Below are 138,168 nucleotides of genomic sequence, written 5' to 3'. Positions count from 1 at the left end.
TGAGCTGCAATAGGAACTCCTCTGCCCCTTTTTTGTTCAGGACTGATACTCACCTAGAACCAGCTGAAATTCTTCCACCGGGTTTGGTAAATAGCTGTTACTTTGAGAACTTACAGTGCCCTACCTCTAACCTTCCCCTGATCTAGTAACAAAAAGGGCAATGCTTGTTACAGGGAGGCCCTCCAGGACCTTTTCCAGGTCTCTAAATGGCCAAAAAGCAGGCTATACAGATGGCTTAGTATTTTGAATGTCATGTGACATATGCTTTCTCTTTTTTTTTCTTTTCCTACCTTCCTGTTTGAACTTTCTTTGTTTAAACAGGAGAATGATACTAGAATTACAAACGTATGACTAAATAACTGCTTACTGGATACCTTAACCAGAATATCCCTCAAAACACTGAAATCCGTAATGTCAAAAAATGAACTAACCATCTTACTCCCTCAACCAGCTTTTTCTCTGGGTTCTGTATCTCCAGTGAGATATCAATTTCTGCAAGGCACCCAGGCTAGAGCTGGGGTAGCTGCTTGATTTTCCCGCCAGATTCACTTTCCATGTCCTGTAATTGGGAGGATTCACCATGAACCTGCAGGGCCTCTTGTTTCCATGGACCCCTCATGGGAGAGGCTTAGCAATGTTTTGTAGAATTTGTAAAAAGTAAGCTATTTTAAGTGCGAACAGTTAAGAAGGCAGGCTCTTTCTACTCTGATTTCTCCTCCATCTCAGTTTTGTCAAGCTTGTCATGTTGCAGTGCCCATGAGCATCTGGGGGTCTGGCTAGGGAAAAGCAAGCTGGGTTTAGTAGGACATGTTATGTTGTTTGTGGTCATTTCATTGTTTTCTTTTTTTTTGGCTGTGCTTATGGTGCATGGAAGTTTCTGGGCCAGGAATCGAACCCATGCCACAGCTGTCACTGCAGGGTCACTGCAGTGACAACACCAGATCCTTAACTCTCTGAGCCACATGGGAACTCCCTTCAGTCACTTCTATGTGTAGGTACATTGCTGCTAGTCTTCCCAGTGTGGAAATGGCTTTTAGGAACACCACTAAATTCAGCCAGTAGAACTGAAATCAGTGTATTATTGATGGTATCTCAATAATAAACATGTCTTCTAGCATCTGTTCTTCGGAATATGCAGGTAGTAGAGGAAAAACAAGGTCTTACATTTACAGGCGTGCCCACTGTGGCTCAGCGGAAATGAACTCAAGTAGTATCCATGAGGATGTGGGTTTGATTCCTGGTCTCACTCAGTGGGTTAAGGATCTGGTGTTGCCAAGAGCTATAGTGTTGGTCGCAGACATGGCTCAGATCTGACATTGCTGTGGCTGTGGCGTAGACCGTCAGTCGCCACTCTGATCTGACCTCTAGCCTAGGAACTTGCATGTGCTGCACTTGTGGCACTTTAAAAAAAAAAAAAGAAAGAAAAGAAAAGAAAGAAAGAAAGATTTTACATTTACAGAGCTAGAAATTAGTCTATGGAAAACACTTTCAACCAATGTAAGTATAAAGTTTTAAGCATGTAAGTCTATTCTCATCCATGCCTATTTAAAATGAAAGTTCTTGGGAGTTCCCTGGTGGCTCAGCAGGTTAAGGATTTGGTATTGTCACTGCTGTGACTCTGGTTACTGCTATTGTGTCAGTTCAATCCCTGGTTCAGGAACTTCCACATGCCATGGCTGTGGCCAAAAAAATTCTCTTCTCTCTCTTTCCCCTTTTTTTTTTTTTTTTTTTGGTCTTTTTAGGGCCGCACCCACAGCATATGGAGGTTCCTAGGCTAGGGTCAAATCGGAGCTGTAGCTGCTTGCCTACGCCACAGCCATAGCAATGCCAGATCCAAGCCATGTCTGCAATCTACACCACAGCTCACGGCAACACCAGATCTTTAACTCCACTGAGCAAGGCCAGGAATGAAACCTGCATCCTCATGGATACTAGTCAGATTTGTTTCCTCTGAGCCATGACAGGAACTCCAAAAAAATTTTTCTTCTATAGGGAATATACTTGAGAAGGTAACCTATACTATTAGAACATATATATACACATATATAAATATATCTCTTTTGAACAATCAGGTAATATATTTTATTAGAACTGTTGTGAAATAAGGCACAAACTCTAAGAGTACTGCATGTGCCTATGTGTGAAATTAAATGTTTTGTTCTTCTCACTATATCAAATTGCATTCTAGCTTATCCAATATATCTCATCCTGATAAATTCTGTAAATTCCAGATGCATACACTAAGAAAATATTAAATTTTGTGATATCTTTATATGAAATACTTATATCCACAAGGGTAACACAAAGTTCAATTCACCACCACAATAATAACATCCTTGATAAACTGGGAAAGATTTGTATTGATTTCAGAAGTATTTAAGATTAGGCACTGCACAAGAAAACTTAAAGTGCCCTGAAATCTCATATCTCACACATGAAACTTGGTAGAAGCATTTCCAATTTTGACAATAGCTATTAAAATTTATATGCTAGTACCAGCAGTATTAACTGCGTGCAGCAAAAATAGCTTACTTTTGCAAATTTTATGAAAACAGATGACCATACTGGAAGAAGCCTGAAGTCTCTTTCTATTCTACCTAAAGAAAACTGATACTATTAGAAAATCCTTCCTCTCTGATGATTTTTCTTCCTAAATATTTCCTGCATCTAAATATAGAATACCATATGACCCAGAAATCCCACTCTTGGGTACACATCCAGACAAAACTTTCCTTGAAAAAGACACATGCACCCGCATGTTCATTGCAGCACTATTCACAATAGCCAAGACATGAAAACAATCTAAATAGCCATTGACAGATGAATGGATTAAGAAGATATGGTACATATACACATTGGAGTACTACTCAGCCATAAAAAGAACAAAATAAGGCCATTTGCAGCAACATGGATGGAACTAGAGACTCTCATACTAAGCGAAGTAAGAAAGAGAAAGACAGGGGAGTTCCCATTGTGATGCAGTGGTTAACGAATCCGACTAGGAACCATGAGGTTGTGGGTTCGGTCCCTGCCCTTGCTCAGTGGGTTAACGATCTGGCGTTGCCGTGAGCTGTGGTGTAGGTTGCAGAGGCGGCTCGGATCCTGCGTTGCTGTGGCTCTGGCGTAGGCCGGTGGATACAGCTCCGATTCAACCCATAGCCTGGGAACCTCCATATGCCTCGGGAGCGGCCCAAGAAATAGCAACAACAACAACAACAACAACAACAAAAGACAAAAAAAAAAAAAAAGAAATTAAAAAAAAAAAAAAAAGAAAGAGAAAGACAAATACCATATGATATCACTTATATCTGGAATCTAATATACGGCACAAATAAACCCTTCCACAGGAAAGAAACTCATGGACTTGGAGAACAGACTTGTGGTTGCCAAGGGGGACAGGGAGGGAGTAGGATGGATGGAGAATTTGGGGTTAATAATGCAAACTATTGCCTTTGGAATGGATAAGCAATGAGATCCTGCTGTGTAGCACTGGGAATTATATCTAGTCACTTATGATGGAGGATAATGTGAGGAAAAGAATGTGTGACTGGGTCACTTTGCTGTACTGTAGAAAATTGACAGAACACTGTAAACCAACTGTAAAGGAAAAAAATAAAATCATTTAAAAAAATACTTCTTGCATCTGGTGCAGCGGAAACGAATCCGACTAGGAACCATGGGGTTGTGGGTTCGACCCTTGGCCTCACTCAGTGGGCTCAGGATCTGGCATTGCCGTCACTGTGGTGTAGGTCGCAGATGCTGCTTGGATCTGGCATTGCTGTGGCTCTGGCTTAGGCCGAGAGCTATAGCTCAGATTCAACCTCTAGCCTGGGAACCTCCTTATGCCGTGGGTGTGGCCCTAAAAAGACAAAAGACAAAAAAAAAAATTTCTTGCATCTGATCCCTATTCTCCATTCATTCTCCATCCCATAAGTACCACTGTCCTACTGCAAGAGCTTTCTAGCTGGTCTTTCTGGCTCCAGGCTCATTCCACTCAAGCCCACCTGCCAGCATGGTGCAAGATACACACGTGACATGCATTCACCTGGAAGCACCAGGGGGCTGTCCGGGACAAGGTTAAGCCTCTTGGCCTGGTCCAGAAACCCATGCCTGCCTCTCCCTTTGCAGCTCATACAGCTCTTCTCTTTCTCAAAACATCAACTGCTTGTCATCCGACATCCACCGTCCTCCCATGCTGTGTTCCCACACTTTGGCTCATGTGGTCTCCCCGCCTGCAGTGCCCTCCTCTGACTTTTCACTTTGGCTGCTCCTACTCATTCTACAAGATTCTGCTTAATTGCCATCTTTTCTGGAAACTCTGACTTCCTTTTTTGTAACAGTGGACTGAGCATGTGCCCCAAACTCCAGAAATGACTAGACAAAAAAAAATTAATGTCCTTAAAAAAGATAACGAATGATCAGAGAATCAGAAGTGCTGAGGAATTTCTAAGAAACTGAAAGCAGACTTAGTGAGGTTTAATATTTCAGCCCAGCTCATGAGCATACACTATATATATTCTTGAATGTAGACACTACAATACATGATACAAGAGTGGGAGCAGGAACAAGGGTACAATGGATGCCATGCCCAGAGGTAGGGGCATGGGAGAGTTTGACGAGCATCCCCATGGGATCAGCTAGACAAAGTGACTCCCAAACATCTCCCTAAATCCCCCCCTTGCTCATAAGGTGGCCAAGACAGTAGGGTCTGTCTCCATGTGTGAGCTGTGTTAAGGGAGTGAGAGATAGCGTAGGTCCCAGGTGCCTGGCAAAGCCAGGAAGAAGGAGGTAGCAGCTATGCCCCTAAGACCAGCCACAAGAGCATCCAGCCCATTCTGCACTCTCCCTACAAGCAATGGGGAACACACGTTTGTGGAATGATTTTCACCCCTCCTCAGAGTGAGTTATGCAAGCAGATGTCTTGTAAGAAGTCTCACGGGAAAACACAAGTTCATTGTCAAAAAAATATCATTGGAGAAGCACCACCACTATGAAAGGGAGACTTATAACTGAGGAAACATAATAATCATTGCTAATATTTACTGAGCATTTATGTGTCAGACACTATTCTTTTTAAAATTGTTATTAGAGTATAAAACTCTATTTTTTTCTCTTGGACACATCTGCAGCATGTGGAAGTTCCCATTGAACCTGAGCCACAGCAGTGACAACACCAAATCTTTAACTGCTAGGCCATCAGGGAACCCCTGTCAGGCACTACTCTAAATGTACTGCATGCATTTAAAAAAAAAAAAAATTTAACCCTACTGCAATCTTTTAAGGTAGAATAATTTTTCACCCTAATTTTACAAATGAGGAAACTAAGATACGTAATTAAGTAACTTCCTGCAAAGTCGTGCAGCTTAGTGTTTGAAGCACAATTCTGTCCCCCCAGGCTGTCGGGGGGGGGGGGGACAAATAAAGATAAAACAGAACAAATAGGACAACCACTACTGAGCTTTGAAGTAAGCATAATTAATATTTCAAGTAAGAGAAGATGAAAAGAGTCAATTAGAGATATTAGAAATAAAAGATATATTGTTTATAATTTAAGGGAAAATGCCAGAGTTCCCTTGTGGCACAGCTGGTTAAGAATGCAGCATTGCTGGGAGTTCCCACTGTGGCTCAGAGGAACTGAATCCAACTAGTATCCATGAGGATGCAGGTTTGATCCCTGGCCTCGATCAGTGGGTTAAAGGATCTGGCATTGCTATGAGCTGGGGTGTAGGTCGCAGACGTGGCTCAGATCTGGCATTACTGTGGCTGTGGTGAAGGTCGGCAGATGTAGTTCCTGTTTAACTCCGAGCCTCGGACCATTCATATGGCACCAATGAGGGCCCTAAAAAGAAAAAAGAAAAAAAAAAGGAAAAAGGGTGCAACATTGTCACTGCTGTGGCTTGGGTTCTATCCCTGTCCAGGGAACTTCCATATGCCACAGGCATGGCCAAAAAAAAAAAAAAAAAAGTGAAAAGACCACACAGTGGATGAGCTAAGCTAAGCAATAGAATATGCGCATCTGAAGAGCTCCTGAGCCAAGAGATTGGACCAATTTTCCCTGAAAATGACAGGAAGGGAAAAATAAATAGGCACTATAAAAGATAACAGAAGTGGAAGACAGTTCCAGAAATGCCAACATCCATCTGTCACGTGTTATCAAAAGAGAGATTAGAGCAATGAGTGTCTAGTTAAATGTGGTTGATTGGCGACACAAGTGTATTTCCTCTTCCTCCCCAAATCCCAATAAAATAATGACAGCGGAAAAGAAAGGTGAAATCCGACAAGTGCGAGGGAGCGAGAGAGAAGAAAATAGTGGACAATAATTTTGAACACATTTTTAGACAATAGAAAACACGGTGAAGTAGTAGCCAACTTGGCAGAATAGAGGACGTTTTCATTTGGGTGCCCCCTATTTCTCCCCACCCATCCGGAGAACTTCAGAAAGGCTTAGTTAGCCCTTAAAGATGTAAGGTGCGGGGCGAGGCTGCACCCAGGACAACAAGGCCACTGGTGGAAACCCTAGGTCACTTTCCCATCTCCTTCGGGGAGCTATGGGGGAAAGAAGATTGATTTTTATGTAAATTGAGCCGTGGGGACTGCAGGATGGTAGCTGTGAGGCAATGCATTTGGGAGGAGGAGGTAAGGTACTGGGCTAACCAAAGAAGCAAAAATCATATTATTTTATGCATATTAAATAACCAGCCCCCAGTCCCCAGGAACAGGCCACCTGATTTACCATCCACAAGCAGGTGTCCAGACCTGGATTGCCAGCTTGGAAGAAAGGCTCCATGTGGGGTAACCCACATCCTGGTTTGCTGGGAACTGAAGGGTTTCCCAGAACCCAGGACGTTCAGTACTGACTGGAGAAGTCTCCAGTGAACTAGGACTAGTTGGTCTCTCTACTCCACCAAGTATGAACAGGATCCATTGGCTTGGTTTTTGCTTAATAATTTGCAAGCCTGACCTTCTCCATGCACAGCTTGCTAGCTGCGAGGATAGTCATCTGCAATAATTTGTAGGGTCTCAAGGCAAAGTTGGCCAAAAATTATATCATGGTTTGTGATGTTTGCTGATCCTTTCCCAGCCTTTGACACAATATGTAGGGAAAAATACGGTCTATACTATTTGTAATTTCCAGTTGGGTAAAACACAATGTGTCCTGAGTCCTTTTATTATTAACTTGATTTTTTAGGGGATGTAACTTGCTTTATACAACCATTATGAATTGAGCAGCATCCCATTTAATAAACAGAAGGTCATTTTTAGCTTGATCTCTTCTGGATGGGCTTCAGGTTTGCTTCCTGCTGGACTCAGTGCACCCTGCCAGCCAGGCTCAGTTCTGAAGGGTCAGTGTGTGTGCCAGGCAGCAGTTAAATGTGGTCTGTATGTGACACCCTGCCTTGCACTGGAGAACAGAAAGCCAACCATTCTCTGGTATGAAAATGCCCTGATTTTCATGGCATGGACCAGGAATGTTCTTTTTTTTTTTTTTTTTTGTCTTTTTGTCTTTTCTGGGGCCACACCCACGGCATATGGAGGTTCCCAGGCTATGGGTCGAATCAGAGCTGTAGCTCCGGCCTACGCCACAGCTACAGCATTGCCAGATCCGAACTGAGTCTGCGACCTATACCACAGCTCGCAGCAACGTCGGATCCTTAATCCACTGAGCAAGGCTAGAGATCGAACCCACAACCTCCTGGTTCCTAGTTGGATTCATTAACCACTGAGCCACAACGGGAACTCCCAGGAATGGGATCTGAAATAGTGATCGTAGCAGCTAACCCCAACTTTAGGAAGATTTATAGAAAATAATATAAATGGTAAGGTAGACTATCTGGTTACCTTGGGAATACATTTCACAGCCAGTTTAACTAGCAGGGCCTGTTACTTGAAATGAGATGGGCTGCAGACTTTTGCGCATGTGGCCAAGACGAACAGACGGCAGGCAACCCGCTTTCCCATTTCTCCGGGCTAATTTTTACTGCTGTTGCACATTAGGATGTGGAATAGTGGGGCCTCAATTACGCATCCGTTGCATGGTTAGAGAACGCTCAAACTTCCTCCCAAAGCAAATCTTGGCCCTACCGACGAGGACTCCCTTGACGCACTTTGGCGGGGATGTGGGCTGGCCTTGTCTTTGGGAACATGTCTTGCTGGCACTTGAGTTTTCATAAGAGGATTGAATCAAAGTCCCATCCCAGTGTATTCTTAAGGCATGTGGCTCATTTCTTAATTGGCAACAGAACGTACCAACACTCCAAGTGGAATCTAAAACCCACAGCTACAATGTCCTTTTCAAAAGCTTGGCTAAGAGAAATGCTGTTTGTGGACACGTGCCTATAAAGTATGAATTCTATCCAATCTCTAGACATGTAATATATTTTTTTCTTCCTTTTTTGGCTGCCCCATGGTATATAGAATCCCCAGGCCAGGGATCAGATTTAACCCACAGTTGTCACCTATGCCGAAGCTGCGGCTATGCGGGATCCTTTAACCCACTGTGCCAGGCCGGGGGCTGAACCTGCATCCTGGCACTGATCCACTGATCCCATTGTACCCCAGTGAGAACTCGTAGCCATGTATTCTTAACTACATCACCAAATTAGCTGGAGCAGCAGAGTTCTGTGCTTTGACTACCTCCCATGGCTTCTTGGAGAATTACGTTTCATGCTTTCTTTGGTTGGTGGCCTTCGACCTACACTGAGGGACATTATACAAAACACAGGTTTGAACACTGACCCCCTATCTGTCTTAGGGATGTTGTATTTGAGGGCATTGCTTACCACACTCACAGTGGCCTCTCCATGAGGACCTCTCATAGATGTGACTAAGCTCTTTGGTCTCACCATCTGGAATAGTTGCTTTTTCTTAGCAACCTGCCAATACTCTGGGTCTTCTAATGGGTCATATTTCCCTCTCCCCATCAGCTGGTAGAGTCTTAGAGCTAAAGTGGTGAACCACCATGAAATCATATAAAGGGGCTGAATTTCACAGGTTGACACCATGAATGAGTATGGAATCAGAGTATGGGGTGCTGGCAAGATGCTCTAGGGGTCATGCCTGCCGTGTTGAGTGTCAGGGCATCCCCTCCCTTGAGGAGGGTTGGAAATGAACATAGGTCCCTCCAAACAAGTCTATGGAGGTACAGGGGTACTCTAAAGAAGAGTACCCTCTTCCTTGGAGTGAGGGTTAGGCTCAGGTATAGTAAGGCAATGATTTGGGAAAAGGGACACTTCGGGTACTATTCCCTTCTTCCTCACTAGCTTTGTCTTGTAACACACATGACAGGACTGGGAACCAAAGGGCACTGAATGTGACGTCAAGTGCCATGTCTTTCCGTTGTGTCACCCACCATGGTCTCCAGGTTAAGACACATTTCACACCAAAGTTCACTTCTAGTATGTGAGCTGGAAAATAGGACTGGGTAGACGCGAGAAGTGTGGACTCTGAATTTCGCACTGCACGCTTTTTTCTTCTTTTTTTTAGGGCTGCACCTGTGGCACATGGAAGTTCCCAGGCTAGGGGTCAAATCTGAGCTGCATTTGCCGGCCTATGCCACAGCTACGGCAATGCCAGATCTGAGCTGCATCTGCAACCTATGCCACAGCTTTTGGCAATGCCAGATCTTTAACCCACTGAGTGAGGCCAGGGGTTACTAGTTGGGTTCTTAACCCTCTGAGCCACTATGGGAACTCCCACATAGTTTAAAAATATTTTTTCCAAGCTGTTGTTGATTTTGAAATTTATTTTTGGTGTCCTTGTCACTAGAGATTATTATTATATTAATTTGGAGGGATACGGTTTTCTGTGTACTCGCGTATGTGGGTATGTAGTTCAGTCTATGTGTACGTAATCCAGTTTTTCAATGATTTCCTTTATGCTATTGTCTTGTTTTGTTTATAAGACATCCCTTTCTAATTCTGAAATTATGACAATAAATAAATAAAAGTGTGGGTCTGGAATCTGAGAGCCGATATCAAACCCTGCCTCCACGCTCACTAGCTGAGTGGCCTTTAGTAAGAAATTTAGTCTCTTCATCTGTAAAATGTAGAGAACTGCTTACCAAACACAGTTATAACAGGAGACACATTATATAACTACTGCGAATCATCTAGAACAGAGCTTGACACAGCAATAGATGTTTGCTATGAAGAAATACATCATGGTCTTTAAGAGTTTGGGCTCTGGAGTTCCCCTTGTGGCATAGCGGTAACAAATTCGACTAATATCCATGAGGACACAGGTTCGATCCCTGGTCCCGCTCAGTGGGTTAAAGGATCCAGTGTTGCTGTGGCTGTGGTGTAGGCCAGCAGCTGTAGCTCCAATTAGACCCCTAGCCTGGGAACTTTCATATGCCGCAGATGCAGCTCTAAAAAAATAAAAAATAAAAAGGAGTTTGGGCTTTGGGTGGAATCTAAAAAACTGATACATACGAATTTATTTACAAAATATAAACAGACTCACAGACTTCAAAAAAAACTTATGAAGACAAAAAAAAAAAAAAAAAAAAGGAGTTCCCGTCGTGGCGCAGTGGTTAACGAATCCGACTAGGAACCATGAGGTTGCGGGTTCGGTCCCTGCCCTTGCTCAGTGGGTTAAGGATCCGGCGTTGCCGTGAGCTGTGGTGTAGGTTGCAGATGCAGCTCGGATCCCGAGTTGCTGTGGCTCTGGCGTAGGCCGGTGGCTACAGCTCCGATTCAACCCCTAGCCTGGGAACCTCTATATGCCGCGGGAGCGGCCCAAGAAATAGCAACAACAACAACAAAAGACAAAAAAGACAAAAAAAAAAAAACTTATGGTTAACAAAGGGGACAGGAGGCAGGGGGAGGGATGGACTCAGGGTTTGAGATCGGCATGTACACACAATTGTATATGGAGTGGATGGTCAATGCGGACCTGCTGTAGAGCACAGGGCACTCTACTCAGTATTCTGCAATAACCTCTAGGGAAAAGAATCTGAAAAAGAATGGATATGTATACATGTGTAATTGAATCACTATGTTGTAGAGCAGAAATTATCACAGCTTTGTAAATCAACTATACTTCGATAAAACTTGGGGGAAAAAAAAGAGTTTGGGCTTTGGAATCCACAATACTGAGGTTCAAATTCCAGCCCTTCCTGGATCAGCTGTGAAACTGAGGGTAAGTTTCTAACTTCTTTAGTCCTTTGCTTTGTTTTTCGTCTTTTTTTTTTTTTTTTTTTTTTTTTTTTAGGGCCGCATCCACGGCAAATGGAGGTTCCCAGGCTAGGGGTTGAACTGGAGCTATAGTTGTCAGCCTGTGTCCTGTGTCACAGCCACAGCAATGCCAGATCCGAGCTACATTTGCAACCTACACCACAGCTCATGGCAACGCCATATCCTTAACCCACTGAGCAAGGCCAGGGATTGAACCCACAACCTCATGGTTCCTAGTCAGATTTGTTTTCACTGCACCACGACGGGAACTCCCCTGCTTTTTTTTTTTTTTTCCCATCTGCAAAATGGGGCTAATAATATGTATAAAATCTTTGGCACAGCTCTGTGCTCTGTAAATGACAGCTCTGATGGCTTATTATTTGTATAAAATATTTATTTGTATAAAAGATTTTATATGTATAAAATCTTTGGCACAGTATGTGCTCTGTAAATGACAGCTCTGATGGCTTATTATTTGACTGCAACACCAGGAGAGAATGCAGGTCAGGCTAAATAGGCAAGAGGAACTAAGAAAGGGAGATTGTCCAGAGTTGCCAACCCTTTTTGGTAACAGGGAAACTGATCTCCATGGCCAAGATAACCGCGGTAACACAACAACTTAGACTGCCTACTCTCTGCGTGCTAAGCAATGAGCTGTAAGTTTTATATTTTTGTCTTATCTGGAACTAGGTATGGTAGATCTTAATATTTGAGGGCTCACAAGTACCAGTTGGGGAAAAATTGGGAGGCAGAACCATACACAGGTTTAACAAATGTAAGTTTAGTTCTCTGATATAAAGTCGCACCGATGTTTTCTTAGGAGAGTCTCCCACGGCAATAGAAATAAAAACAGAAATCAACAAATGGGACCTAATCAAACTTACAAGCTTTTGTACAGCAAAGGAAACCATGAAATAAAAAAACCTATGGAATGAGAAAAAATATTTACAAGAATGTGGCAGCTAAGGGCTTAAATTCCAAAATATCCAAAAAACACATAGAACTCAACAACAAAAACCAAACAACCCAAATAAAAAGTGAACAGAAGAACTAAAAAGGCATTTTTCCAAAGAAGATATACAGAAGCCAATAGGCACATGACAAGATGTTCAATAACACTAATTATAAGAGAAATGCAAATCAAAACTACAGTGGGAGACCAACTCATACTGGTCAAAATGAACCCCATTAAAAAGTCAATAACAAATAACATATGCTGGAAAGGGAGTGGAGAAAAGGGAATCCTCTTGCACTGTTGGTGGGAAATGTAAGTTGGCACAAGCACTATAGAAAACAGTATGGAAATTCTTCAGAAAACTAAAGACAGAATTACTATATGACCTAGCAATCCCACTCCTGAACATTTATCAGACAAAACTATAATTTAAAAAGATACATGCACCCCTATTTTCATAGCACTGCTATTCATAACAGTCAAGATGTGGAAACAACTTAAAGGTCCGTTAATGAATGAATGGATAAAGATGTGGCACGCATGTACATAGAAAAGCACACACACAGTGGAATACAATTCAGCCATGACAAAGAAGAAATAATGCCATTGGCAGAAACATTGATAAACCTAAATATCATTATACAAAGTGATGCCAGAAAGAGAAAGGAAAACACAAAATAATATACTTCTATGTGGAATCTAAAATATGGCAAAAAAGAACCTATCTACAAAACAGAAATGACTCACAGATACATAAAACCGACTTGCAGTTGACAAGGAAGAGGGAGTGGGGAAGGGATGAACTATGAGTTGAAGGATAGTAGATGCAAACTGTTACACATAGGAGGGATAAAAAACAAACCCCTATGTATAGTAGAGAGAACTATATTCAATATCCTCTATAAACTATAATGGAAAAGAATATATAAAAGACTGCACACGTATGTATAACTTTATCACTTTGCTGTACAGCAGAAATTAACATATAGTTGTAATTCAAGTATACTTCAATTAAAAAAATAAGAAATGGAAGTACAATATAAAGAATATTATGCTCTGATAAAAGAATAAATAGAGGCTATAAACAGAACCCTATAAGGCTACTCTCCCTTCAGCTGAGGACAAGGCCCCATGGAAGGAGAAACGTGGATGCCCCATGCCCCCTGCTCAGCATGGGGGTCAGACCTGGTTGGAAAAGGGGTCATGGCCACACCCTGGAGGAAGAGATATCAGCTGGTGCCTGAGCCAGAGCTGGTCTGCAGCTGCTGGACAGGCAGGAAGGGCACCCGGGAGCCACAGCCTGGTGGGTGGGGATGTGAGCCTGGAGACAGTCAGGTGGCATGTGGGCAGGGGACATGAACGCACAGTGTCTGTGTGGGGAAGGGCACGGGGACGTGATGGCCGGGCCACGCAGGTCTGCGGGGTCTCTGGGGGACCTGCTGGGCACGGGCCAAAACCAGCCCAAGAAGCCCCTTCCTCCTGCAGGGTTCTCCCAGCTCCCTCAATGGACACAGCTCACATTATGCTCACTGGCAGGGAGAGGGGCTCGGGGCAAGTCTGCCCACCTTCACGGAGTAGGCATGCGGGCTGAGTGTGCAGCTAAGGAGGAAGAGTACATTCATCACCAGCACAGACAGCTTGGGGCGTGTGAGGAAGGCTGGGTACACATACGTGTGGATCCACACACACGTGCGTGTGCTCATAGGTGTGATAATCCCCCCACCCCACAATATACTATTTTGGATTACTTTCTACCTTTCAGATCTCCTGCCTGCATATACAGGCTGAAAATGCGAGCAGGGTAGGCCCTGCCTTTGAGAGTTAACGTGGCAAAGCTAGCGTGGTGCCCTCACTCAGGATTCAGAGTCCAGACCTTGCTGTGTGTCCCCAGGCACATCAATTGCCTCTCTGAGCCTCCAAAAGGGTCCAAAAGGGAAAGCAGGAACCTAAGTCAGCTGCCTTCGGGGCCCTTGCACCGCAGGCCTGCCCTGGGAATCTGCATGCCTGGCCTCCCTGGGGAGTAAACCTGTTCAGGCCTTGTGGTGAGTCCCTGAGCTCTCTTCCTGCTGCTGTGTCCCACTGCAGCTTCTACCAAGCTGGGTAGTTTTTCATCCAAGGCGTAGAAGGATGGGTGCTTCAAACAGGTGCAATAGACATTCTGGAGGCAGAGACAGCAGAATTTGGGGAATGGAAAAGAAAAGTCACCTTCTCTCCCCTTACACATAGCACTGGCAAGTCGGGGTCCAGAATGCTCAGTGCTTCCCTCTGCTGGTCATTTTCTGCACAGCCACATCAAAAGGGAAAGTTTTGCAAGGCTCTTGCTTCAACTTACCTAAGGACCTGCAGGAAGGAAGTGACATTTGCTAAGCACATGCTGACGGTCTTCCAGGGTGGTATGAATGCAGACATGAATTATCCTTGGTTGCTGCCTATAAAGAAGGCGTGAATTCCAGAGAGCCTGGGGAGGGTCTCAACGGCTGCGTTCTTCAAGCACATCCTGCCTCTGCTCTGAACTTCAGTTCTCTCAGCAGGTGGATGCACAAAGAATTGTAGGGATGGCCTTAAAAGATGAAGAGACTTTTTTACAGGTGGCGCTGAGAAGGAGAAGAGGGTATATTAGGCAGCTTAGAATGCAAGGTTCAAAATACACCCCTGAAAAGCCTGCAATATGTCCCCTTGTCTGGTTCCCTTGTGTGTGCAGCTGAGACCTGGGCTCCAGATCTCTAAGTAGCTGTCCTCCTCTGACATCTGCTCAGGGCCAGGGACAGAGGGACTGGAAAGACTTCTTGAAGGGAGAAGCAAACCAACACCTGCCTATGTAGTCTCCCCCAACTTTAAGAAAGAGGAACCTTAGGATTCCCATGGAAGTATTCCAGCAGCTGTGGCAGCTTCCGGGGCAGAAGACTACCTGAGGTGCTTCACATGGAGGCACTGAAAGCAGAGTTTGAAGAATGGAAAAGAAAACCTAACTTTTCTTCTCTTTACACATGCAATTGGAAGTTAGGAGCCGGGAAAGCTCAGTGCTGCCGTCTCCTGGTCATTGTCTGTGTAGCAGCATCAGAAAACTGGCAGGGAGGCTAGGCAGCAGGTGAGGAAAACCAAAGAGGCTTTATGTGATGTGCTGTCTCTTATTGGTTGGCTCGGACTGCCTGGAGGGCAGTGCTGCAAAGGGCTCTGGCAGGCCCTGAGCTCTATGGGAAAGCATCCCAGAGTTGCTTAGTGATGTCTGTCCTGGGCAGGGGTTGGGGGGGTGGAAGGGTGGGAGGTCAAAGAAAGCAGCAAGCCCAGGCTACACATTTGCCCTCCAGACCTAGAATTTGTCTTGTGTTCATCTCAACCATTGTTGAGCGTGCACTCTGCTCTGGCCAGGAAAGCTTCCCTGAGCTCTTGGTTCTTCCCTTTATGCACCCCCCCCCAAATGCTACCCTGTGTTCCTCTGAGGGCCAACCCTCTTTCCTGTACTGTTGCTTTATTCACACTATAGTATTTTGGACTGCTTTTTACTATATATATATATATATATATATATATATATATATATATATATATATACACACACACACACAGGCTGAAAATGCCTTCACGGGAGATTCTGCCTTTGAGAATTAATGTGGTCAAGCTAACATGATACACTGAATTAGGAGTCAGAAAACCTGCACTTGCTGTGTGTCCCAGAGCACATCATCTTACCTCGCTAAACCTCGGTTGCCACAAGTGAAAACAGGAACCGAAGAAATCTGCCTTCGGGGCCCCTGCACCACAGGCCTGCCCTGGGAATCTGCATGCCAGGCCTTCCTAGAGAGTAAAGAGATTCAGTCCTTGTGGGGCATCCCTAGGCTCTCCACCTGCCACTCTGTCCCTCCGCAGCTTCTGCAGATGCTCAGTACAGTTTTTCATCAGAGGAGTAGAAAGTTGAATGCTTCAAACTGGAGCGTGGGCATTCTGGAGGCAGGAACAGAAGAGTCTGGAGAAAGGAAAAGAGTCCCACTTTTGTCCCATTATACCTGAAATTGGCAAATTAGGAGTCTGAAAAGCTCCATGCTGCCATCTGCTGATCATTTTCCACACAGCAACATGAAAATAGAAATCATTTTACAAGGCTCTTGTTTCCACTTACTTAAGACTTGGAGGAAGGAAGTGCCATTCACTGAGCCCCTACTGTTTAGAAAAGAGAGTCTTCCAGGGTGGTATGACTGTGGACATGAATTATCCTTGGATGCTCCCTGTAAACCATCCTTCTTTAAGGTATGGTTTGCAGAGAGCCAGGGCTGCATCTCAATGGCTGTGTTCTTCAAGAACATGCTGCCGCTGCTGTGAACTTCAGTTTTTCTTGGCAGGTGGAACCACAAAGACTCATAGGGCGGGCCTGAAAAGATGAAGAGGTTTGTGACAGGTGGGTACTGAGAAGGAGAAGAGGGTATCCTAGGATGTCGGTTTCAAAAGACGTCCTTGGAAAGCCTGCCCTGTGTCTCCTTCTCTGGTCCTCTTGTGTGGCAGATGAGACCTGGGCTCCAGACCTCTAAGTAGCTGTCCTCCTCTGACATCTTCTCAGGGGCGGTGACAAAGCAATTGGAAAGACTTCTTAAAGGAAGAAGGAAAGCAACACCTGAGTAGTCAGTCCTTTTGGGGAGTCCCTGTTATCCTTCTGCCACTGTGTCCCAAACTGTAGCTTCTGGAGATGCTTGGTCATCAAAAGAGAAGAAGTGTGGATGCTTCAAAGGGAGAAGCGAACAGTGGGCATCGGAGGCAAGTCAGAAGAATTCAGAAAATGGAAAAGAAACCCCACTTTCCTCGCCTTATACCTCCAATTGGGAAGTTAGGAGTTGGAAAGGCTCCGTGCTGCCATCTGCTGGTCATTTCCTGCATTGCCGCATCAAAAAGAGAAATAGCTTTACAATGCTCTTGCTTACTTACCTAAGAGCCTCCAGGAAGAAAATGATACTTGCTGAGCACATGCTGTTGGAAAAGGACTGTCTTCCAGGGTGGTCTGAATGTGGACGTGAATTACCCTTGGATGCTCCCCATAAAGAAGGCATGGATTGCAGAGAGCCAGGGCTGCTTCTCAGTGTCTGCGTTCTTCAAGCACATCCTTCCGCTGCTCTGAACTTCAGTTTTCTCGAGCACGCGAATGAACAAAGACTTGTAGGAAGGGCCTTCAGAGATGAAGCCGTTTGTATCAGGTGGGCACTGAGAAGAAGAGGGCTTCCTAGGATGATGGTTTCAAAAGACGCCCCTTGGAAAGCCTGCCCTATGTCTCCTTCTCTGGTTCCCTTGTGTGTGCAGATGAGAACTGGGCTCCAGATCTCTAAGTAGCTGTCCTCCTCTGACATCTGCTCAGGGCTGGGGACAGAGGAACTGGAGAGACCATTTAAAGAAAAATGAAACCAACACCTGCCTATGTAGTCTCCCCCAACTTTAAGAAAGAGGAAACCTGGGATTCCCATGGAAGTACTCTAGTAGACGTGGCAGCTCCTGCGGCAGAAGAATACCTGCAGTGCTTCGCATGAAGGCACTGAAAGCAGAGTTTGGCGAATGAAAAAGAAAACCTAACTTTTCTCCCCTTTACACACGCAATTGGGATGTTAGGAGCCAGGAAACCTCAGTGCTGCCACCTCCTGGTCACGTTCTGTGTAGCAGCATCAAAATAGAAGGGGCACCGCACTCAACTTTAAACTCACCTCAGGGCCTGGAAGAAGGAAAGCTCTGAGGGCAGACATGAGTGAGCCTGGGATGCCGCCTACAAAGAGGACACGGACTCCAGACAGCCAGGGGTGCTTCTCAACAGCTGTGTTCTCGAAGAACACGCGTTCTTCTCACTTGACACAGTGCCATGGAGGGCCAACTGGGTTGGAAAGAGTCCTTGTTCACATGGTCATTCAGGAACTCAGGTTTTTTCCAACCTGATGCTTTGTTCTCTCCTAGGACATGGTCCTCATCTGCAGGGCCAACCGAGGGCCAAAGGCACCTCTGTGTCCTGGTTCTGAACAGGATACACATCACGGCAGAGCAGACACCCAGTCTCTGTAGTTCCACACCCAGGGATGGCACACATTATTGACCTCACACACACCTGGTCACTGGTCACTTAGTCACACAGCCATAACAAGAGGAAAGGGAACATGGAAGATGGCGAGTCCAGCTGAGCCACCCTGTGCCCAAGTACAGGTGCAGCGCTCTGCTGCTCCACGAAGAGGCATCTTTTCCTTGCCTGTTGGACAGGTTCCCATACATCCATTTCTTCCCCAGCTTCCAAACTCTTGTCTCCATGGCTGTCTCCTGCCCCAGGCTCTTGGTCCTTGGGTCCCATAAGCTGTCTATGCCTTTACCAGCATCATTCCCAGCATCTTTAGGGACAGAGAGGCAAGAACCCATTGGTTCAAGCTGCCCCTCTGGTCTGCAAGCTTTCAGTTCTATCTGGAAGAGTTCCCTGGTGGCTCAGTGTGTTAAGGATGTTGTCACTTGGTGGTTCAGGTTGCTACTGTGGCACAGGGTTGATCCCCGGCCCAGGGACTTTTGCATGCCATGGGCGCAGCCCCACAATTAGGTCTTCAAATACTTCTTCAGGTTATTTCCATTCCTATTATATCTTGGGCATCGTTCCCCTCAACTTGTTGCTCTTCATTTCTCATCCATAGCAATAACTTTCTCTCTCACCTCCTAAACTGTTTGTTCCTTCCTAAACAGTGCCATCTGCAGCAACATGGACGGACCCAGAGGTTCTCATACCAGGTCAAATACCATATGATATCCCTTATCGGTGGAATCCTACTATGACACAAGTGAAGTAATTTCCAACAACAAAAGAGGCTCAAGGCTCAGAGAAGAGACTTGTGGTTGCACAGGGGGAGGTAGGGATGGATTGGGAGTTTGGGATTAGCAGATGCAGACTCTTAAGATAGAGACTGGATAAGCAATAAGATTCTCCTACATGGCACAGGGAACTATATACAATATCCTGAGATAACTATAGTTCACAAAAATATAAAAAAGATTGCAATATACCTAAAACAGCATCGCTTTGCCGTATAGCAGAAATCATAGTTGTAATTCAAGTATACTTCAATAGTAATGAAAGAAACGGAAGTATCCTATGAAGAATATTATGTTCTGCTAACAGAGTAATTAGAGTTAAACAGAACCCTAAAAGGCTACTCTCCCTTCAGCTGAGGACAAGGCCCCATGGAAGGAGAAACTTGGAAGGGGGCGCCCCTCCCCAGCCTGGGGTCAGACCTGGTTGCAAAAGGGGTCATGGCCACACCCTGGAGGAAGAGAAATCAGCTGGTGCCTGGGCCAGAGCTGGTCTGCAGCTGCTGGACAGGCAGGAATGGCACCCGGGAGCCACAGCCTGGTGGGTGGGGATGTGAGCCTGGAGACAGAGTCAGGTGGCATGTGGGCAGGGGACATGAACGCACAGTGTCTGTGTGGGGAAGGGCATGGGGACGTGATGGCCGGGCCACGCAGGTCTGCGGGGTCTCTGGGGGACCTGCTGGGCACAGGCCAAAACCAGCCCAAGAAGCCCCTTCCTCCTGCAGGGTTCTCCCAGCTCCCTCGATGGACACAGCTCACATTATGCTCACTGGCAGGGAGAGGGGCTCGGGGCAAGTCTGCCCACCTTCACGGAGCAGGCATGCGGGCTGAATGTGCAGCTAAGGAGGAAGAGTACATTCATCACCAGCACAGACAGCTTGGGGCGTGTGAGGAAGGCTGGGTACACATACGTGTGGATCCACACACACGTGCGTGTGCTCATAGGTGTGATAATCCCCCCACCCCACAATATACTATTTTGGATTACTTTCTACCTTTCAGATCTCCTGCCTGCATATACAGGCTGAAAATGCGAGCAGGGTAGGCCCTGCCTTTGAGAAGTAACGTGGTGAAGCTAGCTTTAGGATTCAGAGCTCCGGACCATGCTGTGTGACTCTGAGCACATCTACTTCCCTCTCTGAGCCTCAGTTTCCACAAGTAAACACATAACTACCTAAGTAAGATGTCTTCTGGCCCCCTGTTCCCCTGCCCTGGGAATCTGCATTCCAAGTCTCCCTAGGGAATTGTGCAGTCCTTGTGGTGTGTCCCTTCTCTTTCCTCCTGCCATTGTGTCCCACACTGCAGCTTCTACAGAGCTGGGTACATTTTTTCATCATGGAGCATAAAGTGAGGTGCTTCAGACGGGAGCAGTGAACATTCCAGGGACACTGACAGCAGAATTTGGAGAATAGAAAACCAAAACCCACTCTTTTCCCCTTAAACCTGCAATTGGGGAGTTAGTTCTCAGGAAAGCTCTGTGCTGTTCTCTGCTGTTCATTTTCTTTGTAACAGCATTAAATTGGTAATAGTTTTAAATGCTCTTGTTTCAACTTACCTAATGAACTGGAGGAATGAGGTGACATTTGCCTGGCACCAACCGTTTCCAAAGGGCTGTCTTCCAGGGTGCCATAGATCAAAACTTGAATTATCCTTGGATGTTCCCTATAAAGAAGGCATGGACTGCAGAGAGCCATGGCAGCTTCTCTATGGCTGTATTCTTCAAACACATCCTCCGCTGCTCTGAACTTCAGTTTTCTCAGCAGGTGGATGCACAATGGATTTAGAAGGAGGGCCTTAAAAGATGAAAAGGGTTTTTTACAGGGGGGTCCTGAGAAGGACATGAGGGCATCCTAGGCAGACTAGGATGAGGGTTTCATGAGATACCTTTTAAAAGCCTCCCCTATGTCACCTTCTCTGGTCCCCTTGTGTGTGAAGTGAGAACTGGGCTCCAGATCTCTCAGTGGCTGTCTTCCTCAGACATCTGCTCAGGGGTGGGGACAGCAGAGTTGGAAAGACTTCTTGAAGGAAGAAGGAAACCAAAGCCTAGGTAGTCTCCACCAACTTTAAGAATCAGGAACCATAGGATTCCTGTGAAAGTATTCCAGCAGCTGCGCCAGCACGCCATCGTTGTCGCCGAGGCAGCTGCCCACCCAGAAGTACTGGAGCTGCTTCACAGGAAGGCACCGAGAGCAGAATTTGGAGGATGGGGGGAAAAAAAATCAACTTCTCTCCCCTTTATAGTTGGACAGTTAGGGGCCCAGAAAGCTCAGTGCTGCCACCTGCTGGTCATTTTCTGTGGCCCAGACTCAAAATACTAGTTTTGCAACACTCTTGTTTAAACTCACCTAAGAACTTGGAGTAAGGCAGTGGTCTGAATGCAGACATGAGTTAGCTTTAGATGCTGCCTGTAAAGAGGGCACAGACCCCAGAGGAGAGCCACGGATGCTTCTCAATGGCTGCATTCTTCAAACACATCCTCTGTTGCTCTGAACTTCAGTTTTCTCAGCATGTGGATGGCCAAATGATTGGGAGAGAGAGCCTTAAGAGATGAAGAGATTTGTTACAGGTGGGTACTGAAAAGGACATGAGGACATCCTAGGCATACTAGGATGAGGGTTTCAAAAGATGCTCTTAGAAAGCCTGACATGTGTCTCCTTTTCTGGTCCCCTGGTTTGTGAAGCTGAGACCTGGGCTCCGGATCTCTAAGCAGCTGTTCTCCTCTGACATCTGCTCAGGGGCAGGGATCTAGGAATTGGAACAACTTCTGGAAGGGAGAATGAAATCAACACCCAAGTAAGGAGTTCCCACTGTGGCTCAGCAGAAACGAATCCGACAAGTATCCATGAGGACACAGGTTTGATCCTTGGCCTCGCTCAGAGGGTTAAGGATCCAGTGTTGCCATGAGCTGTGGTGTTTGTCGCAGATGCGGCTTGGATCCCACGTTGCTGTGGCTGTGGTGTAGGCTGGCAGCTACAGCTCTGGTTTGACCCCTAGCCTGGGAACTTCCATATGCAGAAGGTGTGCCGCACCCCCCCCCCAAAAAAAAGCCAAAAAAAAACACCCCACCAAAAAAACAAAACCAACCAAACAAAAAACCCCAAGTAGTTTCCACCAATTTTAAGAAAGAGGAACCCGTGGATTCCTGTGGAAGTATTCCAGTAGCTACTCCAGTATGCCACCATTGCCACTGTGGCAGCTGCTTGGTCAGGAAAGAACATGAGGTGCTTCACAAAGAGGTACTGAGAGCAGAGTTTGGAAAACGGAAAAGAAAAGCCAACTTTTCTCCCCTTTACACAAGCTGTTAGGAAGTTAGGAGCCAGGAAAGCTCAGTGCTGCCACCTGCTGGTCATCTTTTGTGTTGCAGCATCAAAATAATTAGTTTTACAATGCTCTTGTTTAAACTCACCTAAGGACCTGGAGGAAGGAAGCGGTCTGAATGCAGACATGAATTAGCCTTGGGTGTTGTCTACAAAGAGGGCATGGACTTCAGAGAGCCAGGGCTGCTTCTCAATGGCTGCGTTCTTCAAGTACATCCTTTTCACATGGGAAAGTGTCATCACTGCAGTCCAGGTTGGCTAGAGTCTTTATTCCACATGGTCACTCAGGAACCCAGGTTTCTTCCATCTTGTTGCCCTGCTATCTCCTAGGGTATGGTCCTCATATTCAAGGTCCAAGGGTCCAAAGCCACTTCTGTGTTCCAGTTCTGAAAATGATACAGACCATAATATAGAAGACACCCAGTGTGTTCAGGTCCAGACCCAGAAATAGCACCCATTACCTCACACACACTTGGTCAGTGGTCACTTAGTCACAGAGCCCCAGCAGAGGCAAAGGAGTATGGCAGATGTAGAGTCCAGCTGAGCACCATGTGCCCAACTATGGTTCCATGCTCTGAAGGAAGAGAACAGATTTCATGCCTCTGCCTCACCCTCCTTGGTACCTCCACAGCCTGGTGCTCTCCATGATTCCGGTCCATGAATAGGGTTCTTTCTCCTGCTTATTGGATTAGTTACAATACATCCCTTTCTGTCCCAACTTCCAAACTTTGTCCCTATCTCTGTCTCTCCCCACCCCCATGCTCTTATTCCTGTAGCTCTCTGGGCTTCTAGGCCTTTACTAGTCCAATTCCTAGCATATTTAGGGAAGGAGTGAAAAGAATTCATAGGTTCAATCTGCCATGTTCCATAAGATTTCAATTATATCTTGAGGAGTTCCCTGGTAGCTCAGCTCGTGAAGGATCTGGTGTTGTCACTGCTGTTTCTCAGGTCGCTACTGTGATCCTGGTTCAGGAAATTCTGCATGCAGTGGGTGCAGCAGAGGCACCTCTTGGCTGGGGCAGAGGCAAGGTTATCTCACTGTGCAGTACCAGAATGATAAGCTAGGAGAGTCAGGAACACTTCCTAAAGACCCCATATCACTAATATCTGAAAGATATTTCGCAGCTATATAGTATGATATTTTAATCCAGATGGCCAGGAATCGGACGCAATCCTGAGAGAGAACAGCACGGGCAAAACCACATAGTCCAAGAAGTACAGTGGCTTGGGATGGGAGCAAATCAAACCGAGTAGGGAGCCCTCTGGTGGTGACTGTGAAAAGTGCAAGTCTCGAAAGCTAGGCTGTGGGCCTAAGGAGGGATTCTGAATAAGAGGGTGCCTGGACCACTCTGGAGGAGGAGGAGGGGAGAGGTAAAGCAGCAGCAGGATAGAGGAGTTTTAGAGGGACACTCAGGAATGTTTAAGGGAAATGTTACCTAGTTTCTGCTGTGTGAGGTGAGATGGGATTCTTTCATCTCCCCAGGCAACGGTCTGCACACTATTCATATCAAAGTAAGAAGTAAGGCAGGGAAAGCGGGAGGTGGCCAGAAAGGCACAGCGAGGCTGAGCTAGACAGGAAATGCCTGGAGGGAAGAAGACTTAGGAGGACACAATTCCTGCCATCTTCAAAGTCCACAACAGTATGGAAGAAGAAGCGTGTGTTCTGTGAAGGTCACAGCTGTGTCCTGGGGGTGGAAAGGAGAGGAAGACAGATTTTGATGCTCACTGGTTATGAGAGTAAAATGCTTTACCTCTCCCCTCCTCCTCCTCCAGAGTGGTCCAGAGAATGGACTGCTTCAGGAAGGACTGAGCTCCCCATCCCTGGAAGCACACAAGCCGTAAGTGGTCGGCCACATGCCAGGGAGGCTAGGCTGCTCACATGATTCCTGCATGAGGTGGGATGTTGACAGGTGACTCTGAGATCTCTGACGCTTCCACTGAAGACTAGGAAAAGCAATCGCATCCCTTCGGGTCCTCCATTCTTAGTCAATTCATTCAGGCACTGAGAGGGTCATCTTTCATTTGATCGAAGGTATTAAATTCCACCTATGTGTTCAGATTAAGTCTTGGGTGGCACAGGGTACATCCAGAAAGAGATGTGGTAGGAGAAGGCAGAATCTACAAGGCAAGAGGAAGAAGAAGGGTTGTTGATGACAATGCAGTGTTTAGACTGCAAGAATCCAGGGCCAGGTGTTTAGACATCATTTTTCCTTGAGGGCTGTGTCCATTAGGAGCTCTGCAGGAAACAGAATTGCCCCAGATGGTTCCTGTGAAGATGCTGTAATAAAGAGATGAGCGACACAGGTGGGGGTGGCTTAGAGGAACAGACAGGGAGGGAGAGGCTCATAGAGACTAGCAGTGGTGGGAAGCCTTCATCACTCACAGGCTGAAGGGATTAGGAGACGAAAGTGTGTTCTGAGCCCCTTGAGAGCTGGAGCTGTGGAGGAGGGGTCTCCTGAGGACACTGTGACCATGGAGGTCACACCTGTAGATGGAGACACACTGGTGAAGAGAGCGGGGAGCAGGGGAGGAATACCCCAGCGCTCTCTCCTCCCACGTTCCAGAATCCCCACCCCCACCCCCAGCCTCCCCTGTTAACCCAACCAGGGGCAAAGGAGCCGGGAGGACTCAGCCTGCAGGGGTGAGCCTCCCCCAGCACAGAGCAGAGAGACAGGGAAAGAAAAAAGTGGCGGAAGAAGTGACAGCAGAGAATGACCAGTGTCAGGGCTCCTTCTGCGACAGAGGCTGCACACTGCCCCACTGCATCCTGTTGCCTGGAATGCAGACACATTATGGGCCATTTTCGACCATGGAAGGCAGAGAAACCATAGTGCACCAGATCCCCAGAGCCACAGGGGGTCTGCCTCAGGCCCAGCCATCTGCCCTTAGGAATATTCCATGAAAGAGACGCCCAAGGTGGCTATGGTGTGACGCTGCCAACCTGTGCCTGCCCAAGGTATTATAGCCTTTGTGGATTTTGAGAAGGATGGAGTCCCCATCTTTATGGAAGCTTACTGCGTGGTTTTACAGCACTCTGCAGGGGTCAAGTTTCCTTCTTGCTCAGGACCCCCAGCCCTGCAATTGCTCAGAGCAGCTATTACCTTGTGCAGAGAAGCTGCCTTTAGTGCTCTCTGCAAAGCGGCAGTTCCCAGCAGGGTGGGCAGGCTGGGGCTGGGTGATGAGTGTCCCCTCTGCCACTGCCTCTCTCCTCCCCAGTGGGGCTCTCTGTCCTGCACAGGTGATCTCCCCATCGGCTGTGACCTCTCTGTGCCCAAGAGCCTGTGGGAGGGCACTTGGGGGCAAGAATCACTTCCCACTGGTCCCCCGTTGAAAAAGTCATGGCCCATTAAACAGCACCACTGCACTTCCGGTGTGACTGCATTAAGCCTCCACTGGAAGCAGCAGTGGGCCTGCTCCTACCCCGCCCCCCAGGGAATGTAGGACAAGAAGGGGCAGGGAGATGGGGCAGGAACAAGGCAAATGCAGTTGGTATGAACTTCTGACAACACTATTGTGTCTTGGTATTTCTTCAGGTTACAAAGCAATTTCAGAGAGTTTCACTCCATCTGGGAAGTTTGGAAAAAGCAATTTTCATTCCCATTTTGCAGATGAAGAAACTGAGGTTTACGGGAGTAAAATTAACTTACCTAGTGATACATGTACCTGGGAGCCAGTCAGGCCAGGAGCAAAACCCAGTTTCTGGTATTTAAGCCAGATCTTCCCCTTGTCCCAGAGAGCTCTACCTGGTCAAAGAAAAACTCCCCTTCCTGAGCAGACATTTTATGAAGTGACGCTGGGAAAATTTTGATAGCCTCTCTTTTCCTTGCCCTGGAACAGAGATAAAGTGGTTGTCAGGGGAGACGTCGCCGGTGTCCCACCTCCACAAGTGACAGTGATGGTTTCAGCGAGCTTGTCTAGATGTGTCAGGCCATACTTGACCACAAAGTGTGGGTGTGTATGGCAGGTGTGTTGGGTAGTGGGTGGATATATGAGGTATGCCTGTGTGGAGGGGTGTGTGTGTGTGTGTGCGCGCGCGCGCGCACACGTGTGTGATCAGTAGTGTGGAGGTTGGGCCGTTCTGGCATAGAGGGAGCTGCCACAGGGTGCTCAGGCCTTCGAAGCACACGTGTCAGGCCTCACAACCCCTAGTCACCCACCCCACCCCGATGTCACTGCTTAGCCGGTCGGCCTGCCCAGCTGAGGCCTGTTGCACTGTGTCAGCTAGGGCTTCTCCTGCCCTAAACAGGTCCACATGGTTGGCACAGACCGAGCTTTCACACTGGCTCTGTCCCCAACGGCAGGTCCCCTCTGGGCCAGGCAAGCTGCCCTGCTCCCTTGCGACCTCCACTCACAGGAGAGCCCCTCCCTGCCCAGGATGGGAGAAGCCATCCCCAAGCCGGACAGAATAGCCACATCACCTCTGTCCTCCCCACTCCTGAAAATCGTCAAAACCAGGGTCTGCCACCCGAGCTCTGCAAACAAATCCTTCAGTGAGGGAGGTTGGTGGCCTCAGCTGTCATCCTCTCAGCGAGGCCAGTCCTACCTCCTTCTTTTAGACCACAATACACCCCTCACCCTCACCCACCCCAAACCCAGACCCCTCATGGTGCTCTCGTTTCTCTTTCTTTTTAAAAATAGCACTTTTCACCTTCTAACATTGTAATTGACTTGCTAGGTTTCTTCTTTGTCTCCCCACTAGATTGGAAGCTCCATGAGGGCAGGGAGGCTGTGTTGTCTTGCATGTGTTTAGAGGAGAGGACGCAGGCCATTTAGAATGGGCTCCAAAATACATGTGGAAGGAAGAGAGGGAAGGAGGGAGGGACTTAATACCAACATCCCACCTGGGCCAGGCCCATGGTGATGGGTGAGGGGGCGTGTCCCCTCCCCGTATGGCTGGGGACAGCGAGAGGCCTGTCAGCTTTCCAGTCACCAACCTGATGGGAAGGCACAGCTGTGGCTGGGAGGGAGCCTGGAAGAAGAATGTGTTCAGTTTCTGGGGACGGAACTGCTGGCCAGGGATGCACTTAATTTAGCCCAAGTCTGGCATGGAGTGGGGAGTGGCGATTAATGCAGATCAGGTGCTGTTCTTTCCTCAGGGCTGGGGCTGGGGGCTGGGGGCTGGGTTTGAGGCAAGTGTGTTACTGGCCCCCCGGGTCTGAAACCAGGCCCAGAGCCAGGGGAGGTAATCACTCTCCTGGGACGGTCCTTCCTCCAGGGGGACAGCATGGCCGGATCTCACCTGCAGGGGTCACAGTGAACCAAAACAGCCCATGAAAGGCTTTATGGCCTGCACATCCCTTCTGCAGGCATGAGCTCATTTGAGACCCACCACCACCTGCCAGGGAACTAAAGTTTCCATTTTACAGGTGGGAGAGGAATGCTGCCAGTGTAGGAGGGGCTGGCAGGAGGGCGGCTGGAATCTGGGGCTTCTGTCATCCCCTGTGGTGTAATAGAAGGAGACAGACCTGCTCACATGGTCCAGGCCCCCAGGAGGGGTGGGGCAGCCCCTTCAAGCCGCGCCAGGCCCCGTGCCAATGTCAGGAAGGCAGAACTCGTCTAGGCTGGGAATCAGAACATCCAGGTTTGAGTTCTGGTGGGGCTCCCGATCGGTCAGGCCAGCACTACTCCCCAGGGCTCAGTTTCCCAACCTGGACAAGACCTGTCCAGTTGATGGTGCTCAGGTGGGCTCTAGTGAGACTCAGACACAACTAGGCTTTGTACGCCATGGCTCCACTTGCCGGCCAGGCACTTCCAGAGGCTTCCATGGAAGCTCATTCTCACCCTTCTTTTCCTTCCACCTTTCCCTTCTCTTCCCATCCCCTGTCCCTCTGCCCTGGGCCAGGGGATCTGAGTAAAGCTCGAGCAGCTCAGCTGCTCTCCAGGGCGCACTGCCCAGCAGCCGCTCCAGCATGCCACCGTGGCCACTGTGGCAGCTGCCTGGACAGGAAAGGACTGACTCTTCATGGGGGGACTCTGGTTGGGGCTTTACTCACCTCAAGGTTTGAGTGATGATGGCAGGAGCTCAGGCTCTCAATGACTTTCACTTCCAAACAGGGCCAGTGGTGGAAACAACCCAAACGTCCAGCAAGGGAGGAATGGATTAAACAAGATGTGGTATATCCATCCAATGGAATGTTGTGCAGCCCTAGAAATGAAGAGGGGACTCTTGAGTCATGCAACACCACTGATGAGCCTTGGAAACCTTATGCCGAGTGAAAGAAGCCAGTCACAAAATTCACATGTTGTTTGAATCTGTGTATCTGAAACATCCAGAACAGGAAAATCCAAGAGACAGAAAACAGATTTGGTGGTGGTGGAGGGGAGACTGGGGAGCAAGGGTTTGATGAATAAGGGGTCTCCTTCAGGATGATGAAAATATTTGGGAACTTGATAAAGGTGGTGGTTGCACAATATTGTGAATGTACCGAATGCCATTAAATTACAGCCCTAAAGTGGTGAGTTTTATGTTAGATGAATTTTACTTCGATTAAAAAAAACTGGGAGTTCCCATTGTGGTGCAGCAGAAACGAATCTGACTAGGAACCATGAGGTTGCAGGTTCGGTCCCTGGCCTCGCTCAGTGGGTTAAGGACCTGCCATTGCCATGAGAAGTGGTGTAAGTAGTAGACATGGCTCAGATCTGGTGTTGCTGTGGCTGTGGTGTAGGCTGGCAGTTGTAGTTCCAATTTAACCCCCAGTCTGGAAACCTCCATATGCTATGGGTGCGGCCCTAAAAAAAGAAAAAAAAATATTGAGCTGATGAATGCACTAGACCCAAGATGAACCTTCCTTCTGTTCCCAGCCTCTGCTGCCTCCAGATCCCAGCCATGAGCCCACCGGCACCTCCTCATCTACTGTCACCAGAGGTTCCACCCTTCACTTTCAGGCCAGCCCTGACTGCAGGCAGAAGCGTCCTGGAGATCCAGTAAGCTTGATGCATCTGTCCCCAGTTAGCTGGCACCTACTGCATGCCACCTCCCACTGAGCATTCACAAACTGGGAGGTGGGAACTTTCTCCCCACTAGAGAGAGAAGCTGTGAGATGCCCACTGCCCTTACACTGCAGCCCTGCTGCTGGCAGCTAGTTCTCAGCCCAGCCCCTTGCACTGCCATGGCAGGCCTACCACCCCAAACCTCCTCAGACACCTCAGTACAAGTTTCCCCTCTGCCCTACTCCCAGCTTTCTGCCATGCACAGGGCCCTGTGGGAACAGGCCTGCCTCTTGGGGGTCTTAGGACTGCAGCCTCCAGCCTGCACCCCTCAGCCTTTAACCTGGATCATGGCTGAGACTGTCCCAACCTTTGAGCATGGCCTGGTTCTCGTGGGGTAAGGGTCTAAGATCAAGACTGGACTCTTCCTTCTAAGCTTTGACCTTGGTGAAAGAAGAAAGCCAATAATGGAGTTAGCACTATGGCCCAGCGGGTTAAAAACCTGACTAGTATCCCTGGCCTCATTCAGTGGGTTAAGGATCTGGCATTGCTGTGAGCTGCAGCATAGGTCACAGATGCGGCTCTGGTCTGGTGTTACTGTGGCTATGCCTGTGGCTGGCAGCTGCAGCTCTGATTAGACCCCTAGCCTAAGAATGTTCACATGCCGCAGGTGGGGCCACTAAAAAAGAAAAAAAAATTAACCTTAAAACATCTTGGGAGACTGCTGGGGGACCTTGTACATAGCCCTTCAACACACCCAGGGGGACGGGCTTCCCTTCCACCAGAGTGGAAGCCAGCTTATGTTTCAAGGTCACATAGGAACAGTACCCATATGCTCACCCAGAATCACTCCTAGTATGAAAAGGAATCTGTACTGTGGGTACCCAGCTGGGTGCAGCAGATTCAGCCCTCAAATCACCCACTTCCTAAATCACCAGCCAGGGAGTTCCCATCATGGCTCAGTGGCAACGAACCCGACTAGGACCTGTGAGGACGCGAGTTTGATCCCTGGCCTCGCTCAGTGGGTTAAGGATCTGGCATTGCCATGAGCTGTGGTGTAGGTGGCAGATGCTGCTGGGATCCTGCGTTGCTGTGGCTGTGGCGTAGGCCAGCAGCTGTAGCTCTGATTTGACCCCTAGCCTGGGAACTTCCATATGCAACAGGTGTGGCCCTAAAAAGCAAAAACAAAAGAAAACAAAAAACCCTAAGTCACCAGCTAAATCATCCTCTCTTGGCCGGATATGTTCAGCTGACACGGCACACACACACCCAGGGCTCATGGGATGCTCAGGATCCGGGGGGAGTAAATGGTGCCCCTGCCCCGTGTGCTCCAGGCCAGAGGACTGGGCTGGTATTTACCAGGCCAGGTGGGTCAGTGGAGAGATGGCATGAAAAGTCATCAGCACATCAAAACGGGGTTCAAATCCTGACTCTGCTCTTTTGTATTTCTGTGAACAATTTAGCCTCCGCGCATCTCCATTTCCTTATTTGTCAAAGAGGAAAAAGCAGGATAGTTAGGGATGAAAGAAAAGAAGCTTTTCATGTAATAAGCATTCAGGAAATGGTGGTGAGCATGCTCGTGCACACACACGCACACCTTAGCTGGTGGAGGGTGGGGAGGAGGGGGGGACCTTGATGGGGACGTGGGAAGGGAGATCAGAGGTCAGAGGCAGATGGAAGAGGCATTTAGGGACCTGGGGGGAGGAGGCCGGGGAGGCTTGTAGGTGGGGGTGCCACTGAGCCAGCAGGCCCCACCCCAAGTCCAGTCCTGCCTGCCACGCTGGGGAGGTGTCTTGGGAAGGCCAGCCAGCCAGGGATCAAAGGAGTGGACGCCAAGCCAAACATCAAAGCTGGGCCTGGGGTTTCTGGCCAAACGAAGAGCAGCAGGAAACGAACAGAGAGGCCCAAGAAGCCCTGTGTGTCTGAGCTCCCTGGGGTTTCAGAGACCTGGGTTGAGTGGCTGGGAGCCTTCTGGATTCCGTCCAGACCCCTGGCTAGCCCTGCTCGACCGTCCACTTGACTCATGTCGGGAGAAGAGAGGCAGGGGAGGGGGACCCACGCAGCTGTTCCTGAACTGGGGCCTCAGAAATTCGAGCCGAGCCACAGGCTGCTGGCAGGCAGGAGAGGGCCTCTTGGAAGCCCACTTCTGAGGCCCTGGCCCAGCCTCGCCAGCAGCCCTGGGATTAGCTCAGCAGTCTTCTCTGAGCTCCAAACATCTGCAGCCTGGCGTCCACGTCCCTCTATCCCAGCCCCACAGGGCAGCCCCCTGAGACAAGGGGTGGGGGATCAGACAGCTGCGACCTGGGAAGGGAGGTAGGAGGGGCCCCTGACTGGCCTGAGACTCAGGGATTAGGGCCCGACAACGGTACAGGAGCTGCCCAGGACCTCATTCCAAAAATGCCTTCCACTTCCACCATTTCGTGGGCCTGAAGGAGATGGGGTTTAGGAGGGAAAGAGGGAAAATATCATCCATAACATTCCACTGCCTTCCAGGGAGGTGCTGGGCACTTTACCTGAAACTCATAGGTTGGTCTTACTATGTTTATCCCTTTGCAGAAACAGGCTCAGAGAGGTGAAGTAACTTGCTCACCGTGATCCAGCAAATTAGCAGTAGAGCCAAGATACCAACCCAGGTCACTCTAATTCTAATCTCGAGTCTCTCTTTAGCCAGAGCCCAAAGAATTAGAACCAGGAAGGTCAGCATGGAATCCAGGTGCGGGGCTAGCCTTGCCTGCCTGCCTTCCCATGGCTCAGGGCAATGGAGCTGCATCCCTGAGGCAGAGCGCTAAGGAGGAGGGAGAGGCAACAGGCTTTGCCGATTGCTCCTGGACTAGTTCTCACATTGCAGCCTGTCCTGAAAAAAGATCAGGTGACCGGTGAACAGAGCAAGTCATCAGAGGCTTGTTGAAAAAAACAGGCTAACCAGCTCAGAGAAGACTTAGAGGAAGCTGGGTTGCTGCTGGTCCTAAGCAGATTGACTTGCTCTGTGGGATGGATTTAGCCAGGATAGGCTAGGTTTGACAGCGAGGATGAATAATCCCCCAAACTCAGTGGCCTACACACCCAAGGTTCATCATATCTTGCTCACATCACAGTACAGAGCAGGAGGGGGCTCGGCTCATCCTGGTCACTTAGGGATCCAAGCCAAGAGGGGTTTCCTCCAGACATGAGCACTGCCCACCCCGCAACACTGTAGCAGGGGAAAGAGGAGAATGGCATGCTGAGTTTTAAAGCTTCACATATCAATGGTCAAAGGAAGTCAAGTAGAAACACCTAATTTCAGGGGGCCAGAAGTGCAAACCCACCCAGCGCCCAGGAGCAGATGGAAATGTGTGATGGGCAGCACTAAAGACTATCTCAGGGCTAGAAGACGTAACTGGGCCATGGATGAATGTATTAGGAAGTTAACTTTAAGTCCATTGAAATATAACCTTCCCAGAGAAATAGGGGATACCCACCAACAGAGGTGTGAAAGCCAGGGCAGGATGGGCACCTCCTGGGAAGGTGGTGGAAGACACTCTGCCATCACTGGGGTGATGGGACATGACCTGTGTGGTGGTGGTTAAAGGCAACGGCTCTGGAGCCAGAGGTGCCTCTGTTCAAATCCTGTTTTCTCTTATTAACTGTGTTACTTATACAGATTACCTAACATCCCTGGGTTCGAGTCTCCTCCTTTGTTACACGGGGATAATAATAAAGCCAAAGATTGCTAAATGAGATAATATACACAGTCCATAACACACCTGGGGCATGGAAAGTCTGACTCAAGTCAGTTGCTCTTACTTTTGTTCTCACTCCTACCCAAGATCCTGTGACTTGATTCTCCTGGAGTCCTTGGCAGCATCCCTTCCTGAGCCTCTCACATCCCCAAGATGTTAGTCAGCAGCCAGGGCAGAGTTAGGAGAGCTCTGTGCACTGGCCCAGCAGGCTGCTTTCCCCACTACAGGGTCTACAGAGAGAGGACGCTTTCGGGGACTTTCTCTAACCAATATATTGCTCCCCAGTATATTTCTCCCTCCTAATGCCTCCAAGCCTGAATGTAAGGAAATTACCTTCTCCAGCTCATTCCCAAACCTTCCCTAACAATCATTGATCCAATTTATGTCTTTGAGATTTTGCCTTTTCCACAGTGTCATACAAAAGAAGGACTATATACGTAGCCTTTCTGCTGCCTCTTAATTTATTTACTTTATTGAGGTTCAACCATAGAAGATAGGAAATTATTCTATCTTCCCCTCCTTTTTACCCAGTCCAGCTACAGCACCAGTATTTGTTCCTGATTTCTATCATTAGAACTCAAATTAGGGGAGTTCCTGTCGTGGCGCAGTGGTTATCGAATCCGACTGGGAACCATGAGGTTGCGGGTTCGGTCCCTGCCCTTGCTCAGTGGGTTGACGATCCGGCGTTGCCGTGAGCTGTGGTGTAGGTCACAGACGCAGCTCGGATCCCGCGTTGCTGTGGCTCTAGCTTAGGCTGGTGGCTACAGCTCCAATTAGACCCTTAGCCTGGGAACCTCCATATGCCGTGGGAGCGGCCCAAGAAATGGCAAAAAGCCAAAAAAAAAGAAAAAAAAGAACTCAAATTAATATACGCATACCTTCAGGGAGTTCCTGCTGTCGCCTTGCAGTAACGAATCCGACTAGTATCCATGAGGATGCAAGTTCCATCTCTGGGTCTGCTCAGTGGGTTAAAGATCCAGCATTGCCATGAGCTCTGGTGTAGGTGGCAGATGCTGCTGGGATCCTGCGTTGCTGTGGCTGTGGTGTAGGCCAGCAGCTGCAGCTCCGATTGGATCCCTAGCCTGGGAACTTCCATGTGCTGTGGGTGCAGCCCTAAAAAGACTATATATATATATATTCAGCTATAGACAGCATCTCTAAGGCTCTGCACTTTCTGAGATAAACCTATGTGTGTCTCCATAAGCTCTAAATTGACAATTTCAGAGACATCAAGAGGAGACGTGGCAGACTGAGGAGGTATGTTTCAGAAAAGAGTGCTCCAGGAGCATAGACAATAGGATGAAGTTAAAAGAGAAGTTTTCTGGAGATTTGTTCACTTTACTTTTCCCAGGGCAGCTGCTGGTTCACCACTCTGCTCTCTGGGTCTGTTGAGTCTTGATCTCCAGTACCTCATTTAGACACCAGGGGGAACATATGTGGCTTTGCTGGGCTGTCCTCTGCTCAGATAGAAAGAAGCCTGCTCAGCTCTAACGGGCCCCATTCCTTTGAGCAGGGGGAGGGGTTGCTGATCAAGTTCTCAGCTCTGGCTCTCTACCTGCAAAGAGGCTTGAGTCCATGCATGCCATCTGAACTGTAGCTTCCTGGCCTTTTGTACATGGGTAATGTCTCATCTGCACTCCAGGTTCTCAAAGCATGGTCCCTAGAGCCCTAATGTTGGAATCAGTTTGCAGATACAAAAATTCCTGAGCCCTGCTCCAGACCTCTTGTCAGGAGACAGGGCCCAGGAATTTGCATATTTACTACCCAGCTCATGTTCCTCTAATTTATAGAAAGGACTGAGAACTTCAAGTTCAAGGCTTGCCATATCTTAACCCATCTTAACCATTTTCTCCCCCTTTTTCCATAGTCATTTCTGGATAAAGCATCTGATTTGCGGGGATACAGTCTATTTAATTCCTGGAGATAAAGCAGTTTACACAGAGTTAACTCATGTTAAAAGCCCTGTAGTGAGGAAGACTGTATGATTTTGTTAAATGTATTTCCCAAATCATTTGACAGGGAAGCCCCCTGATATCTCATTTACTTACTGAATGCTCAGCTCTAACCATCTTAGTATAACAAAACTTCTTCCCTCCTTTCATTTGTGAGAAGTACAGGTTCAGGCCTTGCTGGCCAACCTCTCCAAGAGAGGAAAGAACAAGAGGACTCAATTCAGCCCCCCATGAGTACAGTCCATTTCATAGCCTGAGTCCCAGTAGGTGGGCCCTGGTCCCTTCCCAGTTCACCATCTCATCAATCAACCTTGTTGAATGAAGTCTGCTGGTTCACTGGCCACTGCCCTGGACTGGCCCTCAGGGCAGCATGTGCTCACAGCAGACCTAAAGTCACTGCAGTTAATGTCAGAGACTGCCTGGATTGCCACTCTCCATTTATTTAGCCCCGAGTTTTCAGACTTTTGGATTTCAAGGGCCTGGAAGCTACATGATGCCCCCCGCCCCCCACAACTATCACTGCCTGCAGTTTAGAGGGCTAAATAAAATTCTCCACTTTTTATTTTTCCAAGAAGTCCATTAAAATATTATCAGATCTGCACTTCGGTTTTCCCAAAATGTTGTTCCTGGAGCACTTGCGTGGAAATCACTCATCATTTTACAAAAGAATTTTAATGCAAATTTTAATATTGATACTTTTCTTTTAATACCAAAACAAGGAAGAGGAACAGAATGTCCAAATAAAGGAAAGTCCTCTAAAGTAATACATTGAACTTGATGGAACCCTCACACTTTTGTCCTCAATTTTTCTGTTTTGCACAAACAAAAGAAAAGCTTCCAACAAACCAGCTTGTGTCCTTGGGCTGGGGTTTAGGAAGCAAGCTGATGTGGGGACCTGGTTTGAGAACAACTCCATGCTCAGGGGCTGTGTTGTTGTTACAATACAAAGGCAGGGTGTCAATCCTGGGCTTTCAGTACATATGTTGTGTCAAGCCCTGAGATTTTAAATGAAAAAGAGAGTTTTCTATATTTGGTCCTCATGATGTTTCAAGGATTAAGAGTTTAAGAAAATAATACCATTCGTATATGCACTGTCTACGGCAAGGGTTGAGATGGGCCTAGAGTCTGTGAGCAGTTGTAGGCACTGCCCTTTGGACAGCGTGTCAGGGTAGTGAGGGGTGGGAGCCTGCATTGTGGGAAGAATGAAGGGAGGAGCTAGAGTACACACTAGAGATGATGTGTCATGGTGTGGCCGTCCTGTTTCTGGAGGACTGGCCCAGGAAGCAGTGAGCTGCCTGATACTCTAAGACACTAGAAAGAAGAGCTAGGCCCAATGGCAAGAAATTACCAAGAGGCAAATTTAAGCTTAACAGAAGAAAGGTGTTATAGGACCTGGAGATACCTAAATATAGAAAGTGAGCTTCTCAGAGTTCCCTGGTGGCTCAGTGGGTAAAGGATCCAGTGTTGCCACTGCTGTGGCATGGGTTTGATCCCTGGCCCTGGAACCTCCATATGCCATGGGTGCAGCCCTCCCCCCTCAAAAGGGAGCTTCTCATTACTGCATACAGAGGTTGAACAGTCAGGAGTCTGGGAGGTTATGGAGAGGATTACTGCATTTAAAGAAAAATAACAAAATTAAATAGAAGTAATGAGAATAATAATTTTATGTTTATAGGACCTGACTTTTTTTTTTGCTTTTGCTTTTTTAGGGTTGCACCTGTGGCATATGGAAGTTCCCAGGCCGGGAGTTGAATTGGAGCTGCAGTGGAGGCCTATGCCACAGCTGCAGCTACACCAGATCCGAGCTGCATCTGTGACCCACGCTGCAGCCTGTGGCAACACCAGATTCTTAACCCACTGAGTGAGGCCAGGGATTGAACCCATATCCTCATGGATGCTCCTCAGATTTTTAACCTGCTGAGCCACAATAGGAACTCCCAGGACTTGACATTTAAAAAGTTGTTTTGGTACAAATGCATTTTAAAATAGTCTTGGAGGGAGATAAAAACTATTCTGAAGTCAGAGTCAAGAAGGCAGATTGAGGAGACACAGCAGTGAGCAAAAAGATAAAAATGCCTGCCCTTGAGGAGATTACAGTCTGGAAATTTCATAGATTTTATATTATCCTTGAGAACCTGGAAGAATTTAGGAATATGGCAAAATAAGATAATGCAAGGAAAAAAAGGAAAGCAATTATAAACTCCAAGGGAATAAAAGGGCAAGAAGACAATAGAAACAATGTAATAATAGTATCCTATTGATTATAGTAACCAAAATGTAGTCATAAGAATATAAACACTATTCTCAGTTTTTAGAAACAAATTGTAGACAAAGCATAGAGACTTAATGGTGATTGAAGACAGAATGTCAATGTTAAAATCTTAAAAATATAAAAATAAACATTTAGTTGATGTAATGCTTGCGTTAGAGGTGGGGAAATGAAGTAAAAAGTGTACAAGTTAATAGTCTAATTCTCATACAGGATTGTTGAGATAGTGAGTTGATAAGACAAGGAATGAAGTGTAAGTACACTGTTTCAATGTTCAAATGCAAACAGAAGACATCAATAGACTAGATAGATAAATAGAGTATACAGATAGACAGACAGATGGGCAAAACAGAGAGGACGAGAAAAAGGAGGGCATTTATGTGAACTAAATTCTCATCTTGCATACTATGGAGTAAAGAGATTACCTAAAGTCCATAAATCAAGAAATGGAGGAGCTCCCGTCATGGTGCAGCAGAAACGAATCCGACTAAGAACCCCCTGGCCTCGCTCAGTGGGTTAAGGATCTGGCGTTGCCATGAGATGTGGTGTAGGTTGCAGACGCAGCTTGGATCCAGCATTGCTGTGGCTGTGGCTGTGGCCAGCAGCTGTAGCTCAGATTAGACCCCTAGCTTAGGAATCTCCATATGCTGCGGGTGTGGCCCTAAAAAGACAAAAGACCAAAAAAAGAAATGGAACCATAAGCATTTTATTTAGCATTTCAGAGGCTAACCACCCAAATAAACAAAAATATAAATGGTTAAAAGAGGTTGCCTTGAGGAAGTGAGTCAGGGGTAGAAAGGATTGGACCAAGAAACTTGTTCTTCATGACCCACATGTGTATAACATTTCTTGGTTTAAAAAAACCACAATGTATTATATTATTTTCATTTTTAAAAATGAAAATCTACCGTCCCTATTAAAGTAGCTGAGGAAACTGAGGCTCAGAGAGCTGAGGTGACTGCGTTCATGTCACAGGGAAGAGGAGGGACCAGGAATGGACACTGAAGATCATGACACCAGCTCCTCTGAGTTCGATGAGTCTGTTCCAAATAGCTCTGAGAGCTCCTTTCACCCTGCTTCTCTGATTCACCATCCATTCAGGCCACAATGTCTTTGCACCTGCTCTTTTCTCTGCCTGGGGTGCCCCTCCCAACTTCTTTCACTGGCATGTGTCTGTTCATTTTTCACGACCCAGCCCTAGGTCAATTCCTCCTTAACTGGGACTCTCTTTTGTTCTCCTCCTATGCTTTGTCCCTGCCTCTACTGTCATGTTTATTTATGACCCCACTGGATCATAAATATTTGGCTGTCTATCCATCTTTCTGTCTCATTTACTAGCCTGTGAACCCTTCAAGGCAGAGGTTTCTGTACGATCCAACATTGTACCTCAGCTCCCACCCCCAGGGCCTGCCACTGAGCCTTCAAAAGTGTTTCCGGAATTTGTGAATGGGTGGAGCCCATGTGTTTCTGACTCTAAGATTCAGCGCTAGTGGCCGAGCCCCAAACCCTGGCCACAGGCCTGACAGCTGTGAAGGAGGCTCATAGTCATCCCTAAGTGACTCTCTCACCCCCAGCGTCTGTATTCTGTCACCCTCCTGTTTTCTTGTTCTCGTTTCACATCCCTAGCCTTATCTGCAAATCTCAGCATTCTCAAAAGGCATGCTTTCAGAGCCAAGTGGAGCCTTCCATCTGGACTGAATTAAAGCACTGACAAAGTTCTGTCCCCAAGTCAGCAGGGGCTGGAGGAAGGCCTTGGGGAAGACCTTTTCTCCTTAGAGGATCTAACTCAGAAGAAAAATAATGTGCTGGTAGGAGCTGCCCAAAGTGGTGGGAGCAGGGAGATAAACAGACAGAGCAGCTCTTTCTAGACATGTGTCCCCAGGCAGACCCTTGGGGTCTCTGAGCCTCCGTTTTCTTGCCTGGATCACAGGACAGTGAGATGGTCTCCATGGTGGTGGGGAATACTTGAAACAAAGCCTGAGGATGTAGCACTGGCTTGGAGTGGGCACTCAGTCTATGTGTGAGTCTTCCTTCCTCTCTAGTTCTTTTTTTCTTTTTCTCTGTTTTTGCTTTTATTTTTATCACAGTTATCCACCAACTAAGTTTAAGAGGCAAATACGTCTTTTGCTGCAACAAAAACTAATTTCTCACCATGTCCTCAATATTATTTTTCCCCGGAGGCAAGCTCTTTCAACTCTTTTTCTTTTTTTTAGGGCCACACCCGCAGCATATGGAGGTTCCCAGGCTAGGGGTGGAATCAGATCTACAGCTGCCAGCCTATACCACAGCCACAGCAATGCTAGATCCGAACCATGTCTGCAACCTACACCACAGCTCACGGCAACGCCGGATCCTTAACCCACTGAGCGAGGCCAGGGATCAAACCTGCAACCTCATGGTTCATAGTCTGACTCATTTCCGGTGCACCAAGATGGGAACTCTTACTTTCAGATGTTGTAATAGACGTGTAGCGGTATCTTGTTATTTTAATTTGTAATTCCTAATATATATAATGTTGAGCATCTTTTTGTATGTTTATTTGACATTTTATATCTTCTTTGAGGAGGTATCTGTTCAGCTCTTTTGCCTATTTTTTAGCTGAGTGCTTTGTTTTCTTACTGTTCAGCTTTACGTGTTCTCTTTATATATTCAGATACAAGCCTTTATCAGTTGTGTGTTTTGCAAATACTTTCTCCCAGTCTTTGACATGTCTTTTCACTCTCTTCATGTACTGAACTTCTATTATTATTATATGTTTACCCGCTAAGAGCTCATTTTTCTTCTCTGGATGTTCTTTTTATAGCTCCTTCTTTTTGTTTTGTATATACAAGAACTCATCTCTCTGAGGGTATGCTTGATAGATTTTCCCTGAAATGTTTTTCTCCCTGCAAGCTTCTGTTTCTCCCAAGTTGCTTTGATTTCTTAGTAGAGGCTTTCCCCAAATAGGTGATTCTTGTCTATCTTCTTATCTGAGGAAAACACCAAAATCTGACCATGCACTCTGTGTGTGTGTGTGTGTGTGTGTGTGTGTGTGTGTGTGTGTGTGTGTTGGGAGGTGGGTGGTGCTTAGTCACTGTGGGCTTCTCTCTACGGTAATAAGGCAACATTTTGTTAGGAAGCCTGCCTACCCAGTCCTTGCCGGACCTTATCAACATGGTTACTAGTAGTTTGGAATTTGAGTGGAAGAAGAGGACTGGCAGTTTCAACATCTAGGCAGTAAACTCCCATTTCATCCCTGTGTTTAATACTCCACATTCGTCTGTGTCTTCTGTCTTCCTGCCTGAATATCCTCATGTTACCTCCAGACAGTGAAGCTTCAGACTTCTATTGAGGTGGAGAACAGATGGTGCCCCACCAGTGTAGTGAGGGAGGGGAAGGATCCGGGGTTAAACTGCTTCTTAGACTTTTGAAGGCATAATTGAGTTTATTCAAAGGGAAAATTTCATTTCCATCCACCGTCTTAATATCCTACAAGAAGAGCATTTAATGTCTTTTCATGTTATTCACAAACTTAAATTTTAAAATTAAAACTGATGATTTAGACAAGATGTATTTTACACCAATTTGTAGTAATCCTCTTTTAATAAGAATTTGATGGAATCATTTTTCTGTCACCCTAAAATAAGACTTTACTAAAATGTAATTGGTTCATCCAAAGATCCACCTTACCCTCAATCTGTACTTGTAATGAATGAACTTGAACCAGAAATTCCAATCAGAAGGTAGTTCTATATGTTAGTTGAATATGTTCTTCAAGGTGTTCTGAGTTCTATCTAGCTGGCATTGTCTGGCATTTATTGTTTCCATGTATTTTAAAAAATAAACTCTCTATTTAGTAGTCATAAATAACTGCCCAAGTTCTAGAACCAGCCATTTTCCCAAGGAGTCCTGGTTTCTTTTATAGGAGAGAGGTATTAGAATCCAAGACCTGGGGATTTCCCATCGTGGCGCAGTGGTTAACAAATCTGACTAGGAACCATGAGGTTTCAGGTTCGATCCCTGGCCTTCCTCACTGGGTTAAGGATCCGGCGTTGCCATGAGCTGTGGTGTAGGTTGCAGACGTGGCTCGGATCCTGCGTTACTGTGGCTCTGGTGTAGGCGGCGGCTACAGCTCCGATTAGACCCCTAGCCTGGGAACCTCCATATGCTGCGGGAGCAGCCCTAGAAAAGGCAAAAAAAGACCAAAAAAAGAAAGAAAGAAGGAAAGAAAGAAAGAAAGAAAGAAGAAAGAAAGAAAGAAGAAAGAAAGAAAGAAAGAAAGAAAAAAGAAAGAAAAGAAAAGAAGAAAGAAAGAAAGAGAAAGAAAGAAAGAAGAGAGAAAGAGAAGAAGGAAGAAAGAAGAAGAAAAAGAAGAAGAAAGAAAGAAAGAAAAAAAGAAAGAAGGAAGGAAAGAAGAAAGAAAGAAAGGAAGAAAGGAAGAAAAGAAAGAAAGAAACCAAGATCTGGGTGTCCAGTGTGCTCAGCGATATTGGCATGTTGTTGCTTCTAGGCTTGCTCAGCTGACAGAACACAAATTGTATGTGTATATACTCAACCATGGGTATACATACATATCTAGAAAGAGTTCTATATGTGACCACCTGTATGGTATCTATATTAAGTTACATGTAAATTCATAGTGTTACCTCCTACTCTAATCCATTAAGAAATGAATCATCCTAGCTGCTTCTCCCTACTTGTTTGTAACTTCCCACTCCAACAGTGAGACACTAGCCTCTATCCATTTACCGAATTATTCACTTTCACTACACGTGTGTAGCGGTGTCAGAACTATTAACCTGTAAATTTATGGGAAAGAATTAGAGGGCAACTAGAGTACAGCAATTATGTACAGTTTCTTCTGCCTTTAGTCTTATTTCATTTCTGAAGTTACTTAAGTCTGCAACTTTTCCCCATCCCCTTCCATCAGGTTCATTCATACATCTGCAAAACAGTTAGATTATTTTGTCGTATTATGCATTTCATCCTAGGATCCGATGACCTCCTAATTGATTTAAAAAATTTTTTTGCATATGTTATGATTCATTGTGCTCTAAAGTTCTATGCCTTTAACAAATGCTCTATTATAGTAACATACAAAACAGTTTCAAAGCCCTTAAAAAAATCCCTTGTGATTTACAAATTCAGCTCTTCCTACTTCCTGGCAATCACTGTCAATTGCTTTCTCTTTTTCAGAATGTCATATATTTGGAATCATATAGTATATAGGCTTTTCAAACTGGCTTCTTTCCCTTAGCAATATGTGTTTAAGATTCAGCCATGTCTTGGATGGAACTAGAGACTCTCATAATAAGTGAAGTTAAGTCAGATAGAGAAGGACAAATACCATATGATATTACATATATGGAATCAAATACACAAATTTGTATATTTGGTATATACATTATATTTGTATATACCAAATATACAAATCTGGAACAAATGAAACTTTCTATAGAATAGAATCTCATGGACTTGCCAAGGGGGAGGGGAAGGGAGTGGGATGGACTGGGAGTTTGGGGTTATAGATGCAAACGATTGCATTTTGAGTGGATAAGCAATGAGATCCTGCCGTATAGCACAGGGAACTATATCTTGTCACTTGGGATGGAACATGATGGAGGATAATGTGAGAAAAAGTGTGTGTGTGTGTGTGTGTGTATGTGTGTGTGTGTGACTGGGTCACTTTACTATACAGCAGAAATTGACAGAACATTGTAAATCAACTATAATGTAAAAAAAATAAAAATCTTAAAAAAGTCAATGCTCTATTACTCAAAAAAAATTCAACTGTGTCTTTTCACTGCTTTGTACCTCATTTATTTTTATCATTTAATAACATTCAATTGCATGGACATACAGTTTCATTTGTTTGTTTGTCCATTCATCTATCGAAGGGCATCTGGTTCCTTCCAGTTTGGAGGAACTATGAATGAAGCTGCCATAAACATTGCACATGGGTTTTTTTGTGTTGGCATAAGTTTTCAAAACAGTTGGGTAATTAAAAAGACTTTTGACCAATTGTTCCTCTTTTTGGCTTCACTTTCACACCCACTTCCAGAGGAAATGGATACCTTCTGTTCCCAAGCCTTTGAGGGGTTCTGCAATGTAAATCGCCTTGCTTCGTGGCTACCTACCTGCCTGTTTGTGACTGAGGTCTGCTAAGTCAGTTACACTCTCCTGGCACATATCCAACCTGGAAAATTATGTTGCATAATACGTTTCCTAGTGCCATTATTGTTATGGGACCCTCTTCCTGGCATTTTAGTGGGCTGAAGTGAATACAAATGTCAATATTCAACCCACCAGCTTCAACCAGAGGTAACCCCCCATCTTTTCTCAGAGGCAGAGACTTGATCTCCTTAGGAAGGGGATGGAGTAGGTAGAGCCAATGTTTGTAAAGTCAGGATGGCTGTGAGGAGGCCCTCTGCTCCCAATCTCTCTCAGTGCCTGTGCAGTCAGGGCCTCAGCCTCAACCCCCTGCCCTTCATGATCCCCACCTTAGGACTTCGGAGGCCCAGACCTGCTGGGAAGGGGAACTGGCTCAGCATTCTGAGCTGGAGGCCTCAGAGCCAGGTCAGGTCTGGATATGGCTCAGCTTGGGGAAGTGACACAAATGGTGGGACATAAGGAAGGGGCAAGGAGAGCAAGACGCTATGAAGAGACGAAAGCCCAAATATTTTTCTAGTCCCTGTTTGGAACATCCACCCTGAGCTCCTTAACAAACAATGTCTTGCAGCATTCTTTCTAGGGTACATGACAGAGGTGGTGAAGCCAAGAAAGAAGATGAAGTCAGGGTTAGAGTGAAGACATTAGGTAATCGGTCATTGAATGGAATCTCCACCCTCCATCCAGCCTCCTGCAGCCTTTGCCTTGATCTCTTTGTACTCTACCCAGAGGGCCTTCTCCCTGGTGGATGCACCCCCCCAGGCCCCTCATTCACAGCCTGGATCATAAGGCCTCCCCAAGTTACAGGTCCAGCCCCTGTCCCCTTCCTGAACTCTAGCTGAGTCGAGATGCTTTGCCCTGGATGTACCACAGACATCACGACCATGGGTAATCTGTGCTGTGCTCTCCCTCCTCCAATCAGAGCCCATCATCTATTTAGGTTTCCCTAAAGATCCCTTCAAATTTCTGATTCACTTAGATATTTTCTTTCTTTTCTTTCTTTCTTTCTCTTTCTTTCTTTCTTTCTTTCTTTCTTTCTTTCTTTCTTTCTTTCTTTCTTTCTTTCTTTCTTTCTTTCTCTTTCTTTCTCTTTCTTTCTTTCTTTCTTTCTTTCTTTCTTTCTTTCTTTCTTTCTTTCTTTCTTTCTTTCTTTTCTTTTCTTTTCTTTTCTTTTCTTTCTTTTTTTTTCTTCTCGCTTCTTAGGGCCACAACCGTGGCCTATGGAAGTTCCTAGGCTAGGGGGTCATATTGGAGCTACAGCTGCCACCCTACACCACAGACATGGCAAATCAGGATCTGCGACACACACCACAGTTCATGGCAACGCCAGGTCCTCGACCCACTGAGCAACGCCGGGATCAAATCTGCATCCTCATGGGTACTAGTCAGATTCATTTCTGTGCTGCACAATGGGAACTCCTCTTCTTGTTTCTGAGAACTCTTATGTGTTTATCTTACAGCTTTTAAACATCTTTGCAATAATTTTTTTGGTCTTTGGGTGAAGGGCTATGTGACGTGGAACTTGGAAGAACAGGCATCTCCTTTCCCGGGGTTCATTTCTGCTTTTATTTTTTAGGGTTGCACCTATGGCATATGGGAGTTCCCAGGCTAGGGGTTGAATCAGAGCTGCAGCTGCTGGCCTACGCCACAGCCACAGCAATGCCAGATCTGAGCCGAATCTGTGACCCAAGTGCTCTGCAGCTTGAAGCAATGCAGAATCCTTAACCCACTGAGAGAGGCCAGGGATCGAACCTGCATCTTCACAGATACTAGTCGGTTCTTAACCTGCTGAGCCACAACAGAAACTCCCCTGGGTTTCATTTCCAAAGAGCCTTGTGGTATTCTTTCTGCCCCTAAACCATCCTAAGACAGGTGAAAGTCTGCCTTCTTTGGGAAAGAGTTTTTCCAACCTCTTACAAGAGCTCAGTTTAGGGTCTCACAACCACTCGGCAGTTTTTCTTACTTTATTTTATCTTTCATTCTTTCTTCTACATCATTTCTTATCTCTCAGTGGGGTTAAGAACAGCTTCCCAGCTCTCTGGTTTCCCTTTTGGAAAATACACTGGAGATTTTGTTCCCATGGGAAGGATAGGATGAAAATCTGGTTCCTGGGATGACTCCATAGCTATTTAACCAATTACCAGGGGTTTATGCAATGTTCTCCCTGTCCCCAGGCCTGTGCCAGGAAAGCTTTACTGCCTACGGGTAGAGCCCAGATGCCTTGTCCTGTAATTAAAGCCACTCAGCATCTGTAGCATTTCCCTTATCTTGGAGCTGAAAAGAGTCAGTAGAGCATAGAGGTTAGGAGTGTGAGCTCCGCAGCCAGACTGCCTGGGTTTCCATCTGACTCGCCCACATACTTACTGTGTGACCTTGGGAAAGTTGCTCAACCTCTCTGTGCCTCAGTTTCCTTCTCTGGAAAGTGGTGAGTGATGGTAATAAGGGTATGTGTTTCATAAAGTTTTTGAGAAGATTCCATGATTTATAAGTGAAAAGGGCTCAGATCAGTGCCTGGTGCTGAGAAAGAGCTCAGTGGCTGCCAGCTATTGTCATTCCTTCCCTGCATCCCAAGATGGAACCTCTCCAATTAATCTGAACCACTCCCTGTTGACCTCCCCCATTCTGAACTTCTGCTTACTTGTGTCTTTGAGGACACAGAATAAATCCTCTTTTTTTCTCCTTCTCTCTTGCTCCTTCTTTTCCTTCTTCAAGTATCAGTAACTACCATTTATTGACCATTTGCCACTGGCTAGCTACTTTTCAAGTGTTACTTTTTAAAGCTCACAATAACCCCAAAAGACTGGTAACATCACTTCAATTCTATGGATAAGAAAACCAAGCCTCAAGAGTTTCCTGGTGGCTCAGTGGGTTAAGGAGTCAGTGTTGTCATTGCTGTGGCTTGGGTTGGATCCCTGGAGTGGGAATTCTATTTTTTTTTTTTTGTCTTTTGTGTTTTTAGGGCCACACCAAAGCATATGGAAATCCCCAGGCTAGGGGTCGAATCGGAGCTGTAGCTGCCAGCCTATGCCACAGCCACAGCAACATGGGATCCGAGCTGCATCTGTGACCTATATCACAGCTCACAGCAATGCTGGATCCTTAACCCACTGAACCCTCGTCCTCCTGGATACTAGTTGGGTTCGTTAATCACTGAGCCACGATGGGAACTCCATGGCCTGAAAATTTTTGCATGCTGCAGAGACAGCCAAAAAAAAAGAAAAAAGAAAAAAAAGAAAGAAAGAAAAGAAAAAGAAAAAAGGAGTTCCTGTCGTGGTTCAGCAGAAACAAATCTTACTAGTATTCATGAGGACGCAGGTTTGATCCTTGGCCTCGCTCAGTGGGTTAAGGATCTGGCATTGCTGTGAGCTGTGTAGGTTGCAGACGCAGCTCGGATCCTGCATTGCTGGGGCTGTGGTGTGCCTGGCAGCTACAGCTCTGATTTGACCCCTAGCCTGGGAACCTCCATTTGCCCGGGGTGCGGCGCTAAAAAGACAAAAGAAAAAAGAAAAAGAAAAGAAAAGAAAACTAAGCCTTAGAGAGGGAAAGTAAATGCCTCAAGCCACTTAATTGCTTAGTGGCAGAGCTGCGAGTTTAACTGCGTCCACCTGCCTCTGTCATCCATGGCAGACTGTCTCTCCCTGTCTCGTAATGACAGTCAGTGTCTGCCATCCCAAACGGCAAGGCCATGCTTGAGGCTCTCCCTGTTGTGAATGACATCACTCACAATGCTTTCGCTTGCAAGCAACGAAAACCAACTCCAGCTGGCTTAAACTAGAAAGAGAATTTATTGTTCACAAAAGTCTAAAAAGAAGGCAGACTTCAAGCAAGGGGGAGTCAACAGTTCCCCAGTGATCCCAAGGGCCCTCTTTTCCTTGTCCTGCCCTTCCTTTTTCCATGTCCCGGTTTCATCCTAACCCTGGCTACCGCTGGCCTCAGGATGGCGGTCAGCAACAATCCAGGAGCCTTCAGCTAGATGCCTCCCCAGATCTTGAGATGTGAGAATAAGTAGTTTATTTGGGAAGATATCCCAGGAAACATTAGTAGGCAGGTGGGAAACTGAGATAGAGAAGGGAAATGCCCACAAAGGGTTATCTAGAAAGTTATCTTTGGAAAATTAGGGTGCAAGCCCATGGAGAAGTTTTAGGGAACCATGTATCAGAGTTAGCCACCAAGTAGCCCAGGTCCTTCTGGCCTGTCCTGGGAGCAGGCAGAGTGGACTCCAGTAGCCAGAAAAAGCCTCAGGCTGAAAAAAAGAAAATCAAGAGATGGCAGTTGGAAATGGGACAGGAGAAATGGGAAAGTCACTGGATGTCCCCGTTACACTGGGTGTGTACCTCTTCTGTCATGCCCACTGAGACAGGGAGGAACGCTTCCCACAGCCATTGCATGCTAGTCCTGGGCACCGCTCCACTGTGTCCTCCTGAGGTCCCATGGCAAGACCTGAATTAAAAGTTTTATCCAGGGAATACCCTGCCCTGGTTGCCTCAGTTTTCAGTTCCTGCCCTCCTAGCAACCCAATCTTATGGCAAGAAATAGGATCATGCTTATTGGCTAGAGCAAACCAAGCCCTCCTCCCAGCACTGGGGATGGGGCCAGTCGCACAAGAACGGCCTGACAGCTGTTCCAGGATGCTAGGAGCAGGGGGAAGGATGCTGGGAGGCAAATGGCAATGTTCATCCCAGAAGTATTCCCTAGAACAAAAGGAAAAGAATGGAAATAAAGCTTGGAGTACAGAAACTGGCAAGTTCAAGGCTGGGAGAGGATGTTGAAGGTTATGTAGCCTAATCCATTGCTGCTGCGAATCCCTCCTCATCTGCCCTCCACAGTGACACACAAACTCAGCTCACTTGCCTCTAATAGGGAACCCATTCACCCACAGAGTAACCCACATTTTTCTAGAGACATTTCCAACCACGAGAAGTCTCTTGTCAGATTGGGTGGGAATCTTTCTTTCTCTGTCATCTCTGGGGTTTTCCAGAACACATCTGCTGCATCTGCCCTAAATCTGAGCCCTGCAGGGACGTGTAAATAGTGATTGCATTTCCCTCAAGATTTCCCTGGAACAAACTGACCACTTCCAGCCCTGTCACTTCAGAGACGGTGACCACAGAGGGGCCCCGACATCCAGAGCCAGGGGCTGGGGGAGGCCCTGGGGGCAAGCATCTTGGAGCTGGTGGGGCATCAGATGAGTTTCTTTCCTGGAAGCATCGGCCAGTCTCCAGGTCAGCCACAGTTTACTGCTCAGAAACAAATGTCCTCAATCAGAGGGAGGTGCCCCAGTTCCCTCATGGATGTGTTTATTTGGAGGATGTGACCTTCTAGACACACAAATACTCCTCCTGCCTCCCACCCCAGCAGCTCCCACAGGAGCTTCGAAGAGCCTAGCAATGGCTGCAGGCTCTGTGACTGTAGTTCATGACGTCCGGGCTGCTCCTATCTGGCTGTACACATCCAGGCCCCACACCCCGCCCCAGCCCTGACCTCAAACCACCATCTCAGAGGTCTGCAAAGCGTGAGACAGTACATGACAGTGGAAGGAGTCTGAGCTGCAGTCAGAAGCCCTCCAAGGAATCCTGCTCCACTGGGATGGATGATTTTGCCTTTCATAGCCTGGGTTTCCCTTATCTGAAAAACAGGGAAAAGAACTCATTTGCGGAGGTGCTCTTGGAATATGGGAGTACTGAGCATAAGCTAGGTTCTTAGCAGGTGTGTGTACTATGGTGCTTTACTGGTGAAGCCTTCTGTTGATGCTCCCCCGATTATCCGAATCTGTTGAGATGGTTCCTATATCCCTTGTTCTAGTGACTCTGCAGCTTTGAAGGCACCAGATAGTAACTCTTATATCATGGACACGCTTCTCAACTCTTGCCTTCCTCTCCCAAGGAAGGCAAGATCAGGATGCTCTCACATATTGATCAGATAGGCTAGAGGTCTTATCCTCTCCCAAACTCCAACTCTCATGGTCCCTAGAGAAGACCTGGCAGTGCTGAATCCCTTCCTCTTCTTGGGAGCCAACCTCACTTCATTCACATGTCTGTAGAGGGAGCATCTGGCTGGATTATTACCCATCCTCTGGGTCTCCACTGACCTCAGGACCTTCCCCGTGACCTAAGCTGGAGTAAACAGAGTTTTTCTCTGGGAATTCTTTAAATTGAAAGTGCAAAAAAACTTTCCTTCTCCAAGGTATGTAGATTGCAGCTGTTGGCAGCCACATGGAAAACACTGGTTAGCAGTAAGGGAACAAAGCTAACACAGAAAGAAGCAGAATAAAAGTGTCCTTCTGCCCTGTCTGTCCCACCCCGTAGTGGTGCAAACCATCCTTAAGATAGAAGATGAAAGCCCATTTCCCCAGCCTCTTCCGAGGTCCAGCAGATTGGACAATGGGTGAACATTGGACCTAAGGGGAAACAATCCAGAAGTTGTATTTGGTTTTGGAGCGTGGAATGTCATGATCAGGTATTAGCCAGCGCGAGCTCTTGAGGTAGAGCCTTCAGGGGCAGCCATGAGGACTCCGACGTAAATAGAGAGGAAGAACTGCCCTTGGGTCCTGAAGAGCTTGGAACAGAGACAGGAGGGAGGCTGGGAGAGGCGCTGCCTTATTCTGATAACTTTCCCTTCCTGTTTTCACTCCTTGTGAGTCCTGCACTGCCTGCCTTCAGGCATTGTGAACTATTCCTGCATCCACCTAGTAAATCTTCCCTTTTGCTCAAGTTGCTTTGAAAGGGCTCCTGTTCCATGTGGCCAGCTGTCCCATTCTTTCAACACAGCCAAGACAGAGACAACAAACCAAAGTCTGTGCCCACAAATAGGGGGCGCTGGAGAATGGGCCCTATGTGACCTGGGAATTTACATTCATTCTTTTTTAAAAATTGAGATGTGTATTCGAATATAAAAATTCGTCTTTAAAAGTGTACAATTTGTTGGGATTTTTTTAGTGAATTCGCAGAGTTGTGCAACCATCACCACTGATTGCAAAGCATTTTCATCACTGCAAAAAGAAGCCCCATACCCATTAGCAATCAGTCTCCGTTTTCCCCACTGCTCTCCCCATCCCCCAGCAACCCCTAAACTCCTTTCATTTCTATATATGGGACTGACCTTTCTGGACATTTCATGTAAAAAGGAATCATATAAAATGAGTTCTTTTGTGTATGGCTTTTTTTCACCTAGCAGAGAGATTTCAAGGTTTATGTTGTAGTGGGTATTAGTACTTCATTTCTTTTTTTTTTTTTTTGTCTTTTTGCCTTTTCTAGGGCTGCTCCCGTGGCATATGGAGGTTCCCAGGCTAGGAGTCTAATCGGAGCTGTAGCCGCCGGCCTACACCAGAGCCACAGCAACGTGGGATCCGAGCTGCATCTGCGACCTACACCACAACTCATGGCAAGGCCGGATCCTTAACCCACTGAGCAAGGCCAGGGATCAAACCTGCAAACTCATGGTTCCTAGTCAGATTCTTTAACCACTGAGCCACGACAGGAACTCCCTTCATTCCTTTTTATGGCTGAATATTCACATTTTGTTCATTTGTCAGTTGATGGACATTTTGGTTTTTTCCACCTTTTGGCTCTCCTAAGTAGTACTGCTGTGAAAGTGTGTGCAAGTATTTGTTTGAGTACCTGTTTTCAATGCTTTTGGCTCTACCACCTATGAGTAGAATTTCTGGGTCATATGGTAATTGTACATTTGACTCTTTGAGGAATAACTGAAGTATTTTCTACAGCAGCTGCACCATTTCACATTCCCACCATCAATTTCTTCATATCCTCACCAAAACGTGTTATTTTCCTTTTTTTTTTTTTAAAGTAGCCATCCTAGTGGCTGTGAAGTGGTATTTCATTGTAGTTTTAATTTGCACTTCCCTAGGGACCAACAATTTTTAGCATCTTCTCATGTGTTTATTGGCCATTTGTATATCTTCTCTGAAGAAATAATTATTCAGATCCTTTACCTATTTTGAAAAAAGGTATGTCTTTTTATTAATGAGTTACAGCAGTTCTTTATATATCCAGAATACAAATCTGTTATCAGATAAATGACTTGCAAATATATTCTCCCACTCTGCTGGTTGCCTTTTCACTTTATTTTATTTATCTTTAAATTTTTATTTTGTGCCCTTTGAAACACAAACATTATTAATTTTGATGAAGTCCAATTTATTTTTGTTGTTGCTTATGCTTCTGGTGGCATATTTAAGATATACTTAATGTCTTTATCATAAGTCAAATTCTTTCCATCCTTGGAGTTCTGGACTCTGTGTGAAGTTTACAAATGTATTTTCTATTACTCGTATCTTGAACAAGTCTATCTGTCTCAGATTACAGATTCCCAGGGGCAGTGACCAACTCTGAAAAACAAGTCCACACTGTGCAATTAATTAAAGCTTTAATGATGATCATGATAATGACCCAGGGGCCAGTGAATCTCCTCTGAGTCTAACCTCATATTACAGAACAAATCCATTTCCCCTTCACAAGTTCTGAGGAGGATTTGGATGTAAAGATCCCAGAGAAAGGACAGTCCCTTGGACACATTAGAGGGGTCAGGAATGGCTTGGAGCATACCTACCAGGAGCAAGAATTTCCACTAAACCTGGCTTTCTGCCAAGGGCAATGGTTTGTGCTGGGGACCATGGTAGGGGCCAGGAGTTGGCAACACCTCTCTCACTCCAAGAGAGAAAATGGTGCTGCCTGGGCAAGATCAATTCTCTGGCCCTGTCAGTTCTGGCCCAGGGGAGTGCCGTGGGTGAGGAAGGCAGGCTCAAGGGCCAAGGAGAGTGGCTGCTCAGCTCCTGGTCTCTGGAGGCAGTCTGCATGCTGTAGCTATTTGAGGTCAGCTGACTTGGAGCTGACCCCTGCGGGAAGCTTGTGTCTGGGGATATTCCTAGGCTGTGCCAGGGCAAGCCAGTCCTGAACCAGGCACACGTCTGCCAGTGGACAGGAACCACAGCTGACCAGCCTCAGATTCTAGGCTGCCCACACCCATGGGTTTTGGCAGAACTCACTAGCACATTGTGATCTGGTGTCATCTAGAGGGCTCCTACTATGTACATGTGTCAGAGCCCTGCACCAGGCCTGGCCCAGTGCATGTGAGTGTTTGGATCGAGAGTCCAACATCCCAGCTAAGCTGAAAGGTTCTGAAAAGAGCCTAGGTTTTTGTGCCAGAACAGTTTGTATGTTGGGTTACCACTTAATTCAGTGTGATTTGGGATAAGACGCTTGACATCTCCGAATGACTTTCTCACCACAGGGGAGATGATGTTCACTATTGCTATAGTGTGGCTGTGAGAACAGGGAGGTGAGGTAGATAAGTGTCCCATGTCTAATAGGACGGGCTTGATAAATGGAAGGCATTAGAGTCATTTACTGCAGAGTCAACTTCAGTTCCTGGTCTTGCTTTAATCTCTTCTTCAATCTCCTAAGTCTGTGCTATAGCCCAGCGGTTTCTCCTGAAGTCTTGGATACCTGATCAGCCCCTGGCCTGTTCACCAGAGGTCTCAGAGAGCCCCAAACTCAAAAGGCCCATGCTGAACCCCCAATCTCCCTCTGAGAACTTGCTTCTCATCCCATGTGTACAGTCTCAGTAAGGCCTGACCATCCAGCTGGAAAGCTGGGTGTCATCCTAGAGCCCTCATCTTCCCACTCAGTCACCAAACCCTCTTTGACATCTTCCAATTGCATCCTTCCCTCTGTCCCACGCCCACAAGCTGTGCAGGCCCCACCAGGGTTTCCTGGAACACTGTGACGTCACACACTTCCTCTCCCGTGTCTTCTGAGTATCTTCTACCAACCCTAGCAGCTCTTTGCCCACCTCACATCCCCCAAACTGCTTTCATCAAGATCTCCAGTGCTCCCCACAATGCTAAAGCCAACAATTCCTAGTGTTCATTGTCCCTGACCCACCAGCTGCATTTGACATGATGGACCCTTTGCCTCCCACCCCTCCACCTTCTTCACTTAATCTCCAGGACACTTCCTTTGCCTGGTTTCTCTCCCACCCCTCAGACTGCCTCTTCTCAGTCTCTCCCTCTCTTTTTTTTTTTAGGCCTGCACCCACAGCATATGAAAGTTTCTGGGCTAGGGGTTGAATCTCAGCTGCAGCTGCCAGCCCACGTCACAGCCACAGCCACGCAAGATCCGAGCAGTGTCTGTGACCTATACCACAGCTCATGGCAATGCTGGATCCTTAACCCACTGAGAGGGGCCAGGGATCAAACCCATGTCCGCATGGATACTAGTTGGGTTCGTTACCACTGAGCCACAACGGGAACTCCTCCGCAGTCTCTTTTGCTGGTTTGCCCTCCTCTCTTTAACGACTAAGTGTTGGCGTTCTAGAGCTCAAGGCTTTACTCCTATTTTCTGCCTACACTTCTTCCATCGGTCATCACATCCTGTCCTGTGGATTTAATTACCATCTATATGTTAATGATTCCTCGCTCTAGTCCAGGCCTTTCTCTTTAATTTGTATACCCAACTGCCTGCTTGATATCTCCATTAGAACATCTGACAGACATCTCAGATGAACCAGATCCAAAACTGAGCTGCTAATCTTCTCCATAAACCTGCTCTCCCGAAGCCTGTCTTCCCCATCTGTTAATGCAACTCTATTATTCCAGTTGCTTTGGTGGAAAAACAAAAAAACAAACTTGGTATTATTTCTCACACTCCACAACAAATCTGAGAGGAGGTTCCATCAGTTCTCCTTTCACAATGGATCCAGAATCCAGCCACTTTTCACCACCTCACCAGGTAACAAGCTACTCCCAGCCACTGTCATCTCTGGCCTGGATCACTGTGGTGGCTTCCAGCCAGTGCCTGTACTTCCACTCTCACCTGCTTCTAGTGTAAGCAGGGTCTTGTCACTCTACTCGGAACCCTCCAGTACTTCTGCATGTCCCACACAATAAAAGCCGAGATGCTTACAATGATCCACAAGGCTCTGCGTGGGAATCATCTCCTCTCTAAGCCTTATCATTTTGTACCCTCCCTCTTGGCCTCCTGGCTCCTAATCTGGGTCCCTTGAACATGGCCAGCCTAGCCCTACCTTGAAGCCTTTGAACTTCCTATCTCCTCTCCCCGGAATAGTCTCTCTCTCTCTTTTTTTTTTTTTTTTTTTTGGTCTGGTGCACAGTGGCTTGATGTGGGATTTCAGTTCCCAGACCAGAGACTGAACTGAGTCTCAACCACCAGGCCACCAGGAAACTCCCCTCCCTGGAATGAATGTTCTTTCTCCTGATATCCTGAAGGTTTTACTCCCTCATTTCATTCAAGTCCTTGCTTGTCACCCCCTCAGAGAGGCCTGCCTTGATTGCCCCATCTAAAACATCAACTGCTTACATTTTTCACCTTCCTTTTCTGTTTTATTTTCTCTCTCCTTAGTACTTACACTTTCTGACATGCTATTTATTTTACTTACATACAGTGATGGTTAACTCTGGGTGTCAGTTTGACTGGGCGCCCAGATATCTGGTCAAACATTATTCTGGGTATGTCTGTGAGGGTGTTTCTGGGTGAGATGACCATTTGAATCCATAGGCTGAGTTAAGCAGATTGCCCTCCCACCCTTCACCCTACCCCATGTGGATGGGCCTCACCCAATCTATTTAAGGCCTGAAGAGAATAAAAGCCCAAGTTAGGAAGAAGTTTCTCTCTCCATCTGACCATCTTCAAGCTGGGATATTGGTCTTCTGCCTTCAGACTCAGACTGTGACCAGAATTTACATAGTAGGTTCTCCTGGCTCTTTGGATTTAGACCAGAATTGGATCATCAGCTCTTCTAGGCCTCCAGTTTGCCAGCTACACATGTGAGGACTTTTCAGTCTCCATAACCATGTCAGCCAATTGCTTATGATAAGCTTTTCTCTCTATGTAGGTGTAGATGTAGATGATACAGATATAGGTGTTCTAGATACAGTCATTACCACTTGGCTCTGTTCTTGGTTCTGTTCCACTCTCACCTGATTCTAGTGTGAGCTGGGTCTTGTCACTCCACTCAGAACCCTCCAGTACTTCTGCATGTCACACACAATAAAAACCAAGATGCTTTCTCTGAGAACCCAGACTAATACACTTGTCTATTGTCAAAATCCCTCCACTAAGTTTAGCTTGCTGAGAGCAAAGATTTTTGTATATTTTGTTGACTGTTTTATCACAGTACCTACAACAGAGCCTGAAAAGTAAATTCTTGGCTAATAAATAGCTCCTCTCTGGTCTCTTGCTTGCTACTGCCTCCCACCCACCTTCAGTCTATACTTCACATGGTAGGCGAGGCATCTTTCAGAAGTATGTGTTCCATGGGAGTTCTCGTTGTGGCTCAGCAGAAACGAATCTATCATTCATGAGGAAACAGGTTCAAGCCCAGGTTTTGCTCAGTGGGTTAAGGATCCTGTATTGCTGTGAGCTGTGGTATAGGTTACAGATGCAGCTTGGATCCTGTGTTGCTGTGGCTGTGTTGCAGCCTGGCAGCTACAGCTCTGATTCAACCCCTAGCCTGGAAACTTCCATATGCCACAGGTGCAACCCTAAAAAAAAAAACAAACAAAAAACAAAGAGACAAAAAAAAAGAAGAAGAAGTATGTGTTCCATGATGCCATTTCCTCCACCAAGAATTTAGTGGCCTCAGACTGTGATTATGTGAAGTTCTCCAGCATCTGTTGACTGTCTAGGCCAGTCCAGAGAAGGCTGATGATGGATGAATCTACACTAGAAATTTTCCAGGTGAGTAAGTTACCAGGCCAAGAGGACCAGTGGAATGCTGACTAGAATGATTGACAAGATATACCGTGACTTGCAATGTGGAAGGGGAGAAGAAAAAACAGGAGTAAGAAAAGTTAGGTGGAAGAAGAGATGTTATGGTCAAAGAGAGATGCTTGCATTTTCCATGTCAGAAATAGACTGGTTCTGAGTGACGTGGGCAGAATGTGGCCAGGGGAAGCAGGAGGACTGCCATTCAGGGGAAGCGATGGTCCCTGGAGATGAGGCAGTCAAGGAACTGAGAAGGCAGAGTGGTGATGGATCACAGATAGCATATTGTCCATTTTTGAAAGTGAAAGGAGGCATCATTAATCTGCCGTCCACACAGGAATGACAGGCAGGAACCTGGATTTTCATAAGCAAACTGAGACAGAGGGTCATCCTAATTCTTAACCACTTAGGCTGAGGGCAGACTTCAAGAAGAGGAAAAAAATCAGTGCCCTGGTGTGAGATCATCAGAGACTAAGGGGGCATGCAGGCAGATGAGGACAGAGTCGGGGGAAATGGGGTGGCCTGTGCCAAAAATCTCATTGAGTAGGTGCTTTTCAAGATTGGGGAAACCTGGGTGGGAAGCTTCGTGGGAGAGGGTGTAAAATACAGGCCCTCCCTCCAGATGTGGTGAGGGATTTTAAGCTGGAGAATGAGATTTGTTCAGTCTAGTACACAAGTCACACTTCTGGGGGACTTTCCTAAGCATTTTGTTTGTTGGCTTAAGGCTTGTAACTTTCTTGAGAATTATCTATTATGCTTCCTGTTTTCAGAAAGTGAAACCAAAGCAGAGTGTGATTTAGGTGGTTGACCCAAGGCAAATTGAGGAAACCCCTGAAGGAGAGTTGCCAGATAAGATATAGGAGGATACTCACTTAACTTCGAGTTTCAGATAAACAACGGATAGTTTTTTAGTATAAGAATGTCTCAATTATTACATGGGGCATACTACACTTAAAATACTGTTTATCTGAAACTCAAATTTATCTGTTTGTTTGTTGTTTGTTTTATTTTGCTAAATCTGGCAATCCAGGAGGAAAGCGAGTAGACCTGAGTAGCTCTATGCATCAGAGAGCCTCGCTGCAGGCCCCGGAGGCTGGGAGGGCAGGGCCAGGTCTTAGTATGGCTGAGAAAAAAATGTCAGCTAGAGAGGTGTGGGTAATTTGTGGGAAGGGCTCAAAATCAACCATGTCAGCCTATGGACAGAAGGCCAGTGACATAAGTGAGAACAACTATCGGCTCATGACTATGGAATATGCTCAAGGTCAGATAGAGCCTCAGAGCCCACACAGGATGCTCACATCTGCTTTTTTTTTTTTCTTTCATCTTTTTGCCATTTCTAGGGCCATACCCGTGGCATGTGGAGGTTCCCAGGCTAGGGGTCAAATAAGAACTGTAGCCACCGGCCTAAACCAGAGCCACAGCAACGCGGGATCCAAGCCGCGTCTGCAACCTACACCACAGCTCACGGCAACGCTGCATCCTTAACCCACTGAGCAAGGCCAGGGATCGAACCCGCAAACTCATGGTTCTTAGTCGGATTCGTTAACCACTGCGCCATAACGGGAACTCCCACATCTGCTTTTTTAATTGGATCCTCTCAGTCCTGGGAAGTTGGCACAGCATAGATCCTTATGCCCAAGGCACTGACAAGGAAGCTGTGGTTCAGGGAGTTTTTGTTAAGGTTCTAGAGTCAGGGCCTACACAGGAGGGGGCCTTAAGGAAGGGCACATGCAGGCTGGGTGGGGCAAACCCTAAAACCTGCCCAGCAGACCCTGGGGAGCACAGTGCCTTCCTCCCAGTAAGGGGGCAGACAGAGCACAGCGGGAGGGGAATCCGCCTGAGAGGGCTGTTACTGGGGAGGAAGAGAGGGAGAGGCAGGGAGGAGAAAAATGCCCAAAGCTCAGGTTTGCTAGTATCATTAGCCTTCACCAGAACATAGAAGATGTGGACCGTTACTATAAAGTAATGCAATGAAATAAAATACAGCAAAAATAAAACACAATAAAGCAAAATAAAACGATAAAACTAAAAGGAATAAAAGTGCCAAGTCGTCTGCTAAACTTTCAGGAGAGTCAGAATTCCTACAGGGCCAGGCCTGAGAGAAGGTCAAAGGACAAAGCCTTTGGCTACAGACTGGAGAGCCCAGGACAGCAGGGAACAGTGGTGTCAGGCAGCCAGGGCTACATGCCTCACTGTGCTCACTTCCTCAGTGATCCTATGGCATCTCTTACCTCCTCGTGCCTCACTTTCTGCAAAAGGGCTCAGAGAGAACTTCAGCTAGTTTCTAGTTATAAGGAGACACCAAGTGCTGCTGCCCCCTCATGCTGGAGTCAGTGCATTCATACACCAGCATGAATTGATGCTCTACTGTGGGTCAGGCAACACGCCATGTGCTAGGCAAAGTCCCTGTCTTCATGGGACTTATATCCTGGTATGGGGCAGGGGAAGCAGGGGGGAGATATACCATAAATAAGTGGACAAATAAATGAGCAGGGAGGCAATGTTTGAGTTGAAGCCTGAATCGTCTGTGCAACCAGGTAAATATTTGGGGCCAAGTGGCCCAGGCAGTGGAGATGGCTAGAGCAAAGACTAAGGGGCAAACAAGCCGAGGGTCATAGAAGAGCAAGAAGGCCAATGGCCAGAAAGAGAATGAGTAAAGTGAGAGAGAGGGCCGATTCTGCAGGGCTTGTGGACAGGGTCAGGGCTCTGGGCTTTTTCTGAGGGTGGTGGAAGCTACTGGAGGATTTTGAGCAGCAATGTGATAGCAGCTGAGAGATGTTTCAAACAGTGACGTAAGAAATTCATGTTGAGGACAGCCTGCTAACTGAAATAAGCCAGGCTTGGGGGGACAGCTACATGGTACCACTTATATGAGGCAGCTAACGTAGATTCATGGAAGCAGGGGGTAGGATGATGATTGCCAGGGGCTTGGAGGAAGGGACATGGGAAGGTATTGGTTTAGGGGTACAAAGTTTCAGATTTCCAAGGTAAGTCCTAGAGATCTGCTGTACAGCTTAGTGAACAATAACTAACAATATTATATTGTTAGCAATATTACATTGTTTGCTCAAAAATTTGCTAAGAGGGTAGATCTTATGTTAAGTGTTCTTATCACACGCACAAAAAAAGAAAATAAATATTTGTTATACCATGACCAGCCACACCAGGTATGTATATAAGTATACGGTTTTTTGTTTTTTGTCTTTTTGCCTTTTTTTTCTAGGGCCACTCCTACAGGAGATGGAGGTTCCCAGGCTAGGGGTCTAATCAGAGCTGTAGCCGCCGACCTTCACCAGAGCCACAGCAATGCAGGATCCAAGCCGAGTCTGCGACCCACACCACAGCTCACGGCAACACCGGATCCTTAACCCCCTGAGCAAGGCCAGGGATGGAACCTGCATCCTCAAGTTTTCTAGCTGGATTCGTTAGCCACTGAGCCACGACGGGAACACCAAGTATATGCTTTTTATGAATGAAAAAAATCATCACAAAACAATATTTTGTGCAGTGTTTTAGGTAACAACAAAAGGTAATCAAATAATTAGGATGCAATGAGTTTTAGTGTTTATTACCTCTGTTTTTATAAGTTATTTATTTGTATTTTATTTAATTGTAATCCTATATAGTTTAATCTTTAATGATGACTGTGTTCAACAACTGGCTTATAGAATTCCTAAATATTTTGCAACTGGCTCTGGCGAGTCGGTACAAGCTGGTTCCAATACACCACTGCCTAGGAGCCTTCTGGGTTCTGACAGTCTGAAAGTCCAAGGTTAGAAGGAGTTAGGAGCCCTCTGAGGCCACTGAAGGTGGGCACTGAGCCCACCCCCTGTTCCTCGGCCCCACAAGACATCTTGGCCTGAATCACAGTCTCCGGAAAGAGAGAAAGGAAGGCTCACAGAAGAGAAGGCCTCCAACCAGGAAAGCAAGTGGCAGGAAGGGCTGGCGGCATCAGTGTTATCATGGGAGCTGTTTTTCTCTGTTTTATCAATGGCTGAGTCCAGAGAGAACAATACCCCTGACTTAATATCACTTTGTGAGCCAACAGGAAAACCCCCTCAATGTAGGTCAGATGAGTTGACCAGTCTGAGTGGGCCTGGAATCCTGTCCCAGCCCTGAGCTCTCAGAGTCTGCCTGCTTTTGCCTTCCGTATCCCAGTGTGCTGACTACACGTGCCGAGTCTCAGCCTCCTGTTCTCTGAAATGGAGAGAACTGCCAGGTCCTGGAGACTTGGGAGGGAGTAGCTGTCTGTCCCTTGCTGACAAGACCATGGCAGAGCAAGGCCAGCCATCCTGCACCTTGACTTTGTGTGTCCTGTATGAAAAACCACCCTTTTCCGTTGCAACTTCACTTTGGAAGCCGTGTAGGCACTGAGAATGTCAACTTCCTTCAGCAGATTTGGAAACTGAGGTCAGGGAGGCCAGGGGAGGTCAGGGAGCCTGTCACAGTGTCAAGAGAATGAATTGCACACACATCTGGCAAAACAAAAAAGTCTGAAATCAGGTGTTGTGGGGGATGTGGACCCCTAGGACCTCTTCTGCCGGAAAACGTGTAGCAGTATCTTGTAAGGGTGAACATTGACGGAACCTACAATGCAGCAAATGCATATACTCCAGAGACATTCTTGCAAAGTTATGTCAGGAAGACTCCCAGCTGCACCATTGCAAGAACCATCCACAGGAGAATGGTTGAGTAAACTGTCATCACACAATGGACTAGAATACAGAAATCCGAGTGAATGGATGACAGTGGCACTCCTCAATAAGATTCAGATTTTCGGGTTCCTGTTGTGGCTCAGTGGCAATAAACCCTACTAGTATCCATGAGGATTCGGGTTCGATCCCTAGATTAAGGATCCAGCATTTCTGTGAGCTGTGGTGTAGGTCACAGACATGGCTCAGTTTTAATGTTGCTGTGGCTGTGGTGTAGTCTGGCAGCTGTATCTCTGATTCGACCCCTAGCCTGGGAACTTCCATATGCCGTGGATGTGGCCCTAAAAGATCAAAAAAAAAAAAAATCAAATGTAGCAGTATTACATTAAGTGAAATAAGCAAGTCACAAAGATATCAAACAGTATGATACTCTTTAAAAGAAGTTAAAAAATAAAGATATATATTTTTAGAATACAAAGCATGATACGAAACTCTCTAAAGAAGAACACAGAGGAATGATTCCAGATACAATTATCTCCAGTTAGGGGAGTCTAGATGATTGGCTAAGGGTCAACTTCACATGTAGATATAAGGCGTTGTCAAAGTCCGAGTTTTCATTTTGTCTGGCTTGTTCTTAGAGACTTATTATATTAATAAACAATTAAATAAAAAATTATATTACAGAGTGGGGATTATGGTTACGGCCCTGCTGTGGGCCTAGGCTGAGGATGAGGGGGACGGTTGGCATCAGAAACAGAAGACTTGGCTACCACCATCAGTAGTTTGCAGGGGGATAACTCAAAAATCACAGAATCAGAAGCCACAAGATTTTCTTCTTCTGGGTGGCAGGTTTCATGTTGGTAAAATGAGATTTGGGAACCAGATCATCTTTGAACCCCTCTGTTAGCTAAGATAGAGCAGGCTCTATTGCTGTAACAAACAAGCCCCCATCTCAGAGGCTGAACCCCAGAAAGTTCGTTTCTAGCCCCCATTGCAGTCTGAGAGGTCTGCCTCATCAGCTCTCCCATGATGTTGATTTAGAGATCTGGTCTCTTCTGTCTTGGAATCTTTCACTTCCCACCAGCTGAATGGGAGAGAGAAAATGCGGAGACCTCCCCTTGCGCTAGCGGCCTCACCAGAGCCACGCTGCTTCTTCTCACCTTCCTGTCATAGAGAATGAGTTCCATGGACCCAGCTCAACTGCAAGGGAGGCCAGGAAATGGAGGGAGGCAAGGACGCTTGGGGAACAACGACTCTCCCTGGCAGAGCCCCCAGCCTTTCTGCAAACCTCTGAGCCTCTGAGTGGTTCCAGACCAGATCTGACAGTCTCCTGTCTCTGAGTCTACAAACCACAAAGGCTTTCTGGGTTTATTCGTTCATTCCTTAAGTAAACAGAGGGCTTGCTCTGATCAGCACGGGGTCAGGCAAAGGAGCTCATAGTCCAGTCAGTGACAGTGCTGGGTGGAAGGGGGTTTGGAGGGAGGACTAACCATTTTACAGATATCATAATCCCATGCCAACCATGATAGGCAAGAAGGAAAGAGAACATATCTAATGGGTGTGAATGGGTGTGTGTGAGAGCAGAGATGGGGGTTGTGATGACAAAAGGCATCTTGGAGAAAGTCATTTTTTCAATCTAGTTTTGCAGGGTAAGAGGAGCCTGCCAGGAAGACTGGAAAAGGAGACTCTCCCTGGTAGGGGAACAGCATGTGCAAAAGCATGGAGCCGAGGATGACCTGGCCTAAGTGAGGAAAGGTCAGTGGTGTCATCCTGTTGGAAGACAGGGCACACATGTGGTATAGGGGTTAGAGGGTAGATTGTCACTGCAATTAGGGAAGAAAGGTGGTCAAGAGCCAGAGGTCAAAAGGGCCTTGAATGTCATGCCCAGTGAGTGTTTGGACTTTATCCACTGGGAAGCCTCAGAAAGATTCTGAGGAGGCAAGGAAGGCCAAGGGTGACTGGAGGGGCAGTTTCAGCCCCTCCCAAAGTCTCTGTTAGCCAGTTTCCCTTCCATCCTCCCATGTGAATAAGCCTCTTCCCAATACAATGTACAGAGCTCTGCACACTCAGCTCCCGGTGAGTGTCTTTACCCCCGTCTTCCAAACAGATGCCCCACAAGCCTAAAGACACACACATCCCAGAGATGCTCCCCCTTGTGCTCCACAAGAGGATATGCTCACATTTCCATCACTGGTCCCCAGTCACTAGGCATCTTCTTTCTAGCCCTGAGGTCTGGGCTCTCTCCATGGGGTTGAGGTTGCTAAGAGACTATTGGTAAAATGTACATGGCTTGCTCCTTTTTTTTTTTTTTTTTTCCTTTTTTTTATTAGGGCTGAACCTGTGGTACATGGAAGTTCCCAGGCCAGGGGCTGAGTCAGAGCTACAGCTGCCAGGCTACACCACAGCCACAGCAACTCAGGATCCCTCACCCACTGAGTGAGGCCAGGGATCAAACCTGAATCCTCATGGACACTAGTCAGATTCGTTTTTGCTGAGCCACAATGGGAATTCCACTCCTTTTTATTTTTTAAGAAAAGTGGATATGAATTGGGAGAAGAGGAGGAAATTCATTGCTGCCACTGTCTCTATGTGAGGAAAACACCATGTCCACTCCATCTCTTTTCTTCAGGTAGCAGGGAGCCTACTAGCCCTGCCCCTATGACTTTCAGGGATCAGAAGTCCAAGGACTTCTGTCAGCTTGCTCCAGGCCCCACACAGAGGGCTGGGTTGAGAATCCTAGGTTTCTGATATCCAAGCTGGTATCCCTCAAACCCACCTCATGGAATCTAGCCTTGAAACCAAGCAAGCACTCTCTGAGGGCCTTTCAGAGGCCAGGACTGTCAATGTCCTGTGTGTTCCTGTGTCTTGGGATTCAAGCAACAGTGGAAATATTTTACACAGTGGAAATTGTGCAGCAAAGGATAGTCAACCTACCACCATCACAGAGTGAGGAAGGGGGCAGACTCCAAAGATCCAGGCATTTCTTCCTACAGTTCTGAACCTGCCTGCAGTGGCTGCTGAGGCCAAGGTTCATGGCTCTCCCCACCTTGATTTGTTCTCTTCTGGTCAAGAGGCTGTGGATAGGACCTGGAGTGGTCAGACTACCCCTTTGTTTTTCCCATCAGAGCCCTGCACAGTGATATCTGGGGTTAGTGGTTTAGCTATCATTTGCCAAGTCCATTTTCCTGGCAGCAAGGTGGCTGCATCCTCCGGAAGAAGGGGTACATTTTGTGTGCATGTGCAAGGTGCCTTCTACACAGGATTTGAGCCCACTGGGGTTGAGGGTAGCCTCTTTCTAATTCTGCACAAAGTCACCACAGAGGTGCAAAAGGGCACTGGAAGGATGAATACATAGTTTTCACTTTTTGAGTGAATTCCACCCTTACTGGTGGTGCAGAGTGTTGTGTTGAGAAGAGGTGTGGAGTCCTGTCTTGGAAGGAGCTCTAAGCTCAGTGACTTCTGTCCTGGGTGGGGGGATGGGGCAGTGACGTGTGCAGTGAGAGTATTTGCCATTTTGCTATCACTGCTGTAAACTGACACTGTTTGTGTCAACACACCGCCCAAAGGAGCCCAGTGCTCAGCCCTGGCCCAGAGGAGAAGCAGCGTCAGCCTTCTCAGTGAGTATTTGCTGTTTAATTCCAGAAACATGGAGTACGAGTGGGTTCAAGAGGGTTAGGGGTTCCTTTGCATTACAAATCACTAGATGTTTTTTAGTGAAATAAGCAGCATCAATTTGCAGAGGATTGTGTAGCTCCCTCTTCCTCCTCTGCTCATCTCTGCAAGTCTTTCAAGCCCAAAGGGGACTCATGAAGACCCCCTACTTTGCTCTTCTTTCCAAAGTTTCACCTGCCTCTCTGAGCTCCAAGCTCTTGGCTTGAAACTCCACAAAACACTTATCAGACCTGTTGCCTGGGCAATTTTAAACACTTCCCTACATGTGCCCTCCTCCAACCACCACTCCAGGAAAATCGAATATTACTCTTGTTGAAATTATTAATACCCCACTTCCTTCCCACATGATTGCTTATTCCCAGCTAACAAAGCACCTTCCTGTTTGCATCCTTGTTTGATCGTGTCCATCACTAACCGAGAAAATTGAGGTTTACAGAGGACAGAGACTTGCCTGAAGCCACTTGGCCAGGTTTCTTTTCTACAAATCCTGTCTTCTTTCTGTTGTCCCATTCTGGAAACCACAGAGTAGAGGGAGTCACCAGAAAGGGAAGGGGGCAAACCTCACCTGAGAGTTCTCTCCCATCTGGATAGGTCCTAAGGATAGTGGTCTGGCCACAAGGGAGACTGCTAGACCAGGGCCAGGGAAGGGAGACCTGGTGCTTCCTTCTCTGTAAAGTGAAGACTGGAAGTTCTCTCAGAACCTCACCTGAGAGTTCTCTCCTATCTGGATAGGTCTGGCCACAAGGGAGACTGCTAGACCAGGGCCAGGGAAGGGAGACCTGGTGCTTCCTTCTCTGTAAAGTGAAGACTGGAGGTTCTCTCAGAACCTCACCTGAGAGTTCTCTCCTATCTGGATAGGTCCTAAGGATAGTGTCTGGCCACAAGGGAGACTGCTAGACCAGGGCCAGGGAAGGGAGACCTGGTGCTTCCTTCTCTGTAAAGTGAAGACTGGAAATAGGACCTCTGACTTTTTTCTTTTTTTTTCTTTTTTTTTTTTTTGCACCGCACCCATGGCATATGGGAGTTCCCAGGCTAGAGGTAGAATTGGAGCTATAGCTGCCGCCCTACACCACAGCTCACAGCAACGCTGGATCCCCAACCCACTGAGCAAGGCCAGGGATAAAACCTGCATCCTCATGGATCCTTATCGGGTTTGTTAACCGCTGAGCCAAGAAGGGAATTCCCAGGACCTCTGACATTTTGAATGTAAGCCTTCATGATGTGCATGTGACGGGGTGTAGGGAGGTACAGAGTTTGGGTGCAAACTTCTGAGCCTGGGACCCAAGCCTCTGCTATCCATCTGGTCACCCTCACCCTTTACGCCCCATTGTGCAGGAGGTGCTGTCTCAGGGACCTGAGGGGCTGGTGAGTAGCTTCACCTCATCTCAGGTCAGTCGGCAGCTATCCAGGCAAACTGCCTGTCAGTTGCTCAAATGTATTGATCACCAAGTAGGTACAGAGCCCACATGTTGAGCAAGTGTGCTGTGGGCAAGGGGATGGATAAAAGTGTAAAAGCAAAGAAGCCATTCAGGCTTCAGGGGGAGCGTAATTTAGCCATCCCTCCATCCAACCATTGGATGACCTAGCAAACATTTTTGGGTCATCTATTGTCTATTACCAGGCCCTGTGTAGGAACTATGGAGTGGGGATGAGGGGGGGAGGTAAAAGGAACAGAGGCTAGCCTGGGTGTCACCAGGTAGGACAAGCACCCTCACAGCATCAAATCACTCTTAAGGACAGGGAACCCCAGACCAGATATCTCTCTAAACAGGAATCAGACTCCTAGTCTCAGGCTGAGAACATGGCAGAAGGGTTTCGTGTTGTTCTCTGGTTCTCCACATGGCCCATCACTACCTGTTTATTGCCCTGTACCTGGTGGTACTTGTTTGGCCCCAAAGCAATTTGAAAATTTCAGCCCATTCTAGGGGGAAATGTCAGCACTTAAACATAACAGGACTACTCTCACCCAGAAGGAGAGAAGGGGCCAGAGACAGAAAGCGTTGTCTGGGCTGGTGCTAGGAGCCTCAGGGTCTTCAACTGCCTGCTTGTGCATTTAGAAGATGTATCCTCTCTGGCTAGCAGTTTTCTCCGTAAAATTTAAGGAAAATCTAGACCACTGGTTCCAAATTCTATCCAACCCCTTCCTTGGAAATTTTTTTTTAGGGCCACACCCATGACATATGGAGGTTTCCAGGCTAGGGGCTGAATTGGAGCTGTAGCCACCGGCCTATGCCATAGCCACAGCAACATGGGATTCCAGCAGCGTCTGTGGCCTATAACACAGCTCAAGGCAATGCTGGAGCCTTAACTCACTGAGCAAGGCCAGGGATTGAACCTGTGTCCTCATGGATACTAGTCAGATTAATTTCCACTAAGCCACAATGGGAACTCCCCCACCTTGGAATCTTAAAGACAGTGTCAGAGTTCCAGAGAATACCCCAAATGTTTCAAAAAGTAAATGATTATCACATTTCTTCCTAAAAAATGTATACCTTCTCTTTAAACAAATAGGTTTAACATATTAAGAGTACTATTTAGATGTGTCTCTGATGAATAAAAATATTGAGATATGATTGGTATGTACGCTATAATTTGTATGAATAATCACAAATTGTTTGACAGACAAAACCTTTGAAAACATAATCAAATGGGACAGAAAATAAAAAATCCTTGTGGTCCTTGGTTGGTGACATGATCAGAAGGGGTGGCACTTTAGTCAGCATTGAAGTTCTTTTAGGTTCAAGCATCCACAGATGTGTACTGATGCAGCTAGTGCGAGAAATCCTTGTGGAAAGGATGGCAGAGAGCTGATCTTTATAGAATATCTTCTGATACCAAGCTCAAACTGGTAAGCTCACAAATGTTCCCAGAGGTAGGACAGTGACTGTCCCCATCTTACAAAAGAGAAAACAGGTTTATTCACAGAGGTCAGGAGCCATGCCAAGGCCACTCAGCTGGAAAGTGGCCTAGCTGGCACTTGAACGCGGAAGGCAGGGTGGAGGTGGATGTCTCCAGATATAGGTTTGGGGTTGGAGAGATTACTTGTGTCTCCTCCAGGCTTCTCTCCTCTAGGTCCTTGGAGCCGGTGCAGCGCAGGCACCCAAGGACTACCCCATTCTGAGGGGGCGGAGGCTCAGGGGTTTCAGGCAGAGGCGGCGGCAGGCACAAGGGGTTCCCTCAGGCATACTTGGACTAGCCGGGCCGTCCTGGGGAGGTGAATGACCGTCATCTTCCCCAGCTCCCCCAGACCCACCTAGGGTCCCGACGACCGGAAGACGCACGAGGGTGGGGTTAGGGACAGGTCCAGGCAGACGAAAAAGGGCGAGAAGTGAGGCAGACCCAGAGCAGAAAAAGGAGAAAGGAGAGGAGGAGGGGGAGGTGGGAAGAGGAGGGAAGGGGGCGGGGAGTCCTTCCTGGGGCAGGAACCTAGGCCCCCCTTGGAGGAGCCAACCCTCAAAGCGATTCTGCAGATGGAAGGAATTAAGTGGGAGGGGGAGGGTCCTTCGGTGATAGCGAGGGAAGGGAGATTGTGTGTGTGTCTGTGTATGTGTGTGTGTCTGGGAGGGAAAGCGGAGAGACAGACACATCAGACTGGACGAAAGCAGAGAAGACGAGAGAAGGAGACAGAGTCGGAAAGAGATCCACAGAGAAAGAAAACGAGACCGATAGAGAAATGATGGACACAGGAGATATTAGTCTGAGGGAAAGGAGAGAGTATAAGGAAAGAAGGAAAATAACCTATAAAAAAGTGAAAGTGAAATAATTGAAAAGGATTTGGGAAGAACGAGAGCCAGAAGAGAGACAAGAGCAGAGCGAGACGGCATAGATCAGGCCCCGGCAGCGCCAGTCTCCTGCAGGATGGGGGAGCTGGATTGGCCACACTGGGTGGGCGGAGCATGAGAGGGGGCCGCCCATAGGCGGGCCCTCACACTGCTACATATGTAGATGAGCATCCTTTCCCCCTCTCACCCCGCCCCGCTACTCCATATTCAACGAGACAGCCAATGGGGGGCGAGGACGGCCCAGAAGGGGCAGGGCCTCTGTAAACCCCACCCCGGGAGCGGCTGCAGAAGGGGTCAGCGCTAAGGCAGATAGCGGATCGCGGGGCGGAGCGGGCGGCGCAGAGGGGGCGGGCCTAAAAGTTTCCTGCCCAACTTTCGCTGCCTCCTTCCTCCACCCGCGCGCGCTGCTGCTGCAGTCGGGGGGAGGCGGCGGCGGCGGCTGTGGGCAGTGCGCGGGGTGCAGGCGGTCGCCGTCGGGGCTGAGGCGGCGGGCAGTGGGCGCAGGCTCCCCGGTGCCCGCCCCTCCGCGGGGGGGGGGGGGCGCGAGCGGGCGGCCGGGGGTGGGGGGGGCCGGCACCGCCGCCACAAAATGAGCCTGCTGTCGGCCATCGACACGAGCGCCGCCTCGGTGTACCAACCCGCCCAGCTGCTCAACTGGGTCTACCTGTCGCTGCAGGACACACACCAGGCGAGCGCCTTCGATGCCTTCCGGCCCGAGCCGCCCGCCGGCGCCGCGCCCCCAGAGCTGGCCTTCGGCAAGGGCCGCCCAGAGCAGCTGGGCTCGCCCCTGCACTCCAGCTATCTCAACAGCTTCTTCCAGCTGCAGCGCGGAGAGGTGGGTGCCCCTGCGCGCCCCCGCCCTCGGTCGACCGCTCCGGGGCTTTTCCTATCTGCCCGGCTCTTCCTGGCCTGGCCCCGGCTCGGCTCTGTATTGCCCGGCCCAGCTTGGCTTGGCTTCGCTCAGCTCTGCCAAAGTCGCTACACGAAGTCCCCGGGGTGCCGGGAGCGCGTCACCTCCCGGCTGAGCTCGGCCCAGAGGAGCTGGGGGCTTGGTCGGTCCTCTTGCCCAGACTCCCAGCCCCCAGACGCCCTGCTTCGAGAGCCTGGGGCGGGAGCGGGGGCCTGGCCGGGCGGGTGGGTTCCGGATTCTCTCCAGACAGCCGGGGCGCGGCCTGTGAGGGGAGCCCCTTCCAAGTGTCCTTCCCACGCCCAATCCCATCCCCCTCTTGGCCACCGCTGGCTGGGACGGAGAGTGTGGATTCTGCTCCGAGTTCCTTTGGAACGGCCTAAAATCTTTGCTCCTCCGACTTCGGTGGTTCCTGACCCGAAGCTTACCTTGGAAAGCAGTGGCTTTCCCTGAGAGCTTTTCCTGCTGTTCTTACACAGGGACCCCCAGATACGTCTTCCAGCCTCTTGCCCTCCCCCAGCCATATAGGAAGTGGTTTTTGAGGGCTTGACCCCACAGACTGCTCTGTCTCCCGCCCTCCCAAGCCTGGAAGGAAATGAAAGGGAAATCCTCTTGAGCTCTTGGGAGGGGGCTCGATAGGGGGAGAGTTCCAGCTGCCCAGTACCTTCTCTAGAGATCTGGGCCCGCTGCCCTTGCAAAATCTGCCTGTTGGGGTGGATTCAGTTACAAAGTCACAGGGGGCAGTGCATCTTTCCCCAGCTAGACAAATACACAGATTGCCACAACCTCCGGGCCCCTTTGAGAGGTCTTCAGGAGCCATCCTGGACACCACCCTCTCTCCCTTCAGCTGATCTCCTCCTTGGCCCCGCTCCCACTTACTCCTGCCTCATTTGGGAACTGCAGACACCCTTCTGTGGCCTTCACTCACTCTCCTTCTGGCAGCTCTCTCAGCAAAAGTGCAGGGGGAAGGGGCAGGGGAGGAGCACTTTCCTTCTAGACCTGGGCATGCCAGTTAGCTTCAGTACAGTCAGAATCCTTAACAGTTTGGGGGAGAAGGCCTTGTGTAGGCACCAGTGTGCTGGAGATAGAGGGGGGAGGACAGAAGTTCTCCTCTTCTGGCCCCATTATTGACTAGGGGAGACATGGATATGTAAAACGCTGGCCTGAAGCCAAGAGATGGGCCAACACCAGGCCAGCAGAGAAGGGCTGGTTGACCTGTGTGGGGCCCTGTCAGGCATAGCTGGGGCAGATGAGTCTGGAAAGCACCCTTTGGTGCCCTGTGAGAGCATTCGTATGCCAGAACTCTGTAAACCGTAAAGCACTCTCTCTACGTGAGGAATTGTTCTTGGCTGGGAATCTTTCTTTCTTGTAAGAGACTTTGCTGCCTCTTTGGGGAACTGGCTTCTGTGACCAGCGGCTTTGGGGGACAGTTTGTGGAGTGTTTCTTCAGTGCCTGGATCTTGTCAGTTGTTTGTTCTCTTACCAAATATTTGTTGGGCTCTGTGTGGGCCCCTGGGGATCCTATCAGAGGCTTGTGGGGGCTCCAGATTAAAAGACAGACAACGATTCCATGTGAATGGTGGATGATTTCATGGGGGTCCTGTGGGAGCCCAAAGGCAGGAGGTTGGCCATGACTCACAGATCAAGTAGGGGTTTCTGATCAGCCTCTGCTAGCCTCCCCCTGCTCCCAACTTGCGGTGGCCTTGTTCCCCCATGTGAGTCTCTGCTAAGAGGGCCTGGGGGTTTGGGGCCACCAGGAGCCTCCTGTGAGAGTGAGCCTGTGTCTCCTCTTGGGAATTTCTGACATCCAGGATCCCAGCTGGCTCTCAGTAAGACCTGCCTCCCGTCACTTCGCTGCTGCTTACCTCATTTTCCCCCTCAGAGGAAAATGAGGTATACCTTTGCTGGGCCCACTGTAAAGATTATCTAGAGCAATGGTGGAAAAAAATCCCTGGTGACCTGACTTTGAAGGACCTCTTGTCTCTGTCTGGGCCTCAGTTTACCTATTTGTAAAACCAAGTCTCTGCTTTCCCCCAGGATGATGTGTAGGGGACTTGAGAGCTATAGAAGAGGATGTGCTATAGACAGACTGGGTCAGGGGAGGTAAGAGGGGCTTCTCCTATGGTCATGGGCCACTGGCTTCCTTGGAGGGGCTGGAAGACTGTGCCTGCTGACTTCCGGAAGCCTCTCTTGGCTTCAGGCTCACTCTCACCATGCCCCCCCACCCCCCACAACCTGCTTTGCCTTCTAAACCCTCTTGAAGCCCCAGCTGTGCTTCTGGGGACAGGCCTTTCCTGCGTCCAGAGCTTAGCTGGTGACCTAATATGGCTCCAAAATAGCAACTGGCTAAGAAGGCAAGAAAAAATACCCCCCACCTGAATGCCACCAAGGGGCTCATTGGACACAAAGCAAGTCATGTGTAAGCCAGGGAACTCTATGAAGGGACCCAGGGGCTCAGGAGCATCGCCATTCTGTGCAAAGCCTGGCAGGCCCAGTGGCAGTGCCTGTGGATGTGACTTGCATGCTGACCGCTGACCATGGCCTGTCTGCACCAGTCCCTGTGCCAAGAGCCCACCCCCTCCCGCACCACCCCCAGGCTGCTCCCACCACAATAGCAAAACACCATGAATGCAGCTGGGGTTTGGGCGGGGGGTGGGGGGGTGAGGACATAGGGGCACAGAAGCCCATTGTGCCCCTGGAACCTCAGCTCTGGAAGCTGAAGATAAGCCAAGGGTTCTGAGTGGAACACTGGCCCTGAGAGAGGAGCAGAGAGGGAGATGGCAGAGTTCATGGGCAAGTGCAGAAGCAAGCACCAGGAGGTGACTTGGATACTTGAGGGAGCTCCTCAGCTTCTCAGCTTGTGGTGAGGCTGCCAGGCCAAAGCAAAAACAGGTGCTTTGTGCAATTTTTCAAAAAGGCCTCTGGGTCTAGAAACTGGGTCCTGTGAACCCCTGTTTTGGCCCCTGATATGTCTTTGGAGAGAAGCTTATGAGGCCTTTGGCTGAGCCCTTCCTCTCTCTCTTTCTAGGTACTCAATGAAGGCAGATCTTAGAGGGCATGGGTTGGGTGGCATGAGGGTCTTCCCTGCTAGGTTTTGTTTAGAACTTAAATTCACAGCAGTGTGGGAGTTCTCTTGTAGCTCAGTGTGTTCTCTTGTGGCTCAGTGTGTTAAGGATCCAGCGCTGTCACTGCAGCAGCTCAGGTCGCTGCTGTGGCATGGGTTTGATCCCTGGCCTGGGAACTTCTGCATGTCGTGGGTGTGACCAAAAAATAAAATAAAATAAAATAAAATTCACTGCAGTTTGGAGGCTGTGGGACTCCACCTCCAGAAAAATAATAACTTTTGTTGAGCATTAGAGGGAGGCTGAGTGCCCCTCCCAGGTAGTCCCTGTACCCCTTCGAAGGAGATGTAACTGTCCTACTCCAGGCCAGATGCTTAGGGCAGCTATTTTCTTTCTCTCTGTCTCCAGGGATAGACGTGGCTTGAAGATGTGGCCCTACTGTCAAGATGGGGTTGGGGGAAGGGCTCTAGGATCAAATACATTTGGGAAGCATGACATACTGTTCTTCCCTTGGAGACACACAATGCCTACTGGCAGAGTAAAGGCTCTGAAAAGTCCTGTAGAAGTCCTGCTAACTTCTCTTCAACCCAGCATTTTCCATACCTATTTGACCAGCATACATTTTTGGCTCAGAACACCTGCCAGTGTTCTTCTGAACATTTGCAGGCTCAGGGGGTGTCCCGTTGGAGCAGATCACTTTCTTGTTGGATAGTTTCAACCCTTGGGAGGCTCTTCCTGGAGCTCTTAACCCAGGTGCCCTCCCCGGGCTATAATACTACCCAGAACCACCTCCTCTTTGCCTGTCTGGTCCACCCTTTGGAGATTTGAGAATGGCAGCGGAGTCTCACAAGGCTTACCAGACAGGGCTTTGGGCTCTTGTGCACTCTAAAACCCTTAGAGGGTGACCGCTGTGTCTTGCTTTAAAAGGCCCCCAGTTGTTGACAGTCTTCTGAAGGTTTTGATATGTCACTTGTGTTCTCCGCAGGTGTGGCTGAGCCAGGGCTGCCTCACCAGCATGGATGTGCAGAACAAAACCACCCATCTGCATGAGGGTGGGAGTCTGCCTCACCGAGTGGGCTCCAGGAGCTGAAGTTTATTCCCAGCAGCCTTTGTGGTCTGTGGGGGGTGGGGGTGGGGGATACCCCAGGGCCTGGGAGGAATGGCAGTTCCAGCCCAGAAGGGAGCTTGGGAGGATGCCCGGCTCCCTCTGGCCAACCCTGGGAAGCTGAGCTCTGACTCAGGCAAGAGGGACCATCATTTGAGGGCCGGTTGGCTGAGGTGGCCTGACCCTCCCTCCATCAAATTAAGTTGACTGGGAAGGCCTAGACTCAGAGGGGAGACCACACCTTGTGGACCTTCTGAGTCAGGGGGCGGGAGGAAAGCAGGCAGCATTAGTAATAAGGAATTAGCAGTGGCAGAGAGCCAGCGCCGTCAGCAGCAAGAGGAGGGCCTGGGGAGAAAAATGGCCCTTGAATAGCATCCCTCCTCTTGGCGGTGATTTATTCTTGCATCTTTTTCCATAGCTCCCATTTTACAGAAGAGAAAACAGAGGTCTGGCAAGTCACCCAGCAAGTCAGTGGCAGACCTTGACCTAGAGCTCTTCTCCATCCCAACTGCAACTCTGTGACTTATCTTGCTGGTCCACTAAACTTTTGCCTGGATCATTCTCTGGGCCCCAGTGCAGGGCAAGCAGTAACCACAGTGTTTTGTCAAGTCTCAGTGCCTCTGATGTTTTGTCTCAGATCCCAAGCCTTCTGAGGAGTAGTAGGCATTGGTTATGGGTCCCAGGTTTCCTGTCATGTCCTCTCTCTAGCATGGGGCTCCATGGGACATGAATCCTAAGGGTGGCCTGGCTTGGGAGAGGCAGAGGACATGGACACTGAGCATTTCCTAGCTCCTCTGTCTCATAGCATATACTGTGTGCAGCATCTGCATTGTCCAGGTGGGGAAACCAAGGCTCTTCAAAAGGAGGAAGAGAGAGTCAGGGAATCAGTGGCAGAACTAGGGCTCCAGCCCACTTCTCAGGATGCTTAATCTGTCGTGTGTGTGCGTGTGTGTGTGTGTGTGTGTGGTGGTGTATAATCTTTATTCTGTCCTTCTCTGGCCATATTGGTCCACTTAAGATTTTGGGAAACACCAAGCAGTCCCATTCCTCTAAGCTTTTGCCCTTGCTGTTGCTTCTACTGCTTCTAAAACTGTTGACTGCCCTTGTGCACCTGACAGATTCCAACTTACTTCTTTATGGCACCTCTGGATGTCTCTTCTCTGAAGGCTTTATCTGGCTGCCATGGGGAGCACATCTCTCTCCGGTGTCTGTCCCATGACAGATGAGTGGTACATGCTTCCAGTAAAGCATATCTTAACTGCTGTCACTGTGAAATATGTACCATGTGTGTCTGTCTTGATAACTATGTTGTTAACACTCTGAGAATAGGAATCCTGTCTTTTTCCAGTTTGTAATCCCAGCATCTGAGGCTTGGTCCGTGCCTGGGAGAGACTAGGTGCTCAGTTAACATTTAGTGGATGGATAAATGGATGGATGCGTGGATGGATGAATTGAATCCTCTCCTCCTTTTCCATCCCCAGACTTGTGACTATGTGAACACTTCTTGCATCGGTCTCCTAGCCTCTTGTTTTACCTCACGGAAGTGTTTATGGATTGCTTGATAACTTTTAAAGAACTGGCAGGAGGAGTGAAAACCCTGTTCCTAGAGATGTCCCAGAAGGAGCTTAGGTGTCCTAACAGTTCTTGACCTTCTTTGGTTATGGCCTTCTTTGAGAATCTGAAGGCAGCTCGAGTTCCTCTCCTCCCGCAATGTATAGAGCACATGCGTACATGCACGTGCAGAACTTGAACTTGCACGTGATTTCAAAAGGATCATGGTGCCCTCATGCCAACACCGGATCCCAGATCAAGGCCCCCTGCTATAGAGGCTGCGAGCCTCAGTGGTACCCCAGACTGGCTAAATATCAGGGTCCTTCTAGTCCTCAGGTTCTCCAATTCATGCTTTCTGCTTTCATTCTATGAATATGTCTAGAAGTGAGAGGCAGCTTTGTCCCAGTGCTTATGCTCTAGCGGGGCGGTGGGCACATGGCTGTGAAACATGAGCACCTACCAGGTGAGTGGTGAGCTAGGCGGGAGCAGGAGGAACTGGGGAGGGACAGTCTCCCCTGGGAGTGTTCTGCTGTCCTTGCTGCCACTGTTCTCCTCCACCCCCCGACCTTCCCATTTCTCTCTCTCCTCCCGAGAAGAACACAACCTGCTTCTTTAAATTACAACTTCATGGAGTTCCCTGGTGACCTAGCAGTTCAGGACTTGGCATTGCCCCTGCTGTGGCTCGGGTTATTGCTGTGGCTTGGGTCTGATCCCTAGCCTGGGAATTTCTGCATGCGGCCGGGGGTGGGGGTGGGGCGCAAGGCTACAAAATACATAAATAAATAAGTTAGAATCTCTCATAGAGCTCTGCTGTGTCCAGGGAATCATGTTTTGTATGCCTTGGTGAGTGGGCCTCCAGGAGGCCATGGTGCCCTTGGGGATCTTGAGTGGTAGGCTGCCACCTCTGTCACCGTCGACCCTGCTACCTCCTTGGCCCACAGGTCAGCCTTGGACCTTGAAAACAGAAGCCGAGCTGGAGTCTGACTACGACTGGGGAAACCCTTGGTCCAGGAGTGGCTTTGCTTTCCCAGAAGCCACCTCCAACCTTTACAACTGGCTCTTTCCTTCTGTCCCTGAGCCTAGCCTACATCCCCACCTCTGCTTGTGTGTATCGGGTGTGTGTGGTGCATGTGCGTGTGTGTGTTTGGCCCCAGAGGCTGGAGCCTCAGATAGATCCTAGGGATAGAAGAAGTGCAGATCTCCTTGGAGGAGGGGTGGAGTCATTTGTGAAATGAATGGTTTCTTGTCCCAAAGAGAGGAGTGTGGGGTGTATGTGTGTGTGCATGCATGTGTCTGTGCGTGTGTATGGAGGGTGTACGGGTGTGGCTTTTGGGGATAAGAAAGCAGTTGTTCATCTGATGAAAGAACCCCCACAGAGCTAGGGACTAAGGCCAGAGGGTTCCTCCTCCAGCGCTGTCTCATGCCGGGGGCAGCAGGACTCAGCATTTGCTTCTGCCAGACCTCCTAGGACACTGCCCTTCCCTGCAGTGCTGCTCCCGCCTCTGTCTGCTGTCCCTTCTGTCTTCTTGCACCTGTCTCTTCTGCCTGTAGGCTGCCCTTGGATGCTTCTGCCCACCTGCCTTGACTCCTGCCTAACCCCTCCCACTGTGCCCTCTTTTTGTCCGGGGGGAACCCAGCTTGTCAAGCTGAGTCAGCCCTGGAAATCTTTACCTCTGTGTCCCAGATCTCTCAGCAGAACCACCAACCCCAGGGCCCAAAACCTTCATGCAGCCCAGAGAAGCTGGTGCCTCATCTTGCCAGGACTAAGAGGCTTGGAAGTATGACGTTGCAGGGCCTCAGTGCCAAGGAGAATGGTCCACACCTAGTGTTTTCCTACAGCTCCCCTTCTTGTCAAGGAAGCTGAGCTTTGAAGGCTGAGTGGGGCCTGAAATACAAGAGGCTGGTAGATCTGGGTGTGAATCTTCTGTCAGTCATGTGCTGACTGTGTTACCTTGGGCAAGTTACTCAGCCTCTCTGAGCCTCAGTTTCTAGTTCTATACTCTAGGACCAATAATGCCCATCCAAATAGTGTTCCTGCCAGGTATAAGAGACTGAGAAAGGGAAAGGATCCAGTCAAGTATCTGATCCAAGTAGGATCAGAAGAAACTTTAGTGTCTTCCCGTCTAACTTTCTCCAATAGCCAAGCCAGAACCTTGGAGAAGTTCCAGCAATGGACAGGAATCCGATTCTTTGTTCCCCACATGTGGCATGAGGATCCCACGCTTCCTGCTAGCTGCTGGGGTCGCTGACGCAGGGAGGAAGGAGGGGTGGTCTCTTCCCCCAGGCTGGTGATTTGGGCCTAGATGGCCCAGAGCCACACGCTAGCAGGGCTGCCCTCACCCACTGCCCAGAGCAGCTAAATCCTGGGTGACAACACCCTCCAACTTAGTCCATGGGAACTCGGAGACCCTGACCTAAATCCTTCGAGGTGTGAGGGCATCCATACCCTCATCTGTCAGGTGGAGCACCTTCCTGCCTGTGATTATCCGCATGCCAGACGGTCATGGGCATAGGGAGCAGCAGAAACATTCTGGTTCTTAGGACAAGGGAGGGTTGCAGAATCTTTGCCTTTGGGGATAGCCAGGCTTGTGAACAGATGAGGGGCATCACTGTGTAAAGAAATTAGAGAGGGACTTCAGAGCTGCTACAGGCAAGGGCCAGGGAGCCACGGGGTGGTCCCCATCACAGCCTATAGCACAGGTCAAGGCCAAGAGGTCTCAGAGGCTGCTGAAGGGGGCTGGGGCCTTAGAAGCACCCGAACCCCCTGTGCTTTTCACACCATCCCTTGGAGCCCAGGCCTGAGCAAGAGGAAGGGATGGATTCAAGGCCGCAGCACTAGAATTTTAGAGCCAGGTCAAGAGCCAGGTCCTGGAGGGCTTTGGACCCAGTGGACATCCCCGGGGGGTGGACAGCAAGTGCAAAATTGGAGGGAGAAGAGCCAAGGGGCGCAGGCTGGCTGTTGCAGAGTTAGAGGCTGACTGGTGAAGGGAAGCCCTGCCCAGCCTTGCCCTCCAGCTACAGATGGCAGGCCTTGGGAGAGGTGGTACTCCCTTGATTCAAGTGCCCTCTGGGTGCCAGGATCCAGGGGTGTCTTTCAGTACCTAGGTGTCTGAAACTTAAAAAAGCAGGACTGCAAGGATCATCAAGTGTGCCCTTCTTCCCTGCTCCATGTTCCATTTTGCATGTGGGAAATCCAAGAGGCCAGGCCCCAGTTCCACAGACAGAGGGGAGGGAGCTCTGTGTGTCCAGGTCTCTGCTCCATCCAATCCCCACAAGCCTTGGAAACCACGGCTGGGAGACCAACTCACCTTTCGCCTCCATGGCTCGAGGAGCTCCTCAGGGTTTCGGAGAGGAAGCGGCTTGCTGCCCCACCCGCCCTTCCAGCCAGCCAGCGAGCAGGACTCCTGGCCTGTAGACCTGGCTCTGTGCCCTGGTCTGTGCCCCTGGGGCTCGCTGGGCCTCAGTTTCTCTATTGTAGCTTTCGAGAGTGAGGTCGGTCGGCTGACTGCCCTGTCCTTTCATCCTTTCGTGGTGTCGTCTTGAATTGGGGGTGGGGGAAGGGAGCAGGAGCAGCCGGGGGGCCGGGCCAGAGCAGACTGAATGGGGAGAGGCAGTGAGCTCTGGCCCCGCTTCTCGGACCTGCAGCTGCCTGTGTGACTCTCCTGAGGGACAAAGCTGTGACCCTCTGAGGTGGTGGTGGGGATCAAGCTGTCAGGGTGAGGACAGGCTGCTCCGAGGCCTCTGGCGGTCCTGGGATACCCACGGGCTGCCCATGGGCAGGGGTGTGTGGCCACAAGACCTGGGAGAGGTTTTTCAGGGTGTAATTAGTGCACTTTCTGGCACCCACCAAACTTCCCCTTCCTCTTGACAATCTGCTGCCAAAACAGCCCTGATTCCTGTAGACTTGCTTACATCTTATGCAGGGGGAAAAAAAAAAAAAAAAGGCAAGAAAGAAAGAAAGAAAAGAGAAAAATAAGAGGGTTGTTATTTGTGAAATTGCATTTCCCAGCCATGAGGGTGAGTCACACCCTTTGGAGCTTCAAGTTTCTTGTTTGGATGAACTTTTCTCTGGGAGGCTGGGGCCACAGTGCCCTCCTCCAGACCAGTTTGATTGGGGAGAGACCCTGATGGTTGGAACGTCCAGGTGCTTCCAAGGCCAGGTTGGGCTGAGCAGGTTGTACCCGAGCTGCCCCGAGGGAGCTTTAAAATGCAGAATTAGGCCTTGGGGGAAGGGGGAATGTGGAGTTAGTATTTAATGGAGATTGCATTTCAGTTTGGAATGATGAAAAATTGCTAGAGATGGATGGTGGCGATGGTTGTACAATAATAACGGGAATGCACTTAATGCCACTGAACTGCACACTTAAAAATCATTAAAAGGATAGGTCTTATGTAATTATATCTTACCACGATGAAATAATGCCGATGCCAGGCCCTCAGTCCCAGGTGGCTACTTTGGTAGGTCTGAGGTAGAGCCCAGAAAACTATTTGTTCAAAGTTTCCCAGGTCATTTAATACAAGTTTGGATAAACTCGTTTAATCTGTAAAATGGGAACAATGACTCATAGGGCTGTGGTGAGCATCAACTCTCTTAATACACGTAACATTCCCAGTGCCTGGGACCTCGTAAGAGCTCAGTATATGGTGCTCTTATTTAATCCTATTTCCTTTCAGACCCTCCTCACGCCCCTTAAGGTTGTCCAGTCTTGACTGACTTACCTCCAGGGATGGGTGAGCCCTCTCTGGATGGATCCGTCTTCTGGGGCCATCTGAGAGCTGAAGTGGCTGCCCTCAGACTGGATGCAGGTCTGTGGGATTTTGCGCAGGCCCTGGGTTTCTCAGTAGCGTGGTAGAGCAGAGCTGATCATTAAAGCCTTTGCCTTCCGTGCCTGGTCACTGCAGGCTGACTGTGTGTTAGGCCTGAGCTGCCCTGGATGTGATGTATCTTGTCTTTCCTTCCAGATTCCAGGCCGTGAGGGAACAGAGGCTCAGAGGGGTAAAGGGCTGGCCTAGTGTCACATAGAAATGTCTCCAGGGAGCCAAGAAGAGGAAGGGAGAGTGCCAGCCCCCCAGAGTCAGGAGGCTGGGGGGTGGGATCTGTCCTGGTTGGAGGAAGGGTGTCTGATCCCTTTGGGTCAGTTTTCAGCTCACCTCCCTCCCCACACTGAGAGGACACAGAAAGAACTGTCCCCACAGAAAGAACTGGGGATCCTGGGTCAGAAACTTGAGGCAGCTTCCTTTTGGGGGTTCTCCCCTGTGAGCCTGGGGACCCCCCAAGAACAAGGCCAGGGTATCTCTCCAAGGTTCCCCAAGGTCTGTAATTCCCTGCTGGATTCTTGGGCACCTGCGCTGGGGAAAGGTATGCCCAAACCCTGTGCCTAGGTTTGTCAGTGGGCCCCTGGGGAAGCTGCCTCTTTCTAGCCTGAGCCTGGCCCTGGGAGAGGGGGCCCACAGACGTTCCCTGCCGGCCTCACTGCAGGCCCCACCTTTGCTAAATTCCAGTGTGCCTGGCCGCTCAGAGCCCGTGACTCCTATAAATAGAGGCTGTATACACCAGGAGGGGGCCTGGGCCGTGTCTGCTTTGAAGCCAGGCAAGACATCTGGTTCCTGTCAACTGGAGGTGGGAGAGGTGAGAGAGGTGGGCCGCTTCCTCCCCGGGCTTCCAGGGGGCTGGCCTGGGCTGGCCCGAGGGCTCCCCGGACACAGTGTGCACAGGCCTCGGGCTGCAGGAGACCAGGCAAAATGCTGGGCTTCAGTCTCTTCTTCTGGACTCTGCAACCATGCTGGGAGCTGATGTCTAAAGCCACTCCCCTGGGACGTGGCAGAGGCCCAGCTCTCACAGGTTGCTCTTTGTCGGGCTTCTTCCCTCCTGGCAGTGTCTAAAGAACCGGTGATCAGCACCATTGACTGAGGGCTTCCTCAGTGCCAGGTGGGAAATCAAGTGCTTCACATTTGTAACCTCTTGTTAGCCTCCTAGAAACCCTTGTAGGTAGCTGTCATTATTCCCACTTACCAGATGGGGCCATGGAGGCCCTGAGTGTTAACTGGCTTGTCCATGGACAAGAGTTAGGATTTGAATGCAGACCCCAGGAAGCCAGAGCCTGCAGGTGACTAAAAGGTCATTATGAATTTGTGCATGTGTGTGTGTGTGTGTGTGTGTGTGTGCGCGCGCGCGCACGTGCACGTACGGGCCTGTGGAAGTTCCCACGAAGCCACGTTTGCAAACAAGTGTAGCCAGGCCTCTGGAGCCCTCACAACCTCTGTCCCCTGCAGGCGCTGAGCAGCAGTGTGTACAAGAGTGCCTCTCCCTATGGCTCCCTCAACAACATTGCCGACGGCCTCAGCTCCCTCACAGAGCACTTCTCTGACCTGACCCTCACCTCCGAGACCCGCAAGCCCAGCAAGCGGCCCCCACCCAACTACCTGTGCCACCTGTGCTTCAACAAAGGACACTACATTAAGGACTGCCCCCAGGTAAGGCAGCCCGGCCCCCTACTGACCTGTGGACCAGCCTCCATGGGTAGAGCAGACAGAGCAGCCCCCGGGGTTTCTTCCATGAGGGCGTGGCCCCCTGGCCACGGGTCTCCACCTTTCTGTCCTCTGTGGTTTTTCTGAGGCAAGGCTGGCTGGTGTGGAGGGGACAGAGCCCCAGGTTGGGCCTGCACTGGTTTGAGAGTAGACTGGGTGGGGGACCCCAGAATGCGGTTCTGGGCCTTGGAGTCCCCACCAGTTTTCCTGCCAAGGTGGGTCCTATTACGGTGGGGCAGAAGGGGGCTGGCAGCCTCCTCACAGCTCTCCCTAGAGCCCATCACCTCACACTCACAGGGAAGGAATGCAGGCTCTGGGCCAGGAATCCAGATGTGCACCCCCTCCCCCAGACTCCACCTCTGCCTCCTCTGCAGCAGCACTTGGGCCTCAGCCTGCTGCCTGTGGGAGAGGGGAGGGCCCTGTCCCTCACCTGTGCCCTCAGGACGGGTCTGGGTGAAAGCCTCAGGCACCACGGGCTGGGCATCACTCCCTTGGGGTGGTAAGGGGGCCAGGAAATCAAAGGGGTCGTGAGCAGCTGCTTAAACAGGGCTCCACCATCACGGGGTGGGGCTCCTGGGGCAGACCCCACTCCCCAGATGACCCCTGACTCTCTGACAGACATGGCTTTGGAATCCTGGCGAGAGAGGTTAACAGTTGTTCTAAATGTGGTATGAGATTATCAGTGACTTTTTTTCCCTATTATTTTTTCATACTTTCCACTGTTTGTATAATGTGGTACTACTTTTCTTTTATACATGTAATGGAAATGGAATCCTGGAAACTCAGAAAATCCGTGTAGCCTTGCCCTCCAGATGTTGGCAGTGAGGGCGTGGCTGGGCAGGGCTGGGTCCCTCCAGGACCAGTGGGAGGCTGAGGTGCCCTTGTTAGTCTCTGCTCTTCTCAGAAATGGCTGTGCCAGGTTTTAGGTCCCTCAAGTATAACCAGCCACAGCCACATCAGTGTCGCCCAGAGCTTGTTAGAAATGCAGAATCTCAGGCCAACCCAGAGTTATGTTCTAGGAAGATCCCCAGTGATTCAGCTAGTGATCTCAGCCTCTCCCCACTCCTGGTCGAGAGGCCCACCCCAGATGCTGCATAATGGGAAGCTGACCCACTGAGAGCTGGCTGTCCTCCCGATCCGCACTCCCCTGCACCCAGTCCACCCTCAATATACGCAGTAAGCAAGGGACCCCTTGGCACAAGGAGATCCTGGAAAAGGGTGAGACTCCTACCCCCCAGGGAAACTTCCAGGAGGAGGTGGACCTGAGTGGTGCTGGCAGGTTGATGGGACTAGGGTAACCAGTATCCAAAGGCAGTGAGGAGTTCCTGTCGTGGCTCAGTGGTTAATGACCCCAACGAGTATCCGTGAGGACGTGGGTTCGATCCCTGGCCTTGCTCAGTGGATGAAGGATCTGGCGTTGCCGTGAACTGTGGTGTAGGTCACAGAGGCGGCTTGGATCCTATGCTGCTGTGGCTGTGGCGTAGGCCGGCAGCTGTAGCTCCAGTTCGACCCCTAGCCTGGGAATCTCCATATGCCACGGGTCCTGCCCTAAAAAGACAAAAGATAAAAAATGAACAAACAAAAAAGCAAAGGCAGTGGAGAATGAAACAGAGGCAGTGGGATGGTGACGGTGAGTGTGAGTGTCTGTGCACACGCTGCCCTCTGCCACATGGGGCCAGAGCTCTTCTGAATGTGGGCAGAGGGGCCCTGACCTGAGTGCCTCTGGCTTTCTAGCAGGGTGCTAACCCCGCTCCTTCCTTTATATGGGTTACACAGAGTGTTCACTTATCTTGTGCAGGGCTTTCAACTCTGTGGCGGAAGTAGGAGTAACAGCTCCGTTTCACAGTTGAAGAAACAGAGTCTCAGAGAGGTGATGTTCCGAGGGGAGGGCAGAACACCCGTGAACCTCGGTGTTCTTTGCTTCCTTGAGCACGCAGGCTGCTCCAGGCTGAGACCCGTGGTCTGTGGAGCCTCAGTTTCTCCCTTGAGCTGGTCGAGTTCCTCTTCCAGCCCCATCTCCAACCTGATTCCCTCTGGAATTCCTGCAGGCTCAAGGATCTCCCTCCATCCATCACAAGGTTCATAGGCTGAAAAATGAGCCTAGTGAAAACGGACACAGGGGGTTGCTGGGAGGACTCAGTGAAGTTATGCATGACAAGTGCTCAGCACAATGCCTGGCACACAGTAAGCACTCAGTAACTGTTGGCTACTATTAGTTTTTGTCTCCTTGGCGTCACAAGGCAGAATGCACTTGCCCGGCTAGGTATGTTGGCTGGCTGGAATATAATTGGTTGCTCCACAGTCCTCACCTGACCACAAGCCCCAGGGGCAGGCGCTGAACTAGATTCATCTCCGTATCCTCTGCCAGCCCCAGGTACTGTGCAGTGTAGCAGGTGCTCCGTACAAGTCTTCCTGAATGAAGGAATGGGTGGAAACCTTTGTTTCATAGGAACTATTACATAAGAGCTTAGCATATATAATATTTAAAAGTGGAATGCTTGTTTTAGGTAACAGCTTTAATGAGATTTAATTCACATACAAATCATTTAACCATTTACAACACACAAGTTGATGATTTTAGTTGGTGATGGTGGCATGATGGAGCCATGCAACCATCACCACAATCAAAGAATATTTTTTGTCACCTCAAAAAGAAACCTTACACTCATTAGCTATCACCCTCTGATCCTCCATCCCTAATACCTTCTAATCTGCTTTCTGTCTCTGTAGATTTGCCTATTCTGGGCATTTCATATAAAAAGACACCTATAATATGTGGTTTTTTATCACTTGATTGTTACATTAGTGTATTGTTTTCAAGGTTCATCCATGTAGTAGCACTTATCAGTTCCATGATTTGTTCCATCCTGTTTTATTTTCTGGAAAAGTTTGTAAAGAATTAATTTTTTTTTTTGGTCTTTTTTTTTTTTTGCTATTTCTTGGGCCGCTCCCGCGGCATATGGAGGTTCCCAGGCTAGGGGTCGAATCGGAGCTGTAGCCGCCGGCCTACGCCAGAGCCACAGCAACGCGGGATCCGAGCCGAGTCTGCAACCTACACCACAGCTCATGGCAACGCCGGATCGTTAACCCACTGAGCAAGGGCAGGGACCGAACCCGCAACCTCATGGTTCCTAGTCGGATTCTTTAACCACTGTGCCACAACGGGAACTCCAAGAATTAATATTGATTCTTCTTTAAATGTTTAGCAAGTTCCTTGGTGGCCTAGCATTTAAGAATCTGGTATTATACTGCTGTGACTCAGGTCACTGCTGTGGCTCGGGTTCTATCCCTGGCCTGGGAACTTCTACAATCTGTGGGCACGGCTGAAAAAAAATGTTTAGTAGAATTCACCTGTGAAGCCCTTTGCGTTTGGGCTTTTTTTGCTGGGTAGATTTTTTTTTATAATTATTTATTGAATCTCTTTGTTATGAGTCTATTCAGATTTCCTATTTCTTCTTGAGTCAGTTTCTATAGTTTGTGTATTTTTAGAATTTGTCTATTTCATCAAGTAACCTAATTTATTGGCATACAATTATTCATAATGTTCTCTCATAATCCCTTTAATTTCTGTAAGGTTGGAATAATCCCCCTGTTTTGGGTCTGATTCTTATAATTCGAGTTTTTTCTTGTTTTTTCTTGGTCATTCTAGCTCAAAGGTTTGTCGATTTTGTTGTACTTTTCAAAGAATCAACTTTTTTTAAAAATTTTATTATTTATTTATTTTTTTCCACTGTACAGCATGGGGACCAAGTTACACATACATGTATACATAATTTTTCCTCCCATTGTCATGTTGTGATGTAAGTATCTAGACATAGTTCTCAGGGCTACATAGCAGGATCTCATTGGTAATCCTTTCCAAGAGCAATAGTTTGCATCCTTAAACCCCAAGCTCCTGATCCCTCCCACTGCCCCCCCCCCCGCCCCCGGGCAACCACAAGTCTATTCTCCAAGTCCATGATTTTCTTTTCTGTGGAAAGGTTCATTTGTGCTATATATTAGATTCCAGTTATAAGTGATATCATATGGCATTTCAAAGAACCGCCTTTTGTGTACATGATTTCCTATATTGTTTTTCTTCTTATTTCATTACTTTCTACTCTAATCTTTTAAAAAATTGTGATGAAATACACAAAACCTAAAATTTACTGTCTTAACCATTTTTAAGTGTGCCCAGTTCAATGGCATTAAGTACATTCAGTTGTTTTGCAACCATCACCATCGTCCATCCACAGGACTCCTTTTATCTTGCAAAACTGAAACTCTGTACCCATTAAGCAATAATTCCCTCTCCTCCCCTCCCCCAGCCCTTGGCAACCATCATTCTGCTTTCTGTCTCTAAGAATTTCCCTACTCCATGTACCTCATATAAATGGAATCATGCAATATTTGTCCTTTTGTGACTGGCTTATTTCACTTAGCATAATGTCTTCAAGTTTCCTTCATGTTGTAGCATGTGTTGCAATTTCCTTCCTTTTTAAAGACTGAATAATATTCCCATGCGTGTGTGTGTGTGTGTGTGTGTGTGTGTGTGTGTGTGTATTGTTTCCTCCTTTGGCTATTATGAGTAATGCTGCTATGAACATGAGTGTACAAATATCTCTTTGAATCCTTGCTTTCAATTCTTCCATCTAATCTTTATTATTTCCTTTCTTCATCTTGCTTTATGTTTGGTCGGCTCTTCTTTTTCTAGTTTCTTGAGGTAGAAGGTTAGGATACTGATTGTACATCTTTCTTTTTTATTAATGCAGATGTTTACAGCTATACATTTTCCTGAATTGCATCCCATATGCTTTGTTTTGATATGTTGATCTTCATTTTCATTTATCACAAGGTGTTTTCTGATTTCCTTTGTGATTTCTTCTTAAGACCCACTGGTTATTTGGCAGTGTGTTCTTTAAAACCCACATTATTTGTGAGTTTCTCAAATGTCTTTTTTTAGTGATTTCTAGAATTATTCCATTGTGGTTGGAAAACATACTTTGTATTATTTCAGCCCTTCTAAATGTATTGTAGTCTGTTTCGTAGCCTGGAGTTTGGGCTATCCTGGAGAATGATTCATGTGCACTTGGGAAGAATGTATTCTGCTATTGTTGGGTGGAGTGTTCTATAGATGTCTGTCAGGTCTAGTTGGTTTATAGTGTTGTTCATGTCTTCTGAATCCTTGGTGATATTCTGCCTAGTTCTTCTATCCGTTATCGTAAATAGGGTATTGAAATCTCTACTATTGTTGAATTGATGATTTTTTCTTTAGTCCTGTCAGTTTTTGCTGCATGTATTTTGGGGCTCTGTTATTAGGTACATCTGTGTTTATAACTGTTGAATTTTCCTGGTGGGTCAATCGTTTCATCATTATAAAATGTCCCTATTTGTCTCTATTAGCATATTTTGTTTGAAATTACTGTAGGCTGCTTTCTTATGCTTGCTGTTTACATGATATATCTTCTATCCTTTCACTTTCAATCTATTCATATCTTTGAATCTAAGTATGTTATTTAGATAGCATGCAGTTAGATCTTGGTTTAGTTTTTATTCAATCTGACAGCCCCTGCTTTTTGTTTGGGTTGCTTGATCCATTCTCACTATTGATAATGCTGTTGTTAATGCTCTTCTCATATATGCTATTATTAATATAGTTGGATTTAGGCTTGCCATTTTACTTTTTGTTTTTGAAATTGCTCATGTCCTTTTTGTTTCTTTATTCCTCCTTCACTGCTTCCTTTGGCGTGGTGATTTTCTTTCTTTCTTTTTTCTTTTTTTGTTTTTTGCTTTTTTAGGGCTGAACCCACAGCGTATGGAGGTTCCCAGGCCAGGAGTTAAATCAGAGCTGTAGCCGCTGGCCTACACCACAGCCACAGCAACGCAGAGATCTGAGCCACATTTGCCACCTACTCCACAGCTCATGGCAATGCTGGATCCTTAACCCACTGAGTGAGCCCAGAGATTGAACCTGTGTCCTCATGCATACTAGTCAGGTTCGTTTTTGCTGAGCCATGACGGGAACTCCAGTGGTGATTTTCTAATGTAACATTTTAATTTATTTAATTATTTTTTTCACTATTCTTTTTAGCTATTGCCTTAGCGGTTGCTCTAGGGCTTATCTATACCTCTTAACTCATCAGTATCTACTTCATATTTATATTTACTCCAATGAGATTTAGAAATGTTATTCCTATATAGATGTATTCTTTGTAGGGCTTTTCCCTGTTCTTGTAGCATTATTATTATACATATTACATCTGTGTATATTACAAACTCAGCAATACTTGTTATAATTATTACTTTCTTTAATTTTATCTGTTTTAGAGCAGCTGGAAGAAGAAATGAGAGCAGTTATACATTCATAGCTTTTGTCATATTAGCCTTCGTATTTCACATTTCCAGTTCTCATCATTTGTTCCTATGAGTTCAAGTTACCACCTGGTGTGATTTCCTTAGCCCAAGACAGATTTTCTCCCACAACACTTCCTTTTTGCTGTTATTGGCAAAAAGACTACATTTCTGTATGTTTTAGGACAAACAATACAATTATATAATGTTATTTTATAAATTGCTTTTTTAAATCAGCTAAGAGAAGAAACATGCACTTATACTGTCTTTTACAGTTACCTTATCACCTTGTCAGTGTTCCTTATTTTTTTTATGTACGTTTACATTACTCTCTGGGATCACTTGCATTCAGCCTGAAGAAATTCCTTCCATATTTCTTGACAGATGGATGTGCCAGCAATGAATTCTGTTTTTGTTTATCTGGGAATGTCTTTGTCTCACTTTTGCTTTTTTAAAGATTGCTTTGCTGGGTATAGAATGCTTGGCTGACAGATGTTTACTTTGAGCACATGACTATGTTACCCTACCACCCTCTGGCCTCCATCGTTCCTAATGAGAAGTCAGTTGTTTGTATCGTTGGAAAACATTGTATGTTATATGTCATTTTTCTCTTGCTGCTTTCAAGATTTTCTCCTTGTTTTAGCTTTCAGCTGTTTTACTATGGTGTGTCTATTCGTGGATCTCTTCGTATTTATCCTACTTGGGATCTATTTGAGTTGCTTGGATGTATTGATTAAAGTTCTTAATCAGATTTGGAAAGTTTTCAGCCATTATTTCTTTGAATAATGTTTCTACTCCTTTCTCTCCTTTTGTGGAATGACTTTTAAATGGTCTAAATGCTTTTAAAATCTTAAATGGTCTAACGGGGAGTGGAATGTGCAGAACTCTAGGCCAACTCTGCTGGTCCTGAAGCTGCCCAAGGAGCCCCAGGCTCTAAAGAAGGTAACATGCACTGCCAATGGCCCAGGTAGTGGGATTCAGAAACCAGAGGATGGTAACCTATTAATTGATTCCTTTCCAACCTTAAGGGTTGAGAAGTGTGTCCAGAGTTCAGCTCAGACTTACGGAACTTCTCATAGTTACCAGGCACAGTGCAGGAGAATTTGGCACTACAGAAAGATGGGGTGCCCCCAAAGCAGAGGCAGGAAGTGCTAGAGACAAATTCCCAATAGCAGTGCAAAGCAGCCCCTCTTCGTGGGGTGAGGCTTGTGCCTGGGCCAGGGTTCCTCTGCAGCCAGTGTCACCACTGGCCCAAGAAGACTGGGCCTCAAGAACATCCACCACTTAGCTTTTGAAAAACCAGAGTTCCTGGTGCTATCCCCACACAGTCCATCCACCCCTGCCAGCTGTCAATTCAAGGATAATGATAATATTAACAGCAATAGTGAGAGTCTCTAAGTATTGAGTTTACCACTGAGCTTAGCATGTAATATGCATTAGCTCATTTAATTGTCTCAAAAACCCTATCAGGTCCATTGTTAGATGATAAAACTGAGGCCCAGAGAAGTTAGGTGACTTTCCTAAGGTCACAGAGCAAGTGAACAGCAAAGCTGGAATTGGAACTCAAGCCTTCCTGATTCAAGAGCCCATGCTTTTTGAATTAGATTCTACTATCAGCTTTAGCATCTAGACTTTGATCTCCACCATCATTCTCAGAAAGTCAGGGTTCTCTAAAAAGATAGGCTGCTGGAATTAAAGAAGGATAAAGACAATACTGGCAAAAGTCATATTAGGCCTGGTCTAACCAAGTTGTTGTGTCTGGTAGATTCCACCACTGGTCCAGCCCCAGGGTATTTGCTGCCCCCCTTGTAGTCAAGGAGACTAGGGGTGGGCTGGGGCTGCCAGATCCGGTGACTGAGAAACCCTAGGTGGCTGTAGGGGAGTCATGATACTCTGTTGGGGCTGCCTGCAGGGTCACCTGTGCCTCTCACGTTGGCTTCTGCACAACAATATGGCACAAATTGCTCTAAGCCAGCCACACTTGTCCACATGGTGTGTGATTGTGGGGCCCTTGATTCAGTGCCACATCTGTGCCCAGGACACACAATCTGTCCAGGACAGAGACGGGCCCAGCACTCAGTATAATCACCCAGTTCTTCCTGAGCTCCTACTATGTGTCAGGCCTGTGCTAGATAAAGCCTGACCTCTGTCCTCAGTGGGACAGAGTGGACAACAAGAGCACTATTGGCCGTTCAGGCCTAGAGATGAGGTTGGCAGTGAGCAATTAGCTCTGCCCGGGGCTTCATGGGAGGCTGCAGAAAGGAGGAGCCTGGGCCCGGGGCAGGGAAGGCTTCCAAGCAAGTGTGTAAATAGTGGGGGTTAGGTTTCCGGGAACCACGAGCCCTTGGCGATGGCTGGCACTCTGGGTGCCTGAGGGGAGGAGCGGGAGGTGTGGCTGCAGCAGGTGGTGAAGGACCTGTGTGCCAGCCTGCACAAACTTGGACTTTATCTGGAGGGCAAGGAGAAGCCATCCAAGGGTTTTAGGTGACATGCTCAGATTGGCATTTTGAAAGATCATGCTGGTGGCAGTTTGTAGGCCAAGCTGGAGGAGGCAAGACTGCAGACGAAACCAGTCCAGGAACGTGGATATATGATAAGACCAGACATAAGGCAAGGGTGAGTGAAAGTCGGAGGTGAGGGGACACATTCTAGACATGATGAGAAAGTAGCATCTATGGGACATGGGGACCAGGCAGGTGAGTGGAGAGGGATAAGGTATTAAGAAGGGTAACAGATCCCTGAATTAGCCACCGGGGCCAATGGGGTGCCACTACCTGGGGTACAAATACACCTGCCTGAGAAGGTAGTCTCTTCTTCATTTATTCATGCAGCAAATATTTATTGAACACCTACTATGTGCTTGGCATAGTAGAACTTGAGGATGCCACAGTCAACAAACCAGGAAGGGTTCCCACTCTCTTGGTACTTATACTTATGGTGAAGTCAAACAATAAACACAAGTCAATAAGAAAATAAGAAGATATGAGAGGGCAAGAAGTGCCCTGCAGAGCATGAGTGCTTTGACCGAGTGCCAGGCCACCTTCTCCAGGAGAAGCAGCAGGCGCAGCACCGAGAGCCCACAATTCTTTTAGGGGCCCACAAAAAATGTTGTAATTTTCATTTATTTTAAAACCAGAAGGAAAAAATGAGTGTAATAATAATGAGCATGTAATAATGAATGCAGCCTGGGTAATATTTATCTTTGTATCAATACAGTCATAAAATAAAATAGAATGTTAAATCACTTTTTATGGAGGAGGCGGCCCATAAGTCCTAATATGGTCCTGAAGAGAGTCTAGGGCTGCTTTAGGTTGGACATAAACTGCGGACCTCTCTGATGGATAATAGGCTCTGAAACTTTCAGATATTACTTTTCCTCTAAAGTTCAGAAAGGATTGAGGGTCCCTATGCCAACAGTAAGGACCCCGATGTTAGTGAAGGGACATCTTGTTGAGGTCAAAGGAAACAGCTTCAAATTTATATCTCAAAAACCAGAGTTCAAGTTCCTCCTCTACTATTTACCAGCTGTGCAACCTTGGACAAGTCACTTAACTTCTCTGGGCTGCCCTTCCTCCTCTCCAAAATAGCTCTGCAATTTTAGGTCAGTGCAAGGTTCCCTTTCCTTGGTGGCCCACTCAGCACCTCTGTGGGAATAGAGACTGAAGTGTAGATGGGGGCAGTATATCCAAGACCCTGGGTCCTTCCCCTAAGCCCTCTGTCACCCTTCATGATGGTCAGGCCCAGCCAATCCCAGCTGGCAGCCACCCGGCAGGCACTGAGCTGAGAGCAGGAATTCTTGAAGCCCTAGCCTCACCACTCCCAAGATATTCTGGGGCTGGTTACTCCTTCGAGGGAGGTCTGAGGGGTGTGCCTCCCCTGTCCAGCTAAGGACCGGGCACTGTGAGGGGTCCGGGGAGGGCCTGAGCCCAGGGGAGCTGCCATTCCTGAGTCAGCATGCCCAGGGCTGCTAATGAAATCCAGATGTGAGACAGAAAACAATCATTGCCCCCACCCATCTGGCAGTTCGGGTTTCTTGGAGATTGCAAAAGAAGAAGAAAAATAGAGCAGGGAATGAATTGAGTCCTAGAACAGCTGAAACCTTAGAGGGGGGAATGTGAATTGTTTCGGAGGCTTGCTGAGGGAGGGGCAGGAGGCCAGGGGAAAGTGGAGGCTGGCCCAGGTCCCCTCCCTCCCTGCCTGGTCTCTGCAGTTCTTGGACCCCAGCTTTTGCACCTCTCCCCAGGCCAGAGCATTCTGGTCCCTATGGGGTATCCAAAGAAGGCAGGGAAGGAAGTTACCGTCGTGGCTCAGTGGTTAATGAACCTGACTAGTATCCATGAGGTTGTGGGTTCGATCCCCGGCCTCACTCAGTGGGTTAAGGATCTGGCACTGCTGTCAGCTGTGGTATAGGTCACAGATGTGGCTCAGAATCCACGTTGCTATGGCTGTGGCTGTGGCTGGTAGCTAAGCTCCGTTTCGACCCCTAGCCTGGGAACCTCCATATGCCTCAGGTGTGGTCCTAAAAAGACAAAAGACAAAAAAAAAAAAAAAAAAAGGGAGGGTCATGGCCTCTAGCCCATGTCTGACCCCTGCCTGGGGTTTCCAACCCCTCATTGCAGCCCTGACCTCCCTGCAGGCCTGGGTTTCCTCTGGGGCCAGAGTGGCTGAACCTGGGGTAGGAACAGGCAGAGAGGGACTCAGGGGGAATGCAGGATGTCCTCTGCAGAACCTTGGGCCAGGGAGCATTGATTAGTTCAGAGCCATCAAGCACTGGTCAGAGCCATCAATGCACTGGTGGGGAACCTGAGGTTTTTCTCATGGTGCTGGGCCAGGACTACAAAAGTTATGAAAGATGAATAGAGCGAGGAAGGGAAGGAGGGAGGGAAAAGGTAGAAGAAAGGAAGGGAAGGAGGGGGAAGATAAAAAGGAAATGGAGGAAAAACAGCATCATTATATGATTCCAGTGAGGAAGGGCCTGGCCCAGGGCAGGTGGCCTGCATTCCACATAGCAGGCATCATTGCGGGGGCTTCCTCCGAATCCTGGGGCCTGGGCTGTGATATTCCAGTGTTTGGCACACAACCTGGGATGCCATGAGTGCTCAGAGAATGTCAGCTGGGACAGGTGTTGATGGGGATGGTGTGGTGCCTGCTGCTTGGGGTCTGTGCTGATTTTGAGGTGCCCCCCACCCCAATCCCTGTGTGGCGTCTTTCCTCCTCCCTTTCTGAGGCCCTCTTCACCTTGTGGTGTGGTGCTTCCCATTGCAGCCTTGAAGCCACCCCCCATCACTGCCTTGTACTAGCTGTGTGCTTTTGGGAAAATTGATTAAAGGCCTCTAAGCCTTGGCTTCCCCCTTTGTAAAGAGAAGGCAATAAAGACCTAGCCCCTGGGATGTTGTGAAGATAAATGAGTTATTTTATCTGAAGTGCTCAGCAGAGAGTGGGCACCTCACGTACACTGTATTTGCTGTCGTGACTGCGTAAATGACCATCGTTGCTGTTATGCCTCAGCTCAGCTGTTCCACACTAGTTGGAGAAGTTCCAGAGATTTAAGAAAGCATTTCAGGGCTATAGGGTCCTCGGAGGGGGCTTTTGTCCTCCCAGGCCACTCTCATCCCACAGGACAGGCTGCCTCTGGGATGGGCTACAGGGAGACCAGTGATGAGGCTGGGCTTTCTTGGGAGCCTTGGGAAGGGGGCTGGGAAAGGCTCTGATGACTTTGGGTCATGCAGGGTGGCTTGAAGGATGGGAAGTTAGGAACTGGGTGCTGGAGGCTCCCCTCTGCCCAGGGAGGGTGCTGTGGAAGGAGGGACAATGAGCCATGGCTAGAAGGTGCTCCGTGCCACCTGTGGGCTTCCAGCTCTCCTCTGGCCAGGCAGAGAGTTGGACCCGCCAAGTGCTTGCCCTGGCTGAGACAAGTGGGAGCAGCTGTCAGGGGGATGAAGGGCAGGGCGTGGGGGCTCACGGAGCAGCCATTTTTACATCCTTCCTGCTGTCCCAAGCCTGGCAGGAAAGAGTCTGAGAGGGCCAGTTTCACATCCTCAGATGCCATTTCTTCTTTTAAATGGACCACAGATGGTGACTCGGGGCCCCTAGGAATCTCGCCATGTCAATTGGCCTTACGTTCTCAATCTTCTGCCTCTGGGCTCTGAGGGACAAGGATGTCAGCAGAGTCTGGAAGCCAGAACCTGTCCCTGGTCCTTTAAACACCTGCAAAACCTAGTGGGTGGAGGGTTGGAGCAGAGCAATTGCATCCTTGGGCTGACTAGCTCCCCTGTGTCACCTCCTCCAGGAAGACTTCTCTGATTTCCCCCTTTCCTCCAAGCTCAAAGGGACTGCCCTCCTCTGAACACTAGGAGGACCTTATTCATTCATCACTTACTCAATTCCTCATCTGCCCTTGGCCTCCTGTGTGTCAAGCTCTTGGCCTGTGCCTCTTATCCAGCTTGTTTTCCTCTTAAAATAACTCAAGGTGGCTCTGCAGGCCCTTTGGAAGGTTCTATGTGGGTCATCCCTTGGTCCCCTCAGCCTCAGTGGGGACAGGAGGGTGCAGGGCAGCCAAGTCTCACTGAGCTGGGCTCAGAGCTCACTTCTGCCCTTCCCCAGCTGTGTCTTTGTGTGCATTGCACCCCGTCGCCCAGGCATCTGTGACATGGACTCACCCACTTGTAGGGGATCTGTGGGAAATGGGTGGGAAGGCAGCTGATACAGTGCCTGGCATCCGACAAGTGCTCGGTCAATGGCAGCTCTTGTTAGTAGTACTTGCTAGGTTGCTGGGCCTGCCTGAGCCTTACTTGCGCTCATTTGTAAGCCAGCCTCACGAGTGGCTTTGCAGGGTTAACATGAGTGGATGAGAGGCCGCCTGGGACGGCACGGGCCCTGAAGCCTCCTCTTTCTTTTCCCTGCCTCACCCCAGCCAGGCTGCTTAACCACACACGCAGGTGCATAGTGCACCCTGGGCCCTTCACCCTCTGCGCCTCTGCTCATGCCAGGCCCCACCCTCTCCCCACCATCTGCTCCTGCAGTGCCCTCGCCTAACAGCGTTCTTCCCTCCTTCCTTGCAAAGCCCAGCTTGAACCCACCTCCCTGGAGCTACCTTCCCTGGCCATCCCAGGCCCACCTCTGGAACCCCACTTTTCACCACCTGCACCCCCTTCCCAGGACCTAGTTCTAAGGCCTTCAATGGCGTCTCTTCTCACCTGTCCTGCCCCCTCACCTTGTCCCTGGAGGACAGGGGATTCCCCCTCATTGCATGGCTCTGCTCCGCTCTGCCCCAGCCCTGGTTCTAGAGTGTGGCCCCAGCCTGGGCCCCAGGACATGGTCCTGGCTGTTAGCCATTTGAGTTCTCCTGGGCCTGGGTCTGTCTGTCAAACTTCTTCTCCCACTTCGTCTTTCCCTGCCTTCCTTCTTTCTTTTTTATTTTGTAGCAAAGTAGCACAGAGAAGTTAAGCAGCTTGCCCTTGGTCCCACAGCTGATTAGGACCAGGCCAAGTCTGTTTGACCCCAGGATCCAGCATTTCCCACGGGTCCTCTCTACCCTCAAGAACAGACCCATCCACTGGGGCACGCCGTGTACCTGCTGTGATCTGGCCCAGGCAGAAATCAGGCTGCTGAAGAGAGCATTCCCCTCCTGCTTTCCTCCCTGCCTGTACCCCCACACTTCCCTGGCTTTGGCCAAGGAGGGAGGCTTTATGCCAGAGCTGAGTGTCTGTCATCCCACAGGTTGAGGAGATGGTGGGGGGGGGGTGTCCCCAGGGTGGTGAGCACGATGACAAGGGATAAAAGCCCTCTGAACCCCAAACTCCCCTGCTGTTTGCTGGGGACTGTGAAACTTAGACCCGTGGTCTCCTCTTCCCGCAGGCCTTCTGAGCCCTCCCATCCACAGGTCCCTCCCTCCTCTGAGTTCCCAAAGGACCCTCGCACAGCTTATTATCTTTGTCTTCTCTTTTGACCATGATCTGGGGCGGCGGGGGAGGATGGAAGCCCATAAAATTACTAGCACAGCGCCTGGCACATAGCGGGTGCTGCTTCAATACTGTGCCCCCAGCATCTGCCATGGCACCTGCCGCAGAGCTGGGCTGTCACATGGAGGTGGTATTAACAGTACAGGAGCTGACACTCAGGGGGAGCATTCGCTGTGTCCCAGACTCTGCTCTAAGCACTTTACACGTATTGACTCATTTAGTCCTCACACCAGCCCTCTGTGGGCTCTTATTATCCCCATTGCAGAAAGAAAGAAAATGAGGCACAGAGACAGTAAGTGACCGACCCAGATCCAATCCCAGGCAGTCTTGCTTCAGAGGCTGTGCTGTCATGAACCTGTGAGGGAGGAAGAGAGAGATGAACAAGGCTCAGGTGGGAGGTAGAGAAGGAAAGGAAGGCAGCTGGTAAATGTGGGCTGAGCACCCTCCAGGTACCAGGGACCGTGCTGAGTCTTGGCACGTTATCTCAGTCCTCAGAGATGTCAAGGAATTCTCCCAGCCTTACCACATAGGAGCTAAGGGCAGAGCGCAGATTTAAGCCCCGTTAGCCTGGTTCTATAGCTTGGTCGATTCCTAACCTAACTGAGGCCCTTAGGAGCCAGATTGGTGGCCAGCACAGTTCACGGAGGGCCCCCTGGAGACCCCTGGGAGGCCTCAGGGCACAGGAGCCAGCCTCTATCTCCAGGCCTGCACAGTTGAGTGGAAGGCAGGATGGAGAGTCCCTGGGTCAGGCCACCCATTGCCAGGGTGTGTGTGGTTCTAGCAGGAGTTTAGAGGAGGTACTGTATCCAGGTGGGTGACCTTGAACAAGTCCCTCGCCCTTGCTGCATCTCAGTTTCCCCTTCTGTGTGGTGAACCCTCAGGGCTGCTGTGTGGATCTCATGGGCTACCAGAGCTGGGAAGGAATTGCAAGCCAAATCGAACAAAAGTAAAGGGTTCTTATAAAAAAAGATTTTTATTTCTGAACATCTAGGCTTGCTTCTCAAAGTGTGGTCCTTGGCCCAGTAATAGCAGCAGCCTCAGGAGCTTATCGGAAATGCAGAATGCCCTATCCCGACCTGCCAAATCAGATTCGGCATTTTCACAAGCTCTTGGGTGACTTGTAGGGATGTTAAAATTTGGGAAACAATGGTTTTAGGATTATCTGACGCCCACTTCCCCCTTCATGGAGACTGCCTTTTGGGCCTTCCTTCCATAGCTTAATAGTTCTTGGCTGGAAATTCCCATATTACGGGAGGAAACATTCTAGCCCAGCAGGACACTTGCCCTGCCAGGCTCCTCTAGAGCTGTAAGCACATCTGATTAAAACTTCTGTCAGGCAGAGGATCTGACAGGCTCTGTTGCTCTGGTGGTCCTTGAGGAGTGCCCCCCCCCCCCCGCCACTACCACTCCCCTGGTTTGTTTGGGAGGTCAGCTCCCACCAGAGTCAGTCAGCAAGGCCAGCCAGACCTGCAACAGGGGCTGGGGAGAGAGGCACCCTCAGCTTGGGTGCAGGAGGGCTGGGGATTTCCTCTGAGCAAGTAAAGGGCTTTTGTGCCCAGATAGACTCCATCTTCATGCAGGAGGACAGAGGGCTAACACTGCAGCTGGAATGTTTCAGGTTAGACATAAGAAGGAACTTCCTAAGTGACTGGGAATAATCTAGCAAAGGATGCTGAGGACTCCCATTCCCTTAAAGGTGTGGCCGGATGGTGTGAGGTCAAGACACAGAGCCAGAAGGGATTCCCAGAGGTTCTCTGTTCAGCCTCTGCCTTAAGACCATTTTGACTTAGAGAGGCCATCTGACTGATCTAAGGCCAGTCAGCAAGCTAATGATAGCGAGGACCCTTGGTCTCTGCCTCCCCATGCCTGGGACCTTCCTTCATTTTAGGCCTCCCTGGAGGCTGGGGGTTGACCTTGATGACCTCCACAGCACTTCCCATTCGCTCCTCCATTCCCCCCTGGAAACCACCTGAAGGACCTCAAGCATGAAGGTGGGGGGGGGGGGGAGGGAGGGGCTGGCTTTGTGAGCCTAGCCGTCTCTCTCCTAGTCTGCTTGGTTCCTGAGACCACTGGGGAAGCCCCTGGAGCAGGGGGACTCTGAGGCAGACACAGCAAGTTGGGGACAGGGCCTCTGGAGCCAAAAAGGTCCGGGTGGACAAAGAGCACAGCTTGAGGGGCTTGACCTTGGTCTAGAGGCTAGGGACCACTGCTGTGTGTCCTGGGGCCAGCTATTTGCATTCTCTGTTTCCCTGTCTGTGATATGGAGGAGAGATTTACCAGGTTGGGCTTCTCAGGGGGAACTTGGCGGTAGAATCACATGGGGATTTTTTTTTTTTAGTTTGGGGCTGGACATTCTGATTCAGGAGATCCAGTGTCAGCCTGGCCATGGACCTGTTTTCAACGCTACAGGTGATTCTGATAGACCTTGGCCCAGTTTTGAAATAGAGTTCAGGCAGGTGTGTGTGTGTGTTGGCGTGGGGTAGGGGTGGGGTTCAGTTAACCAAAACCGTCTTTGTCCTTCTGGGGTCCTAGGGATGCAAGATTAGAAGTTTCCATGAGACTTGGAAATGAATATTCCAGGAGTTCCTGCTTCTAGCCCTGTATGATGTTCAATCCCAGATTTCTTAGATCCTGTGATTACCACATTTTATTATTCTGGGAAATGAGCCTTCCCACACAGGATGATTCTGACACATGGTTGTTCTGAATTCGTTAAAGAATCTGGGGTTTTATGATCATTCCATCTCTATATTGTACAATTCTGAATTCTCCCATGTTTTTCTGTTTCAACATGCCTTTCTTTGAAATGAAGAATCTCTGTGTCTGTGATTCTAATACATCATTATTCTGAATTTTAGACATTCTTCAGCATCGAAGCTATTGTACTAACATTTTTTAAAATTCTTAATTCAGCAAGTCTGTGATCTGTCATTCCAGCCGGGCAGTTGGCCGCCAAGGCCCAGAGCCTGGCCTTTGTCTCCCCCAGACAAGGTGGTGATTGTGTAAGCTTGGACGCGTGCCCCCTCCCCTGCGTGGCCTGGATGGCCTCTCTGGGGGGAAGGGTTGGGGTGGGGAGACTGGAGACCCCACAGAGCTCTCGCTGCTCTGGCTCTTGTCCCATCACTGTCAACAGAGGAGTGGAAGGTAGGGCAAGGGTGAGGGGGTGTGTCTGACCATGCAGCAGGAAGAGCTGTGGGTTAGATGTGTAGCAGCATCTCTTGTTCACTCAGGGCCTTGGCCCCATCTCACAGCAGGGGTGTTCAGTTCCTAGATTGTCAGCTGTGGCTCAGACAGCAGAGTCTCTTGCATCCAAAGCGTCTCGAAACACACACACCCTGATTCCAGATGGGAAAACTGAGACCCAGAAAGAGGAGGGGACTTGCCTGATAGAGCTGGTGCCTGAACCCAGGCCTCCTCACTAAGCATCCAGCTACTACACGGGTCTTCCAGCTTGTTCTTCTCGGGCTTTGCTTTCTTCACAGAACCCTCAACCTTCCCTAGGACCCACTCAACTTTTGGGTCACCCTGAGGTGACAGGGACCAGTCCCACTACTCAGGATGCCACATTCACAGCTTGCAGCCTGGTAGATTTCACCAGGCCCAGGAAGTGGCTCTCCCTGCCCCACGTGACCTCCCCTGGCCGGTCCACCAGACCACACTGTTTTCCTTTCACCCCCCCAGAACCGGTGCCCCATGAGCCAGTGCACAGCAGATTTAGAGACTTTCCCAAGTTTCTGCTGCCAGTAGTGGCAGAAGCTGGAGTTCCCATCATGGCACAGTGGAAATGAATCCGACTAGGAACCATGAGGTTGCGGGCTCAATCCCTGGCCTCACTCAGTGGGTTAAGGATCCGGCATTGCTGCGAGCTGTAATGTAGGTCGCAGAGGTGGCTCGGATCTGTGCTTCTCTGGCTGAGTGGATGTTGGGGTCATGGGATAGACAATGGCCAGAGAATAGAAAGATAGTTTCCAGGAGAGATGAATGGCTGCATTTTTTTCTTCCTTCAGCCTGATCCTCCCAGTTTTCCACGTAGTTGTTTTGATGGTTTTGAGAAATCCAGGGTTGCCTGTGGCTGCCCAGCCCTGGACCTTCCCCCCAGACCACTGCAGCTTGTAGAGATGGGTACAGAGCAGGGGGCTCTGCGAGCCACGTGCACAGTGCACATACATGGAGCTCCAAGTGTGTGTGCCACATGTACACCCCTCTCTGGTTTGTGGGTGCACACGCTCACCAGGGGCTCTGCTGCTGCCAGGCTGCAGGGAGCCTCCAGGTTGACAGGAAGCTCTGGGTCCCAGGCAGGTTTAAGGAGCAGCTGCTGCCCTCGACCACCTGCTTCTCTGTCAGTCGACTTCAAATGGAACTGGCAGCTCGTCCCAAGGTGTGTGCCTTGAAGAAAAACCTGTGTGTGTCATTCCTTTGGGCGCTGTGTGCACACCTGCACATCTGCAGACGTGTGCTCGCCCAGGCCAGGTTCGGGGCCCCTGGCTCAGCACCCCTTTGTAGGCAGAATAAGGAGGCTTTGCTCCATGGCTTCCACACAGCAGTCTCCCATGGTATACCTTCCAATCCTGTGATCCTGACCTTCTGGGCTTCTGGATGTCAGGCAGGTGTGGAGAGACCGTCCAAGACCTGTAAGAAAGACATGTGGGTGGGCTCCTGGGACTGGGGACAGTGGGCTTCTGGGGGGGCTTGTCTTGGGTCCTTGTACCAAGCTCTTCCATGGTGCTATCCCTGGGGAGGAAGACATGGCCTCATGGGGATCTGACCAGTGTCAGGGGACATAGTGCTTCTCTGGGGTTCAGAGACCCTCTCAGGGAGCATGGCCCAGTCCCAGGATTGAGAAGGTGCTGGGAGAGCTTCTGGAGGTACCCACTCTCCACCCATCTCTCCAAGTTGGCCTCAGGCTTCCCCCAGCACTGGACTTGAAACCGAGAGATCTGAGCTCTGCCCTGCGCCTCATGGGTTGTACAATGCTGGAGGTCCCCTCACCTGCCCTGGATACCCCGCTAATCAGCTGCTGTGCACACTGTAAAGCAGGACCACGGAGGGCTCAGGGCAGCTTTCCTCCCACTCCAGCCTCTTCCCCTCCCTCCTGGGTTTTCTCTCTCTTTAGATGCAACACCTCCTTCCTTCTGGGCTCTGAAGAATCGTTCCGGGGCCTCGCAGGCAACTCGGAACTGTGGGTGAGCCTTGGGCCTGAGTGCACAAGGCCTGGCTGTTTCTAGCTTGGCCCTTCCTGCAATGAGAGCCGTTTGCTTACCCACAGGGGTGTGTGTGTGTGTGTGTGTGTGTGTGTGTGTGTGTGTGTGTGTGTGTAATTGCAGCACCACACCAAGGTATCTGGCCCCACCTCCACATCAGCTCTGGGGTGGACCCTGTCCCCAGAGGCAGCTTGGGCAAGCTCAGGTGACAGTTTTATAGGTGACTCCTGACTCCTGAGGGCAGGCCCCTGAAAAAGGAGCTGGGTAGATTGTTATCATGAGGCTGTCCCATCCATCAGCTGCCTGCTGCCCAGTGCCGGCCAGTCCTCGTCCCATCTATCACTGCCAGCTGCAGGGCGCTGCCATCACCCCCTGCTGCCCTCTCCTGCTCTGCTGTCCCCCAGTCAGAGCCAGAGCTGCCACCAGCAAAGGGGACCCCAGGCCCAACCCCGCAGCCAGGCAGGATGGTTGAGCCTTGACCCATGGCTTGCCCTCCCCGAGGGCTACCCCAAGTCCCATTGATTATACCATCTGTCTGTCTCTGGAACCCCTCCACCTTTCTCTTCTCTGCCACCACACCAGCCTCTCACCAGCCATGTGGCCATGGCCCCCTAATTGGTGTCCTCATGTCTCTCCCACCCAATTCAACCCATTCTCTCTACCCAGCCAGAGACTTTCTTAAAATGCCAGGCTAACCTTGCGCAGCTGATTAAAAACCCTTCCCTGGCTTCCTGTGAGTCCTGTACTAAAATCGCCCCCTGCAGTGTCATCCCAGGGCCCAGTGTGGGCTGGCCTCCGCTGCCCTCTGAGCCTTAAGCCCTCCGTGCTTCCTGTCATTACAGCTCTTGGCACAAGCTCCCCAGTCCACACAGATCCCTCCCCACTTTACCTTCCCCTGCCTCTTCCTGTGCTTCCCGGGGCCTCCTCCCCTGCCACCTGGTCACATGCTCCCAAAATACAGGGCTCTGTCTTCCAGAGCACATCCCTCAGTGTGTAGGTTGATGTTCAAGTGTGTTACTTTCATCTGATCATTCCACGTGTGTTTGTGGGTCACCTCCTATGTGCCAGGCACTGCTTCAAGCACTGGGGCCAGTCCACGGTGAACAGGAAAGACCAGGGAAGAGTACGGCTCATGTAGCATGAGATGACATATGGTAAAGACATAGATACAAACGGATGCACGTGGTGCAAGGCTTATCTGAGACAGTCTCTCAGAGGCAGTGGCGACTTGAATCGAGACAGATGGAGCAGGGAACAAGTGATCGGGAGGGCTGGTGGAGGGCACTTCTGGCCAAGTGACCAGTCAGAGCAAAGGCCCTGAGGTGAGGCAAGGATGTGCTTGGCCGTTCGAGGAAGAGCAAGACGGCCACAGTGGCTCTCCTGACAGCTCCAGCCCAGGGGGAGAGCTGGTTGGGAGTAGAGGGGCTGAGGCCCGCGGGTGAGCGCGTCCCCAGTGCTGCTCTCGCTTCTCCCACCTCCTCCCCCAGCTGGGCAGCCCTCCTCCGGGGGGGACATAGACAGATGCTTGTCTTGAGGGTCCCCCTCCCCCTGCCCCTCGGAACACTCGCGCGGCAGGGACAGGAAGTGTCGGTCCTTGATTCCCAGCTGCCTGGGTGGGACGCCGCTGAGCCGGCCGGGCTGCCGGAGGAGGGACAGAGGCCCTATTGAGACTGCTTTCTGGACGGGCAGGGACAATAGCCACACTGAGGACCAGGAACATCGCCGGCATGCTTGTCCAGGAAGTCACCAGCCCGCTGCCTGCCCCCTCCCCCTGCCTCCCCAAGCCCTCCTGACTTTCTCCTTGAGCTGCTTATTTCAGGATGATAGTAATGTCCAAAATGGTCACTTTGTCCTTTTCCTCCTCCCCAGGGGCTCCCTGCTCTGTGCCAGACCCCTACTGGGCTTGGGGACCAGTGAGGAATCCTGTATGATCTCTGGGAGCGGGGAGGGGAGGAGGCAACAGACACACAAACTGAGTGGGGCCTCCTCAGTGCTTCCTGCAGAGACAAAGGACAGGGTGTCCACAGGGGCCCAGGGGATGTCTGATCAGGAAGCCTTCTTAGAAGAGCAGTCACAGTTCTAAAGTGTTTCTGCAACCAGGGTCTCAAGGCACCACAGCCATGTGGCCCAGGCGAGGCAAGACTAGCCTCTGTTACACACCCGGCAGAAGCAATGTTCTCTGCCTTACAGCAAGCTAAGGCCTATGCTAGACATGACCTCTGTCTGCTTCTTCAGCCTGTGTACTGGCTACTCGTGGAACATTTGCACCAGAAAGTTCTTTAGGGATCATCTAGGCCTGGAATGCCAACACAAGTCACGTGTGCCTGTCCTCCCCTAGCCACGGCCATGGCAAGGCAGCTATCACCAAAATCACACCATTCTTGCCTATCGAGCTAGGATGCTGCAGCAGAATCTTTCTCAACACAGTGCTCTGCTATCAATAATTGGACACCCAAGAGGAAGTATTTACCTTTCCGGCCATGTCCTCATTGACAGAAGGAAAAACTGAGATCCAGGCGGGGTAGGGGCTTGTCCCAGGACACAGAGCATGTTGGCAGCAGCATGTTGGGGCTGGGGTTGGGTTGGGCATGTGTAAAGAAACACCCACCTTAGAATGTAAATTGGTGCAGCCACTGTGGTAAACAGTATGGAAATTTCTCAAAAAAACTGAAAATACAACTAACACATGAACCAGCAATTCCACTCCTGGGTGTATATCTGAAAAAACAAAAAACAAAAATTCTAATTCAAAAAGACACATGCATCCCAATGTTTATGGCAGCCTTATTTACAATTGCCAAGATATGACTTCAATTAAACTTAAAAAAAATTGCCAAGATGTAGCAGCAACCTGAGTGTCTGTCAACAGATAAATAAAAAAGGATGAAATTTAGCCATAAAAACTATAAAGCCATAAAAAACTCAGCCATAAAAAAGAATGAAATGTAGCCATTTGCAGCAACACGCATGGACCTGGAGGGCATTATGCTAAGTGAAATAAGTCAGACAGAGAAAGACAACCTCTGTATGGTATCACAGGTGGAATCCAAAAAATACAACAAACTAGTGAATATATCAAAAAAAGAAGCAGACTCCCAGATACAGGAGACAAACTAGTGGTTAATGGGGGGAGGGGGAGATACAGGGATGGGGGAGCTGGAGGCACAAACTATTGTTATTGTGTGTTACACAGGCTCAAGGATACACCATGTAACAAGGAACATGTCCAATATTTTGTAATAACTGTAAATGGAACATAACTTAAATATTGTATAAACACTAAAAATTAAGAAAAAAAAAAGAAAGAGACATCCATGTGAAAGTTTTCAGTTGTGAAAACTCAGAGGCTGAGCCAAGCCCCGCAGGGTGGCTTCCCTGTCACCCTGTTAGTCTCTGCCATAGCATTTCGTTCCTTCACAGCTCTCCTTGAAGCTTTAATTATTTGAATGAGATGCTTTTTTTCCCTTTCCCACCCGGCTATAAATTCATGGGGGCCGGAGTTACTTCTGTCTTGCTAAGCACCCTGCTCCAGTGCCTTGTAGAGGAGATCCTACATACCCATTGCACACTAAGAGCATGAGGAGAAGAGCTGGTGAAAATCTGGGTAAATGAACCTGATGACTGTCCCTCGTCCCTTTCCCACTCCATGGCTGACTGCTCGGCCCCCATTGGTCTGCATAGGACAAGGGGGCCCCTGGAGGCAACGGGGCCCAGGCACCGCACAGGTCAGATGCATGCCAGTCCATGGTACGCAGCCAGCCCAGGTGGCATGGGACCTGAGCTTGTGGAGAAGCTGAGGCCCAGGAAGCTACAGCAATAAGCCAGGAGGGGTCTTGCCCACTGAGCAGGGAGCTGAGCTGGCTGGGGTCTCCTGACTTCCGGCCTGGCTTCTGGGCATCCAACCTGGCCACCAGCCTCCACGTCTGTAGCTTCAGGGGCTGACTTTTCCTGACAGCTGGGCCCCTTGGGAGCTGTGTGTGCCGGTGCCAAAGCAAACAGTGGGGGTGGGGGCAGGAGATGGCTGCAGGCCCCAGTTCCTTTGCTTTCCTGAACAGTTGGGGGCTGGAGCCCAGAGCAGCCAGGCCCCCTGCTCCCTCCATTGTTCCTCGTGATGGTTTCCAGATGCCGAGGAGTCACAGGTTTGGGGCTGGGCCAGGAGAGCCAGGCCAGCCCTCCCCAGGCACCCTGCCGCCACCTCCACCACCAGTCCCACTTTTAAAGAGATGGCCCTTGTCCTCACCTTAGGCTGTTGTCCTGCTAAGCCTAGCAGCCTCACTGCCCTGCATTCAGACCAACTCCTAGGGTGAGGAGCCCTGGGCTCCACTCTTGGCTCTGACTCTAACCTCCTGTATGGCTTGGGCTAGTTACTTGCTTTCTCCGTGTCTCCATTTCCTGAGCTGTAGAATGGGTGTGTGAGGAGGGGGCAGTGTGGAAAAGACAATATCTGATAGACTCACCTACTCTAACAGGCTGTTATCAGTATCATCTCAAGTGGTGGTTCCTGGAGTCCCCAAGTGGCTCAGCGGGTTAAGGATCTGGTGTCATCACTGCTGTGGCATGAGTTTGCCCGCTGGCCTGGGAACTTCTACATGCCTTGGGCGTGGCCAAAATAAATAAATAAATAAATAGATAGATAAATAAATAAAGTAGTGGTTCCTAACACGGGTTCCTGAAGCAGCAGCATCAGCATCGTCTGGGAACTGAGATGCAGATTCTCAGGCCTACCCCCTGGGGCCTGTATTGATTCCAAAACTCTAGGGGTGACACAAGCAGTCTGTTGAGAATAAGCCCCCCAGATGTTTCTGATGCAAGCTCAAGTGTATCAACCTGTGCTCCAGAATTAAGACCTTGGGCATTTGGAGTCAGAAAGATGGAATGTGGACTTTGCAGCTCTTCGGCTTTGGAAATGAGCCTTGGCTTTTCCCGATGAGGAAAATGGAAGGATATTCCTGCCCTGTTCCTGGTGGGGTTACTGTGCTGATTAAATGAGCCAGCGCACAGCCTGGTCAGCCCAGCTCCCACCCCAGAGCGCTTCAAGGACTGACACTCAGTGCGGGCAGGTCTCAGGCCTGCCTGGCTCACACCACCGTCAGCACTTTGAACCCCATCAGCTCAGAACCCTGGTAGAGGGGCTATGTGCACTGCCACAGGGTGTGTGTGCATTGCTTCCCCTCACAGGAGTGTAGTGGGCCCTGATGCTGCTGTCTGGGCACAGATAGCATGAGATGAGCCGCAGAGGAAGCAGAGATCAGAGTGGTCTCTGCAGGCAGGAGCAATCAAGGAAAGCTTCCAGGAGGAAGTATGGCTTCCATGGGATTTTGCTGAGATACGAGATATGCCATTCAGTGGGCTGGTGTGCAGAGGCGGTGTGAGAATGAGTACCAGCAGCCACCCCACCTCCTGTAATGAGAACATACTCCCACTCCTCCCATCCCAGGGCGCAAGCAGGTTTATCATCATGTGGGGTTGCCCACAGGTAAGTGCAAGGACTCCAGAGAAGGTGAGAGCTGGAGACTGTACGGGAGGCAGGTGGTGCTGTGGGAGTCTGCCAGGCCTGGGTTTGGATCCCAGCTCTGCCGCTTCCTGACTGTGTGACCTCAGGCAAATCTCCCAACCTCTCTGTGCCTCGGACTCCTCATCTGTAGGGGTTGTAGTGAGGATGGAATGGCTGGCGGAGGTGACGCCACACATAGCAGGAACTGTGGGGCTGTTACAGCTGGGCACCAGTGGCCCAGGAAGAGGAATGGACCATCTGAGGCTCAATAGCCTGGCTCCATTATCCTGTCTCCTGCAGAGCCCATCTTGGAGACACCAATGAAGGGACAGTTTTGCAAACTTTTCCTGCCCCTGAGTGAAAAAGCAAGATCAGCTACAGCCTGGGCTGTGGGGTGGTAAATGACTTGCTTCTGCCCCGTGACCCCCTAGAAAAGTCACATAAGGGCAGCTCTTCCTCTGCCACCCTGAAGGGGAAGAAGATGAGTAGGCTTATGCCATGGTCTGCTGCCCTGCAGTGACCATGAGAGCTACACGTATTCATGCACCCACACAAGCACACATGCATTTACTTGCACAGGCACCCTCCTCCCCAGGGCCCATTCTCTGATTTTCAACACCAGCCAACACCGTGGAACCATGGTAAAAGCTGGCAGATGCCTGGGCTGGCCTCCAGGACCCCCTTAACCCCTGCTTTGCCTGATTGCAGTTGCCACAGAGGACCTCGAACCCCGTCCACTGCCTTCTGGCCCTCACTCGGCAATGAGGGAATTGGATGATAGCCAGAAAGACTGGGGTCGAAGGCCTGCCACTTACTTGCTTTGTGACCTTGGACAGGTGACTTATCCTCTCTGGGCCTCTGTTTCCTCATCTGGAAGCGGAGTCACCATGAAACTACAAGTCAGGTGCATGGCCAGCGCTGGCACTCAGTGGACACTCCCCATGGGCAGTTCCTGAGTGTGGTTGTTGCCGACTCCTAAGCGTCTCAATCTCCACCACTCACCTGATGAAAGTTCTCAGAGGTGGCCAGCTTGCTTCTCTCGCTACCCCTCAGTGGCCAGAGGAGCAGATGGAGGGTCAGAGAAAGGAGCGATTGATGTGAGGACAGAGCAGAGGCTGCAAGTCGGGCCTGCAGCCTCTCGCCAGGCAGCCGTGGGAGCCCCAGCCTTGGCTCCTGCCAGAGTGGCCCCAAACTGCTGACTTCAGCATTTCATCAGCCAGAGCAGATCAGATTTCTCTTCTGGCCCTTGGCCACCCTCTGCACCCTTCCCCCATCGCTATTTTGAGCTGAGTTCCCCTGTCCTCTCCTCCCAGGGCTGTGACCCTCACACTCATAGCATCACTTTAGGCTGAGGCCACCACCTCTACCCACCGCCTTCCTGCCCCCAGCCCTGCCCCCAGGACTGGTGCAGAGCCTCCCTCTAGCCAGGTGGAGCTAGGTTGCTTACAGCCACATCTAGCCAGGTCACATCTGGCCAGGCCTCACCAGGAATGGTCTCAGATGCAGAGCCAGGGACCAGACATTCTGGGGAAATCAGGACCTGAGGTGACCCTCCAGAGTGCTCTGCGCAGCCCGGAAGGGGTGTCCTGGGAGCAGACCAGCTCCAGCCTTGCCACCTCCTGCCTGCCTGACCTTGGCCTCAGCCCACACATCTCACCCATCACTGGTACTGCTTCCACCGCCATCCCCTCCAGCTTCTGATGTGTCCTGAGCCCCACTCAGGGTGTTCTGAGGGAAGTGGGAGACGTGGAGGACCCCGCATGGCCACAGCACACTCAGAGACTCCTGGGAAACAAGACAGAAGAAACAGCAGTATTCAGAAGTCCTTTAAGTTCAGGATGAAACCTCTGGCATGCTGGATCATCCCTGGCATGCCGGAGGCTGGGTCAGGGCGGGACATGACCTGCAGCCAAGCGAGTGGTGCAGACCACAAAGTCCCCTGGGAGTTTGGAGAGCCGGGGCCTTCTCCGGGGGAGGCAATGGGATGGCTGTCAGCTAGTGCTCAAGCCTCAGAGTGTGGTGAGCACCCCGAGGAGTTAACCCTGTCTGGGATGCGGGCGGCCAGAGGGGTTAACCTTGGAGCTTGGCCTTGGCTACCGGGGGCATTCACTGGGTGGAGAAATGTTTGGGGTGCAGGGAACAGCAAGCGCAAAGGCAAGGGGGTGGGATGGGCGGAGGGGGACCTGTCATTCGCAGGAAATGATTTTGTGGTCATTGTTGGAGTAGAAGTTTGGTAGGAGGGAGTAGCAGTTAGGAAGATAAGCTCAGCTGGGCCAGATGTGGAAGGGCCTGAAAGCCTTCAGTGTTTTGCCTCCGTCCTGCAGGTCCCGGGAGCCTTCAAGCCTGAAGTGGCCATTAAAGTACTTGAGGGCAACTCTGCCTGGCTGGACCAGGGTTGTGTCTGCGGCGGCGGGGAGGGGCACAGTCAGAAGAAAGGGCTTGTCAGGCAAACGGGCCACCCAAACAGGGATGCACAGGGACCTGGGCACCAGCTCTGGAGAACAAATGGTTTTCAGAGAGGTCAGTGTCCAGCTTTCAGCCAACGGCCGGGTGGTTGCAGAGCTTCCATCCACCGCGTCCACCCCCTACGGCGGCAGTGGGAATGGCCACTGCTGCCTCTGCAGTCACAGAAGAGGAGGAAAACCTAGGGCTTTTGCAATCGCTCTGATTCGGATGTTTTCCACCCCCTTTGGACTGGCCCCCCTTCCCCTCCCACCCCTGAGCTCTGATCCGTGCGGTTTGCTAATGGAGGAAAGCCAGAAGCAGGAAACAGATAACTTAGGGAGTGGCTGCTCATGTGATTAAAAAGTCTTTGCTTTCCAAAAAGTTTTGCCTGAGAGCACTTCCAATTGCCTGGCTTGGGGGTGGGATTTGGAGAGAGGAGTTCCTGTGGCCAGGAGGGGGCTCTGCCTAGGCCAGCGCTTCTGGGGGCACAGAGGTGGGGAGGTGTATGGGGTGCCAGGGGCCTCTGGGTCCTGGAGGGGCTTCTTGGCTGTGTCAGACCTCCCTCCTGTGTCTGTTTTCTCCTTCCCTTTTGGTTCGTTTCCCCCTCTTCTCTCCCCTTTCGCCTGTCACTCATCACCCCTCCCCCCACCCCCACCCCTGTCTTCTCACTCTCTTGGCTCTCAGCCCACCCCCTCCTCCCTGCCCCTGACTCCTGACTGAGCTCTGCCTCTGGCCCCTGCCTCTCAGCCTCCCCTTGTCTTCTCCCCTCCATCTCAGCCCTTTCCCTGTCTCCACACCGCCACTCCGTGCCCCCTCCCCAGGGTTTTCCTGAGACCTTTTCCTGGCACTGTGAAAGCGTCATTGTTCCTCTGCACTTTGACAAACCCTAGTGTTGTGGAATCAGGATGACATTTTTGCGGTGGCTTTGGGCTGGGAACGGGGTGGGAGGGGTGGTGAGGAGGCTGGGCCTTCTGGGCTCCTGCTGGGCTGAGGCAGGAACCCAGAAAAGGGGAGGGGGCTGCGGGAGGCAGCCAGGACGCCTGTGCTCAGACAAGGGGGCCCTTGAGGCTCTGGAGGAAACCCGGGGGGGCTCTAGCAGCGTCCTTCCTCCCTCCCAGCAGCCTGCTGGCCGCAGGGCCCAACCCACCTGTCCCTCTGATCGCCTGCTTCCTCTGGGGCCTCCACGGAGCCCTCAGCCCACAGCTGCCTGGACCAGGCTGCAGAGGCTGAGGCAGCTCTCCTGCCTGCCTCCCTGGGCCACGTGTGTGCCCACGTGAGAGTGGGAGAGAGGGGGTCTTTGGAGGGCCCCTAAAGCAGCATTGCCGCCAAGCAGTGTGGGTCCCAGCACTGAGCAGGCTTAAGCTCAGATCCTGGCCCCACTGCTTACTAATTCTGTGATTTTGGGTACGTGCTGCCCCTGTCCCCAGCCTCAGTTTTCTCATCTGTCAGGAGGGTTCAGAGTGCTGATCTTGTAGGGCTGTGGCATCTTTTAGAGGTCATTTCTTGTATCCTGCATTGGCCCCATGCCTGTCTCCTAGGAGGACCGGGTGAACTCTGCCAGAGGACGTGGGTGCAAGAGTGTTTCTGCAGGTGCGAGCGTGACTTGAGCTGGAGCCAGGAAGTGCATGTCCTAGGGTGTCTGTGACTGCTGTGGGCCATGCTTGGTGAAAGGGTCACACAGGGCTGACCCCTTTGGAAGACCCCAGACTGTGAGAGTATTCCACATCTGTCTTGTTTATTTCCATATTCCTGGAATGTTCCACAGAACCTGGTGCAGAGCGGGCGCTCAATAAATGTTAGTTGAATGAATGAACCATTGTGGTGGTGGCCAGGGGTTCAGGGGTGGGGGTGGAGGTCAGAGGTGGGGTCATGGTCCTAGGAGCAGGCTTGCCCTCTAACTTTCTCCCAACCATTTCAGGAAAGGCTGTGCATGAGGTGGGAGGTGTTGCCGTGGTGCCAGCAGATCAGGTTCAGGTCCTGGCTGTATGGCTGTGGGGCCCTGTACAGGTGGCTGGGCCTCTCTGAGCCTCAGTTTGCTCTCCCATCAAATGGAGGAGCTTTGGAGCAACAGGTTGGCAAGTGGCTGGTACCTAGTAGGTGCTCATGAAATGTTAGTGTCCCAGTTCCTCCTCAGCAGCCCCCGCACTTGGCAGATGGAGAAGCTGAAGGTCCAAGGTGGGCCTGGGAGAACCAGGGTCTCTGACCACAGCCCCTGTTTACTCCTGGTGATTCCAGGCTTGAGGACAGACAGCAGGGAGGGCAAAGGCCTGTGGGCCTGAGGAAGGGGGTCTCAAAAGAGCTGGCTCTGGGAAAGGGGCATTGCCTCCTTTAGAAAGGGTCCCCAGAACCCTCCTTTGCTATCCAGGAAGGGCCAGCAAGTCCACACAAAGAGTCCTGGGCCCTTCCGCCTCCGTGTCTTCATCTACAGAAAGGGCATCTCAAACCCACAGCCCTTTTCCTCTCGACTCTCGGCCAGGACCTCCTCAGCCGCCCGGCCACAAGACAGCACACAGACAGGGTGGGACAGAGAGCAGGCAAGGAGCCCATCTGTTCATTATTTCCTCCCCTGCTCCTCCTGGCTCCAGCCGTTGCCTCTCAGCTGGACACACTGTGGGGCGGGCCTAGCGCTCCCTGGCAGAGGAGAGCATGAGTAGGGCTGCCAGGCTGTCCTATAGGCCTGGGGGAGGAGAGTGACCCTGCCCAGCGGTCAGTGCCTTCCTCATTCTGGAGATGGGGAAACTGAGGTGCAGAGAGGGGAAGGGACGCCCACAGGGCCACCCGACATGCCAGGGCCGGTGACAGTAGCAGCTCTTTTCTGTTTCTCATCATCCTGGCTGGATGTTTTCCTCATCTGTGTGTGATCCTAGCATGTTGCAGGGCTATGGGAAGAATGGAATTGGGTCAGCAACCTGGGTTCTAGTCCAGACTCCACCACGTGCTGGCAGTAAGCCTCAGTAACCTCTTCGTGACTGTGTTTTCTTTCTTTCTTTCTTTCTTTTTTTTTTTTTTTTTTTTTTTAGTCTTTTTGCCTTTTCTAGGGCTGCTCCTGTGGCATATGGAATTTCCCAGGCTAGGGGTCCAATCGGAGCTGTTGCCGCTGGCCTACGCCAGAGCCACAGCAACGTCAGCTCCGAGCTTCGTCTCCGACCTACACCACAGCTTATGGCAATGCCAGATCCTTAACCCACTGATCAAGGCCAGGGATCAAACCCGCAACCTCATGGTTCCTAGTCAGATTCGTTAACCACTGAGCCACGATGGGAACTCCCGTGCCTGTGTTTTCATCTGAAATCTGGGACTAAACATATTTGGCTCACAAGGTGATTGTACAAAGAGGTCCTGGGTCTGACAAGACTCCCAATGAGTATGGCTATTACTCTGTCCCAGGGCTTGGCCGGGGACAGGCTGCTCTCCAGGGCAGGCAGAGGTGGTGCAGCTGGGGCCCATAACCCGAACCAGAGAGCAGAGGCCATGCATCCTGGAGTCATGATGTGCAGGGCATAGCCTCAGGTCCTCAGCCCCCCACCTCACTGCCTGCTCCTGGGCTGGGGGTCCCTGGGATGCTCTCCTTTAAATTAACTACCAAAAATGACAGTGTCATTTCCTTGCAAAAAAAGACAGGTCTCAAAGGGGCCAGGAGGAAAACAAGCTCACTGACAGCTGACTCATTCCTGGTGGGACTTCAGGAAGCAGGGGCAGGGAAATTGATGGGCAGAGTAACCAGCCAGGCTCTTATGTCATGTGACAGGTGTGTGTATACTTCCAGTTGCCCTCAAAATTGAGGGAGCAAGTAGGATCCAAGAAATGGGAAGTCTGCTCCATGGCTGGGGGCAGGGCACTTTGCAGACATGAATGTGGTCCATCAGAACCAGCAGCCAGAGGTTGGCCACTGTCCAGCACCCAGGCCCCAGGGGATAGACAACCGTGTCTGCCAGGTTCTCACCACCTTGGGAAAGCACAGGGCGCCCCCTTGTGGGCAGGAGGGGCCTGCAGGCCAGGGAGTCAATGGATGAACTATCATTTCCTCCCTCAAAGTCATACCTGCTCATTTAAGACATTAGCAGAGCATCCTGTCTCCTGGGGACAACCTCTAAACACTTTGATTTTCTGCCAGCCCTTTTCTTGCACATTTTTCCTTTTCACAGCTTTACTCTGGGGAGCAGTCTATATTCAATTGCTTATCCTTCTTTCTTTTTTAAAAAGAAAGGAAACGTTTAACGTTTTCTCAAACCCTTTTAAAAAATTCTCATAAATATTTTAATGGCTTTGTTATCATTTGTCCCGTGGGTGTGACATCATTTAGGGAACCAGGGCATTGGTGTTGAATGTTTAGCTTTTTTCAGCTTGTTGTTTTTTTCATCACTGCAGTGATGGCCATCCTTAAACATCTTTGTTGTCCATCTCTGATCTTTTATTTCCTTAGGATGGCTTCCCAGAAATAAATTTGCTGCTGGAGTTCCCATCATGGTGCAGCAGAAATGAATCTGACTAGGAACCATGAGGTTGTGGCTTCGATCCCTGGCCTCACTCAGTGGGTTAAGGATCCGGCGTTGCCATGAACTGTGGTGTAGGCTGCAGACGCGTCTCGGATCCCACATTGCTGTGGCTCTGGTGTAGGATGGCAGCAGCAGCTCCGATTAGACTCCTAGCCTGGGAACCTCCATATGCCATGGGTGCAGCCCTAAAAAGACAAAAGACAAAAAAAAAAAAAGAAGAAGAAGAAGAAGAAGAAGAAAAAGAAATAGATTTGCTGGAAGCAAGGAATGGACATTTTTTAAAATGTGAAATCTTTTTTTTTGTCTTTTGTCTTTTTTGTTGTTGTTGTTGCTATTTCTTGGGCCGCTCCCGCGGCATATGGAGGTTCCCAGGCTAGGGGTTGAATCGGAGCTGTAGCCACCGGCCTACGCCAGAGCCACAGCAACGCGGGATCCGAGCCGCGTCTGCAACCTACACCACAGCTCACGGCAAAGCTGGATCGTTAACCCACTGAGCAAGGGCAGGGACCGAACCTGCAACCTCATGGTTCCTAGTCGGATTCGTTAACCACTGTGCCACGACGGGAACTCCTAAAATGTGAAATCTTATCACCTGGTTGTACTATAGGAAATGTACCTGTTCAGCCCCTGCCCCCAGAAGTGTCTGAGAGAGTCCCCTCTCCACACGTGACTGGTTGGCCTGCACTGGAAACAAGTATTGGGAAGACTACAAAGTTGAAAATGCCTTCAGAGATACCTGGTCCAACTGCCTGACCAGGGCAAAAGTCTCCTTGGCAGTGTCCCTGATAGTTGTTCACCCAGTCTCTACTTGCACACCCCTAGTGACAGGGAGCTCACTACCTCATGGCCAACCACAAGAAATCTCATGAGCTGTTGGGAAGAAAACACTGAGCCATTCTGAAGAAGGGCCCAGGTCATGTCAGCACCTTCTACATCTCACCTCAAGCTGCTGGGTGGCCTGGACGGCTCCTCCTTGCCCAACTTTGCGCTGGCTGCTCCCTGGCACACGTGCTCCCTGCCCCCACAGCAGCCATCACCTCTCACTTCCCCAGCTGCCCTCTGCAGTGATTCTAGCCCTGGTCTGGAGGCCAGAGGACATGATCCTGCCTCCCAGCTCAGTCCCTGATTTGCTATGTGTCCTTTAGCAAGTCCCTTGGCCTCTTTGGTCCCCAGAGGGCCTGTCTGTGCCATGAGGGCTGGTTTCTGAGTCCCGCTGGGCTTTGCCTGGGCTCCTGGCAGATGTGATTTCCCAGAGCGGTATGTGGCAAGGGCCCGGGTCAGGAGAGTCTGGTCAGGCCTGACTGCCTTCCCAGCTGGGATGGTTGGCGGCCCCTACAGAGCCCTGGGCAGTCACTGGCTGCTTCATGCTGAGAAGAGGCCAGCTTTTCTGGGAGGAGAGGCAAGGGGAAAGTGTTGGGGGTAGATAAGCCTTTGTTCTGTCAAAAATTCCTACTCCCTTTGGCCCTTCCCTTCTCCGTAAGCATAACAACGATGGGACTGAGCCCTTCCAGGAAATGGCTGCTCATTGCCCAGAGCTGCCTGCTGGTCTCTCTTCCCCTCTATCTGCTGCCTCTCTGCCCTTGCCCTGAAGGCCATCTCTCCCCTCTGACCTGCAAGAGGGCAAAGCCACCAGGCTGAACTGAGCTGGAGGCCCTGGGGCCTGTGGGATTTCTTGTCTTGAGCACAAGTCTCAGCTTCATGGTAGGGACACACTTGGGGGTGATAGATAGAAAGGGTGAGCCAAGTTAGGCTTGTGGAAAAGCCTGCCTGGCCTCCTGCCTCTCACATACTGGAAAGTCTCTGGCAAGTCCTTCTCCTGGCCTCAATTTCACCATCCGTTAAGTGGGCTGATGACATTCTCTGCCCCAAAGGGTTATGGGAAGAGTTGAGTGGAGGCTGACAGGTCGTGGAGCCCCGAACGCAAAGCCTAGTGTACAGGTGGTGCTTCCTAAAAGTCTCTTCTTTGGGCTCTTCCCTTTGTCCTCTGCCAGCATCACCCACAGAGCTTCCACAGCCTTCCTCTACCTTTCTTGGCTCCTCTTGAGGATCCCAGAAGGTGAGGATGCCTAATGCTGTTCTTCTTTTGCTTGCCACCTCCCCTACAACCCAGGGATGATGAGGCCACCTATTATCCAGGCCTCTCTCCCATCTTTGGGACTGTCCTCTTACAATTTACACCCATTGGTCTTGGCACCAGCTTCTGCCATCTCCTAGAACACATCTGTGCCCTCTCCCCGCATGAGCCCCCCAAAGCGAATCCTACTGAAATCACTAGTGTGGTGTGAGACCTTCATATGTAAGAATGCATCAAATCCCTCCAACAGCCTTGGGAAAACCAGCCCTTTATCATCATCCCTGGTTTCTTTTCATTTTTTTCTTTTTTCGCTTTTTAGTGCCGCACCTGTGGCATATGGATGTTCCCGGGCTAGGGGTCAAATCGGAGCTGCAGCTGCCAGCCTACACCACAGCCACAGCAATGTTGGGTCTGAGCCACAGCAATGTTGGGTCTGAGCCACATCTGTGACCTTAACCACAGCTCACGCAACTCTGGATCCTTAACCCACTGACTGAGGCCAGGGATCGAACCGTGTCCTCATGGATACTAGTTGGATTCATTTCCACTGAATCACAGTGGGAACCCCCATCTCCTCCTTCTGTTTCCAGAGGTTGCATATCTTGCCGAAGGTCACCCAGATAGATAATCACAGGCAGAGGCAGAGCTATCATGGGTACCTGGCCCCGAAGTTTTGAGCCGTGTATTATGTGGTAGGGCATCAGAGCTGGGTCCTCCTGGCCTGACGGCAGTGTGGGAACAGTGTACTCCTGGTCCCACAGGAGGATGAAGCCCCTGTCCCTGGGCCCTGCCCAATAGCTCGTAGTTCCTAATGAAAGGCTCCAGAATGGCTGGTTTTCTAATTACATGGTGTGGCGGTACTTCCTGACGCACCCCCTTGCTCTTTGCTCATCTTCCTGCTTCTCCTTTCAGTGCACATGCTGTATCATCTTTGTCTAGCTTTCCTTCCTGTTCATTTCTGAAGCAGAGACTCTTTGGGTCAGTCCTGCCCCAGTCCTCACCCTTGGTTCTGCTGAGTGCCTCTGGGATGCCTTGGCCCCTCCCTCTGATGTCCTGACCCCTCCCCTTGGCCCCAGCTGCCTGAGGCCAGGTGCCAGGTCCTGTGCGTCTCAGAACCAGACCCCAGAGTGGGCCTGGCTGGTGATGGCTCCCACATTTCCCACTTCTATGGAGGAGTCTCAAATCCTACCATTGGTGGGTCTCCTCATGCCTATCCCTTGTCGCCCTTTAAAATGTAGATGCTTTAAAGATCAGGGACCTGACAATGAGTTTGTCTAGTACTTTATTTCAGGATTATTGGAAGGGAGGTTGTGGAAGTTGTGGGTACCAGGTACCAGGTAGAAAAGGTGGCACCAGAAGTGGGTAGAGGGCTCAGTGTACACCCACCAACTCGATTCACACAACTCAAAGTGCCTTCAGAGTCCTAGGGTAACCTCTCTACTGCAAACTGACTGGACCCCAGGTCCTAAATGCATGCTGAATGCTCCCCTTAGCATAACCAGCTTCTTTCATCAACCTGACTAGCGCTGAGAGCCAGCCCTGCCTAGGAATTCAGACTGGATTTTATCCCCAGTTTGTCATGGCTGCCAGAAAGGCCTACAAGGATTCAAAAGCATTAGGCAACAGGCCTTAAAGATCAGGGCGGTGTTGTTGTCACTTTCTAAGTTTAAATTTACACATTCAGCATTTATGTCCCTTTTTAGGGATTTGTCTGTAATTCTAGTAGACTGTCACCAAGTGGTGGTAATGGCACCTGGGCAAAAGAGCCATGATTCGTTGCTTCTGAGGTGGCACAGGTTCGATCCCAGGCTTGGCACAGTGGGTTAAGGATCTGTTGTTGCTACAGCTGTGGTATAAGTTACAGCTGCTGCTTGAATTTGATCTCTAGTCTGCGAACTTCCATATGCTGGAAGCACGGCCAAAGGAAAAAAAAAAAAAAGAGCCACAGTTACTGAAGGAAGAAATTATTATTTTATATACTGTTATTGTTCTATATTAGTAAATAATACTAAGATTCCTATTTTACCTTTATGGGCCAGGCATTGTTCTAAGTGTTTTGCCTATATCATCTCATTTAATTCTCAGAACAGTCATTTACAGTAGTTCCTATAATTAACATTGTGAAATAACTTGCCCAAGATCACAGAGGTAGGATTTGGATCCAGAGACTGTACTCTTGATCTTTATGCATTACTTCAGAGTAGACACTTTTTTTTTTTTTCATTTTTGGCCGCCGTCAGCATATGGAGTTCCTGGGCCAGGGATCAGATCCGAGCTGTAGTTATGACCTAAGCTGAAGCTGTGGCAGTGCCAGATCCTTAACCCATTGTGCAGGGCCAGGGATCGAACCTGTGACCTAGCGCTCTCAAGATGCTGCTGATCCCACTGTGCCACAGCAGCGACTCCTATGCATTAGAAATGGGCAGATATCCAGGGAGACATTACTATGCAAACAGACCTTCTCATAGCCCAGTGCTTTTCTCGTTTTTTTTGCTTTTTAGGACTGCACCTGCGGCATATGGCGGTTCCCAGGTTAGGAGTCTAATCATCAGAGCTACAGCTGCCAGCCTACACTGCAGCCACAGCAATGCCAGATCCGAGCCACGTCTGTGACCTACACTACATCTCGCAGTAGATCCTTTAATCTACTAAGTGAGGCCAGGGATCGAACGTGCAACCTCATTGTTCCTAGTCGGATTCGTTTCTGCTGTGCCACCACAGGAACTCCCATAGCCCAGTGCTTCTTAAACCTAATGGAGTATGAATTCCCTGTGTCTTCTGTTAAAATGCAGATTCTGATTCAGGGGATCTAAGGTGGGGCCTGAGATTCTGTGTTTCTAACAAGCTCCCAGGCAGTGCTGCAGATGCCAGGCTAGGAATGACTGTTCTGACAGTCATAGTGTGTGGGGCCTGTGTTTAAGCTGGCCTCATATGCCAAGCCTGTGAGTGCTAAGTAGGTGACATAAATGCAGGGCATAGCTGGTTGGGATAGAGGTGACATGGAGGATGCATTCCAATGGGTCTGATGGGGCAGCCTCTCCTTAGCCTCAGCGGATAGACATTAGCCAGAATTCTGGACCAAAGTGGTCAGATTTCTTCGTGAAATCTCCCAGTTTCAAATAACGGCAATGGATTCAACTTTATAAAACACTGGGCAGCTTGTACATGAATGTCCGTAGCAGCATTATTTACAATAGCCAAAAATTAGGAACAACCTAATGTCTCTCCTCTATATGGTGACCATATAATGGGATATTATTTGGCACCAGAAAGGAATGAAGTACTGATACATGCTGCAACGTGGATGAACCTTAAAAACATTACACTCCATGAAAGCAGCTAGACATGAGAGGACACTTATCATATGATCCGCTTACATGAAATGTCTAGAATAGGGAAATCTAGAGACAGAAAAGAGATTAGTGGTTGCCTGGGGCTGGATGTGATGAGGAGGTGAGAGTAGATGGCAAGTGACTATATAAATACAGGGTTTCTTTCGGAGAGTAAAAATGTTCTAAAATTAGACTGTAGTGATTATGGTATAACCCTGTGAATATGCTAAAACCCATTGAATTGTACACCTTAAAGAGGTGAAATGGGAGTTCCCAGTTGGCTCAGTGGATTAAAGATCTGGTGTTGTCACTGATGTGACCACAGGTTGGATCTCCGGCCCAGGAATTTCCACATGCCATTGGGGTGGCCAAAAAAAAAAATAGGTGAAATGTAGGGTTTGTGAATTACATCTCAATAAAGCTTTAAAAAAATGTAGGGGAGAGCTAATTTCTTTAATATATAAAGTACAGTTACAAATCAATAAGAAATATAACATGGAGTTCTCGTCGTGGTGCAGTGGTTAACGAATCCGACTAGGAACCATGAGGTTGCGGGTTCGGTCCCTGCCCTTGCTCAGTGGGTTAACGATCCGGCTTTGCCATGAGCTGTGGTGTAGGTTGCAGACGCGGCTCGGATCCTGCATTGCTGTGGCTCTGGCGTAGGCCGGAGGCTGCAGCTCCGATTGGACCCCTATCCTGGGAATCTCCATATGCCGCGGGAGCGGCCCAAGAAATAGCAAAAAGGCAAAAAAAAAAAAAAAAGAAAGAAAAAGAAAAAAAAAAGAAATATAACAAAACTCTGGCAGAAAAAAATCATAAAGGATATGAACTAACAGTTAACAAAGTAAACTCAAGTGATTTTTTTTGTTTTGTTTTGTTTTTTAGGGCTGCACCTTTGGCACATGGAAGTTCCAGGGTTGGGGGTCAAATTGGAGCTAAAACTGCCAGCCTACGCCATGGCCACAGCAACTTGGGATCCAAGCCATGTCTGTGACCTACACCACAGTTTGTGCAATGCCAAATCATTAACCCACTGAGTGAGGCGAGGGATCAAACCAGCATCCCCATGGATACCAGTCAGGCTTGTTACTGCTAAGCCACAATGGGAACTTTCCACCAATGATTCTTAAATGCAAAACTTCTCTCTTGCTCATAACACAAGTCATATGAGTCCAAGCTACTCTTAGAGTTCCCTTGTGGTTCAGTGGGTTAAGGACCTAGCATTGTCATTGCTGCAGCTTGGGTCTCTGCTTTGGCATGGGTTTAATCCCTGGCCTGGGAACTTCCATATGCTGTGGGTGTGACCAAATAGAAAAAGAAAGCTACTCTAAGAAGATTTTCTACCTCTTAGATGGGCACTCTATTGGTGAGGAGGTGGGACATTAAGTTGGTACTCCCACAGCTGGGGGTAGGGGGCAGATAGTGGCAAGAGTCAGCTTTAAAAAATGAAAAGAGTAGGAGTTCCCGCCGTGGCTCAGCAGTTAACGGACCCAACTAGGATCCATGAGGACTCAGGTTCGATCCCTGGCCTCACTCAGTGGGTTAAGGATCCCGTGTTGCTGTGGCTGTGGTGTAGGTGGACGGCTGTAGTTTCACTGGTCCCCTAGCCTGGGAACCTCCATATGCCCCAGATGTGGCCCTAAAAAGACTAAATAAATAAATAAATAAAAATAAAAATGAAAAGAGTCCATACCCATGGACCCAGCAATTTCACTTCTAGGAACTGGTTTAGCAAATATACTCTCGTATGCACAAAATTATATATGTGTGTGTGTATATATATATATATATATATATATATATATGTGTGTGTGTGTATATATATATATATATATATATTATGTATATTATATATATGCAAAGTTATACATTGTAGTGTTGCTTGTAATAGAAGAGTGGGATGTTTGTATACAATCTAGATGTTTGTATTAGTGATGTGAAAACATTATGAAACTTGCATAGACTTGAAAACTGTGCAGCCTTTTTTTTTTTTCCCTTTGGTCTTTTTAGGGCCATTCTCGCCACATATAGAGGTTCCCAGGCTAGGGGTCAAATAAAAGCTGTAGCTGCCTGCCTACACAACAGCTGCAGCAAAGCCAGATCCAAGCCACATCTGTGAACTATACCACAGCTCACGGGAACGCTGGATCCTTAACCCACTGAGTGAAGCCAGGGATCAACCTACGTCCTCACGGATGCTAGTCGGGTTCATTTCTGCTGAGCCATGACAGGAACAGTACAGCAGGTTTGTTTGCACTGATCCGGGGAGAAAATGTGGGGAATATATATGTATATATGTATATATATCTCTGAGCTATATTATTAAGTGAAAAAGGGAAGATGCAAAACCAAGTGTATAATTTGTCTCCTTACAAGTGAGGGAAAAGAAAGGTGCATATACACATGTGTATGTTGTATTGTTTGTGAATGGGGAGCCCATCTTTCGGGTGGTCTAAGGGAATTAAGATTGCCACCAGCTTGGGGAGTAGGGATGAGGGGAGACACACTTTAACAGCATAAAGGGCTGTATTATTCTGCCTGCGCTGCCTCTTCAGTCACCATTTAAACCACACCACTCTGGGCCAGAGAGCACCTGTGTGCAGATCATGTGACCACCAGGTGCCCCTTCAAGACTGCTGAGTTGTTTTGTTTTTGTCTTTTTGTCTCTTTAGGGCTGCACCTAAAGGAGGCATATGGAGGTTCCCAGGCTAGGTGTCAAATCAGAGCTGGAGCTGCCGGCCTATACCACAGCCACAGCAATGCAGGATCTGAGCCATGTCTGTGACCTACACCACAGCTCATGGCAACGCTGCATCCTTAACCCACTAAGCAAGGCCAGGGATCAAACCCTCGTCCATGAGGGTGGATGCTAGTCAGGTTTGTTAACTGCTGAGCCACAACTGGAACTCCAAGACGGCTGAGTTAAAGGAGCGGTTCCAAGCCACCATGGAGTACTTTGCTCCCTTAAATCTAAAAAAGATGTGTGCCACCCACACATCTGTTCTCTGTCCCTGTGGGAGTTTCCTAGCTTTGGGGTTCCTGTTTGTACTCTGGGGGTGACTCTGGTGTTCTCTGGATTGGGGACAAAAAGTGTCTGCACATGGGAACACATAGGGCATGAAGGCTGAAGGGGAAACTGTGGGGACTCCGTCAGGCATCATTTTGGCCTGGTGACCCCCAATCCCTGTATTTGATTTCTGTCCCCTAGGCACGCCCCAAAGGCGAGGGTCTGACCCCGTATCAGGGCAAAAAGCGCTGTTTCGGAGAGTACAAGTGTCCCAAGTGCAAGAGAAAATGGATGAGCGGGAACTCTTGGGCCAACATGGGACAGGAGTGCATCAAGTGCCACATCAACGTGTACCCACACAAGCAGGTGAGCTGGTTGGGGGAGGAGGTGAGTGGGGTGGGGAGCAGGTGGGGGTGTTCACTGAAGGGCCAAGGCAGAGTGCCTTTCTCCCTTATTGAGCTTCTGTTTGCTCCTTCACATGATGGGGCTGAGACCAGGCCTGTCCAGATTAGTCTTGTCTTTCCTCGTCTCACTGGAAATGGGGATGTAGGGCCCATTTCCCTGGGAACAGAAGAAGGATAAAGGGGCAGTTGTACCAAGACCCTGAGACCCTAGACCCCAGTGAATTTTGAAAGTAAGAAACTGGGAGTTCCCATCATGGCTCAGTGGTTAACGAACCCGACTAGCATCCATGAGGACGTGGGTTTGATCCCTGGCCTCACTCAGTGGGTTAAGGATCTGGCGTTGCTGTAAGCTGTGGTGTAGGTCACAGACGAAGCTTGGATCTCACATTACTGTGGCACAGGCGAGCAGCTTCAGCTCTGATTGGACCCCTAGCCTGGGAACCTCCATATGCTGTGGGAGCGGCCCTAGAAAGAGAAAAAGACCAAAAAAAAAAAAAAGAAAGTTAAGAAACTGGGGGCACAACTATGACACAAAGAGGGATGCAAAGGCAGCAGGATGCTGTAGAAAAGAGCATTTCGTTGGTTCATTCGCCCATCTGTCACATGTCTACAAGGCAGGTACTGGGTGCCAGGCATTGCGCACCAGGGCTGGGGGCCAAGGGCCTGCCATGTAGGACCCAATTCCTGCAGATGGCATTTACTCTGGGACCTGAAGGAGGGAAGGAAGCTGGATCTGTCACGAGAGGGGGGGATGGCCATCCTAGGAAGAGGGCACAGCAGGTGCAGATGCTCTGAGGCTGTAGGACTTGAGGTGCTCAAGGCCCAAAGCTCAGTGAAAGAGTGAGGGGGTGAAGTAGGAGGGATGGGGGAGCTCAATGGGGCAATTACCAGAGGAATCTTGGGGCCCCAAAAGGAAGCTCTGAACAACCAGCCTTTTAGCTTCATTTTGAGACGATAACTCTGGTTGTGTGTAGAGGTTGGTCTGGGGTGGGGGCTGGGAGACACGGGGAGACCAGTGGGAAAGCCATGGCCATAGTCCCAGGGGAGCTAAGGCAGTGCCTGTGGGCTTGGCTCTGACACAGAGCATCACAGGATTGGATGGAGAAGGGGAGGGGAGGGCCAGGAATCCAGGAGAATAATCACACTCCGGCTTGAGCGCCTGAGTGGATGGAGGTAGTCATTACTAAGGTGAGCAGCCTGGGCTGGGGGCAGTTAGGCTGAGACCTAGTAGGTATTCTAGATAAAAGCAAGAGTTCTCTGATACATGATACATTTGAGATGTTCCTGAAAATCCAGATCAAGATGTCAAGAAAGCAGTTGGGTTTGTTATTCTGAAGCTCTTATTAGAAGTCACCTGTAATTGGGTACCCTTGGCCTAAAGGTATTTAGGGAATAATGAGATTTCCTGCAGAATGGACAAAGGAGGGCAGGGATTCCCCAGACCATGGGTTGTGGAATCCTAGCATTCAGAGATCCGCTGGAGGAGAAGCATCCAGCAAGAAGGAGGATCAGGGAGGGTGGGGTCCCCGGGGGGAGAAAGGGTGAATGCTATTCCAACGCGCACAAGCGGTCCTGAGACGTTGGGAGGCATGACTTTTACCTGGGGGACTTGCTGAGCTACAATCAGGTTTTGAGAGCCACTGAAGCCGACACCCGACAGGCCGAGTGGAAGGTAGAATAGAGTTGTTGATTCACTGCGGATCTATCGGCCAGGCAGTGTCCATAGAGCCAAGCAGAGGGAATACCTTCATTGTCCATTATTTTAAAGGGCATTAATGGTGGAGAGAAGCAGAGAAGTGGGACAGTAGCTGGAGTAGGGATGGTGGCAAGGAGATGGGTGTTAAGGAGATGGCAGAGCCTGGAACATATTACAGTCAAAGGAGAATGACCCAGGAGTTCCCGTTGTGGTGCAGAGGTTAACGAATCCGACTAGGAACCATGAGGTTGCGGGTTCGGTCCCTGCCCTTGCTCAGTGGGTTAACGATCCGGCGTTGCCGTGAGCTGTGGTGTAGGTTGCAGATGCGGCTCGGATCCCGCGTTGCTGTGGCTCTGGTGTAGGCCGGTGGCTACAGCTCCAATTCGACCCCTAGTCTGGGAACCTCCATATGCCATGGGAGCGGCCCTGGAAATGGCAAAAAGACAAAAAAAAAAAAAAATGGAGAATGACCTAGAAGAAGGCAAAAGCCTGCCAATATGGGGATGAGAGAGAAAGAGATGCCTTACCATTGGCCGAGGAGGGAGGGGGGTGGGGGATGATTGGGGAGGGTCATGGCTGTGATGGTGCAGAGAAGCGGGACTTTGCCTCCAAGGCTTCTCTTTTCTCAGTGAAAGGGGATACCAGGTTTTCAGCAAAAAGTTTGGGTGAAGAGGCATGTAGGGAGTTTGAGAAGGAGGAGAAAGGAAGTGGGCCTACCAGAGAAACGTAGCTGGACTGGCAAGCAGCATCCCAGCCCAGGAGAGCTTCAAGATCATAACTGTCCCCAAGGCAGTCAGCCCAGTTCTGTGACTTGCCTAGGTGCGGGCCAGAGATGGTGCACAGGGGTTCGGGGCCAGAGTTGTGCCGGGAGAGTGTTTCAGAGGGAAGAAGTTTGAAGAGTCAGGCATGTTTGGAAAAATGTGATGCTGGAAAAGCATGGTCCTGGGGTGTCAGCTAGACAGATGAGAAGGGAAGCCAGAGGGGCCCCTGATGGGGGGAGGCAAGACTGGGTGGAGTGTGGGAGCCTAGAGCTGGACAAAGAGCATTTTTCTGAAGACAAACCAGGGTGTGGCCGAGGGGGTGGTGGAAGAGAAGGTCACTACTGGTGAGGGAGTCAGTGTACCCAGGAGCTGGGGGTGGGGGGAGCCTCCCCTGGGTAAGCTGAGTCACCAAGAAGGATGGCAGGAGCAGGGGGGTGGGGGAGGAGGCCACGGGGGAAGGGATGCAGGAGGGTGGGAGAGACGGGGTTTGGGAGCTCCTGAGGGAGGCTCCCCTGGGGCAGTGATGCCTGGCTGGGCTCCATGGGGCAGTGGGAGGTCAGCAGACAAAGGGGGCTGGGGTGGGAGTGGCAGAGAGGGGAGGGTGTGCTTCTGGAGAGGGAATAGCATGTGCAAAGTGAGAAGTCAGGGCCGGCCAGACCATTGGAGGAGCTGAGGGGGAAGCAGAGTGTTGAGGGAGGGGCCTGGCAGCACTGGGCCTGTGCTGGCTTGGAGGCTATGGCATGGAATTTGGTCTTTATCCTACTAGGAGCATCTGGGGGCTGTCCAAGAGGACTCTCCTGGTTGAAATATTTTGTGATTTTATGATTCTCGTGCAGGCCTCCATTCCCTCTGTTTCCAGACTCTTCACCCCCCGCCTTCAGCGGTTTCCATAGTTCCTGTCACCCACACTGTTGCACGCAGGCAAATAGACACTTGGCCACACAGCCCAGCAGACAAGGGGCTCCTTAGCGGAGGGGCCTGACCTACAACTTAATGGCACCAAGGGAGACACTGAGGCCCCAGAGTGCCCCATGATGCCATCAAGATGACCCAGTGATTGGGCACAGGGCACATGACATGCATCTAGGGTTTTAGGAGCATGTCCAGGGATGGGGCTGAAGGCAGTGAGGGTAAAAGAGACTGCACCCTGGTTCCTGCTTCCTGGCAATTCCTGAGCATGTCCGGGACCCCAGTCCAAAACATTTCCCCAAATGTCCACCTGTCAGCACACTCGCCCTCTGGGTTAACATCTACTCTCCCAGGACCCTTGGACATGGCCAATGCGGTCAAAGAGGTTCCCTCTTTCTCTTGCTGGGTATACTTCATTGATGGCAGCTCCCCAAAGTGGTTCCACCAGTCTGTGCAGGCACTGAACGAAGATGACGGTCAGGGCGCTGCCAGGACTTCCAGGAGCTTCCCCTCCAACCCAAGGGGCAGGATTCCATCAGACAGGGTTAGCAACTGGCATTCAGAGAGCTCCTGGCCCAAGTCACAGGCATGGTCACCCTCTGGGTGCCACTTGCTGAGCCCCTGCACCCTTCTTGTGTGCTCTGCCCTCAGACTGGCTGTCCTGTTCACCCCATTTCACAGGGAGGGAACACACAGTCCTGAGAAGCCACGTAGAAGTGGAGTCTCACGCTTGAACTTTGACCTGTGTTTGGAGCCTGGCCCTGGGGCCCAGCAGGCCTCCATTTGTGTCCCAGCTCATTTCCCCCCTAACTGGGTGGGCTGAAGCAAAGCTCTGGGCCAGGCTCCCAGGGCAGGAGAGAGGAGGCAGGGCTGCAGGTGGGTCTCAGTCACTCGAGAGGGCAGGAATTGGGAAATTATGACAGTCATGTGCTCCTATTTTATACTCTGTTCATCCTCTCAGCCACCCCAGGAGGTCAGCTCCATTGTCTGCCCATTTTATAGAGGAGGAAACTGAGGAAAGGGGCACAAGTGACTTTCCTAAAGTCAGTAGAAAAGCTGGGACTCATGAAGAGGAATCAAGTTTGGGGCTGGGGGAGAACATGGAGCCTAGAGGAGATAAATGCGTGGCCTGGGGGGAAGTGGGGAGCAGGGAGGGTGGGTCAGGGTGGCTGGCCCAGGTGGGGAGTTGGGACTAGGCCAGTTCCTGCTGGGGTTCAGACGCAGAGTGCTTGGGTCTGCGCTGGGGGCTCTGGAAGGCTCAGACTCTCACACTCTGTGACCTAATCAGAGATGCAGGGCCTGGCCCACATACTCAAGTCCATGGGGACCCAACTCCCTGTCTTGGTTCCAGCCTCCTCAGCCCCATGTGTGTACTGCCCTAGCGGCCCTTCCGTAATGCCAAACCCATTCCTGGTTTGTACCGCCATCCCCAGGCCTGCAGTGGCCTCACCTGCTTCATCCACTCCATCCTGCCAAACTCAGTCCAAGTGCAGCCTCCCTGACCCTCTCACCTCCTTGTCTCCACACTCGGGATCAGACTCTCCACAGGCCCAATGAGGGAGAATCTTCCAAGAGCGTGTGGCTCTGCTTTTCCCTCTTCCAGGCATTCGGCCCTAGTTTGTTGAGCACCTACTATGCTCAGCAGGGAGACCGAGGCCCAGAGAGGAGATGGGACTTGAACAAGGTCACTCTGCCGGTCGACGGGGCCCCACTCCCAATCTCCTCTCCCAGGGCTCTTCTCTCTCAGGGAAGTGGCAAGCTGGGCAGAAGCCGGAGAGGGTGGTGGCCCTGCCAGGCTCCCCAGCAGTCAGGAGCCTTTGAAGAGCTGAGAGGACAGACAGGCTTGGAGCATCTGACCCCCTGAACTCTCCCACCCCCCATGGTGGAGAGGGGCTGCTTTATTTCTCCTGCCCCCTGAGCTCTGACCTGGGCGGCATCCATCTCCTGAGAACCCTCCACTTCCCCTGGCCTCCCTCCCCTACCACATCTGTTTCCCGTCAGGTTCCAGCTGTGGTTCCCCTCTGCCGGCCCTGCCCCCCAGGAGAAGAAAACACTAATGGGCTTTGCCTCACCGAGGGCGGGGGGTGGGGGGGCGGGAATGGCCCTGGGGTGATCAATTCCAGCTGCTGGATGTTTTTCCTCCGCAGAGGGGAGTTGCCTTGACAGCTTCCCCACCTCCTCCACCCAGTGCCTGGGCAGGGAGGAGCCAGGACCCAAGGAAGGAAGGGGCATTGATAGGGTCATGGCCAAGGAGTGAGGACAGCTAGGACGTGCATTGCAGGGGCTTTTCCACAGGGACTCAGCTGGTCCTCCTGCTCCCAGCTGCCCCCTCTACAAATTAGAAATAGCAATTATATGTGTATTAGTAATAATACATGTTAATACTGACCAACACTTTGCTCTTTGTGTGACAGCCGCTGCTGTCATAAGGTGATCACTTTGCACATATGACCTTATTTATTTACTCTTCACAATAATACCATCAAGTACCCCATTGTATAGAGAAGAAAAATTGAGGCACAAAGAGGCTAAGTGACTTGGGAGAGGTCACACAGCAATTACAAAGTCTTGCAGAACTCTTTACGTTTAGAAAGTAACTTAAAACAGTCGTCTCGTTGACTTGTGTCCCTATCACACATACAGCACATATTATTAAACCACACCCCCCCCCACCCAGGTTACACAAGGTCCTAGAGGAGAAAGTTCTTACCCAACAGCCCTTGGCAGATAGGTGAAGCTGCAGGCACCTGGCAAGACTCTTAATGTCTTGGAGCCTCAGTTTCTTCATCTGTAATATATGAGGATAATAATATGCCCCTCTCAGGAGGTTAGGTGGTATGATTTATGCGGCTGCGGTTTGCAAAGTGTAAATCCTGGAGAGCAAGGGTGGTGTCAGGTCTGCATGGTTGGGCCTCTCTGGCCCCCTCAGAAGGTGGGTTCAGGGAGGGGCCCAGGCCAGCATGAAGAGTAGGAAAGGGGAGCTGGCTGGGGGGAGGGGAGACTTCAGAGCCTCCTACATGGGACCTACCTATGGGAGCGAGCAGAGAGTCTCTGTGTGGCTGGGATCACTGGGATTGGTGTATGGAGACCCAGACTTCAGCCCAAGATTGGGGGGCACTTCCTTCAGCACAGGCAATGAGCTGAGCCAGGGAACTCAGCTGGCAGCTCCCCAGCCCTGGAGCGTGTAGGCGGTACCCATGGGAACCTGTAGGTGTCCATCTGGAGAGCAGGGGATGTGACATTCCCAGACCTTCCAGCTTGGAACTGTGGCTTCAACTTTCAGTGACCTCTCCCAGCTGGTATTCCCCTCCTATTAGTAATAATCATAAACAGCATTAATAACATTTATGTGCTATGCTCTTCCTATTCATGATCTTCCTGGCATTGTAACAACAGTCTCAAGAGCAAAGTGTTGTTGACGTCCCCTTTCACAGACGAAGAAGTGGAGGATCAGAGGTGTCAGGTATCCTGCCCAACACCGCACAGCTCATAGGTAGTTTGAGCCCAGGTTTGACATGAAGCCAAACGCTTTCTCCTCTCTCCTGGCCAGGAAAGCCAGTCATCTGAAAGCTTCTGGAGATGAGGCCAAGGCTTCTGCCTCTTTTCCAGGTCTTCCCAGCATGGCTTTAGGCCTAGAAGCACAGGGATGGTCTTTATGACCCTGGATCAGAACCAGCCCACCCACAGTCTATACCCTCACCTCCTAGATCCCTCTGACTCATCCATGCCTCCAACTGTCAGCTTTAGGCCAGGTACTGAATACTTGGGCAGAAAAGTTAGTGTGCCACTTTTGAGCAGTTTGCAGCCTGCCTAGGGGGCAGCGCTGCTGCTCAGCTTATTCCAGGATCATCCTGGGTCATGGTTGCTGGCCCCAAGGCTCCCTTGGCCCACACCAGCCTGCAGTTCCTGCCCCATCTCCTTGGCATGTGGCTCTGAGCTGGCCCTGACCGGCTTCCTTTGAGTCTCCCCAGGTCTATTCAGGGGACCCTGCTGCAGGGAGGGGTTCTGGGCCAAGATTCTGGCTGCCAGCTAGGAAACTGTCTGCCTCAGGAGGTGTGCCTAAAAGCCTCCATACATCTTCCAGAGAAACAGGTCTTTGCTGGCTTTTGAGAGCCAGGATGAGAGGGACAGAGGGAGCGGGGAAGCCCCGTGTATAACAGCAATATGTTTGTATGTGCCCAACACTGCTCAGTTTACAGACATCTAGACACTGACTCCTCCCTGCAAACGAGCTCAACAGTCACTCACTTTACAGATGTGGAAATGGAAGCTCTCTGAGGCCACATTGTGAATGAGTGGTATCATAGGTCTAGCTTTTCTCGGGGCCTCGGTTTCCCTGTGAAGAAGCATCTAGGCACTCATCAAACAGGGCAGGTGGTGTGCCAGGCTCAGGGATCAGTGACAAATCAGAACACTGGCAGCTGACCACACAGAGCTAAGGGTTCAATTACTCTAAGCCTGAAACACCGGGACTGTGTCGAGGTTAAACACCCTTTGAGTCTTGAGGCCACAGGAGCAGTTGTGTGGGTGACAAGTGACCTGGGAAGAGGCAGTGGATGCTGGGAATCAGGAGATATGACTTGGGCCTCCCTTGTGCTGGACCCCGGTTTCATCATCTGGTTAATGTCTGTGCACCGTTGTCCTGCCTCTGTCCTAGGTTTTAGTGAGCTTCAAGTGGTGGCCGCTCAGAGATCACAGGGGAGGGCAAAGTGGCATCTAGACCCAGGGCTCTGGGTAAAAGCCTCCCACAGCCCTAGCCCCAGCCCAAGGCCTCAGCCATGCCTCTGGGACTCAGGACACATGTGTTGCCTGCAGTAAGTGAGAGGCAGGAAGGGTCCCGGGTGCTTCTTCAAACAACCTCTGTGATTACAGGCGCACGTGCTCTCTCTCCGGGCCCTCCCTGTGTATCTCTCTCCCTCCTCCTGTCTGTCTGTCTGGCACACTGTCTCTGCCTCTGCCCACATCTGTCTCACTCTCCCTGCTTCTCTGGTATTTCATTCTCTCCACCCCCTCCTCCCCACCCTTGGGCCCGCGTCTACCTTCCTCTCTGCAGAGACCCCTGGAGAAGCCCGATGGCCTGGACGTGTCTGACCAGAGCAAGGAGCACCCCCAGCACCTGTGTGAGAAGTGCAAGGTGCTGGGCTACTACTGCCGGCGCGTGCAATGACCCGGCCGCCCACCATGCCCCACCGCCCTCCTGCCAGCTGGAGAAGACGCAACCACCCTGCATGTCCCCAAGTGTGCACGTGCAAGGGGGCATCCTCGAAGGCTTACAGGTCTGGTGGGTGGGCTCTTATGTTCTCGTATGTTGACAAACAGTGTTAACTGACGTAGCTGCCGCCCCACAAGGCCCGCTCTCTGCGACTCTCTACAGGTGGGCCTGGGTCTGTGTGGAGGGGACAAGGTGAGCAGAGGTCAGCGCACAGGACCCCACAGAGCCTTCAGCATCCCCCGCAGGCTCTCCTCTGAGACTCCCTTTTGGGTGAGCAGCCTTACATTGGCCACAAGTGCACTAAATTTACTGTGAATCCCAGAGCCTGCAGGGGACGGTCTCCCAAAACCAGCCAGGTGGCCTTCTCCCACCCAGAACCTTCCAGTTTGCCCTGTGTGAAAAGCCACTCTTGGAAAGCCCTAATTTTCTAAGTCAGTGCTCATGGCAAGCTGACTCCTGTTCTAGCAGCTGCTGGGGAGCGGGCATCTCTGCCCCCTGCCACTTTGAGCCCCAAACCTGACTGCCTCTGAAGCCACTGGCATTGCACCTGGGCCCCGCACATCTCCCCTCCCCCCACACCCCAGAGGTCAGGGATGGGGAGGCACTGAATGTTGGACGGTGCTCCAGCGTGTGACCTGGGGCACAGAGGGCAACGCCCCCTCCCCCACCACAGACTTCCCCCACGCGTTTGGATTTTGCCAGCCCTATCCCCTTCCCTTCTCCTTCCCCTCTCACCCATGCTGGGGAGCCACACCCGGCAGGAGGCTATAGGACCCAGCAGGGAAACCACTCTGGCAGGAAGGACCCAGGCCTGGCAGTCCAAAGACCTGGGTTTTAATGCTGACCCCGCCACTGATGCACTACAGAGCCTTAAGAAGGATTCTCACCTCTGGGCCTCTGTTTCCCCACTAAGAGAAAGAGAGAGTGACACCAGAGAGGCCCATTTCTGTCCTGATGTTCTGGAATTCTGCCTGGCTGGGTGCCATCTCCTGGAGCAGAGAGCTTTATTTGGAGAGTTTCCCCAGGCTCCCTACCCATCCCCTTCCCACTATCACCCGTCAGTCAGTCACTTAAGAAATCAGGTGGAGAGATGCAGGTCCTCCCCTGTTGCCCCCTGCAACCCCAGCCATGTCTTTTGTCCCCTACCCTGCAAACGTGAAGGAGAAAGGTCTCCCCCTCCTTACAGGGCAACCCCAAGACATGCTACAGAACCTCTGGTTTGCAAAGTGGAGACAATGATTCCTACCTCCCGAGGGGGCGGAGAGGCCTCCTGGCATTCACACTGGCCAGGCCTGCCGATGCTGTCCCGGCTAGTGGGAAGGATTGCCTTCCTCTCTGCTCTCTCCCCCATGAGAAGCCCTATTTGCTTTGTCATATTACCCTTCCTTTCTCCCAGGGCTGGGTCCTTTGATGTTGCCCCAACATTATGCCTCTGTGGGAAAAAAAGAAAAAAAAAATCAGACCGCGGAATGGGCCTGAAATTCAGTGTTTACCACGGCTCAAGGACACCCAACCTGGGGCCGGTCGTCTTTGGTTTTCAAGTGAAAATGCTTTGTACAACTGAGGAGTTACAGCAAAGTGTTAATCAGGGGTCCAGGGAGTGAGTTGGAGAGATGGAGTTGAGAGTATTTGCAGCCAGAGGGCTGCAGGGTAGATTGGGAGGGGGGGGCCAAGCCCTCTGAGCACTTAGGAAGGGTGTGTGTGCTCCAGCCTGAGCCCTGTAGCTGCCTCCCTCCAGGCCTGCAGGGGCAGAACGCCCGCCACCAACTGTGAACGTGCTTACCGCCCACTGAAGAATCCCTCTGCTCCCTGCCTGCTCTACTGTGTCAAGGTGAGCCAGAGTCACCCTGGCCCTGGGTTCTCTGTCCCCGAGAAGCTGTCACTGTCAGTCATCCTCGTGTCCCTCTAAAGAGAGCATTCACAGGGGTGGCAGTGTCCTGGTTTCCACTGCGAGGACAAGGCCCCAAGACTTCCAGGGACCTGGCCCCACAGGGAGGACCTGGGCTTCTGGGTGCTTGGGCTGAGGTTGTGCGGGAAGTCCACATCCTAGAAAGAACCCAGGCTCCAGACTCCAGAAGGAATATCACCCCAAAGTGACCTTTGCAGTAGGTTTGTCCAGCTGGCAGTCACTACCGCTGCCATCTGTGCAGAATCAGCCACTGTGGGGGGGCTGGGCCCTCCTGCCTGGGGCAGCCCTTCCATACTGCCTCCGCCCCCTGGCTGAATTTGGGAGCTCTGTGTGGTCAGCAAAAGCCACTGCTGTCCAGGCTGGTGCTGTGAGAATTAAGTGCTCAGAGGGCCTGGGCGTCCAGGAGACAAGAAAGTGTGTGGTTTCAGTATGTTCAAAAGGGACAATCGCTTGCAGTTAGTAGATCTAGCGATCTAGTTGGGAGATAATGGTGTTTACCCCATATGAAGTATTCAATAGTTCTACTTGTGAATTTGTATTTATTTTGAGTTATACTTGACACAGAATTCCTTTTTTTTTTTTTAAAGAAAAATACTATGTGTGTATTTTGAAAAGAAAATTCATGGATGTTAAAATTTCTGCATGGTTTCCAATTTTTCTCACAACACTGAATTTGTTACCTTCTCCCGAAAAATCTTCACAGTGATTTTTGTCTGTATATATTTGAGGGCCTTTTTTTAAAAAAAAAAAAGAAGAAAAAGAAAAAGACAAGAAAAATATAATTACTTGATTTTTGAGATTTAAAATAAACAAAAGGAGAGGCATTTTCAAAACTTCAGAGCTTTCAGGAGGGCAGTAGAATATCAAATGAAGATTTCTGAAAGTATTTTTTGCAAACCTTCTGGTTGAGCTGCAAGAAAATATTTATGGTGAGAACTTTTCTCTTTTTCCTGTTTTTTTTTTTTTGGTTTGATTTTTTACTATGCTTTGGTCTGTAAAAAGTCTGCAACTGAATTACATTAAGGAAATATTGTCTACATAGAATATTATATGAAGTTGGTACATAATTCTGATGAGGAAAAAAAAATCTTTGCAATTCTTTAAGCCATATTATTGTTATTCTCTCTTGTTTGCCTTGGATGAAAATATCAGTATTAAGTAGTCAGCATATTATTCAAGTGCTTATACTTATTAATATGTTCCTGTCCTGTATTTATACATATGTGTATTTTGGAAAGTATTGCCTTTTTGGAGGGAAGCTATTATTAGATACTTAGTGAAAAAGGGAATGGGGAGCTCTTTGAGCCTCTTCAGCTGAGGATAACACAGCACTATAATCCATTCTCTTGCACCTTCTTATTATTATCTTGTTATTATGGTTATTAATCTTGTGGGGGGGCAGGAGTGAGCTAGGGGAACAGGGGGCATGTGACTGACTAGCCCCTCTATGGTTGGCCGGCTCCAAAGATGGCCTCCTTGGCCTGATCCAGGGCTTCCGGTCAGAACAGCCCAAAGAGGGAAGAGGAAGACAGACTTCACACCGTCCCTTTTGGAGCTTTGCCATCTGAGCCATGCCCCAGGTCCCCATGCTCTTTGAACTTGGATTTGTCACCCTGCCCTCCACCATCTAATGGACTTGAATCTACTCGAAATGAATATTTAACCCAGCATCACTACATCATAGCCCAGAGCGACAGCTAACCCTGAAATCTGGGAGGCGTCCAGCCTTGGGGAATTCATCGCTCTTTGTTGCCAACCTCACTCGACGTCCTCCACTCGCATGTGGTGACCCTGTCCATGTCTGTATCTGTTAATATGTGTGTGTCCAGCTAGAAAGACAAACAGAACCCGTGGGCCAGCTCGGAGGGTGCGTGGAGGAGGCTCCCGACCACTCCCGTGGGCCGCCCTCGGGATGGCATTCCGTTGTGTGCCTTATTCCTGGAGAATCTGTATACGGCCTGCCTATAGAAATATAGCCTTTTCATGCTGTATTAAAAGGACTCTTAAAAGCAAGAGAGGCTCCTGGTTTCCTTGTTTACGCAGAGTGTCCGTGGGAGCTAGACGTTCTCACAGACCAGAGGGGCCAAGTAGGGCAGGAGGGCTCGGAGCCGCCCTTCTGCTGTCCTGAGTCTGGGACGTCTGGTCCTTGCCCTGCCTCCACACCATTGATTTGCCTTCTCCCAGCCCCTCTGTCCCCAAGCAGACACTCTCTCCAGGGTGAACGCCCTCCCCAAGCAGGGCCCCAGACTGGGCGAGATTGTCAGCACATTAGGTCACAGTTAGCTCAGCGATGGGACTCCCGGTGACCATATATAGGAGTGAATCTTCCTCCGAGATGCAGCCTCGGGCCTCGCCACCGCAGCTCCCACTCGGCTCTCTCGCCAGGATCAGGATTTGGACCTCAGACACTGGGCATCCCACAGTGAGCAAAGTGAAGTGTCCGGGGCCTCCTGGAAAGCCCCTGGGAAAGGGGACAGAGGACTCGTCTGAGCAAGGACCCAGGCTGGACTGTCTCCAGGTGGGGCTCTTGCTGAGGGCCACAGACAGGAAGCCACAGCTCATAAGGCCTGGAGCCACAGCCAAGAAAGTCTGAGGGAGCCACCTGCAAATGGAGCCCTGAGGCCTACGGTCTTAGCACTTGTGGTTCTCAACCTGGCTGCTCACCAGAATCACCCATGGGAACCACCTTGGTCTCACCCGGAGATGCTTGAGAAACCAGCCTGGGTGTCCTTAAAGTCCATGATCAGTCCAGCGTGCAAGGCTGAGAAGTATAGGGCTTTGAAATGGTCTCTAGGGTCCTATGGGGCCAGTGGTAATGGTTTAAGGAGACTGGTGGGTGGCGGGGTGGGGGGGGTGAGGGGTTTCAGCTCGCTGGAGAGACATCCCCTCCCCAGCTCCAGCCAATTGCTGCTATCTAAGAACACACTGTCTGGGGCAGAGTGGGGAGAGGGGGCGGCAAGAGACTAGGAATTCAGGTCATTATGTGAAATTTTCCAATTTTTAAATTTTGGCAACTAGTTTATTAAGTTTTTTTTAAATTTTTTCTTTTTATGGCCGCACCCACAGCATATGGAAGTTCCTGGGCCTGTGGTTAAATCTGAGCCACAGCTGCGACCCGAGGCACAGCTGTGGCAATGCTGGATCCTTTAACCCACTGTACCAGAGCGGGAATCGAACCCACACCTCCACAATGACCCAAGCCGCTGCAGTCAGGTTCTTAGCCCACTGTGCCATGGCAGGAACTCCTTAAATTTTTAAATAGCCAAACTATCTGCGAGCCGGCCCATGCCTCTAGACAGCAACCTCTGAGATGGAACAGTGAAACTAAGGTGTGAGTCCTTGGGGTCAGGGACCATGGGTTGGGGAGAAGTGGGGGACAGGAAGGAACAGAGGCTCCTGACTCCAGAAGCAGGACCTATTAGCTTATTTGTGGTACACAGCAAATCCTGGCAGCCACCATGCCCTTTCCTGCTCATTGGCACAGAGGAAGGATTAATTCACTTCCTGGTGCCTGGCTTCAGGGTGAGTGAAATGGCAGGCAGGACCAGAACTGGCCTGAACGCAGGTGGGTGGCACCCCAGCAGGATGGGCAAAGGAGAGAATAATCCCCCATGAGAGCCTCTCCATCTGTAGCCCAGGGAAGGCTGTGCTCCCTGTTACAGGTCTGAGGACATGGAGCCCCATCTGTCTCAGTGGCCCGGTGCTCCACAACACTGGCTTCCAGATCAGCCCTGCCTCCCCTGGCTGTGTGACCCTGAGCTGCTCCCCTGGCCTCTTTGAGCCTGAGCTTCCAAGGGGATATTACATGGATAAGAAGCCCAGTGACCACAAGGCCCAGCACATGGCTTGGCACCTGGGTGGCGGGTTAGGGGCCACGGTCTGCGGCTCAGGCCAGAGGTCATACAGGGAGTCTGAGGTGGAGCCAGGCCTCCAACCCTGGAAGCTGGTTCATTTGATCATTTGCCCCCTGTGCTGGGGCTGAGGTGTCAAGGTTAGTATTGGATTATCTGCCCTTGTGTGTCGTATGCATGTCCCGTGTGTTTGTTTTGTTTTGTGTTCCACGGAAAGAAAACAACCCAAAGCAAACACAGCCTGCATTTCGACATCTCCTGGAGCTGTGGAAACCAGTAATTCCCCTGGACAGGAAGGATTTCCGGTTGGACTGAATGTCCACGTCCAGAGGCAGCCAGCCGCTGAGAGCGTAGTCCACTGCAGAAGGGGGCGTCACGGGTCCCAAAGGGGAGGCCCCGGCTCTGAGCCTGCCCCTGACAGGAAGCCGGCGACCTCCACCCCTGAATTTAAGGCCCCCAGAGGGGAGAGCTCATTTGAGGTCACCCAGCGGGCAGGTGGCTGAGCAGGATTTGAACCCTGAAATCTCACCCCCAGTGTAGTGTTTCAGAGGCGGAGCTGGGGCTCGGCCCCAGGCAGCATGCTAGGCCCAGAGTTGCAAAGGTAGAGCTAGGAGTGAGGGCCCCCATGCACAGGGGTTGTCTCGAGGGGCAGGCAGCTCCAGCCCATGAAGGCCTTTGTAAGGAGCCCTTACACTGGACACAGGGCTTGGAGACCAGACAGTGCCCCAGGCCTGGGGTCGGAGCACGTCTGTTCAACCACTGCCCCCTCTCCCACCTTAGCACGAAAACCCTGGGGGCTCAGAAGCCCCCCATGTGGCCCAGACAAAGCTCCTAGCACCAACCCCTCCTTGGAAAATGTGACGTGGAACCTCCCCATCCTGACCTATGAGCTGGGGCAACTGGACGCACCGAGGGCTGCAGTGGATGCTGGGCGGACCCTGCATGCACAGATGCTCTATGCTGGCTGCTTCGACTCTCACAGGCTCTACTGCCATCCAGCTTCTGCCTGGGCCCTGACCACAGGCCCAGGTCTCTCCTGTCCCTCTGGCCCCCTGTGTGCTCCTAACAGTCCTGGCAGGAACCAGGGTCAAGAACACTATGCCAACATGGCAGGTGGGGAAACTGAGGTCCAGGGAGAGTCCTGACGCCTGAGACTGACAGACGGGGCCTCCACTGCACCCTCCGCCCTCAGCTGTTTCTGATCTCGACCAGAGACTCCAAGTGGATTCCCATAAGCCTGCTCAGGCTTTTAGCAACCACTATGGGCGTTTCCTTGGGCCAGGTCTGAAACCCTGAGCTGTGGCTGCAACCTGTGATACCCTGGGTGAGGAGTCAGGCCCCTGCTTTCCTTAGACAGCTGGACCCTGGCTTCCCACAGTCTACCCAAGGGCAGGCATCCAAATGCCACGCCAGCTGCTCCCTGGCCTGTTTCCCCACGGTGTCAGGAGGGCAGAAGGGGCAGGAGGCACTGAGATGAAGGCGGGTGACAGTCTGGGGAAGGGCAGGCGTCTAATTGTCCCTGGAGCTCTGACCGAGCCAGGGACAGCCTGTCCTCAGGCACAAAGGCCCCTCCTAACACCCCTGCCCCCACATTATGAAGACATATGAGAGGCTCCGGGCTCAATGTCCCACCCCCACCCCACAGACATTCACATACCACTTTGCACACGCTTGCACTTACTAACACACAACCACACACTGACACATGCGCATTCACACACTTATACTCTCAGACACACGCACATACCCACAAACCCACAGAACTGCAGCCCGAAGAAAGTCCTGTGGGGGTGGGGAGCCCCCACAGCAGCCTCTCTGCC

General features: G+C 49.7%; 2 protein-coding genes across 2 annotated transcripts; both read left to right on the top strand.

Moving 5' to 3' along the window:
• The first annotated feature begins 68,501 nt into the window (after positions 1 to 68,501).
• ZCCHC24 (zinc finger CCHC-type containing 24) lies at positions 68,502 to 134,510 on the top strand. The gene is made up of 4 exons (XM_047762784.1): positions 68,502 to 68,948; positions 81,012 to 81,212; positions 121,808 to 121,972; positions 130,430 to 134,510. The coding sequence occupies exons 1-4, from the start codon at positions 68,703 to 68,705 to the stop codon at positions 130,541 to 130,543; spliced, it is 726 nt and encodes a 241-aa protein (XP_047618740.1). The 5' UTR covers positions 68,502 to 68,702; the 3' UTR covers positions 130,544 to 134,510.
• Positions 131,197 to 134,510, top strand: LOC125117062 (uncharacterized). The gene has a single exon (XM_047762783.1). The coding sequence runs from the start codon at positions 131,197 to 131,199 to the stop codon at positions 132,190 to 132,192; it is 996 nt and encodes a 331-aa protein (XP_047618739.1). The 3' UTR covers positions 132,193 to 134,510.
• Positions 134,511 to 138,168: the final 3,658 nt, after the last annotated feature.

Source organism: Phacochoerus africanus, chromosome 15 (genome assembly GCF_016906955.1).
Source record: "Phacochoerus africanus isolate WHEZ1 chromosome 15, ROS_Pafr_v1, whole genome shotgun sequence".
Taxonomy (NCBI): domain Eukaryota; kingdom Metazoa; phylum Chordata; class Mammalia; order Artiodactyla; family Suidae; genus Phacochoerus; species Phacochoerus africanus.
This window is presented reverse-complemented; position numbering and strand designations above follow the sequence as displayed.

What these genes read in the sequence shown, in the direction of transcription:
- ZCCHC24 (XM_047762784.1), top strand. Translation starts at nt 68,703, where the DNA reads ATGAGCCTGCTGTCGGCCATCGACACGAGCGCCGCCTCGGTGTACCAA. An exon ending in ACATTAAGGACTGCCCCCAG is followed by an intron (nt 81,213 to 121,807) that starts GTAAGGCAGCCC and finishes TCTGTCCCCTAG; the next exon opens with GCACGCCCCAAAGGCGAGGG. An exon ending in ACGTGTACCCACACAAGCAG is followed by an intron (nt 121,973 to 130,429) that starts GTGAGCTGGTTG and finishes TCCTCTCTGCAG; the next exon opens with AGACCCCTGGAGAAGCCCGA.
- LOC125117062 (XM_047762783.1), top strand. Translation starts at nt 131,197, where the DNA reads ATGTTGGACGGTGCTCCAGCGTGTGACCTGGGGCACAGAGGGCAACGC.